This window comes from Salvelinus namaycush, chromosome 18, assembly GCF_016432855.1.
Source record: "Salvelinus namaycush isolate Seneca chromosome 18, SaNama_1.0, whole genome shotgun sequence".
Lineage (NCBI taxonomy): Eukaryota > Metazoa > Chordata > Actinopteri > Salmoniformes > Salmonidae > Salvelinus > Salvelinus namaycush.
The window spans coordinates 30,818,202-30,962,380 of NC_052324.1; the positions used below are offsets into that span (position 1 = coordinate 30,818,202).

Sequence of the window (144,179 nt, forward strand, 5' to 3'; positions counted from 1 at the left end):
GGAACTCACTGCCTGACACAGCTAATCCTCATAGTTTTTGCCTACTGGTTGCTCAAACTTCTGCAACCATAACTCACCCATCCCAACTCAGCTTGTAGATACGATAGCTTACCTTACCCATAATTTTACGTCCATTCATGGCAGACAGCGAAGCAGCAGCATGCCTGTGTTCATAGAACTCCACAAAGCAGTATGGATCATTGCCTGCAGTCTGTAAGAGAACAACAAGAGTTACAATGAGTATGTTTACATGCACACTAATAACACGATATTAAACTGATCATGGCAGTAGGCAGATTATGCAAGTCATATAAACACCTTACTCTGCTTATCTTAAATCAGCATAAGGTCAAAACCAAGTAAGCATACAGCAATTAAAACCAGTATTTTTTTTTTTTTTTAACCAATCTTTCAAATCATTAGGACATGTAAACACCTTAAATTCAGGATTCCTGCTGCGTTTGATCTGCGTATGAGCTTGCCCCAGCCGAGCAAGCCTCCCTCTTTAGAGCGAGTGTGTTCGGAACAATTGAATATAAGAGTCTTACAAGTTTTCACATACAAATATGCTTCCCAAAAAGAACATGGTGAACATAATGAACATAATCAAGCAACTAATATATTAATCCAACTATCCACAATAATTACATTGTGTGCATGTAACCGCACTCATTGAATCCAAAGCAAGGTCTGTCAACAGCATTAGTCACATGTTCTCATTAGACAGTTACCAATGACAATAAAGAACTGTCGATCAATATCAAACAAATTCTCTCTTGGGTCCAGGAATACTCACATCAAAAATCATTTTACAGCTCTTGCAGGGGCCGATCTGTGTGAAAACCTGTAGGATGAGGGGCTCAGTGACATCCCTAGACAGGTTCCCTACATACCTGGAGAGAAAAACAAGCACGTGACTAGGAGGTTCTAAGCAAGTTTAGCTACTTCTTCTAGGGAAGCTAAATGTAGGGTGCACTGCTGCACTTACAATTAGCCAGAACAGTAGACAGTTACTTCATTGAGTCAACTAACCTTATCTAACCCTTGCGTTTGACGCATATTTTGTTTAAAGCAACTTCTGTCCGTCCCCAAAAAAATCTGACTGTCGTTGACGTGGCTATCATCCCCAGCAGCCGGTAGAAAGGCATGCATTGCATGACCCTTGGAGTTGGGCCTCGCGCAGTCCCTTGCTTGTTGGAATGTGTGGATGTAAGCTAGTTAGCCAGCTAGTTATCATATTAAACTCAATAAGTCCATAACATCATTTGTTACCGAATAAATGTAATACTGGGCAAATTGGCTGACGCCAGGGCACAAATTAGTGGATGACACGCCTGTCTCTGCATATTTGCCACGAAAGTAACGTTGTTAGCTGAAAGTTAGCCAATGATTGCTGCTTTGACAAGACGGTAACGTTAAAAGTAACAGCAGTAGCTAATTTATGTTATGGACATGTGAATCAAATCAATATCAAGTAACTAGCTAGTAATTAGCTGGTTAGAACGATATATACATAGCTAGTATTTTGAGACGTAGGTAGCTAACGTTAGCTGGTTAGCTAACGTTAGCTGGTTAGCTAACTAGAACTAGTTTTCGTTTCGGCGAAAGCGAACGAGCAACTAGCGTTATGTGTTCTGACAAATCTCGAGCCATGGACTGGCCCGATTGAGTAACACCATCTACATCAATAATGGTCACACATTGATAAATAACAAGACATGAGTACATGGACGTTTTTATATGCTGGAACATACTTTATTATAGACACATGTAAAGTAGCTAGCTACTGAACTGATTTGGCTAGCCAGCCCGCGTTAATGTTAGTTACTTACAGGGTTTTGGGCTGTTCGTCGTCCATCATCATCATCATGTTTTCGTAGGTCGCGCCCTGCGAGAGTAATCAGTGTATGGTATTTTGAGGGATACACAAGCACTTTCCAAATATGTCACTTTTTGATACAGTTCATGCAGACTTACAGGAGTATTTATAAAAAAGGGCACAAATCACCTCAGTCGCTGACTGTGCAAACCAGCCGTGATCAGCTTGTATGAACAATGGGCGCACAACCGAAGTGGAAGATGGCGGAAAATAAGAGCGGATGTCCACGGTCGCATGCGCAATGAATGGACCAAATAATGTGTAACACACTTCAGCTGCAGGCGTCAGTAAAATCACTATTTCGAAACCATATCTGCTTGTAATCTTGCGTTTTATAATGACGACCTTTTAAGTGACATAACAAAGACACTGGTGATGAACAAATCCTGACATTGTCTGGGAAAAAACTTGGTTGATGCCTTACAAATATTGTGCACTTTAAAATTCCACATAAGATATAAGATATATCCATGTAATTCTATGTGACCATTGATGATATCTGCGTTTTCTGTGAAAAATGTGAAAATCTGACACACTTGTTCTATGAATGTAAATCTGTGATAGATTTTTGGGAAAACATTGCAGAATAGTTATTTACCATTTTGAACACCACCCATGTTTTTGACATGAAGGATATAATATGTTACTATTGCAATAATAACAAGACCATTGAAATGATTGTGAATTTTTTTATTCTTGTTGCCAAATACTTTATACACAAACAAAAATTCCAGAATTCTATACCAAAATTACAAATATTTTTGATTGAATTGAGACATTATCCCCAGTGAATAACAAAAAATAATAACATCTTCCTGAATCATTATAATGAAATTTTTTCAGAGTAAATACAATTGCACTAGAATAGTTTTTTATTATTATTTATATATTTTATTTTTTTTGTATGTATTTAATATTTTCTTGTTTATACCTGTGTTGTGTTTTGTTAGAGATGTTTGATATAGCGATGTAAGTTGTTTATTTTGTATTATAATTTTTATTTTATTTTAATGGTGATGAACAAAAAAATAACACACGTCTGGGAAACTCACGTGACTGATCACAACCAGCAAACTTGTAGCTAACGTTAGCGTCAGAGATAGGGGTTGCCAATGCAATAATTCTACAATAATAATTTGTGCTTATATTTGTCTTATTACACACATATATACAAGTGTGAATTGGGAATGTGTTTTTTTGCAAATCCAAACTAAACGCCCCTTGAATGGGGCCAGGGTGGGTTAAGTAGTTGGACCTTTGAAAATCTTTGGTTGGCTCTCATGTGAGATGAAAGCATCCACATACATAGGTGATGGTGGATATATTACTCAATACATATTTTAGTTTATTCACAATAATTTTTGAATTGGAATTTGGCGAGAACAAAGAAATAAAACTTGTGCGCCGCCCGGGAATCGAACCCGGGTCGAAAGAATGGGAATCTTCCATGATACCATTACACCAGCGGCGCTGATGATATACGCGATAAATACAGTGATAATACTAATGAGACAGGTAATGCGTTAGTCCATGTAGTCCATGCTCATCTCATGGACTTCTTCTAAACTCATGTAGTTGTTGGATGCAGCTTTCTCTGTATGGCATTTCATATTCTCTGTCTTCTCAGGCAAGATTAATGTATCCTTTCTGCAGATATAAAGAGCAATATATAATTAAAACGACAGTGTTATGTTGAACTACATTTATAGAGTAAGGGCGTATTACATTTTAGTAGCCGGGCTGACGAGTGACCCACGTGACTACACCGCGCGCTAAAGCTGGCGTCAACCATACTAGTATTATAGCACAACGCATGAGCGAACATGGTTAGAGATTTGTCTCACACGGAACCCAAACCCGTGCGCTATCGTGCATACATTTATTTTGTCCCCCTACACCAAACGCGATCACGACACGCAGGTTAAAATATCAAAACAAACTCTGAACCAATGACATTAATTTGGGGACAGGTCGAAAAGCATTAAACATGTATGGCAATTTAACTAGTTAGCTTGCACATAATAGCTAATTTGTCCTATTTAGCTAGCTTGCTGTTGCTAGCTAATTTGTCCTGGGATATAAACATTGACTTGTTATTTTACCTGAACTGCACAAGGTCCTCTACTCCGACAAATTAATCCACACATAAAACGGCAAACCGAATCTTTTCTAGTCATCTCTCCTCCTTCCAGGGTTTTTCATCGTTGAACTTATATGGTGATCACATCTAAACTTTCAATAGTATTAATTACCACGACTACCGGCAAAACAGTTCGTCTTTCAATCACCCACGTGGGTATAACCAATGAGGAGATGGCACATAGCTGCTTCTATAAACCAATGAGGAGATGGGAGAGGCAGGACTTTCAGCGCGATCTGCGTCAGAAATAGGAATGACTTCTATTTTAGCCCTTGGCATCGCAGACGCTAGTTGGCGGCGCAAGCAGTGTGGGTGCAATAATTGAATAACATGGATTTCTAAATTTATTTTGCGACGCTCGCGCACGCGACGTGTCGGTCAGCATGTCATGATGCAATTCAGTGGGAGCCAATAAAGACAGTAGATAATTGCTAGGCGCCCATGCCATGCAGTCAGGTTGTCAGCATGTCATGATGCAATTCAGTGGGAGCCAATAAAGACAGTAGATAATTGCTAGGCGCCCATGCAGTCAGGTTAACATGGACAGTAGTCATACATTGAGTTGAAAGGAGTACCACAAAACTAGAATAAGTTATATTCTAGTTCTATTTATTCTAGTTATATGAGGAGAATGTTGTATCAGTGTTCTGAGCAAGGTTCTCTCACCTAATCACCTGGCTGTATAGATGCTGAAGATCACTCCAGGGACCAGGAATGCACAACACCATCCCAGACACAGCCAGAATGCATTCTTCATGCAGAGAGAAACAAAACCATAGAGATGAAGAGAGACAGACAAACAGACAGAGATGAGTAACATGCTCAGATTGATTGGAAGAGAAAGACAGAAAAAGAAAGGAAGAGAGGCAGCGGGAGAGAGAGTGAGATCAGATGGCATGGTATGTTTGGGATATAGTAATAGAGAAAACGCTCACCAATGGATCAACCACATTGAGACAGACTGCTGTATACACATTGTCCATTGACACAGCAAGCCAATGGCAATCCAGGACCTTATATAAGATCTGTACATGGGAAAATACAGTATCAATTATCGAGTAGGTCTCTCTCCATAGAGACTAATGTGCATAGAAAAAGGATGTAATATATGCTGATGTTTTGAAAGGAACTATGATAACCAATCCATCAAAGCAATATGTTTCTTGTCATGTCACTTACTCAATGTACCCTCTTTAAAACCAAACACATGGGATGTCCTCACATCTATTGACACCCTACCAGCATGACATTATGAAACAATATTCCACTGTTTCAAGAATCATGGTATAGGAACAACTGTCTTTTTGACCTTACTATTGGAAACACTTTGGGGAGAGATTATTCTGTAGTGATATCCAAATGTAATGCTCAGAGGCAGCAACATGGTGCCTGCCAGTGAAATTATTTCTGTATGACATTTGTTGTGCTAGTAATAACTGCACAGTCCTGTACATCAACACCATAACAATGATGTACATTTTGAAAACATGACTATAATAAAACAGTGACATGAGAAATTACCTACCAAAAGTACCCATTCTGGTTTACACAGTGTTGCTAAGTGCTATTATTATCTCTGTGTAATTCTATGGCATATTAGTACAGTACTTACCGCATGACGGACCCAATCTAGGTACCGAAGCAGGGATTGTTCTCCTTTCTCCATGATACACTGAGACACCTGCAGAGAAAAACCTCACCTCAGTCAAGAACCATTATAACTATGACCCCTGAAAAGTTTTGGCAGTGTCATTCATCATAACTTTTAAGAGCAGCTCTACATTTAGCTCTGGTCCAGGGCGTTACGTGTGGTAACGTGCCACACATAACGTTCTGGACCAGAGCTATTCTACGTTCAACTTTCCTGTATACAATTAATTGTAATGTAGTCCTTGACCAAGTGCATAGAGAATAATGGAAAACAATTTAATGTTGGTCTTACATTTCCCACAATGTAAGGAACCTGGTTATGGAGTGCCACTTCTGTCTGGGTCAAACTTTCCAGAGTGTTGTCTACATTAGCCTAGAGTGAGATTAATTAGTTGTTAAGGTATTGATCACCACACTCAAATAATCACATTAAAACACACACAGACACACAGACACAACTCAGTGGTAATTGTATCTCAAAGGTATCATCATCAGATAGTGACAGTACTCTACCTTGTAGACTGTGCTGATAGTCTTCAAGGCACTCACAATTTGGCTCATCTTTGCCTGAGTAGTGAAAACATTCAAATTTGAGGCAATAAAATACTTTGCAATTTTAGGACTAAGCAAGTCTAAATAGTTCTAGAAAAAAATCTACTTAGAGCTACAATTTCTATGTGCTTATTTTGGGGTGGAACATTAACACTTATAAATGCTTGTGTTTGGGGTGAAAATAAATGTCAAAATAAAACTCACTGCATTTGTCTGCTGTTGCTTAACGATGGTGTTCAGATATCTGGTTGTTTCTGCCTCTTTTTTCAAATCTTCCTTAATTCCAGCATTTGCCTGATGTGAAGAAAATAATCATGCATTGCAATTTACATGGTCCATTGTGTTCTGAGGTTTATTTGTTACCTAACCCAAGACAGACTTACAGGAACTTCTGCCTTCTTATCCAGTTCATCGGCAAATACTCCAAGGTCTGTCTTCACAACTGGTGTGCTTAGCTACAGAGACAATAAATGGATAAATGGACAACATAAATATGGAGCTTTCTGACACACACACACACACACACACACACACACACACACACACACACACACACACACACACACACACACACACACACACACACACACACACACACACACACACACACACACACACACACACACACACACACACACACACACACACACACACACACACACACACACACACACACACAATTTGCTGCTCCTGTGTATACCAGCAGTAATAGCTCATGGTAGTTGATGCTGTCTATCCCACACTGTTTAAAGCTCAGCAGGCCCTGTCTGCCATTGTCAGGTAGCAGTTTCAAGCCATCCAGGTTGACTGACATATTCTGAGCAGTCTCATTGAATCCATCCAAGTACTACAACAAATGAGAGGAGAAACATCCAGGCACATATTAAATAACTGGCACAGACAGTATCATTATTATATGCCATTTGAAAATGTAAATATACTGTAATCAAAGGTGCAGTAGTAACAGTACCTCAGACACACAGGGTGATTTTTGAAAGAACAGAAAACAAATTAAATATGACATTTACATTACATTTAAGTCATTTAGCAGACGCTCTTATCCAGAGCGACTTACAAATTGGAAAGTTCATACATATTCATCCTGGTCCCCCCGTGGGAATTGAACCCTGGTCCCCCCGTGGGAATTGAACCCACAACCCTGGCGTTGCAAGCGCCATGCTCTACCAACTGAGCCACACGGGACCGACAAGATGACAAATTGAGCAACACCTTGCTGGCATTGAGGAAGTCCTCCAGATCAAAGTGCTGCTCCATGTGCATGCTGTGGAACAATGACTGTCCACTCTTACAGCCACTGAAACAAAGAGCACAGACAGAGGAATGTATGACCAAACCCAGAAACAGGGTACAAAAGCTGTTATCCACTTTAACGGTCTGAGACAATGTGATTGTGACTGAGCATCATTGTGGAATGCGAGGGGCAGTAGTACATGAAAGGACAGATGCTCATTGAGCAGCAATTGAGAGCTCACTGGTATATTGCTGAGGTGCTGGGCTGAATTTGGTGGGTCTCAGAGTTGGTCTCTTGACTGATATTGGGTCTTTGACTGGTGTTGAGGCTTTGACTGGTGTTGAAGCCTTGACTGCTGTTGTTTAGGCTGCTGAAAATATTATTCTGCTGGTCTAAGAACTGTGATAGAAATGACAACGGGGGAGAGAATCATTTTAATGAGTTGTGTATGTATTAATTTAAGTTAAATAAGTATAAGGTTTTTAAAATAGCTTTGTACACACAGATTATTCCCTATGCACATATATTTCCCATTAGCTCCATAGGGGCCCTCACTGACCCCAAAGAGCTGTCCATGGCTCCAGCTCCGGCAGCCCAGGGTGTGGGCATTCCCCCCGAAAAACAACACAATAAAGACCAAGAGGATGAAAAGCCAGGAGAACACGGAGCTCGCTACTACAGCTCTGTGGAATGATGACAGAAAACAATATAATTAAAGATAAACACAGTCAATACCGTCAGGAGAAAACAGGTCCATGTCAGAAGAGGACAGGATTGGATCTGTAACCTGTGAGAAGATACAGGTATTCTTAAAATATCTCAGATTAGGACATTTTATCTAGGATCAGTTTTTGCTTTAACACCACAATGAATATGATTACATGGACAGGGTGGGCTTCATTTGATCCTAGATCAGCACTCCTGCTCTTTGGTGTTTTATGAATACTGGCCATGATATGCTAAATCAGGTATACTTCACTTACGCTCTATACAGGCCAATTGCTTTGTGTTCCAGTCGAGCATCTTGGTATGTGGAGTAAATTGTAGGGTAGAAGAACACAGGCAGTCCCAGAGAGAGAGCAGCCACCATCAGAACCACTATGACCAGCATCACCATGCAGAGTGTCAATGACACTGCCCACCTGGAGAGCGCGCCAGAGAGCACACTGGCGTCAATCCACCTCAATGTCTTTCAGCAAAAAGTATGTCAACATGTCATTATTTTATAAATGATGGAAAAATATGTGTGACCCTATAGGGGAAGACAAGGGGGACATATGCATACAGAAGTCTGTGGGTAAACGCTATCAAATTTGTTTTTGTATGTCTTGAGATACTGTAAGTGACAGAGATAATCAAAATACCGTATCAGTCACATGGAAAAGAGTTTACAATACACTGATATGTGCCTAAGCTACTGACTGCTAAGGGAACCATGCCTGTAATGTGGTAGACAGGTTCATTAGGCTTCTGTATCTGTATGGTATGACACCTTAGTATTAAAGGTCCAATGCAGCTGTTTTTTGTTCTCAATATCAAATACTTTCTGGGTAACAATTAAGTACGATATTGTAATTGTTTTCAATTGAAATGGTCAAAAATAAACAAAAATAGCTCCTTCTTAGCAAAAAACTATATGTCTAGCAAGAATTTTGCTAGGACTGTCAGGGAGTGGTCTAAGTGAGGGCCCTAATTGGAGGAGCCGAATGGGAGGAGCCTAATAGAGATATGTAACCTGAAAACAAGCTGTTATTGGCAGAGAGGTTTGAAACTCTCTTTGTTATTTGTCTATTCACTTCCTACCGCCTGGTGATACTGACTGGTGATGTCGCCAAGCGGTCCAAATACCCACCCATGCAAAATAAGCATACATTTCAGGCGGTCTTTTCAAACAGCTCTTACACTAAAACAACATTACCATCATTTCACAATTTCAAAGTATTATTCCAACCTCATAGTGTGGAAATATATATAAAACACAGGAAAATCGTATTTGACGGCTCTGGGCCTTTAACAAGTGACTAATCTTGATTAATCCAGAACAAAAATCTCGCGTAATTGGTCAGATGCTCAATTAAATTGTGGGCCCATTCGGAGCGATAGTACGAGGTTAGGAACCGGAATGAAGAGCTCCACCCTTTCTCTTTGAATGTTACAGGCAAGTCTATGGGCCAAATGTTCCTTAACTTTCAGATATTCGAATAACCAGTGATGAAAAACCAAAGCACTGGAACTAATGCTGCTGATCTCATGCATCCCGTTGTAACAGGACAAATCTATGGCACATTTTATGTTTACGTAGTCTGTCCACGAGAGATCAACAACTGACAGCATTGATATGATTTTATGACTCTGGTGATAAATGTTCCATGATAGTCATAGGTTGTATCACAAATGGCACCCTATCCCCTACATAGTGCACAACTTGTGGGCTCTGGTCAAAAGTAGTTTACTATATAGAGAATATGGTACCATTTGGAACTCAACAAAATGTTACCTGACAAAGTCGTAGTAATCTACTGGGTCTGCAAAGCGTCTCACAGTGGTTTTACAGTCAGACACAGCCTCAATGAGAGACTCCAGCGAGGGGAACCTATGGCTGGTGTTCAGCAACTCTTCTTGGGTTTCATTCAGCACTGACATGAGAGCTACGTCAACCAGACACAGAGGGCAGGGGGTTTCATAAATAGAGTAATGACAAGGAGAGAAGGAAAGCGAGAGAGAGACAGAGAGAGACAGAGATAGAGAGAGAGAAAGAGAGACATAGAGAGAGCGAGACAGAGAGAGACACACACAGAGAGAGAGAGAGATTCTTCACATTGCTCATTCTAATATACACTACATGACCAAAAGTATGTGGACACCTCCTCGTGAACATCTCATTCCAATATCATTGGCATTAATATGGAGTTGGTCCCCCCTTTGCTGCTATAACAGCCTCTACTCTTCTGGGAAGGCTTTCCGTGAGATGTTGGACCATTGATGCAGGGACTTGCTTCCATTCAGCCACAAGAGCATTAGTGAGGTCGGGCACTGATGTTGGGCGATTAGGCCCGGCTCATAGTCAGTGTTCCAATTCATCCCAAAGGAGGTCAGGGCTCTATGCAGGCCAGTCAAGTTCTTCCACACCAATCTCGACAAACCATTTCTGTATGGACCTTGCTTTGTGCACGGGGACATGCTGAAACAGGAAAGGGTCTTCCCCAAACTGTTGCCAAGTTGGAAGCACAGAATCATCTAGAATGTCATTGTATGCTGTAACGTTCAGATTTCCCTTCACTGGAACTAAGGGGCCTAGGCCGAACCATGAAAAAAAAAAAAAGATCATTATTCCTCCTCCACCAAACTTTACTGTCGGCACTATGCATTCAGGCAGGTAGCGTTCTGCTGGCATCCGCCAAACCCTGATTCGTTCATCAGATGGTGAACCCAGATTCGTCCGTCGGACACCCAGAGGGTGAAGCATGATTGATCACTCCAGAAAACGCGTTTCCACTGCTCCAGAGTCCAGTGGCGGCAGGTTTTACACCATTCCAGCCGGCACTTGGCATTGCGCATGGTGATCTTAGGCTTGTGTGCGGCTGCTCGGCCATGGAAACCCATTTCATGAAGCTCCTGATAAACAGTTCTTGTGCTGGCGTTGCTTCCAGAGACAGTTAAGAACTCAGTAGTGAGTGTTGCAACTGACGACAGACAATTTTTATGCACTAAGCGCTTCAGCACTCGGCGATCCCATTCTGTGAGCTTGTGTGGCTTACTACTTCGCGGCTGAGCCGTTGTTGCTCCTAGACATTTTCACTTCACATACTGGGGCAGCTCTAGCAGGGCAGACATTTTACAAACTGACTTCTTGGAAAGGTGGCATCCTATCACGGTGCCACGTTGAAAGTCACTGAGCTCTTTAGTAAGGCCATTCTACTGCCAATGTTTGTCTATGGAGATTGCATGGCTGTGTGCTGACAGCCACACCTGTCAGCCACGGGTGTGGCTGAAATAGCCAAATCCACTAATTTGAAGGGATGTCCACATACTTGTGTATATATAGTATATCTACTACTGTACATTGCATTTTGTTCCACTGTTTATTTATACACCGGATTCTCAACATAGCTCACTGTAATATATCTAATGACGTGCATATCATTCTTAATATATATTTTGGTATATATACGCATAGATTGTATTAGATTACTGATACAGTGTTATTTGGGTTGTTACATGGATTCGTTCTGACATTCGTGATTTCTTGTTTCTAGTTTTCATTATTATTTGTGTATTTTTCAACATTTTTGCTGCACTGTCAGGAGCTAGTAACACAAGCATTTTACTGCACCTGCTATAACATCTGCTAAACTGTGTACGCAACCAATAAACTTTGATTTGAGAGAGAGAGAGGTTTTGATAAATTGCACATTTATGCCTTGCATCCATTTACTTGGTCATTAGACATAATTAAATATAGCGAATAATGATGAAGAACAAGAAGGCCGTCTTCAAATTCACCTGATATTGTGGGAGCCACTTGCTCTGAGCACTTTTGTGGAATGTCATGGAAGGTTAGGTTCCCCTAGAAGACAGCCGATAAAAACATTATTTCAGTTTGATTTTCTCCAGTCCAATGCAACAACATATGAAGAATAGTTTTGCAAACATTTCCATTCTGGTGTGGTTAAATTAATCCTGTTTGTATGCCCACCTGTTCAATGAGGCCTGCGAGGCTGGATGCAGGTGGCATATCATTCAGCTTGTCATCCACACTGGGGATCTACAATGACAAACACAGAATAGACACTGTAACATTATTCAGAACCAGACAACATACACTGGGAAAATTACATTTTCCATCAAATCCTTGGTTTTGACAGACAAGAAAACAACATTGGAGAAAGACACATTGGATGCCCTGTTCAAATGGGCCCTGTTCAAAAACTACTGCACTAAATATCGAAAAGGGTGCCATTTTTCATACCAGGTAGTAGTTAGCAACAGTAGTCAGGTTGCTAGGGTTGGGGACGTCACAGGTGTGGCATTTCCCCAGATTCTCCACTCGGCTCTGTAGTCCCTGGATGCCGTTCTGCAGGGTTGTGTGATTGGCCTGCAGGTCTGTCCTGGTCGTCTGATACAGCTGCAGGTTCTCAAAGGTTCCAATAGCATCTGTGTCCATACAGACAGACACACAGGCCCATGGGGAAGGAAATGAAAGTCACTGAGACTGAGTCAGATCCTGTACTTGAATAAAACATTAGAAACAATGTCTGATTAAGTACTGGGTGGCAGATACTGATTTTGACTAGTGGCCATGGCCTGTTTTTCGTAAAGTGTCTCAGAGCAGATCTAGGATCAGCTACCCCCTCTTATTCATTATGATCTAAAAAATATCCTAGATCGGCACTCTTACTCAAAGGTGCTTTATGAATACAGACCCTGGTTTTTGTGTCTGTTGAGAAGACATGACTCAGGACTTTGTTTTGTGTATGTAATCGGATATCTTCTCTGGATGAGAGACAATGAATACCTTTGTCTAACTGTGATCATGGTAGCTAAAGTATGCCAGAGTGCAAGCCAATGGCACTCCCTGGATTGTACTAACTCATCACTACAAAACATCTAACAGGTTTACATATGAACTGAATTTACCAATCATATCTGTCACAATAGTTGACTAGGTGTATTGCCTTGTCTTAAGTCAGGCGTAAGACAATGCATTTCAGCAAAATATTTAGCATTTGAATATGATATGAATGGGTGTGTGTATGTCCGTGTGCGTGTGTGTATGTCCGTGGGCATGTGTGTATACTTTCTTACAGGAATAAATGATGACAAGAACAAGACAAGCTGCCACACTGATGTCCTGATGGTAGAGTTATGATGATAATGATGACTGAGTGTTGTTTACCTCTACCTTCCTGCTATGGAAACACCTCCAAGCAAGAACTCTACCAGCAACTACCATCAGGAGCAGGAAAAGTACAGTTTACCTGCTCCCCTAGGCAGAATTTTGTCACGCTCTAGGTATATTGCCACGCTCTAGGCCCATCCAACTATCTCATCCCCATACTGTTATTTGTTTTATTTATTTTGCTCCTTTGCACCCCACTTATCTCTACTTGCACACTCATCTTCTGCACATCTATCACTCCAGTGTTTAATTGCTATATTGTAATTATTTCGCCACTATGGCCTATTTATTGCCTTACCTCCCTTATCCTACCTCATTTGCACACACTGTATATAGACTTTTTCTATTGTATTATTGACTGTACAGTATGTTTGTTTATCCCATGTGTAACTCTGTGTTGTTGTTTGTGTCTCACTGCTTTGCTTTGTCTTGGCCAGGTCGCAGTTGTAAATGAGAAATTGTTCTCAACTAGCCTACCTGGTTAAATAAAGGTGAAATAAACATTTTTTTTATTTTTTATATTGTAGCGAAACACACCTTCGATGGAGGCAGATAAGTCTGTGAGATCTTCGTCAACATCAGTGTTGAAAGAGGAGATGATTGTTGCACCAACGATGTCGTCAGCATCTGTAAAGTACAGATTGTCCACATACTTACTGTCACGCCCTGACCTTAGAGAGCCTTTTTATGTCTCTATTTGGTTTGGTCAGGGTGTGATTTGGGTGGGCATTCTATGTTCTTTATTTCTATGTTTTGTATTTCTATGTTTTGGCCGGGTATGGTTCTCAATCAGGGAGAGCTGTCATTTGTTGTCTCTGATTGGGAATCATACTTAGGCAGCCTTTTTTCCTTTGGTGTTTGTGGGTAGTTATCTTTGTTAGTGGCACTATTGCCCTGTTAAGCTTCACGGTCGTTTCTTTGTTTCTTGTTTTGTTGGCGACATTAAAATAAAAGGAAAATGTACGCTCACCACGCTGCACCTTGGTCTCCTTCTGACGACAGCAGTGACACTTACATTTTTTGAAAGATAGGCAACATTTTATTTATAAAACAGATCAAGTAAGACCCCTACATCAACTAAATACACCGTATCAACTTTATTTACCATTTATTTCCTTTGAGATTTCTGCTTTGGGAATGGAATACTGTTCCATAATGACTTTCATTTTCTGTATAGAAAAATGCAAGCAAAGAGAGTGTATTAGGGCTACAACTGTATATTTCCAAAATGCTAATTCCCAGAATAAACCAAATATCAAAAACGAATTCCAGGAAGACAGAGTGTTATGGTGTGTTATGGTGGCCGGCCAGACCTGTGTAATTGAAGTTAGAGAGTCTTCAATGATCCTGGCGCTGGTCTCTACATGATACAGGCCTGGGTGCATGTTCTCACTGACTCGACTGTTCACGGTGAAAGCCAGGATCACCCCTGTCCTAAACACACATACAAAGGAAGAAATCACACGTCACACAATATCCACCTATACACAGTCATACAGTGTAATTATATAACTTCATACGTGTGCGTGTGTGTGCCTGTGTGTGTTCATACGTGCGTGTGTATACTTTCTTACAGGAGTAAAATGTTGACAAGAACAAGACAAGCTGCCACGCCGATGTCCTGATGGTAGAGGGATGCTAATGATGATGACTGAGTGTTCTTCACCTCCACCTTCCTGCTATGGAAATGCCCCCAAGCAAGAACTCCACCGGCAACTGACATCACGAGCAGGTAAAGTACAGCCAAGAGCAAACACACTATGTATCCAGCCTCATACCGAACCAGCTGTTGAGAGGAAAGAAGGGAATTTTGCAAAACAAAACCACCAAGATTACATCATAAGCAACAACCATTTCAAATAGCAAATACTTCATAAAGTTCGGAATAGTGTTATCCATTGACGGAAATCGGATTGAGATAATAATCCCTTAGAGTAAGAGGCAGTAGGTAGCCTAGCGGTTAAGCAGTTAGGCCAGCGTTCAAATCCCTGAGCTCTGTAGCTGAACCATCTGTCAATGTGCCCTTCAACAAGGCACCTAACCATAAGTCTCTCTGGATAAGAGTGTCTGCTAAAAAAAACATGCATTAACATAATGTTACCCCCACTGTAGGAGGAGGAAATCAGTTGCACAAACCAGTAATGTTACCAGTGTGGGACAGAGGTTCTGAAATGATCTGTCGAGCTGATATGATTGTAAAGGCATAGCAGACCATCTTGTCCATGAAGGTATAATATTCAACATATAAATCAGGAATATGTCTGAAACAGGAAGACATAAGAAAGGCCAGGGAACACCATTGAGACAGACCATAGGAAGCACATACCTGTGGAATATCTAGTTGTTCAGTCTTTAAAGCTGTAGAGATGATATCTGAAAATAGAAATCATACAGGTTTTGTTTTTATACTAAGCCAAGGGAAAGTGGTAATTTTTAGGACATCTAGTCATTGTTATATTGATTCTGTGTCACAATACTTCTTTACTTCTGTCTTCTAAGTAGTATAATTTCAGGGTCAATAAAGGGAAGTAGCAGATGTTAACATCATATGGCTACTCAGTAGGTAGGACAGCTATTAGAATGCTTAAAATAAGTCACTCACAGTGCAACGAACTCACAGTGTGTTCTAAGAATTTGGTCTTTCAAAAGGTTGCCCCAATTCCCTGTGCAACAGACAGTGTAAAGTTAAGCCTCATCAATGTTGCTTGCTTACCTTCCGGGAAAGGATTTGGCTGTACTGACTCAAGGAAAAGCTTGGCAAAGTTATACAGGGGCTTCAGGCAACCACCATCGCTTTCCACCCGCCAAGTCTGAGTTTGGGTCAAGGAGAGGAAAGGTTGTGTGTCACTGCTGCTGCTGAGGCAGTGGTAAGTGCAGTCTGCAGCACCCAGTAGGGACATGAACACCCACAGCCAACCTCCATGAGAGAGCCTCGGCCCCATGGTTCATCAGGCACTTGATGTCCTGCTGAGAGTCACAGATTCACAAACATATGATGATCATAATAATGATGATGACAGTGACAATGTGTTGAATGATTATGATGATAATATTAGCAGCAGTAGTAGTAGAAGTAGTAGAAGTTGTTTTTGTTTAAATCAGGATTATGTTTTTAATCAGTTAATGTAATTATTCTAAGCTTTAGTGTTTGTATAGTGGTGCAGCAGTACACAAATCCGATGATATACCAAGACCAAAAAATTGCAATCTTAATTTAGCCTAATAGAATTACCTTACGAAAAGTCCCTTATTATCAGTCAATTGGCATAACTGAAATCTAGTATTACCTTCAATTGAATGAAGAGCGAGGTTCCTCTATAAACATGGAAACAGTGCGTCCTCTAAGTTTCTCTGATTGGGTTGTGATTGTGATTGTGTTCGATGAGCTTGACATTAAAACATCATACCTTCAGTAGGAGGGGTTTGAGAACCAGTTATACAGGGTGTTCTTTGTTTATTACATGACCATGCAACATCTGAGTTGATTCATTGGGCCAATAAATCCATAGACATTATAATTAAGTATATACAGTACACCCATAGCATGGAATACTATGTGTATTCGGAGGTGGGGAGCCCTATTTGATTGACTGATTGAATTTGTTATACTTTTATTTTTTAAATACATACATAAGGGGGGCGCTCCAGCCTTGATGCCTCCACATACAATTTAAGAGAATCATCAAGGATAACACGATAAAGCTTGAAAGCTTACTCTTCCTGGGGTCCAGCAAAATTAAGGCAGTTTATACAGTTTTAAAAACATTACAATACATTCACAGATTTCACATCACACTGTGTGCCCTCAGGCCCCTACTCCACCACTACCACACATCTACAGTACAAAATCCATGTGTATGTGTGTGTATTGTGCGTATGTTATTGTGTGTGTGTATGCATGTGTCTGTGCCTATGTTTGTGTTGCTTCACAGTCCCCGCTGTTCCATAAGGTGTATTTTTATCTGTTTTTTTAATCTAATTTTACTGCATGCATCAGTTACTTGATGTGGAATAGAGTTCCATGTAGTCATGGCTCTATGTAGTACTGTGCAGCTCACATTGTCTGTTCTGGACTTGGGGACTGTGAAGAGACCTCTTGTTGCATGTCTTGTAGGGTATGCATGGGTGTCAGAGCTGTGTGCCAGTAGTTCAAACAGACAGCTCGGTGCACTCAACATGTCAATACCTCTCATAAATACAATTAGTGATGAAGTCAATCTCTCCTCCACTTTGAGTCAGGAGAGATTGACATGCATATTAAGAATATTAGCTCTCTGTGTCCATCCAAGGGCCAGCCGTGCTGCCCTGTTCTGAGCCATTTGCAATTTTCCTAAGTCCCCTTTTGTGGCATCTGACCACACGACTGAACAGTAGTCCAGGTGCGACAAAACAAGGACCTGTAGGACCTGCCTTGTTGATAGTGCTGTCAAGAAGGTAGAGCAGTGCTTTATTAGGTACATAATTCAAATCAAATCAAAGTATATTTGTCACGTGCGTCGAATACAACAGGTGTACAGTCGTGGCCAAACGTTTTGAGAATGACACAAAAATTAATTTTCACAAAGTGTGCTGCTTCAGTGTCTTAAGATGTTTTTGTCAGATGTTACGCTGGAATACTGAAGTATAATTACAAGCTCCCTCCAGTCCGGATCTGCCAGAGTCTCCCTCCAGTCCGGATCTGCCAGAGTCTCCCTCCAGTCCGGATCTGCCAGAGTCTCCCTCCAGTCCGGATCTGCCAGAGTCTCCCTCCAGTCCGGATCTGCCAGAGTCTCACTCTAGTCCGGATCTGCCAGAGCCGCCCGTCAGTCCAGAGGCGCCACTCACTCTAGACTCAACCATCAGTCCAGTGGCGTCCTCTAGTCCGGGGTCGGTGGTGAGGGTTCCCGCTCCAGAGACATTACGTAAGTGGGCCGAGTCAGAAATGGAGCGGGGTCCAGCTTGTAATTATACTTCAGTATTCCAGCGTAACATCTGACAAAAACATCTTAAGACACTTGGGGGTAAAAACTGTTGAGAAGCCTTTTTGTCCTAGACTTGCGGTAGTAGAGATAACAGTCTATGACTGGGTTGGCTGGGGTCTTTGACAATTCTTCCCATCTTAGCTACTATTGTATCAATATGTTTTCACCATGACAGTTTACAATCCGGGGTTACTCCAAGCAGTTTAGTCACCTCAACTTGTTCAAATTCCACATGATTTATTACAAGATTCAGTTGAGGTTTAGGGTTTAGTGAATGATTTGTCCTAAATACAATGCTTTTAGTTTTAGAAATATTTAGTACTAACTTATTCCTTGCCACCCACTCTGAAACTAACTGCAGCTCTTTGTTAAGTGCTGCAGTTATTTCAGTCACTGTAGTATCTGACGTGTATAGTGTTGACTCGTCCGCATACATAGACACACTGGCTTTACTTCCTGAAGGGATTGATGCACGTCGGATGAATCGTGTGGTGAATGAAGAAAAAGTGAAGAGTCTATCTGTTCTTTTGTTTTTTGATATGGAGTCTCTCCCTATTCAAGTGCAGTTGGGTTATATTAACTACAGTCAGAGCATTTATCCCAAGATAAATGTTTAAAGTGTTTTCAGAAGGGAGAAGCCGAGATGTCCAAGTTGTGGAAAAGATCATATGTGTTATAAAAGTGATGAAAATGTGACATGTTGCAATTGTGGTGGGAACCATGAAGCCATGTCGTTCGAATGCCCCACAAGGGTGAAAGAGAATGAGGTGGCCAAAGTAAGGGCTATCCAGAGCAGCTGTTAAAAAGGTTGAGGGTTTGAATGGTGCACTTGAAGAGTCCATGGAGGTGGATTTTAAGTTTCTCTGCGTTTATATCACCGACAAACTGAAATGGTCCACGCACACAGACAGTGTGGTGAAGACGGCGCAACAGCGCCTCTTCAACCTCAGGAGGCTGAAAAAATGTGGCTTGTCACCAAACACCCTCACTAACTTTTACAGGTGCAAAATTGAGCGCATCCTTTTGGGCTGTATCACCGCCTGGTAAGGCAATTGCACCACCCACAACCGCAAGGCTCTCCAGAGGATGGTGCAATCTGCACAACGCATCCCCGGGGGCAAACTACCTGCCCTCCAGGACACCTACAACACCCGATGTCACAGGAAGGCAAAAAATATCATCAAGGACAATAACCACCTGAGCCACTGCCTGTTCACCCCGCTTCCATCCAGAAGGCGAGGTCAGTACAGGTGCATCAAAGCTGGGACAGAGAGATTGAAAAACAGCTTCTATCTCAAGGCCATCAGATTGTTAAACAGCCACCACTAGCACAGAGAGATGGCCATTGGCCACTTTAATAAATGGTACACTAGTCACTTTAATAATGCCACTTTAAGAATGTTTACATATCTTGCATTACTCATCTACTTTGTATTTAATGTATACTGCATCCTTCACAATCTATTCTTTACTATCTATTGCATCTTAGCCGCTCTGTCACTGCTCATCCATATATTTTATACTTATATATTCTTATCCCATTCCTTTACTAGATTGTGTGTATTAGGTTTTGTTGTGGAATTTGTTAGATATTAGGTTTGTTGTGGAATTGTTATATATTACCTGTTAGATACTGCTTCGCTGTCGGATCTAGAAGCGTAAGCATTTTGCTACACTCGCAATAATATCTGCTAACCATGTGTATGTGAACAATAAAAATGGATTTGAATTGATTTGATAAGCCTTAACTACAGGCTGCAGGATCCTGACATTTTAAAGGTTAGGAAGGTGGAGTTTTGACCTTTATAGCTAGAGTGATAAATGGCACTGCCAAGGTGGAGAGAAGGTCCAGGAAGATAGAAATCATTGTGGAAGTGGTGGAGTGGTTCCTGGGGCTGAAAGATTTCTCAGCAAAGGTATTACATGGAATATTGTCACAAGCTGTACCACCCTCAGGTCCTAGAGCCTGAGAATGTAGATATTGAGAATTGAAAGAAGGAAGAAGTAGGAGTTTTGTTTTGTCAATGTACTATTTTTATTTTGGTGAATTAAGTTAGTTTCACAATCACGTATGGATTTTCTTTTTACCTTGTTTTGGTTTCAACCCGTCCAGTTGGTGGCGGCAATACAACTTTTGAGGTAGTAGTCCGCCATAAAACCCACAGAGGAAGAAGAGGCAGAAGAGTGGCACGCACGATTTGAGTGGAGGGGTCCGTTTTAAAGGGAAACCAATGTTGAGGTTCGTGGTGGGAATAGCGGGATCTGGGGTATGTACATAGTGGTTTTCATTATATGTGCTACTGTTGTGGACGGTTAACTTGTATGCGGGATCAAAACTAGCCAGTCAGGCACCGCTAACCCCTCTCTTTTGTTCAGTTGTCCAGCCCACCAGCTAAGTTAGCTACTTGCTTTGGAGAAAGGGGAGAATAATTATTTAGCCAGCATAAACCAGCTGTCTGTCAGTGAACACACTTTACCCAACGTTACTGCCGCACAACCCCCGCTTTAACGTGTTAGCTAGTAGCAGTGTTGACTAGTTAGCTTACGTTCATTTGCGTATGGACTAACGTTGGTTAGCGAAAAAAGACGCTATGTCGTTAGCTAACTAGGAGGAACGATGTAACGTTAATAGGATCAAATGCATTAACTACTGTTGGTAGCTAGGTAATGCATTTGATCCTACTGTAGCTGGCTAGTTTACCTGTCACACTTGCAGGGTGTACTGCCAACCATTTGAGACTAGCTTTAATTAGCTAGTTAGCTAGCTAGCGGTTAGCTAACGTTGGCTTGATAGCTGGCTAACAGCCGGTGTTCTGACAATGATAATCTGATCATCCATGCCAGCCACAGTGCAACAATGGATCATAGCTACTCAATTTCAACACCAGTCATCTAGATAACCCAATAATTGTTGCTTGCTGCAGTTGGACCTCAAATTAATTAGCCTAGCACGATAGAGAGGGACCCCTGCCCTAGCCAAGTCCGATGCTTCAGTAACAGTGGGGGTTGATAATTGTGAGACTTGAGAAGCGATATCCAGCTAAATGGGGAAATTAATCATGCCTAGACAGTTAATATTCTGTCATGAACCTCTCCATTATCTCTTCCCTGTGTAAATGTATCAGGAAACAATGGCCTCTCATTTGTCACTGAGATGAGCGCTCAGTATCTCTACCGCCCCCACATTGTATAAAATATACTGTATTACAGTACTACTTGAAAACTAAACTACACCTTTAACCTAAGTCTTAGTCTGTTTTCTAACGTGATCATGGAAAACCAAGAGCTTGTTTTAGTTACGGTGTGATCATTCTTAGTTCATTCTAATCCCAGTGAGTCTGAGCGAAGGTTGAAACTACAGGCCTAAACTGCACACTGTGCAAAATGACACTGCTTATAATGTCAGTCAACACACTCATTTTAGTATATCAATGACCAATCAGATTTTGTTTTCTTCTGTAGGTTATACTGACAAAGGGTGATTTGACAAAGAGTGTTGGGCCAGTAATCGAAAGGTCGCTGGTTCGAATCCCTGAGCCGACTAGGTAAAAAATCTGATGTGTTCTTGAGCAAGGCACTTAACCTTAATTGCTCCTGTAAGTCGCTCTGAATAAGAGTGTCTGCTAAATTAATAAACTGTTAAATGTTATTGTGGTGTGATTTTCCTAGACCCTGGATACCTGATTTTAGAATTCCTAATGTCTGAATTTTTTTTTCAGGCAACTAAAGAAAGTGAAGTCACCCTACTGAAAAATAAACTACAAATACTATGCCTAATTGTTCTTTCTCCCCTGCCCCTCTTTTCTCCTCTGCTCACATTTGGCCTTTTGTTCAACTCTCTCACTCCCTGCTCTGTGGTAAAGACAGCTGCTGGTTGCAGGCATCGGGCGGCATAACACAAGCAGTGTGCCATCCCCCTGTCCTCCTCTCATGCCCCCCCGTGTCTGTCCTCCCTACCTGTTAGTGTCCCCACCTTGTCCCCTCATTGTCTGCCTTGTCCACCCTGAAGCCCTCCTCTCCCTCATGCTTTGAACAAAGATCGCACACTGCCAGTCCAATGACTGCCTGGATCGTCTTGCCTGTCAGCCTCTCTGCCTTCTCCATCACAGGAATATGGATAGTGTGAGTTCTCAAATACTAGGCTCCAGTTACATTTGTCTTCCTTACTAAGGGTGTACTACAAAGTGATTGACAGAGAAACATTGATAACTGGTTTCTTGGACACCGATTAAGGACACCGATTTAAGAACACAGATTAAGCCCAGTCCTGGATTTAAAAAAGCATGCTTAATGGAGAATCTACATTTTTAGTGCAGGACTAGGCTTAATATATGTCCAGGAATCCAGTCCATAATGTTGTGATTTTAAGTCATTGATCTGTTTGTTTTCCCCCACAGCTACGCCATGGCTGTGATGAATCAGCACGTTTGTCCTGTGGAGAACTGGTGAGTGACCCTTCAGTGAGTTTCATATAAAACTTTGTGGGAGTAAAGAAGACACAGTTTTGTCTTTGGATTTATAGCCTACATTGACTTGATACTACAGTATATCATCTGCTTGACAACAAAAAAGGGCTAATTCCCTCCCAAAATTGTGTCTTGTGTGCAGGTCCTACAATGTGACATGTACAGAGGAGATGGCCAGGCCAGGCTTCCCTAAGACGTGCTGCACCATACAGGACATCCCTCTCATCAGGTCTCACATTCCTTCGTTCGCTTGCGCTCTCTCACCTTTCATGCTGACCACACCTGCTGCGTTTTGTGCGTGAGCATTGCAAAATAATGTACACGTGTTCAGTCATCTCATCAAAACTGCTTGTGCGCATCAATGAGTGTTAGCGTAGCTAGGCGCTAAAATAGACATTTGACGCACTGCAAGACCTGCATCTCCCATCTCCTCATTGGTTTTTAGGAGCATATACATGTGGGTGATTGAAAGATGAACGAGGTCCACACTCCAGTCCGGTTGGTTGCAGTAGTGCATCTTAAAGGTGGTTGCCAACCTAAACTAACTAGGTTTCCCCTTTTAATCTGTGGATTAATTGTCAGAGTATAGAACACACGATGTTGTAACTCTAAATGGGCCGATATTCTACAACGATCAAGCAACAAAAAAAAAGACGGTACATTTCAGGTAAAATAACTTGCTAATATTTTTATCGCAGGACAAATTAGCTAGCAACAGCAAGCTAGCTAGCTAAATGTCCATGAATGTTTAATGTGTTTTTTGACCTGTCCCCAAATTATTATAGTTGGTTCAGAGTTAATTTTGAGATTTCAACCTGCGTGTCCTGATTGAGCCTGGTGGGGATAGACAAACTCAACAAGCACACGCACGGCGCTGGTTTGGTCATTATGTAACCGGTATGGGAGTTGATCAATGTTTTATTTGTTTTCAAATTCTTTGTGGGTCTCTGGGAAATATGTATCTCTAATGTGGTCATGCATTTGGTAGGAGGTTAGGAAGTGCAGCTCAGTGTCCACCTCGTTTTGTGGGCACAGAGGCAGACATGGCTCTGTAGAGAAGACGGGCTATGGCTCTCAATAGCAAGGCTATGCTCACTGAGTCTGTACATAGTCAATAATTTTATTTTTATTTTGTCAGTCAGTGGTCAGGTATTCTGTTTACAGCCAAATGGCATTAGTTTGCTCTTTTTTTCTTTTTTCTAGTATGTCAGTTTTCTTTTTGCGTTCTTATAATTTGGTTGGGTGTAATTGTGTTGCTGTCCTGGATCTTTGTGGGGTCTGTTTGTGTTTTTGAACAGAGCCCCAGAACCAGCTGGCTGAGGGGACACTTCTCTAGGTTCATCTCTCTGTAGGTGATGATTTTGTCATAGGATGTGTGAGCATCGCTTCCTTTTAGATGGTTGTAGAATTTAAGATATATATTTTCTGGATTTTGTTACTAGTGGGCGAAGTCCTAATTCTGCTCTGTATACATTGCTTGTGTTGTACACAAATTACATGCAGAATTCTACAAAATTATAGTCTCAATTGGGTGTTTGTGCCATTTTGTGAATTATTGGTTGGTGAGTGGACCACAGACCTCACAACCATAGAGGGCATATAGAGTGCAGTGATGTGTCCTATAAGGAGCATTGGTGGCAAATCAGATGGCCTAAAGGTAAAGAACATCTAGCCGCTCGAGAGCACCCTTACCTGCCGATCTATACATTACGTCCCAGTATTCTAGTATGGGTAGGATGGTCATCTTTATCAGGGTTAGTTTGACAGCTGGGGTGAAAAAGGAGTGGTTACGATAGTGGAAACCAAGTCTAGATTTAACTTTAGCCTGCAGCTTTAATATGTGCTGAGAGAAGGACAGTGTACCGTCTAGCCATAGTCACCTCATACAAGTACTTGGGAGTATCTCAAGTTCTAAACCCTCAGCGGTAGTAATAACACCTGTGGGAAGAGGGACTTTCTTCTTACCAAACCACATGACCTTTGTTTTGGATGTGTTAAGGGCAGAGAAAGCTTGTTGGACACTAAAAGCTTTGTCGTAGAGAATTTAACACAAAATCCGGGGAGGGGCCAGATGAGTATAAGACTGTATCATCTGCATATAAATGGATGAGAGCTTCCTACTGCCTGAGCTATGTTGTTGATGTAAATTGAGAAGAGCGTGGGGCCTAGGATTGAGCCTTGGGGTACACCCTTGGTGACAGGCAGTGGCTGAGACAGCAGATGTTCTGACTTTATGCACTGTACTTTTTGAGAGCAGTAGTTAGCAAACCAGGCCAAAGACCCCTCAGAGACATCAAAAGCTTTGGCCAAGTCAATAAAAATAGCAGCACAACATTGCTTAGAATCAAGGGCAATGGTTTCATCATTGAGGACCTTTAAGGTTGCAGTGACACATCCATAACCTGAGCGGAAACTAGATTGCATACCAGAGAGAATACTATAGACATCAAGAAAGCCAGTCAGATAAACAGGGCAAAATAGAAATAAGCCTATAACAGTTAGGATCAGCTTGATCTCCCCATTTTTAAATAAAGGATGAACCATGGCTTCCTTCCAAGCAATGGGAACCTCTCCAGAAAGGAGAGACCGGCTTAGCGATGATAGGGGCAGCAACCTTAAAGAAGGGTTTAAACCATCTGACTAAGATGTTTTTTTGGGGGGGTCAAGTTTAGCTCCTTTAGCACTTCGGACTCAGTGACCGTCTGCAGGGAGAAACTTTGTAGCGGGACAGGGGAAAAAGAGGGAGAAGCATCGGGTTGAATTAGAAGGGGTGGGAGATGAGGAAATGTTGGACGGGCAAGGAGGCATGGCTGAGTCAAATAGGAATCCTGACTTAATGACGTGGTGATTTAAAGAGTTCAGCCATGTGCTTCTTGTCAGTAACAACCACATCAACATTAAGGGACATGGGCAGCTGTGAGGAGGGCTTATTCTCCAGATCTTTAACCGTTTACCAGAACCTCTTGGGGTTAGACCCACAGAGAGGGAGAACTTCTCCTTTTAAGTCACCAACTTTGGCCTTCCGGATAGCCTGAGTGCACTTATTACTCATTTGCCTGAACGAGAGCCAGTCAGCCTGAGTATGCGTATGCCAAGCCTTTCGCCAAATGCAATTCTTGAGGTGGAGTAACTCTGCAAGATCACGGTCAAACCAGGGGCTGAACCGGTTTTCATTTTATTTATTTTTTATGTGGGTGTGCTTGTTAACAATACCACTGAAAATGGTTGTCCTGGCTACTAGACCTTTTTTGGTACATCATTATTTTTGTCTTCCCGAGATTTACTGTCAGGGCCAGAATCTGTGCAGAAGCTTAGGTGCTGCTGTAGGCCCTACTTGGTTGGGGACCGACGCACCAGATATTCTGCAAACAGACATTTGATTTCCGAGTCCAGTAGGGTAAGGCTGCAGACTGGTCTAGTGTTCTCGACAATTCATTGATATACAGTGCATTCGGAAAGTATTTAGACCCATTGGCCTTTTTCCACATTTTGTTACGTTAGTCTTATTCTAAAATTGATTAAATCATTTTCTCCTCAATCTATACACACTACCCCATAATGAGGAAGCAAAAACTGGTTCTAAGATATGTTTGCAAATGTATTAAATAAAAAATATCACAGATGTATTCAGACCCTTTACTCAGTACTTTGTTGAAGCACCTTTGGCAGCGATTACAGCCTTGAGTCTTCTTGGGTATGACACTACAAGCTTGGCACACTTGTATTTGGAGTTTCTCCCATTCTTCTCTGCAGGTCCTCTCAAGCTCTGTCAGGTTGGATGGGAGTGTTGCTGCACAGCTGTTTTCAGGTCTCTCCAGAGATGTTCTGTCTGGGCCACTCAAGGACATTCAGAGACTTGTCCTGAAGCCACTCCTGCATTGTCTTGGCTGTGTGCTTAGCGTCGTTGTCCTGTTGAAAGGTGAACCTTTGCCCCAGTGAGGTCCTGAGCACTCTGGAGCAGGTTTTCATCAAGGATCTCTCTGTACTTTGCTCCATTCAACTTTCCCTCGATCCTGACAAGTCTTCCAGTCCCTGCCGCTGAAAAACATCCCCACGGCATGATGCTGCCATCACCATGCTTCACCGTAGGGATGGTGTCAGGTTTCTTCCAGACGTGACGCTTGGCATTCAGGCCAAAGAGTTCAATCTTGGTTTCATCAGACCAGAGAATCTTGTTTCTCATGGTCTGAGAGTCTTTAGGTTCCTTTTGGCAAACTCCAAGCGGGCTGTCATATGCCTTTTACTGAGGAGTGGCTTCAGTCTGGCCGCTCTACCATAAAATCCTGATTAGTGGAGTGCTGCATAGTTGTCCTTCTGGAAGGTTCTCCCTTCTCCACAGAGGAACTCTGGAGCTCTGTCAGAGTGACCATCGGGTTCTTGGTCACCTCCCCAAGGCCTTTCTCCCCTGATTGCTCAGTTTGGCTGAGCGGCCAGCTCTAGGAAGAGTCTTGGTGGTTTCAAACTTATCCATTTAATAATGGGGGCCACTTTGTTCTTGGAACTTCAATGCTTCAAAAAAAATATGGTACCCTTCCCCAGATCTGTGCCTCACACAATCCTGTCTCTTAGCTCTATGTACAATTCCTTTGACCTCATGGCTTGGTTTTTGTTCTGACATACACTGTCAATTGTGGGACTTTTTTATAGAGACAGGTGTGTGCCTATCCAAATCATGTCCAATCAATTGAATTTAGCACAGGTGGACTCCAAGTTCTCGAAACATCTCAAAGATGATCAATGTGAACAGGATGCACCAGAGCTCAATTTCGAGTCTCCTAGCAAAGGGTCTGAATACTTATGTAAATAAGGTAATACTGTTTTATTGTAATTACATTTTCAAAAATGTATTAATGCCTAATTTCTTTAACAGCATATTGGATGACTCATTCCATTCACCGAGCTCAATATGACATTGATAGGTTTAGGCTACTACATGATACTTGAATTTTCCCTATACCCATCAAGAGGTTGCTGCAACATAGCCAATGAAAAGTTTACAACGTCTGTGCACAGGTTGAGAGAGATTTGAGTAATCAAGGTGACACAGTGAAACTTTCAATACCGTCTTGCACACTCTTGCCTGCATCTAGCTGATCTAGGGTGTAATCATTAGTCCAAAAGTTGCAAATGAGAGTTTCTATTGGACAAATTCAGATATGTTTATCCCAGTTTTGTTTCTTTGTTCAACTATTGTCTTTCTCTTTGAGTCAACATGCATTGCAGTGCTAGATGGCTTCAGCTTAGACTTTCAGTACTACATTCATTCTCTGATCTTTTGATTTGGGTGGACGTCATTTCATGCTTCAAGATCTCTGATAGGTTCAAAGACATCCTCCGGAAGTTGTCATAATTACTGTGGAAGGTAGTGAGAACCATGAGCCTCCTAGGTTTTCTATTTACAATTGAAGTCGGAAGTTTACATGCACTTAGGTTGGAGTCATTAACTCGTTTTTCAACCACTCCACAAACTTCTTGTTAACAAACTATAGTTTTGGCAAGTCGGTTAGTACATCTACTTTGCATGACAAGTCATTTTTCCAATTGTTTACAGACAGATTATTTCACTTATAATTCACAATTCCAGTGGGTCAGAAGTTTACATTCACTAAGTTGACTGTGCCTTTAAACAGCTTGGAAAATTCCAGAAAATGATGTCATGGCTTTAGAAGCTTCTGATAGGCTAATTGACATCATTTGAGTCAATTGGAGGTGTACCTGTGGATGTATTTCAAGGCCTACCTTCAAACTCAGTGCCTCTTTGCTTGACATCATGGGAAAATGAAAAGAAATCAGGCAAGACCTCAGAAAAAAATTGTAGACCTCCACAAGTCTGGTTCATCCTTGGGAGCAATTTCCAAACGCCTGAAGGTACCACGTTCATCTGTACAAACAATAGTACGCAAGTATAAACACCATAGGACCACGCAGCCGTCATACCGCTCAGGAAGGAGACGCGTTCTGTCTCCTAGAGATGAACGTACTTTGGTGCGAGAAGTGCAAATCAATCCCAGAACAACAGCAAAGAACCTTGTGAAGATGCTGGAGGAAACAGGTACAAAAATATCTATATCCACAGTAAAACGAGTCCTATATCGACATAACCTGAAATGCAGCAGAGCAAGGAAGAAGCCACTGCTCCAAAACCGCCATAAAAAGCCAGACTACGGTTTGCAACTCTACATGAGGACAAAGATTGTACTTTTTAGAGAAATGTCCTCTGGTCTGATACAAAAATAGAACTGTTTGGCCATAATGACCATTGTTATGTTTGAAAGAAAATTGTCAGGCTTGCAAGCCGAAGAACACCATCCCAACCGTGAAGCACGGGGGTGGCAGCATCATGTTGTGGGGGTGCTTCGCTGCAGGAGGGACTGGTGCACTTCACAAAATAGATGGCATCATGAGGGAGGAAAATGATATGGATATATTGAAGCAACATCTCAAGACATCAGTCAGGAAGTTAAAGCTTGGTCGCAAATGGACAATGACCCCAAGCATACTTCCAAAGTTGTGGCAAAATGGCTTAAGGACAACAAAGTCAAGGTATTGGAGTGGCCATCACAAAGCCCTGACCTCAATCCCATAAAAAATGTGTGGGCAGAACTGAAAAAGCGTGTGAGCAAGGAGGCCTACAAACCTGACTCAGTTACACCAGCTCTGTCAGGAGGAATGGGCCAAAATTCACCCAACTTATTGTGGGAAGCTTGTGGAAGGCTACCTGACACGTTTGACCCAAGTTCAACAATTTAAAGGCAATGCTATCAAATACTAATTGAGTGTATGTACATTTCTGACCCACTGGGAATGTGATGAAATAAGTACAACCTGAAATAAATAGTTCTCTCTACTATTATACTGACATTTCACATTCTTAAAATAAAGTGGTGGTCCTAACTGACCTAAAACAGGCAATTTTTACTTGGATTAAATGTCAGGAATTGTGAGAGTTTAAATGTATTTGGCTAAGGTGTATGTAAACTTCCGACTTCAACTGTAAGTCAATGTGCCCAGAGGATGGAAACTAGCTATCCTCCGGCTACGCCATGGTGCTACCCTACAGAGTGCTGTTGAGGTTATGAAGACGTACATTGCGAAACAGTGTGTTTTTAATGAATTATTTGGTGACGTGACTATATATTTAGTTAAAAATAAATCACTAAAATGTTTCTGAAATTCACTGAGGATGGTCCTCCCCTTCCTCCTGTGAGGAGCCTCCACTGGTGTAGATGAATGGGAGGAGATGGGTTAAAAAAGCTTTTTAAGCATTGAGACATGGATTGTGTATGTGCGCCATTTAGAAGGTGACTGGGCAAGACATGATTTAAGTGCCTTTTGAATGAGGTATGGTAGTAGGTGCACTGGTTTGTGTCAAGAACTGCAACGCTGCTTTTTTAAAAATCAACCAAGCATGAGAAGACTGCTTTTGTTTGTCAATAAGGGTCTCTCTCGCTCTTCCTCCCCCTCTCTCTCGCTCTCTAATAATACATTCACCTACAGTCTTGTAACCATACCAGAAGAGAAATGGTGAAATAGTAACAACCTTGTTAGGAAAAGGCATGAATGACATTTGAATCATGGTCATAATATAGGCATAGTCAACTTGTGAGTGGATTCCTTATGCGTTTTGAGTGACATGTTGTTTCCTCCCTCTGGTCTCGTACAGTAAATGTGGCTCCTTCCCCCCTGAGAGCTGTCTGTTCAGTCTGATCGGGAACGTCGGAGGCTTCATGGGTAAGAAGAGCATCTTCTCCATCCCAAATGGCCAACTATTCACAATTTAGTGTACTATTTTTGACCTGGGCCCATAGTGCACTACTTTTGAACAGAGAGCTATGTAGGGATTAATAGGGTGTCATTTGGGATGCAGCCCTCTTCTGTCATCACTCACACTGACAATAAACTGTGCCCTTTGTATCACTCATCAGTGACATATTGGAGGTCAAAGGAAAAATCCACCCCCAAACCACTCATTCCTTTAATTTACAGTGTTAAATAACAAACAAAAAATTGGCGAACAAATGTTTCATTTTGCCGTTATAATAAGGTTGGTAGTAAAATTGTTGTGAAAATCTGTAGCAGCTCAAGTCTACTACAAAATCCACAATGCAATGGTTCCTCTATGGGCTGGCTGGCTAGGTAGCTAACGTAGCTTCACGCAATAAAACCAAAGACATTATCAGCATGTAACGTAGCTAGTTAGTGCAGTTCGTGTGACTTTACCGCTATCAATTTAGGAGTCTACAATCTCACCATGTTCAACCTGCAGATTGATGTGCCTCAGAGTGGAGTCTAACATTTGGAATGGCAGATATACTTTTGAGGAGATGGGGGAAACTTTGCCCATGCTATGTCAATGGGCGCTAGCTCAAAAACCCAACATTAGCACGAATTTCAGCAACAAGAAGTACAACATTACAAATCTTTTCTCAGATGTGAGATAATTAACTTGCCATCTGGATGGTCTTCAGAGATTAGATTTGAGGGTAGTTGAAGGATGGGATTAAAAACAAAAGATGACTATTGTAAAATGCATTGTCCATAAAATGTATGTAGAAGCCTAAGTGTTGTTGTCCATTAGTTTACTCCAATTAGGGGAGGGGTGGTAGGGTTAGGAGAAAATAAAGAAATTATATAACAAAAAAAGTGTGTATATACAGTACCAGTCAAAATTTGGGACACCTACTCATTCAAGGGTTTTTCTCTTTTTACTATTTTCTGCGTTGTAGAATAATAGTGAAGACACAAACTATGAAATAACACATGGAATCAGGTAGTAACCAAAAAAGTGTTAAACAAATCAAAATATATTTGAGATTCTTCAAAATAGCCACCCTTTGCCTTGATGACAGCTTTGCACTTCGCCTTCTCTCAACCAGCTTCACCTGGAATGCTTTTCCAACTGTCTTGAAGGGTACCTACATATGCTGAGCACTTGTTGGCTGCTTTTCCTTCACTCTGCGGTCCAACTCATCCCAAAACATCTCATTTCGGTTGAGGTTGGGTGATTTTTTTTGGAGGCTAGGTTATCTGATGCAGCACTCCATCACTCTCCTTCTTGGTCAAATAGCCTTACACAACCTGGATGTGTTGGGTCATTGTCCTGTTGAAAAACAAATGATAGTCCCACTAAGTACAAATCAGATGGGATGGTGTATCGCTGCAGAATGCTGTGGTAGCCATGCTGGTTAAGTGTGCCTTGAATTCTAAATAAATCACAGATAGTGTCACTAGCAAAACATCCCCACACCATCAAACCTCCATGCTTCACGGTGGGAACCACACATGCGGAGATCATCCAGTCACCTACTCTGCGTTTCAAAGACACGGCGGTTGGAACTAAAAACCTCAAATTTGGACTCAACGGACCAAAGGACAGATTTCCACCAGTCTAATGTCCATTTCTCATGTTTCTTGGCCCAAGCAAGTTTCTTCTTATTGGTGTCCTTTAGTAGTGGTTTCTTTGCAGCAATTAAACCATGAAGGCCTGATTCACGCAGTCTCCTCTGAACAGTTGATGTTGATGTCTGTTACTTGAACTCTGACGCATTTATTTGGGCTGCAATTTCTGAGGCTGGTAACTCTAAGGAACGTATCCTCTGCAGCAGATGTAACTCTCGGTCTTCCTCTCCTGTAATGGTCCTCATGAGAGCCAGTTTCATCATAGCGCCTGAGGGTTTTTGCTACTGCACTTGAAGAAACTATCAAAGTTCTTAATTTTCCTAATTGACTGACCTTCATGCCTTTAAGTAATGGACTGTTGTTTCTTCTCTTTGCTTATTTGAGCTGTTCTTGCTATAATATGAACCTGGTCTTAGCCCTATTTGGTCAATCTTCTGTATACCACCCCTACCTTGTCACAGCACAACTGATTGGCTCAAACACATTAAGAAGTAAGCAAAAAAAAGCAATTTGTGGAATTGCTTTCCAAGGCACACCTGTTAATTGAAATGCATTCCAGGTGACTACCTCATGAAGCTGATTGAGAGAATGCCAAGAGTGTGCAAAGCTGTCATCAAGGCATAGGGGGACTACTTTGAAGAATCTCAAATATATTTTGATTTGTTTAACACTTTCAATATGTGTGTCATATCTTTGGCATCTAAACTATTATTCTACAATGTAAAAAATAAATAGAGAAACCCTTGAATGAGTGTGTCCAAACTGGTGCTGTGTATGGGGGATTTTAAATGATGCAGACAATTACATTGCAGATAGATTATAGTTTACATCAATATTAAAGTTGATCTACCCCCTAGAAAAAATGACTTGCCATCTGCAGTATCATATAGCTTTAGAATCGTGACATTACGTACTTTCAAGGAAAATAGGCAGGTTTTCGACATATACACTGACTTTGAGAAGGGATTGCATGATGATTAGCTTAGCAACCACGTGACGCAGCATGACAACAAACGCGATTGGTCGACAGTCTGCTGGGTGGGCGTAATAAAAACATTATCTCAGTAGGAATATCGCCCAAATATGATCATTGGCTCATTCGAAAGGTTGGTTGTTTGTGCAACAGTGCAGAATTGTTTTGCTGTGTCATGGTGATAATGATCTGACGGTGGTGATTAAATACCTATAAATATACATTCTATCATTTTTTTTTTTTGTCATTGGTGTTAAGAAATATATCACCTCACATAATTTCCTTTTTAGAACTGTAGTCATTATCACCATGACACAGCAAACGGGTGCTGAGTCCACAGGTATAATGTCAACTTTTATCAAAACAAATATTTAAAATAATTTCCTATATAGGCCTAACTGATCTTGTCTAGATGGATTTACATAGCAAATCGGTGTATGCCACTAGTCAGCAGTATGTGCAGAAGGGCTTGAAATGGCCTCTGGTCTTCAATCAATAATGCATGTGGCCTTTCCTCCATTATTGCCCCCCCTATTTTATCATCCATGACCCTTCTCCATTACTTCCTGTTCTGTCTTATTTATCACCACTCACTCTGCTGCCTTTGTCTGTGCTCCTCTTCATCCCATCTCTCTTGCTCTCCCCCCAGTGGTGATGGTGTGCCTTCTGCGCTATGCCCAGGTGATTGAGCACAGCCACGGTTGCTGGATTAACACCAACGCCCTGTTGTCTGGCTGCACCAACGCTGTAGGACTGGTCATGGTGGGAAACTTCCAGGTGATTCACGCCAATTCTTCTCTAGACATACAGTACATCTTGATTCCATATCTATCCCACCAGTCCCTCTCCAGTTGTGACTGTATTATCCCAATGACTTGATGTCAATTAAACCCCACCATTTTTAATTTTGGTCCTTTAGCAGACACTCTTATCCAGAACAACTTACAGTTTTGTCAATTATCAAGTGGTGGCTATATTCTCCTGCTGATTGCCTGTGTTGTCTATTGGTTAAAAACAAGGGGTGTGGGTGTTACAGGCTTTGGGTTTTTTATGTTTTGAGGTTGGACTTTAGCCCGTATAGCTCGTTAGCACATGTTGTCATCTCATCAGTCTCACAGTATGTTATACCTGTGCTGGTTGCTATCCCATTAGTGGGAAGGTGTTTCACCTGTGTTGGCCCAGGTGCTATTTAGGAGTGGCTGGCCCTGTGCTCCAGGCGAGCTTGAGATGTTGGGGAGAGCTACACTTCATGTAAACTGAGGTGTGATTTTGAAAGAAGCCTGAGTTTGGTGTTTCCATTTTTTTTTTTTTTTTTTTTTTTTTTTTTTTGGGGGGGCTCCATATTCTTTTAACTCCCTATCCTGTTTTCTTTTTGGAGGCAAACCTAGTGGGTGTCTTTTTTATAACCCCTTACTAGTGGCTTTGCCAACTTTCAGTGTGCACCCACATGGGTGCCTTTCAGAACCCATTTTGAATCCCTTTCTGTTTTAGTTGTTAAAGTGATTTTCTTTGTTAGCTCCCTTTTGTTGTGAGTGACGTTTTTGAATTTGTCTTGTGGGCGGGTTCAGGGGGACAGTCAATGGAATTTGGGTATTCGGAGCGGCTTCACTTGTGTATAAAAATGTATGTTTTCAATCTCAATTTTAAAAAAAATGGATTGACATGTTTCCCCCCCTCCCTGGGCAGGTTGACCATGCCAAGTCTCTGCACTACGTTGGCGCGGGCGTGGCATTCCCTGCGGGTCTGCTCTTCGTGTGCCTGCAGTGTGTTCTCACCTACCGGATGGCCATCACCGCCCTTGACTACTGGATGGCACATGTCCGTGTGGCGCTGGCCGCAGGAGCCCTGGTCTCACTTGTCCTTAGTATCCTTCCTGACTCGCTGGGATTGGTGGAGGGGTGGGGGTAGGTTATTAGATATTGGTCATGATGGATTACACCATTTAACCTCTAATTCCTCCCAATCCCGGATCCGGGAGCACCCCCATCAGTAAAAAAGCTGACTAGCATAGCCTAGCATAGCGTCACAAGTAAATACTAGCATCTAAATATCATTAAATCACAAGTCCAAGACACCAGATGAAAGATACACATCTTGTGAATCCAGCCATCATTTCTGATTTTTAAAATGTTTTACAGGGAAGACACTATGTAAATCTATTAGCTAACCACGTTAGCAAAAGACACCACTTTTTTCTCCACCATTTTTTTACTGCATCAGTAGCTATCACAAATTCGACCAAATAAAGATATAAATTGCCACTAACCAAGAAACAACTTCATCAGATGACAGTCTGATAACATATTTATTGTATAGCATATGTTTTGTTAGAAAAATGTGCATATTTCAGGTATAAATCATAGTTTACCATTGCAGCCACCATCACAACTCTCACCAAAGCAACTAGAATAACTACAGAGAGCAACGTGAATTACCTAAATACTCATCATAAAACATTTCTGAAAAATACACAGCGTACAGCAAATGAAAGAAACATCTTGTGAATCCAGCCAATATTTCAAGTGTTTTACAGCGAAAACACAATATAGCATTATATTAGCTTACCACAATAGCCAGAAACACAACACCATTTACCAGCAGCAAAGGTTAGCGATCGTAACAAGCAAGCAAAAGATATATAATTTTGGACTAACCTTCATAAACTTCTTCAGATGACAGTCCTGTAACATCATATTACACAATGCATATAGGGTTTGTTCGAAAATGTGCATATGTAGCGGCACAAATCGTGGTTATACAATGTGAGTAGTGGCCAAACTTCAAGCAATCTGTCCGGCGCCATCTTGGAGAGGCACCTAATCTAATCGATAACTATTCACAAACTTGACTAAAAAATACAGGTTGGACAGCAAATGAAAGATACATTAGTTCTTAATGCAACCGCTGTGTTAGATTTTTTAAATTAACGTTACTGCGCATACAGCGTGCGCTAAAGCGAGACCGCACCGAAATTCATGGCGGAATTATTGTTTAACATTTGTCAACATAAATACGAATTAACAGCATAAAGACTTCTTACTATTTGACGAGCGTCCATCAGAATCTTGGGCAAGGTGTCCTTTCTCCAGAACAATCGTCTTTTGGTTGAAAGATGTCCTCTTCTCCTGTAGAATTAGCAGCTAACGCTAGCTATGTGCCGGAGAGGTGTCCAACTCGTGATAGCGCGTGACAAAGAATATCCAGAAAATCGCAATAAACTGCTATAAGTCGGTTTAAATTAACTACCTTATGAAGTTTTTAAGACAAAAATCAAATTAAATCAGAGCCGGAGATATAGAACTGCTAAAACGAAAGCTTTTCAGGACGCCATTGTGATGTCCCTCCTGCGCCAGGCGCCCCGTTGAAAAGAACGGACCTTCCGTTCCACGGGCTTTTATAGGGCCCCAGATGGTGCAATCCACTCCATTCAAATTCTCACCGCTTACTGACATCTAGAGGAAGGCGTATGCAGTGCATGTAGCCCCATAGCTTACATGGGAATTTATAAACTGACCCTAGAACAGAGACCTCGATTTCAGAAATCTCACTCCTTGACAGGAAGTGTGCTGCAGAATGAGTTCTGTTTCACTCAGAGAAATAATTCAAACGGTTTTAGAAACTAGAGTGTTTTCTATCCAATAGTAATAATAATATGCATATTGTACGAGCAAGAATTGAGTACGAGGCAGTTTAATTTGGGAACGAATTTTTACAAAGTCGAAATGGCGCCCCCCTATTGACAAGAAGTTAATAAAAGGTGACTGATCATGTCTCCATAGCGTCATGTAATTTAAATCAAGCACAGTTAATGTGTAATTTCTCTTCTGTATTGAAACCTTGCAATGGCTAGTCTGTGAAACCACGTAAGCGGTAGTCTAGTTCCTGTCTGTGATGAATGGGGCTCTGGACAAAAGTAGTGCACTGCATAGTGTCGTGACGTGACTTTAATTAATGGGATGCCAGTTTATTTGACAAATAACTATGTTTTAATTGTTACCCAATATTAAATTGATCATGTAACTATTAACTCGTTAGGAATTTGGGGCACCACGGAAGAAGTTGTTTATAACGTTACCATCTCCCGACTGAAACTCAATTTGTGTTATATCGATAAGTTATTAATCATTACTTCGTACCACACACATTGATTTGATTATTTACTAACTAAATGATAACTAAATGATAACACAGGATATACACACACGTATAGGTTATTGATTAGAAACTTAATACGATGAAAATGGATCCCTAGCGGACTTACACAATATGACACTTGTTAAAAAAGATGGAGAGTTAAGGAGAGACTACACTTGGATTTATTTGGGAACTACACTCACAGTAATCCTAAAACCTTGCCCCGAACTGCCACCCGTTTTGGGTAAGAAGTAATGCATGTATTTACGTGTTGAAGGTCTTCCTTCGTCTTGTAATTCTGTTGGACCCAGGCCTTTGTAAAAAGGGTTCGATTGGGCCTTCTCCTTAGTTCGTAAGTCTAAGGCTCTAATTGTCCACAAGAGGTCACAATGTCCTTCTCCTTAGTTGTTTGTTTACTTTCACTCGTTCTGGAAGAGTGGTCTTCTGAGGACAGCTAATCAGCCGTGTCGATGATCCCCAGAGATGTGATGAGAGCAGTGTAGTCGACGATGATTTGAAGAGAATAACCGGATGGTCCTACTTAAATTCACTTTCTTAGATACAGTACTTAGAACAGCTACTCAACCGTAACATTGATTGTTAGAGGCTACTTCGTTGTCTTCAACTCGTGTTGATTTTCAGGGTCGTGACCCAATGGAGACCTAGCTGCAGCTTGAGTCCTAGTCTGGTATGTTAATTCTTAACTCAATCTTTTATACACTTTGGTTAAAAGGAGCATTTCCGTCATACTGACACGCTCTCTGAGCTCCCTCGGGCGTGGCTAGTTATGGGCCAAAACATCATCAAAAACTATGATCTCGTTAGAAAACTAGTCACATTCCTATCATAACAAAAATATTATTTTATTTCCTACACAATGTAAAGGATGTAAACCTGATATACACAGTGTGAAAGCTCTTCAAGTTACAATATTTTCGTTATATCACTTTTGTACCTTTCTTTTAATGATAGACATTCATTTCCCATATTCCATCTCATCATTCCCCACATTCAGATGTTGAAATGTATTGTCCCAGTGTTCACTTTTGGACGTTAGAGTTTTTGGGTGACAAAATGTCCCTGTAACAAAGAGACATTCCAATCCCCCATACTAGAGACCAAAAAGAGTCGTCTGCTGCATACAATTTACGATTTGGTGTGAGGTGTCATAAAACCCCCAAACCAATCCCTCCTCCCCTCTGCGGGTGATTCGTCCCATTTGGGACCCTCTGTGGGTGATGTGGCCTTTCTTCCTCCATCGATGGGGCTGTTGTGTCTCCTTAACTCTTTCCCCAGGTGGTATCTTCTTCATCCACGAGAGCTTTGTTCTCCAGCATGCAGCAGCCATCTGCGAGTGGGTCTTCACCGTGGACATCCTTGTCTTCTACGGCACCTTCACCTACGAGTTTGGCACGGTCACCAACGACACCATGATGGTCGGCCTGCAGCAGACCCACCACCACTCGGGGATCATGATGGGCGGCACGGCCGGGGCCATGTCGCTGGGCATGGGAGCCAAGGGCTTAAAGTCCCCTGGAGGAAGCAGCACATCCACCCATCTCAACTGCACCCCAGAGAGCATAGCCATGTTGTAGCTCTGCAGGGGTCAAGGAGATCACCACACTGCTGCAGATGGGAACCACCACACAGGCAGCAGGAGTCAATGATGGCACTGGCCAGCCAGAGGGAGGAGACAAGACATTGAAAATCACAAGGGTGACACACCGGGTCGGTATAGCTGTATTGGGTTTTTGTGTTTTAATAAGCCATCTGCTTCTCCACTACGGTTGAATTTCCTTCGCTTCATCAGCAGAAAGGAACACTTACACAAAGATTAAATATCTGGGGTGATGATGCTGTGACTGTTTCCAAGATGGCTACTGGCCTCTGCACACTGACATGATACCTTCTTTCTTAAAGATCGGTCACTGAGGCTTTTGCCAGTGTTCATCCTTGTCATGTTGGGATGACAGACACAAAATAAGGTTTATTTTATATGCCAACTTGTAGTTTTTTTTCTGCCACATTTTACAGACTTCCTCTACCTGGCCATGGCTTGTGGTGGGGCCTGGTCTCTCATGCCATTCAACTCTGCACGCTACAATTTGAATGAGAGAGTAGAGTGCGTCGTTGGATTGATCAGACTGAGTTTTTTTCTTTTGTCTGTACTCTGCCAATGTTAACGCATCGTAATAGAAAATATTGAATGTTTGAGAAGTGGAACTATAGATTGTATACCGTTATGTACATGACAGTTCAGTCTGGCCTCAGAGCAATACAAAATGTACTAAATGTATTTCTGAGCACCTCCCAGACGTATGATAGTTACTTGACACAAACTAAAGTAGGGAGGTTGGTTAATGAGGATGGTTGGGCGTAACCCGCGACAGACTAGCAAGCCAAAGGTTGCATGTTTTAGAAACGTTAGGGACAACTATAGCATTTTAGCTAACCCTGATTGTAAACGTAACCAAATCCACCTAACCTTTGTCATTCGTTCCCCTAACTGCCAATGTTAATTCTCCTTTGTTACGGTGCAACAAGCAACCTGGTCTCAAATAAAGATGTGCAATACTATACGTCCACAAAGATGTATGATAAGTTATGTCTTCCAATTCGTATGCTATTGTACGACCGGGTAACACGTATGATACTATACGTCCTCTAATTTGTATCATATTGTACGACTGCTATTCCATTCATAATGTAACTTAACATAATTGATGTCTCAGATTTACATACAGAATAATACGATTAGCCCTGAGACCAAGTTGAACAGGTTGTACGCACACCTTTTTATTGATCAATCAAGTATAAATGAACTGGAGAAGGATTTGTGAAATTAGCAATGTCATTTGACAAGAACATTTACACATTTTGTGCACAATACCTGCCTAAGACCTCTAATAGCGGCCTCAAAAGGGCAAGTGATATGACTTGATTTCTTATTGTTTAAAATTATATCTCTGTTTAGTGATTTATATTAGTTATTCCCTAGATAGCATTTTATAGCTGTATGAAATGCTATGTACATCTATCTAGCTGACAGAATGCTCACACAACCCTGCTGGTCTCTTCTGCCCCTCTTTTACTGGGGCAACCTCTGCTTCTCAATCACTTTTGCTTGATTTGTTTTATATTGCCTATTCATGTTGCCTCTGAATTTCTCACTTGTTACCTACTGGTTACATGGCTTGTGTTTTTTTTATGAGGTCACCTTACTGTTTTCAATCTTTGTTTGGTACGGTAATGGCAATTTTCATCTGCCAAAGTGAAGTATCCCAGAGTAGTGTTCTGCATTTTGTGAGGTGTTTGAGACCTTTCTATGAGTAGTTAAACACATTGCTCTTAATTTCTGATCTGCAGTTTTAGCTATAGTACAACATGTAATGTACACGATTAGAAGTAAGTCAACTGATCGGCTACAATCACAGGTTGGTGGCACCTTAATTGGGGTGGACGGGCTCGTGGTAATGGCTTGAGTGGAATGGTATCAAACATGGTTTCCAGGAGTTTGCCATTCCATTACTTCCGTTCCAGCCATAATGAGTCATCCTCCCCTCTGCAGCCTCCACTGGCTACAATCCATTTTGAAAGGTGCAAATATGACTCATTGAACTGTCTTATTTGGAGATTATTTTTTTATTTATATATATATATTATTTCAAGTCAAATTTTATGTCACATGAACAACCGGTGTAGACTAACAGTGAAATGCTTACTTACAGGCCCTTCCCAACAATGCAGGAGAAAGAGAAAGAAAATGGATGGATTCCAGGCTGGTTCCTTGGAAGCCTAATTTGGATACTGTGGGCAATACAATCTCCGTAAGAGACTTCTCAAAGCCTGTTATTAATGTGCTGAGTGAGATACTGTACATTTTGAGATCAGGGCATGTATTTATAGAGCGTCTCAGATAGAGGTCGACCGATTATGATTTTTCAACGTCGATCCCGATTTTATTGGATGTCCAAAAAAAGCCAGTACCAAGGTTTTTTTAAACTTTAAAAAATATATTTTAAATAATGACAATTACAACAATACTCAATGAACACTTCTATTTAAGTTAATATAATACATCAAATCTATTTAGTCTCAAATAAATAATGAAACATGCTCAATTTGGTTTAAATAATGCAAAAACAGTGTTTGAGAAGTAAAAGTGCAATATGTGCCATGTAAAAAAAGCTAACGTTTAAGTTCCTTGCTCAGAACATGAGAGAGCTGGTGGTTCAATATTCCCAGTTAAGAAGTTTTAGGTTGTAGTTATTATAGGAATTAAGACGCGTCGACTATTTCTCTCTATACCATTTGTATTTCATATACCTTTGACTATTGGATGTTCTAATAGACACTATTGCCAGCCTAATCTCGGGAGTTGATAGGCTTGAAGTCATAAACAGCGCTGTGAAGCAAGCATTGCTAAGAGCTGCTGGCAAACGCAGTACATTTTGACTGAATGCTTACGAGCATGCTGCCGCCTACCACCGCTCAGTCAGACTGCTCTATCAAATCATTGACTTAATTATAATATAATAAACACAGAAATATGAGCCGTTGGTCATTTTAATATGGTAAAATCCAGAAACTATCATTTCGAAAACAAAACGTTTATTCTTTCAGTGAAATACAGAACCGTTCCGTATTTTACCCAACGGGCGGCAACCCTAAGTCTAAATATTGCTGTTAAATTGCACAACCTTCAATGTTATGTCATTATGTAAAATTCTGGCTAATTAGTTCGCAATGAGCCAGGCGGCCCAAACTGTTGCATATAACCTGACCCTGTGCAATGAACAAGAGAAGTGACACAATTTCCCTAGTTAATGTTGCCTGCTAACATGAATTTCTTAACTAAATATATGCAGGTTTAAAAATGTATACTTCTGTGTATTGATTTTAAGAAAGGCATTGATGTTTATGGTTAGGTACATTTCGTGCAACGATTGTGCTTTTTCCGCGAATGCTCTTTTGTTAAATCATCCCCCGTTTGGCGAAGTAGGCTGCGATTCGATGATAAATTAACAGGCACCGCATTGATTATATGCAACGCGGGACAAGCTAGTTCACCTAGTAATATCATCAACCATGTGTAGTTAATCAATCTTCACATAATCACTAGTTGTTTTTTATAAGATAAGTTTAATGCTAGCTAGCAACTTACCTTGGCTCCTTTCTGCACTCGCGTAACAGGTGGTCAGCCTGCCACGCAGTTTCCTCGTGGAATGCAATGTAATCGGCGTCCATAAATACCGATTGATATGAAAACTTGAAATTGGCCCTATTTAATCAGTCGACCTCTAGTCTGAGTAGGAGTGCTGCTCTAGGATCAGGTTCCCCTTTCAATATAACCTTATTTATTTCTCATTGCCAAACATCTAAGTGTAATGAGTTGAAATGGTTCAGAATAAACCTCTCAACTTTGACTGACTACCAACCAAATATGCCCCAGGTGAGGGTCACCAGGAGAAAACGTATTTCTGTAGTTAACCAGCGCCACCTTGAGGCCAATGATTGTCTCCGTAGAGAGAAATCAAATGCAAGTCATTAATAGCCAAGTCCCTGGGGCCTATGTTTAAGGGGTTTCAATTGAAATGGGCCCCAACTGCCCAGGGGCTTCACTGGCAGATTTCTTTACGCAAATGTATAAAGAACTTTATATGCCTATGTATTTCCTGAAATTTAAAAAAATTGAATTTTTTAGGGGGTGGGCCCCTATAACATTAGTGATCTATGACATTATCACTAACCCAGTATTTTCTGTTGGGCCATTGTGTGTCTGGTATATTTTCAACTGTACAATACAATCACTGAATGGTGTTTCAGCCAACAAAACTATTTTAAATGTTTAGTTTTCTTCATGTCAGCTACCTCTGTGAGTGGACTTGTTGTTCCAAGGCAGATGCTGAGCAGATGCGTAGCTGGTATTTCCTATTCTTCTTTCCAAAAAAGATAGGAATCTACACTGGAATTTGGTGGGTTGGCTATGTTATAAAACAGCCAGGCCACACAGAAAATACCAAATGAAAGCATACTGGTAGTTTCTGATGTAAACATTCTATAGCTCCAGTGTAAGTTCACTCAGTTTGATTCTGTTGGCTTTTTCCCCCCTCATTCTCTACCAGCCAAAGTTTTTTTCAAATATTTGATTTCAAATAACCTTATTTTGTGATGTATTTCACCATACTGTAACTTAGTATCAAGGTTAGACTTCAACCGGCAGCTTTGACGAAAATGTACCTACACGGGATTGGAACTATTCTGTGTAAACATTTCTCTTTATAGTAGACAAGGCCAAAACATGATGAAATGGCATTTATGTACTTTTTTGTTCCAATTCCTGCACTTATTGTAACTTTTTTAGTTGTGCGTTTTGTGTGAGAGAATACCAATTCCAGTTGCAAAAGACTAACAGCAATGCAGATCAAATGTCTTGGAAAGATATAATAGTTTTCAAAGATTATAAAATGACTGTGTAAAACATGTATTTTACTAAATTCTTCTCTATAATGGGAGGAAAGATGATTACCCCCCCCCCCCCCCAAAAGCAAACAAAGCATTTTCTTTTATAAATTGTCTCTAAATGTGTATGCTTATCTATCATTTACCAATTTTATTTTGTCAGATTTATATTCAAATATGAAATAAAATTGAATTATAAGCAAATGATCTGCTCTTGTATGGTTTATTTTTGGGCAGAAGATTGGTAAATGGTTTGTTTTGACATGACTGATCTGGGATGAAACCAGACTAACTGCAATGTGTGATATTGCAAGATCACTCAGGTTTTGAGGCTACCTTTCCTCAATTATTTGACTTCTGTTCTCTACAAGACATCCCTTCATTGTAGTCAGAGAAATATGGCAGAACCAATTATCCCTGCCTTGAAATAGTTGAGTACCGTTAGCATTTCAGAGCAACTGTCTATTTTCAGGACTCAATCACAGGAGTCAGCAGTTGGAGGTTATTTTGTCATATGTTTACGAATGGACATAAAGCATAAACCAGTTTGGCCAACCAGACCAACAATGCTATACATGCTTCATAACCACCCATGGGACTTTGTGCGAAAAAAGCTGGATCATTTTCTTTGGGGTAAATATAACATGACTATATCAAACGTTTTAATATTTGAGGAAATGAGATTGAGTGGTTTACAGTTCGGCTCAAGAGGACCTGTTAAAAACCACAGCTGTGAGATTGGTCCTTAATCTATACTGAATACAAATATAAATGCAACATGTAAAGTGTTTGTCCCATGTTTCATGAGATGAAACAAAAGATAATCGAAATGTTCCATACGCACAAAAAGCTTATTTCTGTCACTGTTTGCACAAATGTATTTACAGCGCATTCGTAAAGTATACAGACCCCTTTACTTTTTCCACTTGTTACGTTACAGCCTTATTCTAAAATTGATTAAATAAAACATTTCATCAATCTGCACACAGTACCCTATAATGACAAAGCAAAAACAAGTTGAGACATTTTTGCAAATTTATGACAGATAAAAACGTATACCTTATTTACGTAAGTATTCAGACCCTTTGCTATGAGACTTCAAATTGAGCTCCGGTGCATCCTGTTTCTACAACTTGATTGGAGTCCACCTGTGGTAAATTCAATTGATTGGACATGATTTGGAAAGGCACACAAAATCAAATGAAATGTTATTAGTCACATGCGCCGAATACAATAGGTGTAGACCTTACAGTGAAATGCTTACTTACGAGCCCTTCACCAACAATGCAGTTAAAAATAAATGAATAAGAAATAAAAGCAACAAGTAATTAAAGACAGCAGTAAAATAACAATAGCGAGACTATATACAGGGGGGGTACCGGTACAGAGTCAATGTGCGGGGGCGACGGTTAGTTGAGGTAATATGTACATGTAGAGTTATTAAAGTGACTATGCATAGATGATAACAACAGAGAGTAGGTGTAAAAGGGGGGGGGGCAATGCAAATAGTCTGGGTGGCCGTTTGATTAGATGTTCAGGAGTCTTATGGCTTGTGGGTAGAAGCTGTTTTCATAGCCTCTTGGACCTAGACTTGGTGCTCCGGTACCGCTTGCCGTGCGTTAGCAGAGAGAACAGTCTACGACTAGGCTGGCTGGAGTCTTTGACAATTTTTAGGGTCTTCCTCTTACACCGCCTGGTATAGAGGTCCTGGATGGCAGGAAGCTTGGCACCAGTGATGTACTGGGCCGTACACACTGCCATCTGTAGTGCCTTGCGGTCGGAGGCCGAGCAGTTGCCATACCAGGTAGTGGTGCAACCAGTCAGGATGCTCTCGATGGTGCAGCTGTAGAACCTTTTGAGGATCTGAGGACCGATGCTACACCTGTCTATGTAAGGTCCCACAGTTGACAGTGCATGTCAGAGCAAAAACCAAGCCATGAGGTCAAAGAAATTGTAGAGCTCTGAGACAGGTTGTGTCGAGGCACAGATCTGGGGAAGTGTACCAAAACATTTCTGCAGCATTGAAGGTCCCCAAGAACACAGTGGCCTCCTCCATTCTTAAATGGAAGAAGTTTGGAACCACCAAGACTCTTCCTAGAAATGGGCGCCGGGCCGAACTGAGCATTCGGGGGAGAGAGGCCTTGGTCAGGGAGGTGACCAAGAACCCGATGGTCACTCTGACAGAGCTCCAGAGTTCCTCTGTGGAGATGGGAGAAACTTCCAGAAGCACAAGCATCTCTGCAGCACTCCACCAATCAGGCCTTTATGGTAGAGTGGCCAGACTGAAACTACTCCTCAGTAAAATGCACATGACAGCCCGCTTGGAGTTTGCCAAAAGGAACCTAAAGGTCTCTCAGACCATGAGAAACAAGATTCTCTGGTCTGATGAAACCAAGATTGAAATCTTTGGCCTGAATGCCAAGCGTCATATCTGGAGGAAACCTGGCACCATCCCTACGGTGAAGTATGGTGGTGGCATCATCATGCTGTGGCGATGTTTTTCAGCGGCAGGGACTGGGAGACTAGTCAGGATTGAGGGAAAGATGAACGGAGCAACGTACAGAGAGATCCTTGATGAAAACCTGCTCCAGAGTGCTCAGGACCTCAGACTGGTGCGAAGGTTCACCTTCCAACAGGACAACGACTCTAAGCACACAGCCAAGACAATGCAGGAGTGGCTTCGGGACAAATCTCTGAGTGGCCAGTCAGACTTGAACCTGATCGAACATCACTGGAGACCTGGAAATAGCTTTTCAGCGACGCTCCCCATCCAACCTGACAGAGCTTGAGAGGATCTGCAGAGAAGAAATGGGAGAAACTCCCCAAATACAGGTGTACCAAGCTTGTAGCGTCATACCCAAGAAAACTCGAGGCTGTAATCGCTGCCAAAGGTGCTTCAACAAAGGGTCTGAATAGTTGTGCCATTGTGATATTTCACCTTTGTATTTTTTATTAATTTGCAAACATTTCTAAAAACCTGTTTTTGCTTTGTCATTATGGGGTATTGTGTTTAAATTGATGAGTGGAAAAAAACTATTTCATCCAATTTAGAATAAGGCTGTATCAAAATGTGGAAAAAGTCTAGGGTTCTGAATACTTCCCGAATGCACTGTACATCCCTATTAGTGAGTTTCTCTTTTACCAAGATAATCCATCCACCTGACAGGTGTGGCATATCAAGAAGCTGATTAAACAGCATGATAATTACACAGGTGCACTTTAATGCTGGGGACGATAAAAGGCCACTCTAAAATGTGCAGTTCTGTCACACAATATAGTTCTACAGATGTCTCAAGTTTTGAGGGAGTGTGCAATTGGCATGCTGACTGCAGGAATGTCCACCAGAGCTGTTGCCAGAGAATGTAATGTTCATTTCTTTACCATAAGCCTGCTTCAACATTGTTTTAGAGGATTTAGCAGTACGTCCAACCGGCGTCACAACCGCAGACCACATGTAACCACGCCAGCCCAGGACCTCCACATCCGGCTTCTTCACCTGCGGGATCGCCTGAGACCAGCCACCCAGGAAAGCTGATGAAACTAGGTTTGCACAACAGAAGAACTTCTGCACAAACTGCCAGAAACAGTCTCAGGGAAGCTCATCTGTGTGCTTGTCGTCCTCACCAGTGTCTTGACCTGACTGCAGTTCGGCATTGTAACCGACTTCAGTGGGCAAATGCTCATCCTTGATGGCCACTGCCATGCTGGAGAAGTGTGTTTTAACGAATGAATCCCGGTTTCAACTGTACCGGGCAGATGGCGGACAGCATGTATTTGGGCGAGCGGCTTGCTGATGTCAACTTTGTGAACAGAGAGCCCCGTGGTGGTGGGGTTATGGTATGGACAGGCATAAGCTACGGACAATGAACACAATTGCATTTTGTTGATGGCAATTTGAATGCAGAGATACTGTGATGAAATCCTGAGGCCCATTGTCATGCCATTCATCCGCTGCCATTACCTCATATTTCAGCTGGATAATGCACGGCCCCAAGTCTCAACGATCTCTACACAGTTCCTGTAAGCTGAAAATGTCCCAGTTCTTCCATGGCCTGCATACTCACCAGACATGTCACCCATTGAGCATGTTTGGGATGCTCTGGATCGACGTGTACGCAGCGTCTTCCAGTTCCCGCCAATATCCAGCAACTTCGCACAGCCATTGAAGGAGTGGGACAACATTCCACAGGCCACAATCAACAGCCTGATCAACTCTATGCAAAGGAGACGTGTCGTGCTGCATGAGGCAAATAGTGGTTACACCAGATACTGACTGGTTTTCTGATCCACCCCACTATTTTCTTTTTAAGGGATCTGACCAACAGATGCCCGTCTGTTTTCCAATCATGTGAAATCCATAGATTAGGGCCTAATTTATTTATTTCAAATGACTGATGTCCTTATATAAACTGTAACTCAGTAAAATCTTTGAAATTGTTGCATGCTGTGTTTAAATTTTTGTTCAGTGTATTTTCACAGGTAGAGTGTGTACTGAGTGGTGTTCCTTAAGCTTTCTTCAATACCCTATACCAGGGTAGGGTGTTAAAGGCCCAATGCAGCCATTTTTATATCAATATAACAATTAAGTACCGTACTGTAATAGAGGTTACATTAAAATCAAACAAAATAGTTTTTTTTAGCAAACAACTATTTCTCAAGCAAGAAATTTGCTAGGACTGTCTGGAAGTGGAGGGGAAAACTGAAAACCAGCAGTTATTCAAACTGAGGTTTGGAACTCTTTGTTATTGGTCTATTATCCAATTTACCGCATGGTGATGTCACCATGGAAAACCAGAACTCCTGCTGGTTAAAAATACAATCTACACAGGACTTTCTAACCAGCATCTATAACCAGCATCTATAACCAATAACACTGATTAAAAAAAAATATATACAAATATTTTGTGTTTCATCAGCTGTTGTACAAAATTATACAAAACATAGGTAAACAGAATTTTGACTGCACTGGGCCTTTAATGACGATGCCAAAGCAATCAACACTATAAACAGATTGAATTTAAAGTCTGATAAATATGGTGAGGCCAGCAAAACATATGCCATGAAAAGCCATTTAATCATCTGTTTTGGTAAATGTATTGCATCTTGGCGAAAAGGAAGAAATGCTATGATGTGTTAAGGCAGTGAATGTAGAGTTCAAACAGACTCAACTGTCTCAATATTCCTTTCATTGTATAATGATCATCCATAATTTCAATCTGTATCACAAAATGGGTCTTTGTACAATTGACTGTATTTAAAACTGACATATTTACAGTACATACGATAAAACATAATAGCTACATAATATTTGCAGCTTTTGTCAATTCTTAATTCTATTGCGACCCAACGCAAGAAAGGTGAAATCAGCAATAAGCAGTGTGCTCTGAGCCGTTATGTGTACATGGCTCCATGCAGATCTTCCAGTCTGTGTTCCCTCTGTTTTCTCCTGTCCTGTAACAGACAGAAATGCTCCATTTAGTAACGGGTTGATGCTGACCATTGCTGTGTCCCAAATGGCACCCTATTCCCTATCCAGTTCACTACTTATTTTGACCACGGCCCATAGACCACTACAGTTAATAGGGTGCCATTTGGGACGCATACCAAGTTTCAACTCTAAAAGGGAAAAGCACTTTGAATTCGATTTCCCAGGATAATGACTGATACCCTAGTTCCACACCCACCTTGTCCTTCTTGAACTCTTCATACTCTGGATTGTCGGTTGGTAGCTCGAGACGGCATAGCGGGCAAGAATTTGTCTGTGATGATAGACAGCAAGAGTTAGAGGGATTCTTCAAGGGTTATAGCCTAGTGGTTAAGAGCGTTGGGCCAGTAATCGAAAGGTAACTGGTTTGAATCCCCAAGCTGACTAGGTGAAAAATCTGTTGCTGTGCCCTTGAGCAAGGCACTTAACCCCAATTGCTCCTGTAAGTCGCTCTGGATAAGAGCGTCTGCTAAATGACAAAAATGTAAATGTTATACATTGAGTGTAGAAAACATTATGAACTCTTTCCATGACAGATTATCCAGGTGAAAGCTATGATCCCTTATTGATGTCACTTGTTAACCCCATAAGACCCGCGCCCTCCGGAAATCTAAATAAGCATAATGAAACAATCCCCATAAAAATCCGCCAGTTTAAGCTAGAGATATGTTTTTTTGCATTGGATGCATCTCAGTCCACCACATCCGCCAGAGTCGCACTTCCACATCTGCAGTGAAAGTTGACAGAGATAGAGCGGTGTTTGTCAGACCATGAGACTTCCCGAAAATCGGTCTTCTCACAAAATTGTCTGTAGCATCCGAATGGTAAATCGGTCTCACAAAATCGTGTGTAGCGTCGGAACGGTTAGGCAAACTATTATGACCCATCTATGGAAAGATGAGACTCTCACAAAGACAGGGTGTTCTCCGTTTTGATCTATGATCCCCATAAGCGTCTTGGGACTCGTCTGAAGTTGGTACAGCCGATCTGCCAACTTCTGCCTGTAGCGTCCTAACAGTTTACACACTAATATGACCCCTCTGTGGAAAGGTGAGACTCGCACGAACATGTCGGTTGTTTTGCGCTAGGATGACCTCACAAGACTTGTCTGACGGTCCCCCGGTACCAGTTGAAAAAATTTATGGAAGTACACTATACGATGCAATCGGAATGTATTCAGACCCTTTCCCCTTTTCCACATTTTGTTACGTTACAGCCTTAATCTAAAACGAAATTTTTGCAAATTCATTTAAAAAATAACACTGATATGACATACATAAGTATTCAGACCCTTCGTTACGAGACTCAAAATTGAGCTCAGGTGCATCCTGTTTCCTATAATTTGATTGGAGTACAACTGTGGTAAATTCAATTGATTGGATATGATTTGGAAAGGCACACCTGTCTATATAAGGTCCCACAGTTGACAGTGCATGTCAGAGCAAAAGCCAAGCCATGAGGTCGAAGAAATTGTCTGTAGAGCTCTGAGACAGGATTGTGTCACGGCACAGATCTGGGGAAGGGTACCAAAACATTTCTGCAGAATTGAAGGTCCCCAAGAACACAGTGGCCTCCATCATTCTTAAATGGAAGAAAATTGGAACCACCAAGACTCTTCCTAAAGCTGTCCATCTGGCCAAACTGAGCAATCGGGGGAGAAGGGTCTTGGTCAGGGAGGTGACCAAGAAACCGATGGTCACTCTGACAGAGCTCCAGAGTTCCTCTGTGGAGAAGGGAGAACCTTCCAGAAGGACAACTATGCAGCACTCCACTAATCAGGATTTTATGGTAGAGCGGCCAGACTGAAGCCACTCCTCAGTAAAAGGCATATGACAGCCCGCTTGGAGTTTGCCAAAAGGAACCTAAAGACTCTCAGACCATGAGAAACAAGATTCTTTGGTCTGATGAAACCAAGATTGAACTCTTTGGCCTGAATTCCAAGCACCACATCTGGAAGAAACTTGGCACCATCCCTGCGGTGAAGCATGGTGGTGGCAGCATCATGCTGTGGGGACGTTTTTCAGCGGCAGGGACTGGGACTCAAATGGATCGAGGGAAAGATGAACGGAGCAAAGTACAGAGAGATTATTGATTAAAACCTGCTCCAGAGTACTCAGGACCTCAGACTGGGGCAAAGGTTCACCTTCCAATAGGACAATGACCCTAAGCACACAGCCAAGACAACACAGGATTGGCTTCGGGACAAGTCTCAAAGTACTTGAGTGGCCCAGCGAGAGCCCGGACTTGAACCAGATCAAACATCCCTAGAGAGACCTGAAAATAGCTGTGCAGCAACGCTCCCCATCCAACCTGACAGAGCTTGAGAGGATCTGCAGAGAAGAATGGAAGAAACTCCCCAAACACAGGTGTGCCAAGCTTGTAGCGTCATACCCAAGAAGATTCAAGGCTGTAGTCACTGCCAAATGTGCTCAACTAAGTACTGATTAAAGGGTCTGAATACTTATGTAAATGAGATATCTATAAAAAACAAATTATATATATATATAAATGTCATTATGGGGTATTGTGTGTAGATTGATGAGGGGAAAAAAGGATTTCATACATTTTAGATTAAGGCTGTAACGTAACAAAATGTGGAAAAAGTCAAGGGGTCTGAATACTTTCCGAATGCACTATATATGTAGACTGTTTTAGTGACAAAAATAAGGGGTTAAATACATATAAGAAAGATCAGGAAACATGATTATTTCTATCTTTCAGATATAGGACAGACACTTCAGAAAGTAATTACACTTCAGGTAATTAGTACATTCATTTGTACATACCATCAAACCTATATGTGAAAAATTTATCCGTGTGTGTGTGTGTGTGACGATTCAGTGGACAGGCCCTCACCTTCCCTAACCAGGGCAGGATACAACCAGAGTGAAAGAGGTGTTTGCAGGGCATCTCCCTCACCGCCTCCTGCTCCTCAAACTCCAGCAGACACACAGGACACTTCAGCCCTTTGTCTAGATGAGGGGGGAGAGAGCAAGTTCCATCACACAGTCTGAAACATCCACAGACAATTGACTACACTTGCAGACTACACAGGTAGTCGTGCATGCAATTATAATGAATTAAAATTGGGTACCACGTGAGACAGCATAGTATTTTGATAGTAGCCTATAATTCCCAAATGTTTTTCACAGGTAATTAGCTAGAGGGTAGCTTATTCGTGCAGCAGGACTCACCTGCTTGCTCTGGGGATATGACAACCACAGGTAAGGTTTGGACAGCTGTTTTAGCAGCTGGGGGAGGAAGACGCTGGTCCCAGTCCGATAGGTCAAACGCTCCCGAGTCAATGTCGAGGCCCTGCATCAAAGACCTACACAGAGGTCAACAGGCAATGTAACAGTAGGTGGTGGTAAGGCACCATAACGTTGGATGCCAACTGCCGATAAACCCCACCGAAGAAAAAGAACAGGCAATGTCAGCACAGACAGATCAATGAGATAGATATTTCACCGGATGTATAAATGTGAAGCATCCGCTTGGCGTTTCCACTCATTACCAAATATTGTAGTGAGAAGAAGCCCAATGCCCGGCAGAATATGGAAAAAGATAGATTTTAGCCGACATTCTGCAAATTTTCTCATCGATGAAAAAATGTATCTCAATAAAGTTCTGTTCCCTAAACTAAAATCTGTTATGAACAGAGTGGATTATGTTTTGTAGACTTTACCCTTTGCAAAAGTTGTAAAAAACTGCGTTGTTTAGAAGGAGTGCAAAGGCGAATTGAGTTACATCACACGAAAACTTCACAGAAGAGGTGTTCCCTAACGGAACTAAAACGCGCCAATAGGATCTCGCTAGCTCGTGCTTGGCTTTGCCCATATTGCTTGTTCTGTACACTATGACTAATTTGTTCCCATTGGAAACGACAGGCTGTGGTCTATCTTGATTTAGTTATAAAACATCTTCGATGTCAGTCTCTCAGTGGCAGACAGTTAATGTAGGATATTGGATACAAAATACAGAATGGATTGTGTTGCATCACTTGGGTTGCTAGCTAGTTAGTTTGGTAGCTCTTTGAACCTCACCTGGCCAGTTCTAGTAGTGCATTCTGACGGTACTGTTCTTCGGGATTCGTTGGTTCACAGTCATGCTCATCAAAATAAGAAGCCATCTTCAGATTACCAATCTGTGGAACGTCAAACTGTTTTCCTTAGCCACATTAGCTAACCATGAAGCTGATTTAATTTGACTCTTTTTGAATTTACTAAAAATAGATTGAGCAAAATGACACTCAAAGCCCAAGCTACCTTCCGATCTCGAGTTGATTCAATAACATTAGCAAGCTAGCTAGCTACACAGTTAGCTAATCCATTTAGCTAACCCCTATACTGCTCAACCACTCTCATTGAGCTGTTTTAGCCAAATTGTCGAATACACAGAAATGTCCGTGAATACACTGTGCTATACTGCGACATCAAATTAAAGTCACACAAAAGTTGACTTACATTACCTGTGTGTTTTGTCATAACCTGAAATGTGCAGCAACTAGCCAGCTAGCTACACCACACTGTCTACCGGGTATGACAATGCACCATCACGTGACTTTTTCCGTCCTATCACACATTATGTGTGGGTGGGGTTCAGGATCTCTCTTTCTTTCGATTCAATTCAAAGGACTTTATTGGCATGGGAGACATATGTTTACATTGTCAAAGCAAGTCAAATATATAATAAATAAAAGTAAAATAAAACAATACAAAATGAACAGTAAACATTACATACACAAAAGTTCCAAAGGAATAGAGACATATCTAATATCATATTATGGCTATGTACATTTTAACGACGTGCAAATAGTTACAGTACAAAAGGGAAAATACATGAACATAAATATGGGTTGTGTTTACAATGGTGTTTGTGCTTCACCGGTTGCCTTTTTCTTGTGGAAACAGGTCACAAATCGTGCTGCTGTGATGGCATACTGTAGTATTTCACACAGTAGATATGGTAGTTTATCAAAATTTGATTGTTTTCCAAATCTTTGTGGGTCTGTGTAATCTGAGGGAAATATGTGTCTCTAAAATGGTAATATATTTGGCACGAGGTTATGAAGTGCCGCTCAGTTTCCACCTAATTTTGTTGCACACAGCTTGTCTTCTCTTGAGAGCCAGGTCTTCCTACGGCGGCCTCGCTCAATAGCAAGGCCATGCTCACTGAGTCTGTACATAGTCAAAGCTTTTCTTAATTTTGGGTCAGTCACAGTGGACAGGTATTCTGCCACTGTGTACTTTCTGTTTAGGGCCAAATAGCATTCTGGTTTGATCTAAAGTTAAAACTAAAGTTAAAACACATTGATGCTGTTGACCCGGATCACTGGTTGCTGCGGAAAAGGAGGAGGTCAAAAGGGGAGTGAGTGTGGCCGATGTGAAATGGCTAGCTAGTTAGCGGTGGTGAGCGCTAATAGTGTTTCAATCGGTGATGTCACTCGCTCTGAGACCTAGAAGTAGGCTTTTGTGGCGCGATGGGTAACGATGCTTCATGAGTGACGGTGGTTGATGTGTGCAGAGGGTCCCTGCTTCGAGCCCAGGTTGGGGCGAGGAGAGGGACGGAAGCTATACTGTTACATTTAGACTGAGGTATGAATAGTTTTTGTGTGTCTAGTTGGAATTTGTAGTCCTGGTAACTGGACCTTTTTCGGAATCTCTCTCTCTCTCTCAAATAAAAAGTAACTTTATGGTGTACAAATGTAAATTGTACACACAACAACTGTCAGTTGTACACACAATTCAAAATAAAGATTCTCTGCAGATATATCTGGTCAATTCCTTTTATTTTACAATGCACTACAGTTTTACATATATATTTCAAATACCAGTAAGTCAAGAGTAAACAACAAAGGGGCAAGGGAAGTCTGTAACAAATATAAAATACAAAAAACAGATATTGGACAACTGAAGATATGTGATTTCTCAGCACTGTTTTTTTTATACTGTACACATTGATTACCTGTAAGACAATGAATGAAAAATTAAATATAAATATTCACACTGCATTGCCCAAATTGGCCTCAAACATAACCGCGTTTTATGTACATATCAAAATTAAGTTCATTTTCATATATTTCTTTTGACCGTAAAAACGAATAATGAAATTATGAGAAGAAATTATGACAAGAAATTACTCATAACATTTCATGAGAAATATAATTATGTGATGTCTGTCCCCTTACAGCTTAAATTGAATACTTTGAAACGGTCACACAATTCATCCAATGGGGATTTTTTACACTCCAAAGGCACAATATGATTAATTTGAATTGACAAAACATTCACCTATACCAAATCTCATGGTGAGGCTGAAGCATTTCTGAGTATGAATGTGAAACCAGTGAGCCTGACCAACTAGGGCCAGTTGAAGATGATACCGAATGGGGAAGCAGCTGAGCTGGTGATGGTACCATTTCATTCAACGATCTACACACAGATCACAGAGCCTGAAATGCCTCTAAAAACAAACAATATCACAGATTGCATAGTTCAGAAAAGTCAACCCACAAAACCTAGTTTGAGCTCAGGTGGAAAACCTACAGCTTGAGTGCCAGTCTGTTTGTGCCATCATCATGCCAACTTCTTGTCACTCATTATCATGCCAAATGTTTGGCTTGACAATGACAGCAATGTATTTGACAAAAGCACAAACAGATCTGGGACCAGGCTAGAAAACCTCACTCTTTATCTACCTCCACTATTTCTGTCTTGACTGACTCCTTATTTCCTCTGAGGTCTCACCTGCCCCTGTGTCCATCTCCATCCTCCATCTTCATTTCTTCCATGTCCTTTGCTCTGACAGACAGTCTTGGATCCTAAGGTCCTGAGGTGGGTTGCCCTGCAGCAGGTTGCTCTCCGTCGTCAGGTCCAGATGCTGACCATACAATAATCCCAATGATGATGGCTGCCATGACCACCCCTACGCCAGTCAGCAACACTTTCATCTTCATGTGTTTCCACCACTTCTGCTGTTTCACTTTCCGAGCAGACTTTGAGAAAGCTTTACTCTGAAAACACATCATCATAAGATGTTAAAAGTTAGTCCGATGTTCATGCCAAGACCCTATGATTCTATATCTGTCTGAATATGGAGGGGGGGGGGGGGGGGGGGGTATTCTATATATCTGCAATTGAGGCTGCACTGCATTGTATATATTTTAAACTCCAAAAAGAAACCATTATGTCATGAAACCCACCATTTCCTGACAATTCGGTAGACAGAAGTCTTTAGTTACAGTGCACACTACTTTCTCAATGTTTTTTCCAAAGAATATAGACTGGTGTTTGTTTTCTTGGCACTGCTGTTTTGTTTATCCCAGTGACCCAGTCAGCCGACCAGCAAGTCCTCAAAGAACTATACTGCGTCCCACATGGCACCCTATTCCCTATATAGTGCACTACTTTTGACCAGAGCCTCGTCAAAAGTAGTACACTATATAGGGAATATGGTGTAATTTGGGGCACAGCCACAGTCAGCCGCTCAGTGCGTTCTCAGAGAACTACAGCGCATTCGGGAAGGATTCAGACTCCTTGACTTTTCCACATTTTGTTACGTTACAGCCTTATTCTAAAATGTATTAAATTGTTTTTTCCCTCATCAATCTACACACAACACCTCATAATGACAAAGCAAAAACACATTTTTTGATTTTTTTTTACAAATGTATAAAATAAAACAAACTGAAATAGACATTTGCATAAGTAATCAGACCCTTTACTCAGTACTTTGTTGAAGCACCTTTGGCAGCGATTAAAGCTTTGAGTCTTCTTGGGTATTACACTACAAGCTGTGCACACCTGCAGATTCTCTCAAGCTCTGTCAGGTTGAATGGGGAGTGTCGCTGCATAGCTATCTACAGGTCTCTCCAGAGATGTTCGATCGAGTTCAAGGTCGGGCTCTGTCTGGGCCACTCAAGGACATTCAGAGACTTGTCCCGAAGCCACTCCTGCGTTGTCTTGGCTGTGTGCTTAGGGTTATTGTCCTGTTGGAAGGCGAACCTTCGCCCTAGTCTGAGGTCTTGAGTGGTCTGGAGCAGGTTTTCATCAAGGATCTCTCTGTACGTTGCTCCGTTCATCATTCCCTTGATCCTGACTAGTCTCCTAGTCCCTGCTGCTGAAAAACGTCCCCACAGCATGATGCTGCTATCACCATGCTTCACCGTAGGGATGGTGCCAGGTTTCCTCCAGACGTGACGCTTGGCATTCAGGCCAAAGAGTTCAAACTTGGTTCGTCAGACCAGAGAATCTTGTTTTCATGGTCTGAGAGTCCTTTATGTTCCTTTTTGCAAACTGCAAGCGGGCTGTCATGTGCATTTTACTGAGGTGTGGCTTCTGTCTGGCCACTCTACCATAAAGGCCTGACTGGTAAAGTGCTGCAGAGATGGTTTTCCTTCTGGAAGGTTCTCCCATCACCACAGAGAAACTCTGGAGCTCTGTCAGAGTGACCATCGGGTTCTTGGTCATCTCCCTGAACAAGGCCCTTCTTGCCCAATTGAGTTTGACCGGGCGGTCAGCTCTAGAAAGAGTCTTGATGGTTCCAAACTTCTTCCATTGAAAAATGGAGGGCACTGTGTTCTTGGGGACCTTCAATGTTGAAGACATTTTTTGATACCCTTCCCCAGATCTGTGCCTCGACACAAACCTGTCTCGGAGCTCTACGGACAATTGCTTCGACGTCATGGCTTGGTTTTTGCTCTGAGATGCACTGTCAACTGTGGGACATAATATAGACATGTGTGTGCCTTTCCAAATAATGTCCAATTAATTGAATTTACCACAGGTGGACTCCAATCAAGTTGTAGAAACATCTCAAGGATGATCAATGGAAACAGGATGCACCTGAGCTCAATTTCAAATCCCATAGCAAAGGGTACTTATGAATACTTACGTAAATAAGGTATTTCTAAAAGCCTGTTTTTGCTTTGTCATTATGAGGTATTGTGCGTAGATTGATGAGATAAAAAAAAAATATATATTTTAGAATAAGGCTGTAACATAACATATGGGAACGCTGCGACCTGGTTGGTTGACCCCAGGGTTGACCAGGACGGACATGCGCCCTGTGGCACGTCCTGGACACCCCTCTCTTAATACAGAGGGAGACCAGTGGGTTTCATTAATATTACAACAATAGGAAATACCTTTCTAAAAATATCACTGCAAACCACAATCAGGATGTAAATTGTCCATTATTTTTCGCCTCCAACTCCACCTAACGTGTATTTATAGACAGCAATATGATATTTCCTGGCTATTCCCTGGACTCGTATGGAACCATGGAACATTGGAAAACTACCATGAGACACACCAAAGGAGAATTCCAAAGGAGAAACTTTTTGTGCTATTGTGTCTCTCTGAAACGCACCTAAAGTTTAATCAGTATTATAGCATTGCAATCATCAAAGTACGGCCTTCAAAGTCAGTATCTTCAAATTATGTTTGTGTTTTGTATTAAGTCATGATTTGGTTCCATGAAGACGTCTCTTATTACGCCTCTTAATTTAGGGTACGTCCCAAATGGCACCTTATTCCCGATATAGTGCACTTCTTTTGACCAGATCCCTATAGGCCCTGTTCAAAGGTAGTAGACTATCGAGGAATACGGTGCCATTTGGGGAGCACCCATAAAGTACAACAATCACCTTCTCCAGAAGTTCGTCTGCCCTGTTATCAAGATCTCCCAGCTTGCCTGACCTCTCGGCAGCCTTGTTGAGGTTATCTAGCATGATCACCTTCACCTCCTCCACCTCATCCTGGGCCTGCTGCAGGCGGTTCTTCCCATTCTCCTGAACACACAACAAACAAGTTGATGTTAATGGAAGATACATCCTGGTAAGGCCACAGGACTTAGTTGGAACCACTTCTGATTTTGTGCATATTTGATGTATGGTTTATTTGAATAGGGGCAGGTATGGACACATTAATTGACACAATGAATAGCTCACATACATTTTTTCAACATCTGTCCCCGTCTTTGTGTTACCATGTTAAAGGTGATATTTTATATATTTTATGTTGTGTAACCTATGCAGTGGTTAACAACAGTGCATTGTTCACATTAACATTAATTATTAGTCATAATGGCTGAGAGATTAAGCTTCCATAGGGGGAAAACAGGACAGAACAGGAAGATGACGGCCAACAACTGAACTGGGGCAGGTGAGCCTGGACATCTGGATGACTTGGAGGGTTCTGTTTACTGTAAGCTCTGACTATCTGGAGGAACATGGCAATTTATATGTTTAAATTAATGATTAGAATATTCCACCCTGAAACCATATAATTGTATGAAATTGATTAGAATCATAAAATGATATTCTGATGATGTGTGTATGTGCGTATAATATCTACTGTTTGTGTGGAAGTATGTGCGTATAATATCTACTGTTTGTGTGGAAGTATGTGCGTATAATATCTACTGTTTGTGTGGAAGTATGTGCGTATGATATCTACTGTTTGTGTGTATGTATGTGCGCCGCTATAAAATGGATGTCTTTGTATTGTGGACTTCAGAACGTTCTCTGAATAAACTGTACTATCTTTTTTCATAAGCTGAGTCTTTGACTAATTATTATTAAACCCGTGGTCTTACAGATCTAGGGGATTGGTCAGAGTTATTGATTGATTGTTATTATCATTGGAATTGAAAATTCTTGTGACAGTTTACTGTAAGCTCTGACTATCTGGAGGAACATGGCGGCACGCTACAGCTTTACAAACAAATAACCACTTTAGCCTGGGGCAACAAATGTTGGGCAACCCACTGTGACAATGACACTCTTGCATTCCACCAAAATCTACTATAGCAGCCACATCCTAACTGTGAGATATGCATGCTTCACTTAACTTTCAGGTAAATACATTGATTGATATCAATGGAAGGCTTGAACGGAAACTCACAAATCTCAAGATAGGATTCAGGCCTACATGTACTGTAGGTGAATAAGAAGGCCTACTTAAAACATGATATTTAGGCAGTATAATAATAGACTGAACATAACATAATTTATATCCTGACGGGACTATCCCTGACCTTTTACCCTCTGTGCCGGACAGGGAAGTGAGTGTTTCAGGAGTCAAGGATGCTGACTGCGCTGACACTTACAGGAAACCAAGAGAGCAAACAAAACAAGTACAATCTCAGTAACTCTGGTGATTCCATATCTCACCGTCAATAACACCCTTTTAGACTCACAGAACCGGAATGAGATATGGACAGGTTAGAACACTAGTTCAGTGCCCTCGTAGTGACAAGTTAGGACTAGCTGTTATACATTACCGGTCAATACATCATGAGTTATACAAGCTTTAATGAAAGGTGGATTTCTTTCCCATTTCTATTTACTATTACAGCTGTCATATGGTGAATAGGCTACTGGATTGCTTAAGTTAAATTGGATTGACACATACATTTTGAGGAAATGCGTTTCACTGTTTAAGTTCGGCCCCCACCAATGAAGTTTTCATAGCTGAGGAATAGTCTGTGTTTAAAATCAACCGGCGACAGAATCTTAACACAGGAACTGCTGCCTTTTCCAGTTCTCCTCCTTGCTTCCTTCCTCCCTTCACTCCCTTCCTCACTCACTCCAGCCTCAACAGAGTACCTGGCATTTAGCTAGGAAACCCCCTCTCACAAATCGACAATATGTATTTTTACATGTCTAGTTCAATCAAGCGGACAGGGATAGTCTGCTCATGGACTTTACAGATATTTATAGGATAGACTAACAGACCTGGGTCTATAACTGTTGTCCACAGAATACACATAGCAATTTCATCAACTAGCATAATAAAACATATCTAATCATTTAAGTTTGGTTGATTGAGTGCTACTCTAACTTATTAACCTGACCCTCTAATGACACTCACAAACCATTTTCATAAAAACTCACATGGGTCTGTATAAAATAATCTATTTGCATGAATTTGTTTGAATTGTGTATGATCTCTCATAAATGAAAACCAAAACTAAAATAAAATAAAAAAGGCAATATTATGACTGTAGCACACGGCCTTTAAATAAGGTGTATTTTACATAAAATCAGTCAAGTTCAATGTGGGAAAACGGTCTAATGTAATTCAACGCAAGGCTGTAGCTTAATGTAGTGACAGTGACAACAACAAAAAACGCTTCTGAGCCTACAGGTACCGTGTGTACAATAGAGGTGCAGAAACTAATTTATGAAAACATAAACATATTAATACACTAATTTTTATTCTTTAATTTGCTGAAAATAAAAAAATATATATATAAACTTACCATTGTTCTCCCGTCACTATCTCTATTCCTGTCCAAAGCTGTCACCGAACCCAATGCATTGAGAGGAGCGTCTTGGCATAAACCTTTGTGTCAGAACAAACGTTGCGTTTATCCAAGGTGGCTTTCAGATATCGCAAAGTTGATTTTCACCGTATCTCATTTGTAATTGATTACAGTTAGTTTCTATCTTTCTTTTAGTCAATATTCTTTCTTTTTCCTGGTCTGGTCTACAGTCTGCTGGTCGGGTCGGGTGACACTTTCCCACACTACCCCTATCTGGAAGTCAACAGAACAGACCCTTTGACGTCATGGCCTTACGTCACTGTATTGGAGTGATGGTTGTTTGATGATGGATCAGACTTCCTAGGTGAAAGGGAAAAACGTACACCTCGCCTATACCATTTAAACTTCTACTACTCTATTGTAGAGTCTTGTAAATTATATATTCATATTCAGCCATTTACTTTTACTTTTCTTTTCACCCATGCCTACTATGACAGTAGCTAGTCTAATGAGTATATGACCATAGTCAACCTTTTGATTAAGCATCAAACACATAGAAGGGATTGAAAACAAAAAAACACACAATATGAAATTGAACATTTTAGGACAATTTGGCAGCCATTCAACAGGCTGCAAAATTCAAACAATGGGGTCCCAGTCTGTGTTCACTGTCACCAATGGTCATTATATGGCGGCTCTCAGTGGTAGAAAAAGTACTCAATTATCATACTTGTGTAAAAGTAAAGATACCTTAATAGAAAATGACTCAAGTAAAAGTGGAAGTCACCCAGTAAAATACTACTTGAGTAAAAGTCTAAAAGTATTTGGTTTTTAAATATACTTAAGTATTAAAAGTAAATGGAATTGCTCAAATGTACTAAAGTATCAAAAGTAAAAGTATGAACCATTTCAAAATTCATAATATTAAGCAAACCCGATGACACAATTTTCTTATGTTTTTAATGATGGATATCCAGGGGCACACTCCAACACTCAGACATCATTTACAAACAAAGCATTTGTGTTTAGTGAGCACCAGATTAGAGGCAGTAGGGATGACCATGTATGTTCTCTTGATAAGTGTGTGAATTCAACCATTTTCCTGTCAAAATATAACAAGTACTTTTAGGTGTCAGGAAAAATGTAAGGAGTAAAAAGTACATTATTTTCTTTTGGAATGTAGTGAAGTAAAAGTAAAAGTTGGTAAAAATATAAATAGTAAAGTAAAGTACAGATAGCCAAAAAAAAACTACTTAAGTAGTACTTTTAAGTATTTTTACTTAAGTACTTTACACCACTGGTGGATCTGAAAACATGGTGTTATAGGCGACCAACTTCCATCCAAAATTCCTTGTTCTTCTAGTGTCCACCCTGTTCTGTTAATACTATTTTATCATTCTAGCTGAACCCCAAAAGGTCCATGTGTGATTTCCTTACTCTGTTATACTTCAGTTATAATACATAACAAATAACGCTAGCCATAAAAGTTATAGTTGATGAAAACCTACATTCCACTTATGACAACTGACATACAGTGACAGAGTCATAATATTAAACTTTCAAACAGGACATATAAGAGAGGAAGGGAGGAGTGGAGTTAGAGATCACTAACCACACTTAAAAAAATAAACATGAAATTGAAAGTGAAGTAATAACAGTGAGAGGAAGTAGAGCTTTTCTCACAGTTAAACAAACAAAAAAATGTATATTCCATTTGCTAGCGACTGCCCAACATTGCAGTAGGGACTTGCAGTCAGAGTAATATGATCACTGAGTTGAATGCATATTATTTCATGACTTCAGCATAACAACTATTCCCTTGTCAGGATTGTGAGACATAAAACCAAAACAGGAACACGAATGTGAACGGAAACCACACTTTTTGTCAGCGTGCACTGTACATGAATATGCTTGGTATGTTTGTAATCAAGGTCATGCAAGATGTCTGTTGTCCTCCAATATGACATTAAAGCAACACTAACATTAGGTTTTCATATATTTTGATTAACTGTCCTTTAACTGAAATTAGAATAAAGAAAAAAGAAATAGGTTACATGGGGAGGCAGGATTTTCTCTTGATCGCCGCCATCTGTCAACATTGACTTAATGGTAAACATGAAAAAGAGCTATAACCCTGGTTGCCTGCCTTGGCTTTATCAGAGCACACAAGAACTGTGCCCAGGGTTGGGCCCCTGATTGTGTAGGGGGCATGGACGGACTGGGACCTCAAAGTAACACACTGCTAATTTTTTTCCCCTTGAGGCCACCATTATTAGGCCATTAATGATAATTCTATGCAAAACACCCAATTTAGACTGATCCACTGGGTTAAAGATGGACCGGCCCATCATGGCATTTACCTAAACTGGCCTATGGCCAGTATGTTTCTGTATGAGGGTAGATGACAGCCACCACGTGAGGCTGTGCCATGTCATGTGGTACTAACCAGACTCTCTCAGGCCCGGTTTACAATGGGTCAATTCTGGGTCTGCTCCACACCAACACAAAGAACATATTTAGCCCAGTCTGGTCTCCCTTTCCATCATTGTGTAATATGGAGAATTTAGGATGATGTTATGCTGTGTTCAAAACAACTGGGAACTCAGAAATGTCATACTTACTACTTCAGTGCATTCAAAACAACTGGGAACTCTGGGAAAAAAAACAAGCTCTGACTGGGAAAAATCTATTTGAACTGTCATCCAACTCGGAATTCCAACTCAGGAACTCGGGCCTCTTTTTACAGCTCCGACGTTCCTACCTGAAGATCACGGGTGTCATGACTTGAGTTCAAAGTTGTTTTAAATGCGGCATTAGTCACAGCCACATAACTTCCAAACAGAATCCGGACAGAATGCCTACTTACCATTCCCTATATAGTATAAATGGGCTCTCACTTTCTAACATCAGAATCTGTTGTTTCAGGATCTCATGAGGATTGGTCATGTGTGTAAAATGTCATGTGAGAAGCTCCATGATAATATAATATTTGCACTTTATCAAATCAAATGTCGGAGTGACATAGCCTAAATACAGTAGAATAGAATAAAGTATATACAGTTGAAGTCGGAAGTTTACATACACTTAGGTTGGAGTCATTAAAATTTGTTTTTCAACCACTCCCACGAATTTCTTGTTAACAAACTATAGTTTTGGCAAGTCGATTAGGACATCTACTTTGTGCATGACACAAGTCATTTTTCAGACAATTGTTTGCAGATTATTTCACTTATAATTCACTGTATCACAATTCCAGTGGGTCAGCAGTTTAAATACACGAAGTTGACTGTGCCTTTAAACAGCATAGAAAGTTATGTCATGGCTATAGAAGCTTCTGTTAGGCTAATTGGCATAATTTGAGTCAATTGGAGGTGTACCTGTGGATGTATTTTAAGGCCAAACTCATTGCCTCTTCGCTTGACATCATGGGAAAATCAAAAGAAATCAGCCAAGACCTCCAGAAGTCTGGTTCATCCTTGGGAGCAATTTCCAAACGCATGAAGGTACCACGTTCATCTGTACAAACATTAGTACGCAAGTATAAACACCATGGGACCACGCAGCCGTCATACCGCTCAGGAAGGAGACGCGTTCTGTTTCCTAGAGATTAACATACTTTGGTGCGAGAAGTGCAAATCAATCCCAGAACAACAGCAAAGGACCTTGTGAAGATGCTGAAGGAAACAGGTACAAAAGTATCTATGTCCACAGTAAAACGAGGCCTATATCGACATAACCTGAAATGCCGCTCAGCAAGGAAGAAGCCACTGCTCCAAAACCGCAATAAAAAGCCAGACTACGGTTTGCAACTGCACATGCGGACAAAGGTCGTACTTTTTGGAGAAATGTCCTCTAGTCTGATGAAACAAAAATAGAACTGTTTGGCCATAATGACCATTGTTATGTTTGGAGGAAAATGGGCATGCTTGCAAGTCGAAGAACACCATCCCAACCGTGAAGCACGGGGGTGGCAGCATCATGTTGTGGGGGTGCTTCGCTGCAGGAGGGACTGGTTCACTTCACAAAATAGATGGCATCATGAGGCAGGAAAATTATGTTGATATATTGAAGCAACATCCCAAGACATCAGTCAGGAAGTTAAAACTTGGTCGCAAATGGGTCTTCCAAATGGACAATGACCCCAAGCATACTTCCAAAGTTGTGGCGAAATGGCTTAAGGACAACAAAGTCAAGGTATTGGAGTGGCCATCACAAAGCCCTGATCTCAATCCTATAGAAAATTTGTGGGCAGAACTGAAAAAGCGTGTGCGAGCAAGGAGGCCTACAAACCTGACTCAGTTACACCAACTCTGTCAGGAGGAATGGGCCAAAATCCACCCAACTTATTGTGGGAAGCTTGTGGAAGGCTACCCGAAACGTTTGACCCAAGTTCAACAATTTAAAGGCAATGCTACCAAATACTAATTGAGTATATATAAACTTCTGACCCACTGGGAATGTGATGAAAGAAATAAAAGCTGAAAGAAATCATTCTCTCTACTATTATTCTGACATTTCACATTCTTAAAATAAAGTAGTGATCTTAACTGACCTAAGACAGGGAATTTTTACTATGATTAAATGTCAGGAATTGTGAAAAACTGAGTTTAAATGTATTTGGCTAAGGTGTATGTAAACTTCCGACTTCAACTGTACATATGAGATGAGTAAAGCTAAAATATGTAAACATAATTAAAGTGACTAGTGTTCCATTATGAAAGTGGCCAGTGGGCAGCAGCCTCTAAGGTGCAGGGTGATGTAACCGGGTGGAAGCCGCCTAATGATGGATATTTAACAGTCGGATAGCCTTGAGATAGAAGCTGTTTTTCAGTCTCTCGGTCCCAGCTTTGATGCACCTGTAAGGACCTCGCCTTCTGGTTGATAGCGGGGTGAACAGGCAGTGGCTCGGGTGGTTGTTGCCCTTGATGATCTTTTTGGCCTTCCTGTAACATCGGGTGCTGTGGGTGTCCTGGAGGGCAGGTAGTTTGCCCCCGGTGATGTGTTGGGCAGACCTCACCACCCTCTAGAGAGCCCTGTGGTTACGGGTGGTGCAGTTGCTGTACCAGGCGGTGATACAGCCCGACAGGATGCTCTTAATTGCGCATCTGTAAAAATGTTTGTGGGGGGTTTCTTCAGGCTCCTTAGGTTGAAGAGGCGCTGATGCGTCTTCTTTACCACACTGTCAGTGTGGGTGTACCATTTCAGATCGTCAGTGATGTGTATGCCGAGGAACTTGAAAATGTCCACATACTCCACCGCGGTCCCATCGATGTGGATAGAGGCGTGCTCCCTCTGCTGTTTCCTGAAGTCCACGATCCATTCCTTTGTTTTGTCGACCTTGAGTGAGTTATTTTCGTGGCACCACACTCCCAGGGCCTTCACCTCCTCTCTGTAGGCTGTCTTGTCATTGTTGGTAATCAGGCCTACTACTGTTGTGTTGTAGACTTGATGATTGAGTTGGAGGTGTGCGTGGCCACGCAGTCATGGGTAAACAGGGAGTACAGGAGGGGGCTGAGCATGCACACTTGTGGGGCCCCTGTGTTGATGATCAGCGAAGTGCCGGTGTTGTTTCCTACCTTCATCACCTGGGGGCGGCCCGTCAGGAAATCCAGGACCCAGCTGCACAGGGCGGGGTTCAGACCCAGGGCCCCGAGCTTAATAATGAGCTTGGAGGGTACTAAACTCAGCAAAAAAATAAATGTCCCTTTTTCAGGACCCTGTCTTTCAAAGATAATTTGTAAAAATCCAATTAACTTCACTGTTTAAACACTGTTTCCCATGCTTGTTCAATGAACCATAAACAATTAATGAACATGCACCTGTGGAACGGTCATTAAGACACTAACAGCTTGCAGACGGCAGGCAATTAAGGTCACAGTTATGAAAACTTAGGACACTAAAGAGGCCTTTCTACTGACTCTGAAAAACACCAAAAGAAAGAGGCCCAGGGTCCCTGCTCATCTGTGTGAACGTGCCTTAGGCATGCTGCAAGGAGGCATGAGGACTGCAGATGTGGCCAGGGCAATAAATTGCAATGTCCGTACTGTGAGATGCCTAAGACAGCGTTACAGGGAGACAGGACAGACAGCTGATCATCCTCACAGTGGCAGACCACGTGTAACAACACCTGCACAGGATCGGTACATCCGAACATCACACTGGGACAGGTACAGGATGGCAACAGCAACTGCCCAAGTTACACCAGGAACGCACAATCCCTCCATCAGTGTTCAGACTGTCCGCAATAGGCTGAGAGAGGCTGGACTGAGGCTTGTAGGCCTGTTGAAAGGCAGGTCCTCACCAGATAACACCGGCAACAACGTCGCCTATGGGCACAAACCAACCGTCGCTGGACCAGACAGGACTGGCAAAAAGTGCTCTTCACTGACGAGTTGCGGTTTTGTCTCACCAGGGGTGATGGTTGGATTCACGTTTATCTTCGAAGGAATGAGCGTTACACCGAAGCCTGTACTCTGGAATGGGATCGATTGGAGGTGGAGGGTCTGTCATGGTCTGGGGCGGTGTGTCACAGCATCATCGGACTGAGCTTGTTTTCATTGCAGGCAATCTCAACACTTTGTGTTACAGGAAAGACATCCTCCTCCCTCATGTGGTACCCTTCCTGCAGGCTCATCCTGACATGACCCTCCAGCATGACAATGCCACCAGCCATACTGCTCGTTCTGTGCGTCACATCCTGCAAGACAGGAATATCAGTGTTCTACCATGGCCAGCGAAGAGCCCGTCTCTCAATCCCATTGAGCACTTCTGGGACCTGTTGGATCGGCGGGTGAGGGCTAGGGCCATTCCCCCCAGAAATATCTGGGAACTTGCAGGTGCCTTGGTGGAAGAGTGGGGTAACATCTCACAGCAAGAACTGGCAAATCTGGTGCAGTCCATGAGGAGGAGATGCACTGCAGTACTTAATGCTGCTGGTGGCCACACCAGATACTGACTGTTACTTTTGATTTTGACCCCCCCCCCTTTGTTCAGGGACACATTATTCCATTTCTGTTAGTCACATGTCTGTGGAACTTGTTCAGTTTATGTCTCAGTTGTTGAATCTTGTTATGTTCATACAAATATTTACACAAGTTTGACGAATATAAACGCGAGAGGACGTTTATGATGTTGAATTCTGAGCTATAATCAATTAACAGCATTCTTACATAGGTATTCCTCTTGTCCAGATGGGAGAGGGCAATGGGCAGTGCAATGGCGATTGCATAGTCTGTGGATCTATTGGGGCAGTAAGCAATTTGAAGTGGATCTAGGGTGTAAGGTAGAGGTGATATGATCCTTAACTAGCCTCTCAAAGCACTTCATGATGATAGAAGTGAGTGCTACGGGGCGAGTTATTTAGTTCCGTTACCTTTGCTTTCTTGGGTACAAGAACAATGGTGGACATCTTGAAGCCAATGAGGATAGCAGACTGGGATAGAGAGAGATTGAATATGTCCATAAACACTCCAGCCAGCTGGTCTGCGCACGATCTGAGGACGTGGCTAGGGATGCCGCCTGGGCTGGCAGCCTGCGAGGGTTAACATGCTTAAATGTCTTACTCATGTCGGCCACGGAGAAGGAGAGCCCACAGTCCTTGGTAGTGGGCCGCATCGGCGGCACTGTGTTATTCTCAAAGCAGGCGAAGGTGTTTAGCTTTTCTGGGAGCAAGACGTCGGTGTCTGCGACGTGGCTGGTTTTCACTCTGTAGTCCGTAATTGTCTGTAGACCCTGCCACATGCATCTCATGTCTGAGCCGTTGAATTGCGACTCTACTTTGTCTCTATACTGACGTGCCTGTTTAATTGCCTTACTTAGGGAATAACTACACTGTTTGTGTTCTGCCATATTCCCAGTCACCTTGCCATGGTTAAATGCATTGGTTCATGCTTTCAGTTTTGCGCAAATGCTGCCATCTATCCATGGTTTCTGGTTAGGGTAGGTTTTAATGGTCACAGTGGGTACAACATATCCTATACACTTCCTGAAAAACTCAGTCACCGTATCCGTCAATGTTATTCTTAGAGGCTACCCGGAACATATCTGTGCTTTGTTAAAAACCCTCAAATTCATTGTTGGAGAGAAACAAGAGTAGAGAGGATGTCAAATTTGAGTCAGTGCTATTGTGAAAAATAATGTGTCATCAGATTTCCAACTGCTGTGATCCATCATACAGTACAACACTTGAGACATTGTGATTAAAGATGACATTGTAGATCACATCCAAGCAACCTCATCCCTCTTCCTGTCTGAGATCTGTGCTGTGAGATATCACACATTGATGGAGATTTGGAGAGGTCTATGCATGGTGAGTAAAAATCCTAAAAGTAAGGACCCACTGGAAAATCAAATTTACAGTCCAAGAAAATACTGTTAATGATTCCACCAAAGATATTAAATATTAGTTTAAAAACTCTTGTAACACTGACTGTTGTGGTAATGGCTCAACTATTATGTTCTGTCAATTCACAAAGAAAGCACTTCTTCAAGACTTTCTTGTTTCCGCTTAGCTTAGAGTGATCCTAGTAGTAAGAACACAGTAAAAACAATTAAGGAATTTCCCATGGTGCATTCAACAACTCTACCAACCTCTTTGTGTTAGTGTACTGGGTCTTCCTCTTGTGACCCTATGATCAGGCAGAAACCATCCTTAGATAACAGAATAATTAACAAAATCACTGCAGAAGTAAATGCTATTTATTCTATAATTAACCAGATATAACATGATTGAACTCCATCAATGAATGAAAAACAAAATAATAGAATTCTATATTAATTGAAACGGGCCCAAATTCCCAATACATCCTACTTGTCTAAAATACAATTATATCTCTAAACCACATATATACTGATATGACTCTGGAGGGGGTCCATATCATTCTCTTTCATTGGTTTTGATTAAAAACAACATTAATACAGTCATGAAAAACAAAAAAGAAAAGACGTTCAGTAGGGATGAGAAAAATAAAACATTAATAAATAGCCTCAAATTAACCTCATTGTTACACTACTGGGATGGTTTAGGGCCCCATGTGGGTGCTTTACAAATGTATATACAGGTAAGATAACTATATACAAGCATGGGAGTAAACTCCTTGACCTCCCCAAAGCTTGGCTGGTATTGTAACATTGGAGTGGGCAGTGAGATGAGTTAAAACCCACAAGTAGTTAAAGAATACAGGTAGGCCTACCAAAAGCTACTATGCAATTAACCGTTTCAATTTAGTCAAGATTACATTATCTGGATGAATACATTTTTTATGAATGAAGCCTTAAGTGGGAAGAAATAGTTGAGCAATTGCTGAATTACAATTGTTCTGAAAGCCATTGGCCTATTCTATGAGAGGAAGACATTAACAAAGCTATGAGATGGCTGACAGTAGTCCTAGGAGCTTGAGACACTCGTTTGGACCAGCAAGGGGAGTTGTTAGCTGTTCAATTCCACCTCTCTCACAACAGGTTGTCTGGAGTTAGCCAGAGTTTCCAAGGCCTGAGTACAGGGACAATGAGAACCCACATAGGTCATGACATGAGTTCCCGCAGTTTGTGTATGATGGAGTATCAGGTCATGGATAGAGGTCAAAAGGCTCTCATGCTTCTTCAGACTCTCTCTCCATTCCCTCTTTCCCTCTCTCAATTCCCCTTTCTTTCACTATACCATTGCAGCTAAGTTTTCCCCATCTTTCAAAACAAAAAACCCCACTGACATCCTCTCTAGCAACCAGCTCAGCTAAAACACATTGAAACACAGTGGGGAAAAACATTACTAGTTTGGTCTTTTAGTAGGTTTGGGAAGTGGGGGAACAGGGGTGCTGGTTGGGATGACGCCAGTGCTGAGCAGTACGATGATGAGGATTATGACGAGGACAATGACCACGATCACCACCCACAGCTTCATGTTCTTCCACCAGTAGGAGCGAGCCACCTTCTGGGACGTGTGCTTGAAGTCCTCAGCCTGAGGAAGAGATGGGACGCTACTAGGAACACGCTCACAGAAGTTCTATCATTTGCAGCATTTTGCAGTAATCAATGCTTTGTAAACTGCAGATATGTAGTCTACACATTTCAGAGAGTTTGTAGCCTGCAATTAGATTTTTTTTTTTTTTTAAATGTACACCTTGAACAAACCCACACCATGGTTCACTCTTTAGGTCCATTGAATACTTTAGGTATCAATAATTGGATGTAATATGACGTTACAATAGATGTTAAATGAGGACAAATTAATGCAGTGAGGAGCACATGATGAGGAGAGAGACAATGTCGAACAGAGATGTATAGAGATGTGGAGCAGTGTTGCAGGACTGACTAACCCCAGCCTGCAGGTCCTCTGACTTGCCCATCAAGTCGTCCAGCCTCTCTCCCCCGGGCCAGGATCCGGTCCACGTTCTGGGTCATGATGTCCTTCACTCCCTCCACCTGAGACTGCAGGGTTCTCACCTTGTCCTGCTCCACCACCTCTCCCTGCTCCTGAAGACAGACAGAGACAGACAGAGGCGAAAGAGGTCAATGACGAAAATACACTTCAGCAGTCATCCAGCACGTGTTTTCATAAACTGAGGATATCTGTGTGAAATATAGACCATCAAGCCAATGATAAAGGACTCAAGTACTCAAATGCTGCTAATGGGCTGACTGGGGTTATGGTGTAGATTATTCCTACAAAGCTTTATCAACAATCCATTAACAGTATTAAGAAGAGAACCCTGTGGGGAAGTTTTACACCTGTATCACTTCTCAAATAACCTTTTACGGTCTAGTCAGAAGAATGTCCATATCTTTATGTCATAGCTGCCTTTGAATGATCACGTAAGACCTGCACAAAAATAACAGACGCACGCACACAAGATCCAATGAAAATCCATGTCAGGAATATATATTTTAAATAGGCACATTTAATTGACAGTACATGTCTGAAGGTCCCCGTAAGCCAGGAAATGCTAGTTTTGACATCCAGAGCCAGTTAGTTTGCTGAGGAACTTCACTACACTTAAAAGTGCAAAAGACTGGATTAGACGTTGCTGACGTGTTAGGCTTTGTATGTGAGACAAAGAGAAAGGAGTGAGTGTGCATGTTGCAATCAGTTTTTTCTTTCTTCTCCAAACCCCATGAGCAGGCTCACTGGCTCAGAAAACACAGGCGTCTCCAGGAAACGGTAAGCTTTGCTGCGTCACAACCCGTCTCCCTCCCTCCCCCTCTGTTCTCAGTCTCCTCCCTTCACAACCTGCTTTCTCCTGGCCTGTATGAGGCCCACTGAATGGTCGACTGCTATCAAATGACAAGTCCCACCAAGAGAGAAACATTACATACTGACAAAGGAAGTTCACTGACGTTAGAGAGATTAGTAGGCTACATACAGTATTACACAGTATCTTATTCAAATACTTGAGAAGCAAGCCTTTTTTAAGATTTGAAAGTCCTTCAACTGGTTAGAGATCCAAACTCACAACACACTGCACTACCTCGGCATGACGGCTGTATTCTGTCCTTGACAGAGATACATCAAACAGATAACCACTTCGCTGACATAAATGAGGAAATCATTTAGATGAATTATAGATCTTAGGTCAGTAAATAACTGCCAGTCTGTTTGTGATATGACAACTCCTTGGCATGCCAAACATGTTGAACAGGGGTTAAGCACTTGATTTGTGTTCCACGTTGCTCTAAAATGTACTTGTAAATACCAAGTAATTTCCCTCACATTTTGGTCAGTTACAATGTGCAAATGACAATGTATCAGGTTTTAATTTTAATTTTGTTCTAAAGTGCATCTCATGGATATTGTGGACTGACTCATGAATCAGACATTTATGTTTAAGTAATCTCTGAACCTCAACCCAGAACCAAACTCTTGGGTACACGCTGGACTGTGTCTAGCTAATGGATTTGGGAGAAACTAATGCTGAAGAGCCTGTCAAGTGGTCTGTCTACAATCTACCCTCCAAGACCATACAACCCAGGCAACTGACACCAGGCAAGCAATATTAGGCCTACCAAACTGCCCACTTCCTTGTGAATGGTCTAAACTCAGCTCAGAAGTAGAAAATAGCCTAGGTTCCATCCTGTGCATATATGTTTCTTCATTTGGAGAATATGATGAGTCAACAGGCTGATGAATTACCAGACAAACCATTTACTGTATTAACTGTTTCATGTTAACAGAGATGACGGGAACGAACAATCCAGCTACAGGCAAGAAAGGCCAAATGTATGTTTGTGTTAGTTTAGCTGAAGTCCCCCTTGTAGTGGCAATTCAAAACTTGACATCCACTCCTGAGGAGAAAGTACAGTAATCCACACTACATTCATACGGGTTTCTCCAAGTATTCTCCCATAGAGCCCATAAAAAGTAAGGTGTAGTATTTGAGTTTGGTATATCTGACTATCCTCCTATATTTTCCAGCTGACGATTCAAGCGAAAGTCGTTGAAGTGTTACATAATGACTCTTTATATGCTCTGACAGGGGTATACTTTCATGGATTGTTGTTGTCGTTATGGAATAGATAGGCTACAATTAGTGGTGATTATCAAAACAAATACCAAAAGTAACAATTGGTGCACAGGCGCCATGTCAAATACACAAACGTTACAATTTAAACAATTCAAACGCAATCTTCCGCAAAAGCGATACTGCCAGCGACCTCTTGGTCAGATAGAATGTGCGCAATGAATGAAGGCAAAACAGAACATTTTCACAACTTTACACACTGTAAGTAAGCAAAACAGGCGACTGTTGACTCACAATCAACCTGTTACATTTATTCTCAAGTGAGAAAGTTACGCTATTAATGTGTGGATTCGATTGAGACTGGTTCAACACATCAGAAAAGAACCGACCGTTCCATGATCAGCACCTACCAAATCATTATCCATTTGTCTTCAGTCTTCGTTTATCGCCACCGGAGTTTATTTTATTAATCCCGATACATCCAATTTGTATAACTTTTTTTTAAAAATGGATTATGCGAGTTTGATGTTCCTGCTGAACAGCTTACGTTGCCTCCTGTTGCTCATGAACTTTTTGTTCTCCCTTAAAGTGCAGTCCTTCGCCTTGACCCACCTCTTCTGTCTTCTGCTTCCACTTTGCATCCTCACGAGGGCGTTAGAGCACCTGCAGCAGGTAAGAAAATGGACCCAACTCAGAATGTCGTTGTGCTGGTTAGCCCACAACCTTTCACATCAGGATTCTTGATCATCGTTGGTATGTGCTGGGTGCTACAGTAAGGAACGGTTTCCTTTTTACCTGTAACTTCTGTGTGCAAGAACTGTATAAAATACAGCAGGTCGATTGACGTCAGCCCCCTATCTGCTGTCTGGCCCGATGCCGCGTTCATAACTGGGAACTCGGACATCCCCGAATTCAGTACGTTGAAAACAACTGGGAACTCAGGGGAAAAAACGAGGTCAAATCATGACGTCGGCGATCTTTAGGTCAGAGCTCTAAAATGATGCCCTACATTTTCCGACTTGGAATTCCGAGTTAGATGACCATTAAACTACTTTTCCCAGTTGGAACTCGTTTTCCCCCCCGAGTTCACTATTGTCTTGAATGCCCTGAGTCAGGGATTTCGTAGTTGTTTTGAACACAGAATAATGTCCCAGTGATAAAGATAGATCTTGTCTAAAAGGATTGATATCACATGCTGACAGATACTACATATCTGATGCAGGTTCAGTCTCAGACATGCTTTTAGGTCGACAGTTTTGTGTGGTTGCTTGTAGGTAGTTTGCTGTAAGCTTTTGATTTCAAAATCTCATACAGTAGGCCTACATTATATGTAATACAGTGTTAATGCTGGGAATGGACCTATGGAAAACAATTATCTGCTTTACATTCCAAATGTAGTGTGTCATTCAAGATAGGGAAGGGGGGGTGAGAGATTATTGAGGCAGTGTAACAACATACAATACATGCTCAGACAAGTCAGGCTGTATCAACATGCAAACCTCCCTCTACAGCCACCAGATCAATAAGTGAGTGACTCCACCCATCCCAGCAGCTCCTGTTCTACCAGTCATGCTGACGCGGTATCACCCAGCCCGCACACACTGTTAACCCTGACCAACTGGTTTTAAGCCTGTGTCTGCATCCCAAATGGCACCCATTCCATTAGAGCTCTAGTAAAAAGGAGTGCAGTTTGGGACATTCATGACAAGGCTGCAGGGAGTACACTACAATCCAATGGCGCCAGCTGAATGTATAACAAGGTAGAGCATAAATAACCATTACGGTACCTAAAAATAGCTACCTTGCAGTTTGCTTGTACCTGATTCCTGTGTAATGTAGAAAAACAAACTTTTATTTTTGGTATGTACACATTACACAGTCTTGAGGAAGGCAGGAGTGAAGCATTTATATTATTTACAAGTGGAGGCTCATGAGGGGAGGACGACTCATAAAAAATGGCCGGAATGGAATGGTATCAAACACATGGTTTTCATGTGTTTGAAACCATTCCAGACATTATTATGAGCCACTCTCCCCTCAGCAGCCTCCACTGTTATTTACACACAATAGATGTAAAACAAAAAAAGGACAGGTTCAACTGAATGTACAGGTAAATGTGTTTAAAACACTATTCAGGTAATAAACAGATGATTCATTTTTTTAAAGGGACACTGACTATACATTTCCTAGAAATAACATATTTCACCTAAATATGGCGGGAATGGCCAGGAATTCTTCATATACATAGAAAAGGTGAGAATAAGCAGATTGAGGAGAAAAAGGAAACAAGTCTCTGTTGAAGTCCCATTGTTTAGCCCTTTTCATTGACCTTGCTTGATGACGATATCTGACATGTCGTCCACCTTCACAAGCTCCAAATTCTTTTTAAAGAAAACAGACAATGAATGACAAAAAAAAATTGAGTGGCGTGGTTAACTCTTCATTCACGCTCAACTACCAAGTGGAAACAGTCTTGATGCTGACGACTATCTGAAAGATTCATATCAAGTTTATATTTAACACAGACAAAATAAATTGTGCAGATTAAAGGGTTTGTGAATGCTTCCACACACCCGCTCAATTAATAAAAGCTCTAAAAGTTAATAATGTAGATATGTACTACCACTGCATGCCAACATAATAGCCATATCTAGAACCAACTTATTTAAGTAATGACATGGTGCAATAGGTCAGAGAAGTAGCTACTCACCTTCTCATTGGCCAAGTGCAGCAGGGCGACGAACGCCAGGGGCACAGACAGGTTCTGAGCCATGGTGGGGGGCAGGCTGAAGTGACAGCAGAAGGAGAACAATGCATGGCTTTTATTACATTATTTATCAGCACATATGTCCCATCCACATCCCTTTTAGCAAATTAATGTTTGGACCATCACCATCCAAAGTCCCTCAGTTGGCAGTAATGTCTAAATAAATGACATCTCTATCTCACTACTAGTTTAATGAAAAGAAGAAGCAAAACAACTACAATTCTCTTCAATGGCAGCTGAGAAAACACTATAGCCATTTAGTATGGGCCCAGTGGTGATACTAAGGCTTGGTACCTTTGAAGCAGGGTCTTTGTGGTCTGACTGAAGACTTTCTCCCCAGACACCTCTGAAGTCTCAGCATTCTCCATCTCCTGCTGAGAACAAAACATAACACTGTCAACCACAAGGAAGCAGTCCTGGGTTCAAATACTATTTGAAATCATTTCAAATGTAATTTGTGGTAAATTCAGCTTGGCTGTTGGAATGGAACCAATCGAAAAGTGCAGACCTGGGACTCCTGGCAGACTTAAGCAAACGCTCAAAGTATTTGAAAGCTTTTGAATAGTATTTGAACCCAGGGAAGATTCTCAATGGCGAAAGGTGCATAAAGATGGAGGAATTCAGATTAAGTTATTGTTTTAGCAATACCCACAGTTTTTAAACTACGGCACGGGACATGGTTCAACTTGCCAATAAATCTGCACAATCTACTTTCTCGCTTTTAAAATGGTCTTGGATCTAGAATCGGAATCAAGTTTACTGTGCTAATGCAGATACAATACAATAGTAAATGGGGAGCACTGTATAACACAGTGAACTTTGCAAATTAGGCATTTGTAGTAAGTATCTTAAGTATCGCCATCTTTATGCAAGTCTGTCCACTCCTCCATGACCCGGAAACTCCATGGTCAAGGAGTGTCAAATTGTTAGTAGGCGAACAGAGGAGTGCTCACCTCCTTGATTACCTACTTCAGCAGAGGATGCACAAGAGTATCCTTTCAGCTTCTAGCACAGAAGTGTTTTAAAATCTGCCACACCCCCATTGAATCAGCTGTTTTCTCATAGGAGAAAAGCACGCACACATTTAAAAACTATATGCTACTTATCCTTTTATCTATAAAATGTCTTTCACATCTAGCCACATTTATTTTGGCATTCCAAAATAAATGTTTGCCCGATTTTCCCGATGAAGCGCGATTGGAGCAGGAGAGTCTCACTTCATACAAGCACATTTGTTTCCTCTCCTTGACTACCTTTTACCTTTTTCAAAAGCAGGTGAGGAGAGGACAGAGGAGAGAAGCGATAGGAGTCGAGCAAAAGCTATTGATATTCTACCTAGGTCTGCAAGGAAGAGGCATGAAGGAAAAAACAACAACATATTAGCCAACCATAGAGGCCAGTCAAAGAGAGGCATGGAGGAAAAAACAACAACATATTAGCCAACCATAGAGGCCAGTCAAAGAGAGGCATGGAGGAAAAAACAACATATTAGCCAACCATAGAGGCCAGTCAAAGAGAGGCATGAAAACACTTTAAAATTGACCTTGGCTGTTTTTTCCAGACTGTCAGTCAGAAGATTCCACATGATGTTCTTAAGCCTCTTCATGTCCATCTTCTTGGCTGTTTTGGCGTAGTTTATCTCAATCTTGTTCACCTGAAATGAAAGGCAAAGCCGGGCTTTAACAACATTTCAAACATGATGCTGCCATTTCAGAGCATTTATACCCTGAAGGCGGCACTGGGTCCCAAAACATTGGTGTTTACCCATTCAATTATTTGGAGAATATTTAGTCTTTATTCATTTCTACACAAATTTCAGAGCATGACACTTGCTGAACACTGGCTCCCCATAACCATTCCCCTTCCCACCAGTCTTACCCGGTGTGGTTCTGGCACCAGGTCGTCCTCCCCATAGGTGGACACGTCGTCATGGTCTTGTGAGGAGGCGAGGTTACTGTCTGCGGAAGGCTGGGTGTCATCTGCACCTCCACTGAAACCTTCACCATCATCACTGTCCCCACCCTATAGAGAGAGTCAAATAGATATGTAGAGAGAGGACGAGAAAGAGATTAGCCAAATAATTACAAAACCAGCTACTAACAAAATAGGGCTGAAGCTATAGAATTAGTGGGGGTAATGATACAGTGGCAAGTTCGATATCTCTGTAGTGGTCTTGACACATAATGGAAACTGTATAAGACTGACACGGGAGTTACAATACAGACCTGCAGGCCAGGGCAGAAGTTGGCTGTGTCGTTGGTGTTGTTGTAGTCGTAGTCTCCGATGCCTTCCAGCTCTCCAGACAACTTCTTCTGGCCCTCTTTACACAACTGACATGGAGCACACACGTTTACTGACATGGAGCACACACGTTTACTGACATGGAGCACACACGTTTACTGACATGGAGCACACACGTTTACTGACATGGAGCACACACGTTTACTGACATAGAACACATGTCAGTGGCATCACAATCTTCACTTTATCAGTTGCACCAGCATATCAGTTCCAATCAGCTACGGTGATGAAGGCCTGACTGTATCTGGTAGCGGCTGAACATTGTTTTAGCACATCACCATGGAGACACAGGACAGGGTCAACTAGTGTGTGTTACATTCATTTCACCCAAAATGTGTTTATTTGATGCTGGTTGTTGTGTACAGGAGGTCTTACTGTGCTGGCAGGTTTGAGGCTGAGTTGGGACAGGGTCTCAGGGGGGAACTGGAAGTCTGCAGCTAGAGTGGTTTTCTTGTTGCTGGTACTGAGGGCTGACTTGATGTTAGTGGTAGCAGCCTGGGAGAACACATTAGGCAGAGGTGAGCGAAAGGTTTGAATCAATGTGTGAGTGGTGAGGAAACTCCTATAGCCACTAAAACCACATTTCCTCAGCTGCAGTGACTAACATTTGAAATTGCATAACTGCCTTATACATAGGCAGGTATTGTCAAGACACTTGACCCCTGTATTAGCATCAAAAGTGATTTACAGAAGTGACTAATACAGTAATTGACAACGGCTCAGAAAACAGGCACTTTAACTTCAGAATGTGACTGCCTACTAGTGATTATAAAATCACATTTAGTCACATGCGCCAAATACAACAGGTGTAGACCTTACAGTGAAATGCTTAAGAGCCCCTAACCAACAATGCAGGAAAAAATAATAATTGAGTAAGAATAAGAAATAAAAGTAACAAGTAATTAAAGAGCAGCAGTAAAATAACAATAGCGAGACTATACATGGGGGTACCGGTACGGTCTCAATGTGCGGGGGCACCGATTAGTTGAGGTAATATGTACATGTAGGTAGAGTTATTAAAGTAACTATGCATAGATGATAACAGAGAGTAGCAGCTGTGTGGGGGGGGGGGGGGGGGGGGGGGGGGGGGGGGGGGGGGGGGGGGGGGGGGGGGGGGGGGGGGGGGGGGGGGGGGGGGGGGCACAATGCAAATAGTCTGGGAAGTCCATTTGATTAGATGTTCGGGAGTCTTATGGCTTGGTTTTTTTTTATTTAACCAGTAGAATAGTTTGAGAACAAGTTCTCATTTACAACTGCGACCTGGCCAAGATAAAGCAAAGCAGTGTGACACAAACAACAGAGTTACACATGGAATAAACAACATACAATCAATACACAATGAGAAAAAGTCTATATACAGTGTGTGCAAATGAGGTAAGATAAGGGCAATAAATAGGCCATAGTGGCAAATAATTACAATTTAGCAATTAACACTGGAGTGATAGATGTGCAAAAGATGAATGTGCAAGTAGAGATACTGGGTGCAAAGGAGTAAAAAATAATAACAGTATGGGGATGAGGTAGTTGGATGGCCTATTTACAGATGGGCTATGTACAGGTGCAGTGATCTGTGAGCTGCTCTGACATGGTGCTTAAAGTTAGTGAGAAAGATATGGGTCTCCAGCTTCAGTGATTTTTGCAATTCGTTCCAGTCATTGGCAGCAGAGAACTGGAAGGAAAGGCGGCCAAGGAAGAATTGGCTTTGGGGAACCACTGTTCTCCCGTCACATCTCTATTCCAGCTGCCAAAGCTGTCACCAGAACCCAATGCATTGAGAGGAGCGTCTTGGCAAAACCTTTTTGTCAGAACAAACGTTGGTTTATCCAAGGTGGCTTTCAGATATCGCAAAGTTTGATTTTCACCGTATCTCATTTGTAAATTGATTACAGTTAGTTTCTATCTTTCTTGTTAGTCAATATTCTTTCTTTTCTGGTCTGGTCTACAGTCCTGGTGGTCGGTCGGGTGACACTTTCCCACACTACCCTCTATCTGGAAGTCAACAGACAGACCCTTGCCGTCATGGCCTTACCGTCACTGTATTGGTGCAGTGATGGTTGTTTGATGATGATCAGACCTTCTAGGTGAAAGGGAAAAAAAGTACACCTCGCTATACCATTTAAACTTCTACTACTCTATTGTAGAGGTCTTGTAAATTATCTATTCATATCAGCCATTTACTTTTACTTTTCTTTTTCACCCATGCCTACTATGACAGTAGCTAGTCATATGAGTATATGACCATAGTCAACTTTTGATTAAGCATCAACACATAAAAGGGATGAAAACAAAAAAAACACACAATATGAAATTGAACATTTTAGGAACATTTGGCAGCCATCAACAGGCTGCAAAATTCAAAATGGGGTCCCACGTCTGTGTTCACTGTCACCAATGGTCATTATATGGGCCTCTCATGGGTAGAAAAGTACCAATTGTCATATTGATAAAAGTCAAGATACCTTAATAGAAAGATGCCAAGTAAAAAGTGAAAGTCACCCAGTAAAATACTACTGAGTAAAAGTCTAAAGTATATTGGTTTTTAAATATACTTAAAGTATTAAAAGTAAATGGAATTGCTCACATGTACTAAAGTATTCAAAAGTAAAAGTATGAACCATTTCAAATCATAATATTAAGCAAACCATGACACAACTTTTCTTATGTTTTTAATGATGGATATCCAGGGAACACTCCAAACACTTCAGACATCATTTACACACCAACATTTGTGTCTTAGTGAGTCTACCAGATTAGAGGCAGTAGGGATGACCATGTATGTTCTCATTGATAAGTGTGTGAAATTCAAAAAAAAAACCATTTTCCTGTCAAAAATAACAAGTACATTTAGGTGTCAGGAAAATGTAAGGGAGTAAAAAGTACATTATTTCTTTTGAATGTAGTGAAACGTAAGAAGTAAGTTGGTAAAAATATAAATAGTAAGTAAAGTACAATACAAAAAAAAAACTACTTAAGTAGTATTTTAAGTAATTTTTTACTTACGGAGTACTTACACACTGGTGGATATGAAAAACATGTGTTATAGGTCGGACCATCCATCCAAAATCCTTGTCTTCTAGGTCCCACCTGTTCTGTTAACTATTGTATCATTCTTAGCTGAACCCAAAAGCGTCCTCTTGTGATTTCCTTCTCTCTGTTAATACTTCAGTTATAATACATTAAAAATAACGCTAGCCATAAAAGGTATAGTTGATGAAAACCACATTCACTTATGACACTGACTACAGTTGACAGATCAATATTAAACTTTCAAACAGGACTAATATACGAAGGAGGGAGGAGTGGGTTATAGACACTACCCACTTAAAAAAAAATAAACATGAATTGAAAGTGAAGTAATAACGTGAGAGGAAAGTAAGCTTTTCTCCACGTAAACACCAACAAAAAGATTATATTCCATTGCTAGCGACTGCCAACATTCGCAGTAGGGCCTTGCAGTCAGAGTAACTTGATTCACATGAGTTGAATGCATATTATTCATGACTTCACATAACAACTACTTCCCTTGTCAGGATTGTGAGACATAAACAAACACGGAACACGAATGTGAACGGAACACCACTTTTTAGTCACGTCCTGTACATGAAAGCTTTGCGTATGTTTGTAATCAAAGGTCATGCAAGATTCTGTTGTCCTCTCCATATGACGATAAAGCAACATAACATTAGTGTTTTCATATATTTTTGATTAACTGTCACTTTAACTGAAATTAGAACAAAGAAAAAGACATAGGTTACATGGGAGGGCAAGGATTTTCTCGTTGGATCGCCGCCATCTTGCCAACATTGACTAATGGGGTAAACATTGAAAAAGAGCTATAACCCTGGTTGCTGCCTTGGCTTATCAGAGCACACAAGACTGTAGCCCAGGGTTGGGCCCTGATTGGTAGGGGCATGGACGGACTGGGACCTCAAAGTAAACACTGGCCAATTTTTTTTCCCTTGAGGGCCACCATTATAGGCACTTAATGATATTCTATGTCAAACACCCAATTTAGACTGATCACTGGTTAAGATGGACCGGACCCATCATGGCATTTACCTAACTGGCCTATGGCCAGTATTGTTTTCTGTATGAGGGTAATGACAGCCACCACGTGAGGCTGTGCCATGTCATAGGGTACTAAACCAGACTCTCTCGGCCCGAGTTTACAAATAGGTTCAATTCTGGGTTCTGCTCCACACCAACAAAGAACTATCTAGGCCAGTATGGTCTCCCTTTCCATCATGTGTTATATGGAGAATTTAGGATGATGTTATGTGTGTTCAAAACAACTGCCAGGGAACTCAGAAATGTCATACTACTACTTCAGTGCATCAAAACAACTGGGGAACTCTGGGAAAAAAAACAAGCTCTGACTGGTGAAAAATCTATTGAACTGTCATCCAACTCGAGATTCCACTCAGGAATCCGGGCCTCTTTTTACAGCTCCGACGTTTCTACTGAAGATCACGGTGTCATGACTTGAGTTTCAAAGTTGTTTTATATGCGGCATTAGTCACTAGCCACATAATTCCAAACAGAAAATCGGACAGAATGCCTACTTAACCATTCCCTATCATATATAAATGGGCTCTCACTTTCTAACATCAGGAATCTGTTGTTTCAGGATCTCATGAGGATTGGTCATGTGGTAAAATGTCATTGTGAGAAGCTCCATGATAATATAATATTTGCACTTTATCAAATCTAAATGTCGGAGGACAAGTGACATAGCCTAAATACGTAGAATAGAATAAAGTTAATACAGTTGAAGTCGGAAGTTACATACACTTAGGTTGGAGTCATTAAATTGTTTTTCAACGCACTCCCACAGATTCTCTGTTAACAAACTATGTTTTGGAAGTCGAGTTAGGACATCTACTTTGTGCATGACAAGTCATTTTTTCAGACATTGTTGTGCAGATTATTTCACTTATAATTCACTGTATATCACAATTCCAGTGGGTCAGCAATTTAAATACACGAATGTTACTGTGGCCTTTAAAACAGCATAGAAGTTATGTCAGGCTAAGAAGCTTCTGTTAGGTAAATTGGCTAAATTTGAGTCAATTGGATTGTACCTGTTGGATGTATTTTAAGGCCAAACTCTGCTCTCTCTTCGCTGACTCATGGAAAATCAAAAGAAATCAGCAAGACCTCCAGTAAGTCGGTTCATCTTGGGAGCAATTTTCCAAACGCATGAAGCTGTACCACGTCATCTGTAAAAAAAGAACAAACATTAGTACGCAAGTCATAACACTCATGGGAACCACGCAGGCCGTCTAACCGCTCAGGAAGGAGACGCGTCTGTGTCCTAGAGATTAACATACTTTGTGGCGAGAAGTGCAAATCATTCCCAGTAACAACAGCAAGAGACCTTGTGAAGAGCTGAAGGAAACAGTACAAAAAGTATCTATGTCCACAGTAAAACGAGGCCTATACGACATAACCTGAATGACGCTCAGCAAGGAAGACACTGCTCCAAAACCGCAATAAAAAGCCAAACTACGGTTTGCAGCTGCACATGCGGACCAAAGGTCGTACGTTTTTGGAGAAATGTCCTCTAGTCTGATTGAAACAAAAATTAACTGTTGGGCCAAATAAGACCATTGTTTATGTTGGAGGAAAAGGGTCATGATTGCAGTTTCGCAGAACACCAATCCCAACCGTTGAAGCACGGGAGGTGGCAGCATCAGTTGTGGGTGTGCTTCGCTGCAGGAGGGACTGGTTCACTTCACAAAATAGAGGCATCATTGAGGCAGAAAATTATGTGAGTATATTGAAGCAACATCCAAGGACATCATCAGGAAGTTAAAACTGTGTCGCAAATGGGTCTTCCAAATGACAATGACCCCAAGCATACTTCCAAAGTTGTGGCGAAAATGTGCTTAGGAAACAAAGTCAAGGTATTGGACGTGGCCATCACAAAGCCCTGATCTCAATCGTATAGAAAAGTCTTGTGGACAGAACTGAAAAAGCGTGTGCGAGCAAGGAGGCCTACAACGACTCAGTTACACCCACTCTTTCAGGAGGAGATGGGCCAAATCCACAACTTATGTGGGAAGCTTGTGGAAGGCTACCGAAACGTTTGACCCCAAGTTCAACAATTTAAGGCAATGACTACAAATACTAATTGAGTATATATAAATTCTGACCCACTGGGAATGTGATGAAGAAATAAAAGCTGAAAGAAAATCATTCTCTCTACTATTATTCGACATTTCACAGTCTTAACTAAAGTAGTGATCTTAACTGACTAAGACGGGAAATTTTTTTTACTATGATTAAAGGTCAGGAATTGTGAAAACTGAGTTTTAAATGGTATTTGGCTAAGCTGTATGTAAACTTCCGACTTCAAACTGTACAATAGAGATGAGTTAAGACGATAAAATATGTAACATAATTAAAGTGACTAGTGTTCCATTATGGAAAGGGCCAGTGGGCAGCAGCCTGCTAAGGGTGCAGGTGAGTAGACCGGGTGTAGCCGCCTAATGATGGATATTTAACAGGGCGATACCTTGAGATAGAAGATCTGTTTTTCAGTCTCTCGGTCCAGATTTGATGCACCTTAAGGAACCATTCGCTTTTGTTGATAGCGGGGGTGAACAGGCAGTGGTCGGGTGGTTGTTGCCTTGATGATCTTTTTGCACTTCTGTACATGGTGCTGTGGGTGTCCTGAGAGGGGCATGTAGTTTTGCCCCGGACGGTGATGGTTGGGAGACCTCACCACCCTCTAGAGAGCCCTGTGGTTACGGGTGGTGAGTGCTGTACACAGGCGGGGTGATACGCCCGACAGGATGCTCTTATTGCGATCTGTAAAAATGTTTGTGGGGGTTTCTCAGGCGTCTTAGGTTGAGAGGCGCTGATGCGTCTCTTTACCACACTGTCAGTGTGGGTGTACCATTTCAGATCGTCAGTGATGTGTATTGCCGAGGAACTTGAAAATGTCCGACATACTCCACCGCGGGTCCCATCGATGGGAGATAGAGGCGGCTCCCTCTGCTGTTTTCATGAAGTCCACGGATCATTCCTTGTTTTTTCGACCTGAGTTGATTATTGTCGTGGCACCACAACCCCAGGGCCTTCACCTCCTCTCGTAGGCTGTCTTGTCATGTGTGAATCAGGCCTACTACTGTTGTGTTGTAGACTGATGATTGAGTTGGAGGGTGTGTGCGTGCCACGCAGTCATGGGGTAAAACAGGGGAGTAAAGGAGGGGGCTGAGCATGACACTTGTGGGCCGCTGTGTTGATGATTCAGTCGAATAGGCCGGTGTGTTTTCTCCCTACCTCATCTCACCGGGGCGGCCCGTCAGGAAATCCAGGACCCAGCTCACAGGGCGTGGTTCAGACCCAGGGCCTTTCTTCGAGATTAATAATGAGGCGGAGGGTTACTAAAACTCAGCAAAAAAATAAAATGTCCCTTTTCAGGACCTGTATTTCAGATAATTTGTAAAAATCCGAATTAACTTCAATGTTTTAAACACTGTTTCCCATGCTTGTCATGAACCATAAACAAGTAATGAACATGCACCTGGGAAACGGTCCATTAAGACACTAACAGCTTGCATGACGGCAGGCAATTAAGGTCACAGTTATGAAAACTATGGACACTAAAGAGGCCTTTCTACTGACTCTGAAAAACACCAAAAGACAGAGTGCCCAGGTCCTGCTCATCTGTGTGAAAAGTGGCTTTTTTTCTTCCTTAGGGCATGACTTGCAAGGAGGCATGAGACTGCCCGATGTGGCCAGGGCATAAATTGCAATGTCAGTACTGTGAGATGCCTAAGACAGCGTTACAGGGGAAGACAGGACAGACAGCTGATCATCCTCACAGATGGCAGACCACGTGTAACAACACCTAGCACAGATCGGTACATCCGAACATCACACGCCGTACAGGTACAGGATGCAACAGCAACTGCCCAGTTACACCAGGATACGCACAATCCCTCCATCAGTGTTTCAGACTGTCCGCAATGCTGAGACGGGCTGGACTGAGGCTGTAGGCCTTTGAAAGCATGTCCTCACCAGATAACACCTGCAACTAACGTCGCCTAGGGCTACAAACCAACGTACGCTGACCAGACAGGACTGGCGAAAAAGGGCTCTTCACTGGCAAGAGTTGCGGTTTTGTCTCACAGGGGTGATGGTTGGATCACGTTTAATCTTCGAAGGAATGAGCGTTCCCCGAAGCCTGTACTCTGGAATGGGATCGATTGGAGGTGGAGGGTCTGTCATGGTCTGGGGCGTGTGTCACAGCATCATCGACTGAGCTTGTTGTCATTGCAGGCAATCTCAACACTTTGCTGTTACAGGAAAGACATCCTCCTCCCTCATTGTGGACCCTTCCTGGCGCTCATCTGACATGACCTCCAGCATGACAAGTGCCACCGAGCCATACTGCTCGTTTCTGTGCTTCACATCCTGCAAGACAGGAAATCAGTTGTTCTACCATGGCCAGCGAAGAGCCGTCTCTCAATCCCCATTGAGACATTCTGGACCTGTTTTGGATGCGGCGGTGAGGGCTAAGCCATCCCCCAGAAAGTATCTGGGAACTTTCGTGCCTTGGTGGAAGAGTGGGGTACATCTCAACAGCAACGAACTGGCAAATCTGGTGCAGTCCAATGAGGAGGAGGATGACGCAGTACTTAATGATGCTGGTGGCCACCAGATCTGACTGTACTTTTGATTTTTGACCCGCCCCCCTTTGTTCAGGGACACATTATTCATTTCTGTTTTAGTCACATAGTCTGTGGAACTTGTTCAGTTTAGTTCTCAGTTGTTTGAATCTGTTATGTTCATACAATCTTTACACAAGTTTGACGAATATAAACGGAGAGGACGTTTATGATGTTGAATCTGAGCTATACAATTACCGCATCTTACATAGAGTATTCTCTCTGTCCAGATGGAGAGAGTGCACTGGGCAGTGCAATGGCGATGCATATCTGTGGATCTATTGGGCAGTAAAGCAATTTGAGTGGATCTAGGGTGTAAGGTAGTTAGGTGATATGATCCTTAAACTAGCCTCTCAAGCACTTCATGATGATAGAAGGAGTGCACAGGGGCGAGTTATTTAGTTCCGTACCTTTGCTTTCTGGGTACAAGAACAATGGGATCATCTTGAAGCCAATGAGGATAGCAGACTAGATATGAGAGAGATGAATATGTCCAATAACACTCCAGCCAGCTGGTCTAGCGCACGATCTGAGTTACGTGGCTAGGGATGGCGCACTGGCTGGCAGCCTGCGAGGGTTAAACATGCTTAAATGTCTACTCATGTCGGCACGGAGGAAGGAGAGCCACAGTCCATTGTAAGTGGGCCGCTCGGCGGTCAACTGTGGTTATTGACTCAAAGCAGGAAGTGCGAAGGTGTTTAGCTTTTTGGGAGCAAGACGTCGGTGTCTGCGACGTGCTGGTTTTTCACTCTGTAGTCCGTAATTGTCTGTAGAACCCTGCCACATGTCATCTAGGTACTGAGCCGTTTGAATTGATGCGACTCTACTTTGTCTCTATACGACGTGCCTGTTTATTGGCCTACTTAGGGAATAACTACACTGTTTGTGTTCTGACATATTCCCAGTCATCCTTGCCATGGTATTAAATGCAATTGGTTCATGCTTTCAGTTTTGCGCAAATGCTCCATCTATCCAGAGTTTCTGGTTAGGATAGGTTTTAATGGTCACGTGGGTACACATATCCTATACACTTCCTTGCAAAAACTCAGTCACCGCTCCGTCATTGTTATTCATTAGAGGCTACCCGGAACATATCTGTGCTTGTTCTAACAACCTCAATTACATTGTTGGAGAGAAACCAAGAGTAAGAGGATGTCTCAAATTTGAGTCATTCTATTGTGAAAAAATAATGTGTCATCAGATTTCAACTGCTTGTGCTCCATCATACAGTACAAACACTTAGACATTGTGATAAAGATGGACATTGTAGATCACATCCAAGCAACCTCATCCCTCTTCCTGTCTGAGATCTGTGCTGTGAGATATCCACACATGATGGGATTGGAGAGGTCTATGCATGGTGAGTAAAAATCTCAAAAGTAGCGGACCCACTGGAAAACAAATTTACAAGTCCCAGAAAATACTGTTAATGATTGCCACCAAGAGTATTAAATATTAGTTTAAAAACTCTTTCAACACTGACTGTTGTGGTATGGCTCAACTATTATGTTCTGTCAATTCACAAGAAAAGCACTTCTGTCAAGACTGCTGTTCCGCCTTAGTTCTTAGAGTGATCCTAGATAGTAGAACACAGTAAAAACACTTAAAGGATATTTCCCATGGTGCATTCAACACTCACCAACCTCTTTGTGTTAGTTGACTGGGTCTTCCTCTTGTGAGCCTATGATCAGGCAAAACCATCCTTAGATAACAGATAATTACAAAAAATCGCTGCAGAAGAAATGCTATTAGTTCATAATGTAACCAGAATAACATGATTTGAAACTCCATCAATGAATGAAAAAAACAAAATAATAGAATTCTATATTATTGTAAACGGGCCCGAAATTCCAATACATCTCTACTTGTCTAAAATCCAATTATATCTCTAAACCACATATATACTGATATATTGGGGACTCTGGAGGGGGCTCATATCATTCTCTTTCATTGGTTTTGATTGATTAAAAAACAACATTAATAGCAGTCAGAAAAACAAAAATAAAGAACGTTCAGTAGGGATGAGAAAATAAAAACATTAATAAATAGCCTCAAATTAACCTCATTGTACACTACTGGGATGGTTTAGGCCCCATGTTGGTTGCTTTACAAATTGTATTACAGGTAAGATAACTAGTATACAAGCATGGGAGTAAACTCCTTGACCCTCCCCAAGGCTTGGCTGTATTTGAACATTGAGTGGGCGTGAGATGAGTTAAACCCACAAGTATTAAAGTAATATCAGTAGGCCTACCAAAGCTACTATGCATTAACCGTTTCAATTAGTCAAGAGTTACATTTATCTGGATGAAATACATGTTGTTATGATGAAGCCTTAAGTGGGAAAGAAATAGTTGAGCAATTGCTGAAATTACAATTGTTCTGAAAGCATTGGACACCTAGTCTATGGAGGAAGACTTACACAAGCTATGAGATGGCTGAAGTAGGTCCTAGGAGCTTGAGACCACTCGTTTGGGACCAGCGGCGGAGTGTGTTACTGTTCAATTCCACCTACTCTCACAACAGGTTGTTCTGGAGTTAGCAGGTTTCCAAGGCTGAGTACAGGGACAATGATGAACCACCATAGGTCATGACATGAGTTTCCCGCACATGTTTGTGTATGATGGAGTATCAGGTGTCATGGGTAGAGGTCAAAAGCCTCATGCTTCTCAGGCTCTCTCTCCATTGCCCTCTTTCCCTCTCTCAATTCCCCTTGTCTTTCACTTACATTGCAGCTAGTGTTTCCCCATACTTTCAAAACAAAAACCCCCACTGACATTCCTTCTAGCAACCAGCCTCAGCTAAAAACACATGAAACACAGTGGGGAAAAAATTATATTTGGTCTTTTAAGTAGGTGGGATGGGGGAACAGGGTGCTGGTTGGGATGACGCCAGTGGCTGAGCGAGTACGAGTATGAGGATTATGACTGATGGACAATGACCAGATCACCACCCAGCTTCATGTTCTTCACCATAGGAGCGAGTCACACCTTCTGGGACGTGAGCTTGAAGTCCTCGCCTGAGGAAGAGAGGGACGCTACTAGGAAACACGAGCACAGAATTTCTATCATTTGACGAGCATTTTGCAGTAATCAATGCTTGTAAACTGCAGATATGTAGTTACACATTCAGAGAGTTTGTAGCCTGCCAATTAGATTTTTTTTTTTTTTTTTAATGATCACCTTTGAACAAACCCCACATGGTTCACTCTTTAGGTCCTTGAATACTTATGTATCAATAATTGATTAATATGACGTTACAATAGAGTTAAATGAGGAACAAATTAATGCAGTGAAGGGCACATGATGAGGAGAGAGACAATGTGAATCAGAGTGTATGAGATGTGGAGCAGTGTTGCAGGATGGACTAACCCCAGCTGTCAGGTCCTCTGACTAGCCATATCAAGTCGTTCCGGCCTCTCTCGCCGGCCGGATCCGTCCACATTTTCTGGGTCATGATCCTTCACCCCCTCACCTGAGACTGCAAGGTTCTCACCTGTACTGCGTCCCACCACCTCTCCCTGCTCCTGAAGACAGACAGAGACAGACAGAGGCAAAAGAGGTCAATGACGAAAATACACTTCAGCAGTCATACAGCACGTGTTTTCATAAACTGGGATATCTGTCGTGAAATATAGACAATAAGCCAAGATAAAGACTCAAGTACTCAAATGCTGTAATGGGTGCTGACTGGGGTTATGGTGTTAGATTATTCCTACAAGCTTTATCAAAATCCACTTAACAGTATTAAGAGAGAACCTCTGTGGGAAGTTTTACACCGTATCCTTCTCAAATAACCTTTACGTCTAGTCCAGAAGAATGTCCATATCTTTATTCATAGCTGCCTTTAATGATCACGTAGACGCTGCACAAAAAAACACAGACGCACGACACACACATCCTAATGAAATCCATGTCAGGAATATATGAATTTACAATAGCACATTTAATTGACAGTACATGTCTGAAGTCCCCGTAAGCCAAGATGCTCTAGTTTGACTCAGACGCCAGTTAGTTTGCAGGAAACTTCACTACACTTAAAAGTGCAAAAGACTGGATTAGACGTGCGACAGTGTTAGGCTTTGTAGTGGACAAAAGAGAAAGAGTGAGATTGTGCATGTGCCAATACAGTTTTTTCTTTCTTCTCCAAACCCATGAAGCATGGCTCACTGGCTCAGAAAAACACAGGCGTCTCCAGGAAAACGGTAAGAGCTTTGCTGCGTCACAACGGTCTCCCTCCTCCCCTCTGTTTCAGGTCTCCTCCCTCACACCTGCTTTCTCCTAGCGCTGTATGAGGGCCCACTCGAAGCTTCGACTGCATCAAATGCAAGTCACACCAGAGAGAAACAGTAATACTGACCTTGGAAAAGGAAGTTCACTGACGTTAGAGAGATTAGTAGGCTACTACAGTATTACCAGTATCTATTCAAATACTTGAGAACAAGCCTTTTTTAAGATTTGAAAGTCCTCAACTGGTGTAGAGATCCAAAACTTCACAACACACTGACATACCTCGCAGGACGGCTGTCTTCTGTCCTTGACAGAGATACATCAAACAGATAACACTTTCGCTGACATAAATGAGGAAATCATTTAGATGAATATAGATCTTAGGTCCAGTAAATAACTGCCAGTCTGTTTGGATGAATATGACAACTCCTTTGGCATGCCCCAAACATTTGTTAACAGGGGTTAAGCACTTGATTTGTGTTCCACGTTTCTCTAAAATGTACTTGTAAATACAAGTACTTTCCCTCACATTTTGGTCAGTTAGCAATGTGCAAATGACACATGTATCGGTTTTTAATTTTAATTGTTGTTCTAAAGTGATTCATCTCAGGATATTGTGGACTGACTCTAATGAATCAGACATTTTTAGTTTAAGTAATCTCTGAACTCAACCAGAAACAACTCTTGGTACACGAGCGCGGTGGTCTAGCTATGGATTTGGGAGAAAAAATCTGAAGAGCCTGTCAAGTGGTCTGTCTACAACTTACCCCCAAGACCATACAACCCAGGCAACTGACACCAGCGAAGCAATATTAGGACTACCAAGCGGCCACTTCCTTGTTGAATAGTCTAAAACTCAGCTCAGAAGTAGAAAATAGCTAGGTATCCATCGCTGTGCATATCGATTTTCTTCATTGGAGAATATGGATGAGTCAACATGCTGATGAATTACCAGAAAACCATTTATGTATTAACTGTTTCATGTTTAACAGATGAGACGTGAGGAACGAACAATCGCAGTCTACAAGGCAAGAAAGACCAATGTATGTTTGTGTTAGGTTAGCTGAAGTCCCCCTTGAGTGGCAATTCAAAACTTACATCATCCTGAGGAGAAAGTACAGTAATCCACACTACATTCATACGGGTTTCTCCAAGTATTCTCCCATAGAGCCCATAAAAAGTAGGGTAGTATTTGGTTTGGTATATTGACTATCCTCCTATATTTTCCAGGCTGACGATTCAAGCGAAAGTCGTTGAAGTGTTACATAAGACTCTTTATATTTCTCTGACAGGGATACTTATGGATGTGTTGTCGTTATGGAATTAGATAGGCTACATTAGTGGTGATTATCAAACCAAATACCCAAAGTCAAATTGTGCACGGCCCAGTGTCAATACACAAACGTTAAATTTAAACAATTCAAACGTCAATCTCCCGCAAAAGCGATACTGCAGCGACCTTTGCGCAGATAGAATGCTGCGCAATGAAATGAAGGAAAACAGAACATTTCTTCACAACTTTACCACTGTCGTAAGAGCAAAACAGTCGACTGTTGACTCACAATCAACTGTTACTTTATTCTCAAGTGAAAGTGTACGCTATTAATGTGTGGATTCGATGAGTACTGTTCAACACATCGAAAGAACCGACCGTGTCCATGATCAGCACCTACCATCATTATCCATTGGTCTTCATCTTCGTTTATCGCCACCGAGGTTTATTTTATTATCCTATGACATCCAATTTGGTATAACTTTTTTTTTAAAATGGATTAGCGTTAGTTTGATGTTCCTGCTGACAGCTTACGTTTGCCCACTGTGCTCTATGAACTTTTTGTTCTCCTTTCAAAAGTGCAGCCTCGCCTTGACACCACCTCTTCTGTCTTCTGCTCCAATTTGCATCCTCCGAGGGCGTTAGAGCACCTGCGCAGGTAAAAATGGACCCAACTTCAAATGTCCGTTGTGCTGGTTAGCCACACCTTTCACATCAGGATTCTGATCAGTGTTTGGTATGGCTGGGTGCTACAGTAACGAACGGTTTTCCTTTTTACCTGAACTTCTGTGTGCAAGAACGGTATAAAATACAGCAGGTCGATTTGATCGTCAGCCCCTATCTGCTGTCTGGTACCGATGTCCGCGTTCATATACTGGAACTCGGGACATCCCCGCAATTCAGTTACGTTGAAAACAACCTGTGGAACTCATGGGGAAAAAACGAGGTCACATCCTGGACGTCGACGATCTTTTAGGTTCAGAGCTCTAAAATGATGCCCTACATTTTCAGACTTGGAATTCCGGTTAGATGACCATTTAAACTACTTTCCCAGTTGGAACCTCGTTTTCCTCCCGGAGTTCACTATGTGTCTTGAATGCCGAGTCAGGGATTTCGTATTGTTTTGAACACAGAATAATTCCCGAGTGAATAAGATCGATCTTGTCTAAAAGGCTTGATATCCATGCTGACAGATACTACATATCTGATGCAGGTTCAGTCTCAGACATGCTTTAGTCGACGCAGTTTTGTGTGGTTGCTTGTAGGCTAGTTTGCACTGTAGCTTTTGATTTCACAAAATCTCATACAGTAGGCCTACATTATATGTAATTGCAGTGTTATGCTGGGGAATGGACCTATGGAAAAAACAATTATATGCTTTACATTCCAAATGTAGTGTGTCATTCAAGATAGGGAAGGGGGTGAGAGTATTCTTGAGGCATAGTTGTAAAACATCATAACATGCTCAGACAGTCAGGCTGTATAACATGCAAAACCCTCTCTACAGTCCACCAGATCAATAAGTGAGTGGCTCCACCATCCCAGCAGCTCCTGTTCTACCATCATGCTGACGCGCGTCATCACCCAGCCCGCACACACTGTTAACCTGACCAACTGGTTTTAAGCCGTGCTGCATCCCCAATGGCACCCATTCCATTTAGCAGCTCTAGTAAAAAGGAGTGCCAGTTTTGGGAGCATCATTGACAAGGCGCTGCAGGGAGTACACTACAATCCAATGGCGCCAGCTGAATGTATCTAACAAGGTAGCGCATAAATAACCATTACGGCTACCTAAAAAAGTACCTTGCGTTTGCTTGTACCTGATTCCTGTGTAATGTAGAAAAACAAACTTTATTTGTTGTATGTACACATACTTTACACAGTCTTGAGGAAGGCAGAGTGGGAGCATTATATTATTTACAAGTGGAGGCTCATGAGGGCAGGACGACTTCATAAAAAATGGCCGAATGGATTGTATCAAACCCTGGTTTTCATGTTTTTGAACACATCCAGAAATTATATGAGCCACTCTCCCCTCACAGCCTCCACTGTTATTTACACACAAAGATCTAAAACAAAAAAAAGGGACGGTTTCAACTGAATTGTCAAGGTAAATGTGTTTAAACAACTATTCAGGTAATACGATGTTCTTTTTTTTAAGGGACACTGACTATACATTTCCTAGAAATAACATATTTCACCTAAATATGGCGGGAATGGCCAGGAATTTTCATATACATAGAAAAGGTTGGAAATAAGACAGATTGAGGAGAAAAAGGAAACAAGTCTCTGTGAAGTCCCATTTGTTTTAATAGCGCTTTTCATGACCTTGCTTGATGACGTATCTCAGACATGTCGTCACCTTCACAGCTCCAAATTCTTTTTCCCAAAGAAACAGACATGATGACAAAAAAATTGCAGTGGCTGGTTAACTCTTCATTACGACTCAACTACACAGTGGAAACATGTCTTGATGGACGACCTATCTGAAGAGATTCATTATCAAGTTTTATATTTAACACAGACAAACATTAAATTGTGCAGATAAAGGGTTTGTGAATGCTCCAGCACACACCCCAATAATAAAAGCTCTAAAAGTTAATAATGTAGATATGTACTACACTGCATGCCACATAATGACCATATTAGAAACCAAATTATTTAAGTAATGACATGGTGCAATAAGGTCAGAAGAAGTAGGCTTACTCCACTTTCTCATTGGCCAAGTGCAGCAGGGGCGACGAACGCCAGGGGCACAGAACAGGTTCTGAGCCATGTGGGGGCAGGCTGGAGAGTGACAGCAGAAGAGAACAATGCATGCTTTTATTACATTTTTTACTCAGCACATATGTCCCATACCACATCCCTTTAGCATAATGTATTTGGACCATCACCATCCAAAGCTCCCTCAGTTGCAGGTAATGCTAAATAAATGACATCCTATCTCCTACTTAGTTTTTAATAGAAAAAGAAGAAGCAAAACAACTACAATTCTCTTCAATGGCAGCCTGAGAAAACACTATAGCCATTTAAGTATGGGCCAGTGGTCGATACTACGGGCTTGGTACCTCTATTGAAAGCAGGGTCTTTGTGGTCTGACGAAGACTTTCTCCCCAGCACCTCTGAAAGTCTCAGCATTCTCCTCTCCTGCTGAGAACAAAACATAACATGTCAACCACAAGGAAGCAAGTCACTGGGTTCAAATACTATTTGAAATCATTCAAAGGTAATTTTGTGGTAAAAATTTCAGCTTGGCTGTTGGAATGGAACCAATCGAAAAGTGGACCTAGGGACTCTGGCAGACTTAAGCAAACGCTCAAAGTATTTTGAAAAGCTTTTGAATAGTATTTGAACACCAGGGAAGATTCTCAATGGCGAAAAGGTGCTAAAATGGAGAATTCAGATTAATTATTGTTTTAGCATACCACTAAGTTTTAAACTACGGCACAGGGACATGTTCAACTGCCCATAAATCTTGCACAATTAACTTCTCACTTTCTCGCTTTTAAAATGTCTTGGATATAAAATCGACTCAGTTTACTGTTGCTAATGCAGATACAATACATAGATAACTGGGGAGCACTGTATATAACACAGTGAACTTTGCAAATTAGGCATTTGTAGTAAGTATTTAAGTATTCGCCATGCTTTATGCAAGTTCGCCGACTCCTCCATGACCCGGAAACTCCATGGTCAAGGAGTGTCAAATTGTTAGTAGCGACAGATGAGAGTGCTCACCATCCTTGATTACCTACTTGCAGCGAGGATGACAAGAAGAGTATCCTTTCAGTTCTAGCACAGAAGTGTGTTTAAAATCTGCCACACCCCCATTGAATCAGCTGTTTTTCAAGGAGAAAAGCACGCTACACATTAAAAAGCTATCAGCTACTTACCTTTATCTATAAAATGTCTTTTCACATTAGCCACATTTATTTGCATTCCAAAATAAATGTTTGTCCCGATTTTCCCGATGAAGCGCGATTGGAGAGGAGAGTCTCCTTCATACAAGCACATTTGTTCCTCTCCTTGACTACCTTTACCTTTTGTACCAAGAAAGCAAAGCGGTGCGGAGAGGACAGAGGAGAGAGAAAGCGATAGAGAGTCGAGCAAAAGCTATTGATATTCTACCTAGGGTCTGCAAAGGAAGAGGCATGAAGGAAAAAAACAAACATTACATATTAACCAACCATAGAGGCCCAGTCAAAGAGAGGCATGAGAGAAAAAACAACAACCTAGTTGAGCCAACCATAGAGAGGCCAGTCAACGAGAGGCATGGAGGAAAAAACAACAATATTAGCCAACCTAGAGGCCCGTTCAAGAGAGGCATGGTAACGGGCCTGCTGCAGGCGGTTCTTCCCATTCTCCTGAACACACAACAAACAAGTTGATGTTAATGGAAGATACATCCTGGTAAGGCCACAGGACTTAGTTGGAACCACTTCTGATTTTGTGCATATTGATGTATGGTTTATTTGAATAGGGGCAGGTATGGACACATTAATTGACACAATGAATAGCTCACATACATTTTTTCAACATCTGTCCCCGTCTTTGTGTTACCATGTTAAAGGTGATATTTTATATATTTTATGTTGTGTAACCTATGCAGTGGTTAACAACAGTGCATTGTTCACATTAACATTAATTATTAGTCATAATGGCTGAGAGATTAAGCTTCCATAGGGGGAAAACAGGACAGAACAGGAAGATGACGGCCAACAACTGAACTGGGGCAGGTGAGCCTGGACATCTGGATGACTTGGAGGGTTCTGTTTACTGTAAGCTCTGACTATCTGGAGGAACATGGCAATTTATATGTTTAAATTAATGATTAGAATATTCCACCCTGAAACCATATAATTGTATGAAATTGATTAGAATCATAAAATGATATTCTGATGATGTGTGTATGTGCGTATGATATCTACTGTTTGTGTGGAAGTATGTGCGTATAATATCTACTGTTTGTGTGGAAGTATGTGCGTATAATATCTACTGTTTGTGTGGAAGTATGTGCGTATAATATCTACTGTTTGTGTGGAAGTATGTGCGCAGCTATAAAATGGATGTCTTTGTATTGTGGACTTTAGAACGTTCTCTGAATAAACTGTAAACCTTTTGCATAAGTTGAGTCTTTGACTAATTATTATTAAACCGTGGTCTTACAGATCTAGGGGATTGGTCAGAGTTATTGATTGATTGTTATTATCATTGGAATTGAAAATTCTTGTGACAGTTTACTGTAAGCTCTGACTATCTGGAGGAACATGGCGGCACGCTACAGCTTTACAAACAATAACCACTTTAGCCTGGGGCAACAAATGTTGGGCAACCCACTGTGACAATGACACTCTTGCATTCCACCAAAATCTACTATAGCAGCCACATCCTAACTGTGAGATATGCATGCTTCACTTAACTTTCAGGTAAATACATTGATTGATATCAATGGAAGGCTTGAACGGAAACTCACAAATCTCAAGATAGGATTCAGGCCTACATGTACTGTAGGTGAATAAGAAGGCCTACTTAAAACATGATATTTAGGCAGTATAATAATAGACTGAACATAACATAATTTATATCCTGACGGGACTATCCCTGACCTTTACCCTCTGTGCCGGACAGGGAAGTGAGTGTTTCAGGAGTCAAGGATGCTGACTGCGCTGACACTTACAGGAAACCAAGAGAGCAAACAAAACAAGTACAATCTCAGTAACTCTGGTGATTCCATATCTCACCGTCAATAACACCCTTTTAGACTCACAGAACCGGAATGAGATATGGACAGGTTAGAACACTAGTTCAGTGCCCTCGTAGTGACAAGTTAGGACTAGCTGTTATACATTACCGGTCAATACATCATGAGTTATACAAGCTTTAATGAAAGGTGGATTTCTTTCCCATTTCTATTTACTATTACAGCTGTCATATGGTGAATAGGCTACTGGATTGCTTAAGTTAAATTGGATTGACACATACATTTTGAGGAAATGCGTTTCACTGTTTAAGTTCGGCCCCCACCAATGAAGTTTTCATAGCTGAGGAATAGTCTGTGTTTAAAATCAACCGGCGACAGAATCTTAACACAGGAACTGCTGCCTTTTCCAGTTCTCCTCCTTGCTTCCTTCCTCCCTTCACTCCCTTCCTCACTCACTCCAGCCTCAACAGAGTACCTGGCATTTAGCTAGGAAACCCCCTCTCACAAATCGACAATATGTATTTTTACATGTCTAGTTCAATCAAGCGGACAGGGATAGTCTGCTCATGGACTTTACAGATATTTATAGGATAGACTAACAGACCTGGGTCTATAACTGTTGTCCACAGAATACACATAGCAATTTCATCAACTAGCATAATAAAACATATCTAATCATTTAAGTTTGGTTGATTGAGTGCTACTCTAACTTATTAACCTGACCCTCTAATGACACTCACAAACCATTTTCATAAAAACTCACATGGGTCTGTATAAAATAATCTATTTGCATGAATTTTGTTTGAATTGTGTATGATCTCTCATAAATGAAAACCAAAACTAAAATAAATAAAAAAGGCAATATTATGACTGTAGCACACGGCCTTTAAATAAGGTGTATTTTACATAAAATCAGTCAAGTTCAATGTGGGAAAACGGTCTAATGTAATTCAACGCAAGGCTGTAGCTTAATGTAGTGACAGTGACAACAACAAAAAACGCTTCTGAGCCTACAGGTACCGTGTGTACAATAGAGGTGCAGAAACTAATTTATGAAAACATAAACATATTAATACACTAATTTTTATTCTTTAATTTGCTGAAAATAAAAAAATATATATATAAACTTACCATTGTTCTCCCGTCACTATCTCTATTCCTGTCCAAAGCTGTCACCGAACCCAATGCATTGAGAGGAGCGTCTTGGCATAAACCTTTGTGTCAGAACAAACGTTGCGTTTATCCAAGGTGGCTTTCAGATATCGCAAAGTTGATTTTCACCGTATCTCATTTGTAATTGATTACAGTTAGTTTCTATCTTTCTTTTAGTCAATATTCTTTCTTTTTCCTGGTCTGGTCTACAGTCTGCTGGTCGGGTCGGGTGACACTTTCCCACACTACCCCTATCTGGAAGTCAACAGAACAGACCCTTTGACGTCATGGCCTTACGTCACTGTATTGGAGTGATGGTTGTTTGATGATGGATCAGACTTCCTAGGTGAAAGGGAAAAACGTACACCTCGCCTATACCATTTAAACTTCTACTACTCTATTGTAGAGTCTTGTAAATTATATATTCATATTCAGCCATTTACTTTTACTTTTCTTTTCACCCATGCCTACTATGACAGTAGCTAGTCTAATGAGTATATGACCATAGTCAACCTTTTGATTAAGCATCAAACACATAGAAGGGATTGAAAACAAAAAAACACACAATATGAAATTGAACATTTTAGGACAATTTGGCAGCCATTCAACAGGCTGCAAAATTCAAACAATGGGGTCCCAGTCTGTGTTCACTGTCACCAATGGTCATTATATGGCGGCTCTCAGTGGTAGAAAAAGTACTCAATTGTCATACTTGAGTAAAAGTCAAGATACCTTAATAGAAAATGACTCAAGTAAAAGTGAAAGTCACCCAGTAAAATACTACTTGAGTAAAAGTCTAAAAGTATTTGGTTTTTAAATATACTTAAGTATTAAAAGTAAATGGAATTGCTCAAATGTACTAAAGTATCAAAAGTAAAAGTATGAACCATTTCAAAATTCATAATATTAAGCAAACCCGATGACACAATTTTCTTATGTTTTTAATGATGGATATCCAGGGGCACACTCCAACACTCAGACATCATTTACAAACAAAGCATTTGTGTTTAGTGAGCACCAGATTAGAGGCAGTAGGGATGACCATGTATGTTCTCTTGATAAGTGTGTGAATTCAACCATTTTCCTGTCAAAATATAACAAGTACTTTTAGGTGTCAGGAAAAATGTAAGGAGTAAAAAGTACATTATTTTCTTTTGGAATGTAGTGAAGTAAAAGTAAAAGTTGGTAAAAATATAAATAGTAAAGTAAAGTACAGATAGCCAAAAAAAAACTACTTAAGTAGTACTTTTAAGTATTTTTACTTAAGTACTTTACACCACTGGTGGATCTGAAAACATGGTGTTATAGGCGACCAACTTCCATCCAAAATTCCTTGTTCTTCTAGTGTCCACCCTGTTCTGTTAATACTATTTTATCATTCTAGCTGAACCCCAAAAGGTCCATGTGTGATTTCCTTACTCTGTTATACTTCAGTTATAATACATAACAAATAACGCTAGCCATAAAAGTTATAGTTGATGAAAACCTACATTCCACTTATGACAACTGACATACAGTGACAGAGTCATAATATTAAACTTTCAAACAGGACATATAAGAGAGGAAGGGAGGAGTGGAGTTAGAGATCACTAACCACACTTAAAAAAATAAACATGAAATTGAAAGTGAAGTAATAACAGTGAGAGGAAGTAGAGCTTTTCTCACAGTTAAACAAACAAAAAAATGTATATTCCATTTGCTAGCGACTGCCCAACATTGCAGTAGGGACTTGCAGTCAGAGTAATATGATCACTGAGTTGAATGCATATTATTTCATGACTTCAGCATAACAACTATTCCCTTGTCAGGATTGTGAGACATAAAACCAAAACAGGAACACGAATGTGAACGGAAACCACACTTTTTGTCAGCGTGCACTGTACATGAATATGCTTGGTATGTTTGTAATCAAGGTCATGCAAGATGTCTGTTGTCCTCCAATATGACATTAAAGCAACACTAACATTAGGTTTTCATATATTTTGATTAACTGTCCTTTAACTGAAATTAGAATAAAGAAAAAAGAAATAGGTTACATGGGGAGGCAGGATTTTCTCTTGATCGCCGCCATCTGTCAACATTGACTTAATGGTAAACATGAAAAAGAGCTATAACCCTGGTTGCCTGCCTTGGCTTTATCAGAGCACACAAGAACTGTGCCCAGGGTTGGGCCCCTGATTGTGTAGGGGGCATGGACGGACTGGGACCTCAAAGTAACACACTGCTAATTTTTTTCCCCTTGAGGCCACCATTATTAGGCCATTAATGATAATTCTATGCAAAACACCCAATTTAGACTGATCCACTGGGTTAAAGATGGACCGGCCCATCATGGCATTTACCTAAACTGGCCTATGGCCAGTATGTTTCTGTATGAGGGTAGATGACAGCCACCACGTGAGGCTGTGCCATGTCATGTGGTACTAACCAGACTCTCTCAGGCCCGGTTTACAATGGGTCAATTCTGGGTCTGCTCCACACCAACACAAAGAACATATTTAGCCCAGTCTGGTCTCCCTTTCCATCATTGTGTAATATGGAGAATTTAGGATGATGTTATGCTGTGTTCAAAACAACTGGGAACTCAGAAATGTCATACTTACTACTTCAGTGCATTCAAAACAACTGGGAACTCTGGGAAAAAAAACAAGCTCTGACTGGGAAAAATCTATTTGAACTGTCATCCAACTCGGAATTCCAACTCAGGAACTCGGGCCTCTTTTTACAGCTCCGACGTTCCTACCTGAAGATCACGGGTGTCATGACTTGAGTTCAAAGTTGTTTTAAATGCGGCATTAGTCACAGCCACATAACTTCCAAACAGAATCCGGACAGAATGCCTACTTACCATTCCCTATATAGTATAAATGGGCTCTCACTTTCTAACATCAGAATCTGTTGTTTCAGGATCTCATGAGGATTGGTCATGTGTGTAAAATGTCATGTGAGAAGCTCCATGATAATATAATATTTGCACTTTATCAAATCAAATGTCGGAGTGACATAGCCTAAATACAGTAGAATAGAATAAAGTATATACAGTTGAAGTCGGAAGTTTACATACACTTAGGTTGGAGTCATTAAAATTTGTTTTTCAACCACTCCCACGAATTTCTTGTTAACAAACTATAGTTTTGGCAAGTCGATTAGGACATCTACTTTGTGCATGACACAAGTCATTTTTCAGACAATTGTTTGCAGATTATTTCACTTATAATTCACTGTATCACAATTCCAGTGGGTCAGCAGTTTAAATACACGAAGTTGACTGTGCCTTTAAACAGCATAGAAAGTTATGTCATGGCTATAGAAGCTTCTGTTAGGCTAATTGGCATAATTTGAGTCAATTGGAGGTGTACCTGTGGATGTATTTTAAGGCCAAACTCATTGCCTCTTCGCTTGACATCATGGGAAAATCAAAAGAAATCAGCCAAGACCTCCAGAAGTCTGGTTCATCCTTGGGAGCAATTTCCAAACGCATGAAGGTACCACGTTCATCTGTACAAACATTAGTACGCAAGTATAAACACCATGGGACCACGCAGCCGTCATACCGCTCAGGAAGGAGACGCGTTCTGTTTCCTAGAGATTAACATACTTTGGTGCGAGAAGTGCAAATCAATCCCAGAACAACAGCAAAGGACCTTGTGAAGATGCTGAAGGAAACAGGTACAAAAGTATCTATGTCCACAGTAAAACGAGGCCTATATCGACATAACCTGAAATGCCGCTCAGCAAGGAAGAAGCCACTGCTCCAAAACCGCAATAAAAAGCCAGACTACGGTTTGCAACTGCACATGCGGACAAAGGTCGTACTTTTTGGAGAAATGTCCTCTAGTCTGATGAAACAAAAATAGAACTGTTTGGCCATAATGACCATTGTTATGTTTGGAGGAAAATGGGCATGCTTGCAAGTCGAAGAACACCATCCCAACCGTGAAGCACGGGGGTGGCAGCATCATGTTGTGGGGGTGCTTCGCTGCAGGAGGGACTGGTTCACTTCACAAAATAGATGGCATCATGAGGCAGGAAAATTATGTTGATATATTGAAGCAACATCCCAAGACATCAGTCAGGAAGTTAAAACTTGGTCGCAAATGGGTCTTCCAAATGGACAATGACCCCAAGCATACTTCCAAAGTTGTGGCGAAATGGCTTAAGGACAACAAAGTCAAGGTATTGGAGTGGCCATCACAAAGCCCTGATCTCAATCCTATAGAAAATTTGTGGGCAGAACTGAAAAAGCGTGTGCGAGCAAGGAGGCCTACAAACCTGACTCAGTTACACCAACTCTGTCAGGAGGAATGGGCCAAAATCCACCCAACTTATTGTGGGAAGCTTGTGGAAGGCTACCCGAAACGTTTGACCCAAGTTCAACAATTTAAAGGCAATGCTACCAAATACTAATTGAGTATATATAAACTTCTGACCCACTGGGAATGTGATGAAAGAAATAAAAGCTGAAAGAAATCATTCTCTCTACTATTATTCTGACATTTCACATTCTTAAAATAAAGTAGTGATCTTAACTGACCTAAGACAGGGAATTTTTACTATGATTAAATGTCAGGAATTGTGAAAAACTGAGTTTAAATGTATTTGGCTAAGGTGTATGTAAACTTCCGACTTCAACTGTACATATGAGATGAGTAAAGCTAAAATATGTAAACATAATTAAAGTGACTAGTGTTCCATTATGAAAGTGGCCAGTGGGCAGCAGCCTCTAAGGTGCAGGGTGATGTAACCGGGTGGAAGCCGCCTAATGATGGATATTTAACAGTCGGATAGCCTTGAGATAGAAGCTGTTTTTCAGTCTCTCGGTCCCAGCTTTGATGCACCTGTAAGGACCTCGCCTTCTGGTTGATAGCGGGGTGAACAGGCAGTGGCTCGGGTGGTTGTTGCCCTTGATGATCTTTTTGGCCTTCCTGTAACATCGGGTGCTGTGGGTGTCCTGGAGGGCAGGTAGTTTGCCCCCGGTGATGTGTTGGGCAGACCTCACCACCCTCTAGAGAGCCCTGTGGTTACGGGTGGTGCAGTTGCTGTACCAGGCGGTGATACAGCCCGACAGGATGCTCTTAATTGCGCATCTGTAAAAATGTTTGTGGGGGGTTTCTTCAGGCTCCTTAGGTTGAAGAGGCGCTGATGCGTCTTCTTTACCACACTGTCAGTGTGGGTGTACCATTTCAGATCGTCAGTGATGTGTATGCCGAGGAACTTGAAAATGTCCACATACTCCACCGCGGTCCCATCGATGTGGATAGAGGCGTGCTCCCTCTGCTGTTTCCTGAAGTCCACGATCCATTCCTTTGTTTTGTCGACCTTGAGTGAGTTATTTTCGTGGCACCACACTCCCAGGGCCTTCACCTCCTCTCTGTAGGCTGTCTTGTCATTGTTGGTAATCAGGCCTACTACTGTTGTGTTGTAGACTTGATGATTGAGTTGGAGGTGTGCGTGGCCACGCAGTCATGGGTAAACAGGGAGTACAGGAGGGGGCTGAGCATGCACACTTGTGGGGCCCCTGTGTTGATGATCAGCGAAGTGCCGGTGTTGTTTCCTACCTTCATCACCTGGGGGCGGCCCGTCAGGAAATCCAGGACCCAGCTGCACAGGGCGGGGTTCAGACCCAGGGCCCCGAGCTTAATAATGAGCTTGGAGGGTACTAAACTCAGCAAAAAAATAAATGTCCCTTTTTCAGGACCCTGTCTTTCAAAGATAATTTGTAAAAATCCAATTAACTTCACTGTTTAAACACTGTTTCCCATGCTTGTTCAATGAACCATAAACAATTAATGAACATGCACCTGTGGAACGGTCATTAAGACACTAACAGCTTGCAGACGGCAGGCAATTAAGGTCACAGTTATGAAAACTTAGGACACTAAAGAGGCCTTTCTACTGACTCTGAAAAACACCAAAAGAAAGAGGCCCAGGGTCCCTGCTCATCTGTGTGAACGTGCCTTAGGCATGCTGCAAGGAGGCATGAGGACTGCAGATGTGGCCAGGGCAATAAATTGCAATGTCCGTACTGTGAGATGCCTAAGACAGCGTTACAGGGAGACAGGACAGACAGCTGATCATCCTCACAGTGGCAGACCACGTGTAACAACACCTGCACAGGATCGGTACATCCGAACATCACACTGGGACAGGTACAGGATGGCAACAGCAACTGCCCAAGTTACACCAGGAACGCACAATCCCTCCATCAGTGTTCAGACTGTCCGCAATAGGCTGAGAGAGGCTGGACTGAGGCTTGTAGGCCTGTTGAAAGGCAGGTCCTCACCAGATAACACCGGCAACAACGTCGCCTATGGGCACAAACCAACCGTCGCTGGACCAGACAGGACTGGCAAAAAGTGCTCTTCACTGACGAGTTGCGGTTTTGTCTCACCAGGGGTGATGGTTGGATTCACGTTTATCTTCGAAGGAATGAGCGTTACACCGAAGCCTGTACTCTGGAATGGGATCGATTGGAGGTGGAGGGTCTGTCATGGTCTGGGGCGGTGTGTCACAGCATCATCGGACTGAGCTTGTTTTCATTGCAGGCAATCTCAACACTTTGTGTTACAGGAAAGACATCCTCCTCCCTCATGTGGTACCCTTCCTGCAGGCTCATCCTGACATGACCCTCCAGCATGACAATGCCACCAGCCATACTGCTCGTTCTGTGCGTCACATCCTGCAAGACAGGAATATCAGTGTTCTACCATGGCCAGCGAAGAGCCCGTCTCTCAATCCCATTGAGCACTTCTGGGACCTGTTGGATCGGCGGGTGAGGGCTAGGGCCATTCCCCCCAGAAATATCTGGGAACTTGCAGGTGCCTTGGTGGAAGAGTGGGGTAACATCTCACAGCAAGAACTGGCAAATCTGGTGCAGTCCATGAGGAGGAGATGCACTGCAGTACTTAATGCTGCTGGTGGCCACACCAGATACTGACTGTTACTTTTGATTTTGACCCCCCCCCCTTTGTTCAGGGACACATTATTCCATTTCTGTTAGTCACATGTCTGTGGAACTTGTTCAGTTTATGTCTCAGTTGTTGAATCTTGTTATGTTCATACAAATATTTACACAAGTTTGACGAATATAAACGCGAGAGGACGTTTATGATGTTGAATTCTGAGCTATAATCAATTAACAGCATTCTTACATAGGTATTCCTCTTGTCCAGATGGGAGAGGGCAATGGGCAGTGCAATGGCGATTGCATAGTCTGTGGATCTATTGGGGCAGTAAGCAATTTGAAGTGGATCTAGGGTGTAAGGTAGAGGTGATATGATCCTTAACTAGCCTCTCAAAGCACTTCATGATGATAGAAGTGAGTGCTACGGGGCGAGTTATTTAGTTCCGTTACCTTTGCTTTCTTGGGTACAAGAACAATGGTGGACATCTTGAAGCCAATGAGGATAGCAGACTGGGATAGAGAGAGATTGAATATGTCCATAAACACTCCAGCCAGCTGGTCTGCGCACGATCTGAGGACGTGGCTAGGGATGCCGCCTGGGCTGGCAGCCTGCGAGGGTTAACATGCTTAAATGTCTTACTCATGTCGGCCACGGAGAAGGAGAGCCCACAGTCCTTGGTAGTGGGCCGCATCGGCGGCACTGTGTTATTCTCAAAGCAGGCGAAGGTGTTTAGCTTTTCTGGGAGCAAGACGTCGGTGTCTGCGACGTGGCTGGTTTTCACTCTGTAGTCCGTAATTGTCTGTAGACCCTGCCACATGCATCTCATGTCTGAGCCGTTGAATTGCGACTCTACTTTGTCTCTATACTGACGTGCCTGTTTAATTGCCTTACTTAGGGAATAACTACACTGTTTGTGTTCTGCCATATTCCCAGTCACCTTGCCATGGTTAAATGCATTGGTTCATGCTTTCAGTTTTGCGCAAATGCTGCCATCTATCCATGGTTTCTGGTTAGGGTAGGTTTTAATGGTCACAGTGGGTACAACATATCCTATACACTTCCTGAAAAACTCAGTCACCGTATCCGTCAATGTTATTCTTAGAGGCTACCCGGAACATATCTGTGCTTTGTTAAAAACCCTCAAATTCATTGTTGGAGAGAAACAAGAGTAGAGAGGATGTCAAATTTGAGTCAGTGCTATTGTGAAAAATAATGTGTCATCAGATTTCCAACTGCTGTGATCCATCATACAGTACAACACTTGAGACATTGTGATTAAAGATGACATTGTAGATCACATCCAAGCAACCTCATCCCTCTTCCTGTCTGAGATCTGTGCTGTGAGATATCACACATTGATGGAGATTTGGAGAGGTCTATGCATGGTGAGTAAAAATCCTAAAAGTAAGGACCCACTGGAAAATCAAATTTACAGTCCAAGAAAATACTGTTAATGATTCCACCAAAGATATTAAATATTAGTTTAAAAACTCTTGTAACACTGACTGTTGTGGTAATGGCTCAACTATTATGTTCTGTCAATTCACAAAGAAAGCACTTCTTCAAGACTTGCTTGTTTCCGCTTAGCTTAGAGTGATCCTAGTAGTAAGAACACAGTAAAAACAATTAAGGAATTTCCCATGGTGCATTCAACAACTCTACCAACCTCTTTGTGTTAGTGTACTGGGTCTTCCTCTTGTGACCCTATGATCAGGCAGAAACCATCCTTAGATAACAGAATAATTAACAAAATCACTGCAGAAGTAAATGCTATTTATTCTATAATTAACCAGATATAACATGATTGAACTCCATCAATGAATGAAAAACAAAATAATAGAATTCTATATTAATTGAAACGGGCCCAAATTCCCAATACATCCTACTTGTCTAAAATACAATTATATCTCTAAACCACATATATACTGATATGACTCTGGAGGGGGTCCATATCATTCTCTTTCATTGGTTTTGATTAAAAACAACATTAATACAGTCATGAAAAACAAAAAAGAAAAGACGTTCAGTAGGGATGAGAAAAATAAAACATTAATAAATAGCCTCAAATTAACCTCATTGTTACACTACTGGGATGGTTTAGGGCCCCATGTGGGTGCTTTACAAATGTATATACAGGTAAGATAACTATATACAAGCATGGGAGTAAACTCCTTGACCTCCCCAAAGCTTGGCTGGTATTGTAACATTGGAGTGGGCAGTGAGATGAGTTAAAACCCACAAGTAGTTAAAGAATACAGGTAGGCCTACCAAAAGCTACTATGCAATTAACCGTTTCAATTTAGTCAAGATTACATTATCTGGATGAATACATTTTTTATGAATGAAGCCTTAAGTGGGAAGAAATAGTTGAGCAATTGCTGAATTACAATTGTTCTGAAAGCCATTGGCCTATTCTATGAGAGGAAGACATTAACAAAGCTATGAGATGGCTGACAGTAGTCCTAGGAGCTTGAGACACTCGTTTGGACCAGCAAGGGGAGTTGTTAGCTGTTCAATTCCACCTCTCTCACAACAGGTTGTCTGGAGTTAGCCAGAGTTTCCAAGGCCTGAGTACAGGGACAATGAGAACCCACATAGGTCATGACATGAGTTCCCGCAGTTTGTGTATGATGGAGTATCAGGTCATGGATAGAGGTCAAAAGGCTCTCATGCTTCTTCAGACTCTCTCTCCATTCCCTCTTTCCCTCTCTCAATTCCCCTTTCTTTCACTATACCATTGCAGCTAAGTTTTCCCCATCTTTCAAAACAAAAAACCCCACTGACATCCTCTCTAGCAACCAGCTCAGCTAAAACACATTGAAACACAGTGGGGAAAAACATTACTAGTTTGGTCTTTTAGTAGGTTTGGGAAGTGGGGGAACAGGGGTGCTGGTTGGGATGACGCCAGTGCTGAGCAGTACGATGATGAGGATTATGACGAGGACAATGACCACGATCACCACCCACAGCTTCATGTTCTTCCACCAGTAGGAGCGAGCCACCTTCTGGGACGTGTGCTTGAAGTCCTCAGCCTGAGGAAGAGATGGGACGCTACTAGGAACACGCTCACAGAAGTTCTATCATTTGCAGCATTTTGCAGTAATCAATGCTTTGTAAACTGCAGATATGTAGTCTACACATTTCAGAGAGTTTGTAGCCTGCAATTAGATTTTTTTTTTTTTTTTAAATGTACACCTTGAACAAACCCACACCATGGTTCACTCTTTAGGTCCATTGAATACTTTAGGTATCAATAATTGGATGTAATATGACGTTACAATAGATGTTAAATGAGGACAAATTAATGCAGTGAGGAGCACATGATGAGGAGAGAGACAATGTCGAACAGAGATGTATAGAGATGTGGAGCAGTGTTGCAGGACTGACTAACCCCAGCCTGCAGGTCCTCTGACTTGCCCATCAAGTCGTCCAGCCTCTCTCCCCGGGCCAGGATCCGGTCCACGTTCTGGGTCATGATGTCCTTCACTCCCTCCACCTGAGACTGCAGGGTTCTCACCTTGTCCTGCTCCACCACCTCTCCCTGCTCCTGAAGACAGACAGAGACAGACAGAGGCGAAAGAGGTCAATGACGAAAATACACTTCAGCAGTCATCCAGCACGTGTTTTCATAAACTGAGGATATCTGTGTGAAATATAGACCATCAAGCCAATGATAAAGGACTCAAGTACTCAAATGCTGCTAATGGGCTGACTGGGGTTATGGTGTAGATTATTCCTACAAAGCTTTATCAACAATCCATTAACAGTATTAAGAAGAGAACCCTGTGGGGAAGTTTTACACCTGTATCACTTCTCAAATAACCTTTTACGGTCTAGTCAGAAGAATGTCCATATCTTTATGTCATAGCTGCCTTTGAATGATCACGTAAGACCTGCACAAAAATAACAGACGCACGCACACCAGATCCAATGAAAATCCATGTCAGGAATATATATTTTAAATAGGCACATTTAATTGACAGTACATGTCTGAAGGTCCCCGTAAGCCAGGAAATGCTAGTTTTGACATCCAGAGCCAGTTAGTTTGCTGAGGAACTTCACTACACTTAAAAGTGCAAAAGACTGGATTAGACGTTGCTGACGTGTTAGGCTTTGTATGTGAGACAAAGAGAAAGGAGTGAGTGTGCATGTTGCAATCAGTTTTTTCTTTCTTCTCCAAACCCCATGAGCAGGCTCACTGGCTCAGAAAACACAGGCGTCTCCAGGAAACGGTAAGCTTTGCTGCGTCACAACCCGTCTCCCTCCCTCCCCCTCTGTTCTCAGTCTCCTCCCTTCACAACCTGCTTTCTCCTGGCCTGTATGAGGCCCACTGAATGGTCGACTGCTATCAAATGACAAGTCCCACCAAGAGAGAAACATTACATACTGACAAAGGAAGTTCACTGACGTTAGAGAGATTAGTAGGCTACATACAGTATTACACAGTATCTTATTCAAATACTTGAGAAGCAAGCCTTTTTTAAGATTTGAAAGTCCTTCAACTGGTTAGAGATCCAAACTCACAACACACTGCACTACCTCGGCATGACGGCTGTATTCTGTCCTTGACAGAGATACATCAAACAGATAACCACTTCGCTGACATAAATGAGGAAATCATTTAGATGAATTATAGATCTTAGGTCAGTAAATAACTGCCAGTCTGTTTGTGATATGACAACTCCTTGGCATGCCAAACATGTTGAACAGGGGTTAAGCACTTGATTTGTGTTCCACGTTGCTCTAAAATGTACTTGTAAATACCAAGTAATTTCCCTCACATTTTGGTCAGTTACAATGTGCAAATGACAATGTATCAGGTTTTAATTTTAATTTTGTTCTAAAGTGCATCTCATGGATATTGTGGACTGACTCATGAATCAGACATTTATGTTTAAGTAATCTCTGAACCTCAACCCAGAACCAAACTCTTGGGTACACGCTGGACTGTGTCTAGCTAATGGATTTGGGAGAAACTAATGCTGAAGAGCCTGTCAAGTGGTCTGTCTACAATCTACCCTCCAAGACCATACAACCCAGGCAACTGACACCAGGCAAGCAATATTAGGCCTACCAAACTGCCCACTTCCTTGTGAATGGTCTAAACTCAGCTCAGAAGTAGAAAATAGCCTAGGTTCCATCCTGTGCATATATGTTTCTTCATTTGGAGAATATGATGAGTCAACAGGCTGATGAATTACCAGACAAACCATTTACTGTATTAACTGTTTCATGTTAACAGAGATGACGGGAACGAACAATCCAGCTACAGGCAAGAAAGGCCAAATGTATGTTTGTGTTAGTTTAGCTGAAGTCCCCCTTGTAGTGGCAATTCAAAACTTGACATCCACTCCTGAGGAGAAAGTACAGTAATCCACACTACATTCATACGGGTTTCTCCAAGTATTCTCCCATAGAGCCCATAAAAAGTAAGGTGTAGTATTTGAGTTTGGTATATCTGACTATCCTCCTATATTTTCCAGCTGACGATTCAAGCGAAAGTCGTTGAAGTGTTACATAATGACTCTTTATATGCTCTGACAGGGGTATACTTTCATGGATTGTTGTTGTCGTTATGGAATAGATAGGCTACAATTAGTGGTGATTATCAAAACAAATACCAAAAGTAACAATTGGTGCACAGGCGCCATGTCAAATACACAAACGTTACAATTTAAACAATTCAAACGCAATCTTCCGCAAAAGCGATACTGCCAGCGACCTCTTGGTCAGATAGAATGTGCGCAATGAATGAAGGCAAAACAGAACATTTTCACAACTTTACACACTGTAAGTAAGCAAAACAGGCGACTGTTGACTCACAATCAACCTGTTACATTTATTCTCAAGTGAGAAAGTTACGCTATTAATGTGTGGATTCGATTGAGACTGGTTCAACACATCAGAAAAGAACCGACCGTTCCATGATCAGCACCTACCAAATCATTATCCATTTGTCTTCAGTCTTCGTTTATCGCCACCGGAGTTTATTTTATTAATCCCGATACATCCAATTTGTATAACTTTTTTTTTAAAAAATGGATTATGCGAGTTTGATGTTCCTGCTGAACAGCTTACGTTGCCTCCTGTTGCTCATGAACTTTTTGTTCTCCCTTAAAGTGCAGTCCTTCGCCTTGACCCACCTCTTCTGTCTTCTGCTTCCACTTTGCATCCTCACGAGGGCGTTAGAGCACCTGCAGCAGGTAAGAAAATGGACCCAACTCAGAATGTCGTTGTGCTGGTTAGCCCACAACCTTTCACATCAGGATTCTTGATCATCGTTGGTATGTGCTGGGTGCTACAGTAAGGAACGGTTTCCTTTTTACCTGTAACTTCTGTGTGCAAGAACTGTATAAAATACAGCAGGTCGATTGACGTCAGCCCCCTATCTGCTGTCTGGCCCGATGCCGCGTTCATAACTGGGAACTCGGACATCCCCGAATTCAGTACGTTGAAAACAACTGGGAACTCAGGGGAAAAAACGAGGTCAAATCATGACGTCGGCGATCTTTAGGTCAGAGCTCTAAAATGATGCCCTACATTTTCCGACTTGGAATTCCGAGTTAGATGACCATTAAACTACTTTTCCCAGTTGGAACTCGTTTTCCCCCCGAGTTCACTATTGTCTTGAATGCCCTGAGTCAGGGATTTCGTAGTTGTTTTGAACACAGAATAATGTCCCAGTGATAAAGATAGATCTTGTCTAAAAGGATTGATATCACATGCTGACAGATACTACATATCTGATGCAGGTTCAGTCTCAGACATGCTTTTAGGTCGACAGTTTTGTGTGGTTGCTTGTAGGTAGTTTGCTGTAAGCTTTTGATTTCAAAATCTCATACAGTAGGCCTACATTATATGTAATACAGTGTTAATGCTGGGAATGGACCTATGGAAAACAATTATCTGCTTTACATTCCAAATGTAGTGTGTCATTCAAGATAGGGAAGGGGGGGTGAGAGATTATTGAGGCAGTGTAACAACATACAATACATGCTCAGACAAGTCAGGCTGTATCAACATGCAAACCTCCCTCTACAGCCACCAGATCAATAAGTGAGTGACTCCACCCATCCCAGCAGCTCCTGTTCTACCAGTCATGCTGACGCGGTATCACCCAGCCCGCACACACTGTTAACCCTGACCAACTGGTTTTAAGCCTGTGTCTGCATCCCAAATGGCACCCATTCCATTAGAGCTCTAGTAAAAAGGAGTGCAGTTTGGGACATTCATGACAAGGCTGCAGGGAGTACACTACAATCCAATGGCGCCAGCTGAATGTATAACAAGGTAGAGCATAAATAACCATTACGGTACCTAAAAATAGCTACCTTGCAGTTTGCTTGTACCTGATTCCTGTGTAATGTAGAAAAACAAACTTTTATTTTTGGTATGTACACATTACACAGTCTTGAGGAAGGCAGGAGTGAAGCATTTATATTATTTACAAGTGGAGGCTCATGAGGGGAGGACGACTCATAAAAAATGGCCGGAATGGAATGGTATCAAACACATGGTTTTCATGTGTTTGAAACCATTCCAGACATTATTATGAGCCACTCTCCCCTCAGCAGCCTCCACTGTTATTTACACACAATAGATGTAAAACAAAAAAAGGACAGGTTCAACTGAATGTACAGGTAAATGTGTTTAAAACACTATTCAGGTAATAAACAGATGATTCATTTTTTTTAAAGGGACACTGACTATACATTTCCTAGAAATAACATATTTCACCTAAATATGGCGGGAATGGCCAGGAATTCTTCATATACATAGAAAAGGTGAGAATAAGCAGATTGAGGAGAAAAAGGAAACAAGTCTCTGTTGAAGTCCCATTGTTTAGCCCTTTTCATTGACCTTGCTTGATGACGATATCTGACATGTCGTCCACCTTCACAAGCTCCAAATTCTTTTTAAAGAAAACAGACAATGAATGACAAAAAAAATTGAGTGGCGTGGTTAACTCTTCATTCACGCTCAACTACCAAGTGGAAACAGTCTTGATGCTGACGACTATCTGAAAGATTCATATCAAGTTTATATTTAACACAGACAAAATAAATTGTGCAGATTAAAGGGTTTGTGAATGCTTCCACACACCCGCTCAATTAATAAAAGCTCTAAAAGTTAATAATGTAGATATGTACTACCACTGCATGCCAACATAATAGCCATATCTAGAACCAACTTATTTAAGTAATGACATGGTGCAATAGGTCAGAGAAGTAGCTACTCACCTTCTCATTGGCCAAGTGCAGCAGGGCGACGAACGCCAGGGGCACAGACAGGTTCTGAGCCATGGTGGGGGGCAGGCTGAAGTGACAGCAGAAGGAGAACAATGCATGGCTTTTATTACATTATTTATCAGCACATATGTCCCATCCACATCCCTTTTAGCAAATTAATGTTTGGACCATCACCATCCAAAGTCCCTCAGTTGGCAGTAATGTCTAAATAAATGACATCTCTATCTCACTACTAGTTTAATGAAAAGAAGAAGCAAAACAACTACAATTCTCTTCAATGGCAGCTGAGAAAACACTATAGCCATTTAAGTATGGGCCCAGTGGTGATACTAAGGCTTGGTACCTTTGAAGCAGGGTCTTTGTGGTCTGACTGAAGACTTTCTCCCCAGACACCTCTGAAGTCTCAGCATTCTCCATCTCCTGCTGAGAACAAAACATAACACTGTCAACCACAAGGAAGCAGTCCTGGGTTCAAATACTATTTGAAATCATTTCAAATGTAATTTGTGGTAAATTCAGCTTGGCTGTTGGAATGGAACCAATCGAAAAGTGCAGACCTGGGACTCCTGGCAGACTTAAGCAAACGCTCAAAGTATTTGAAAGCTTTTGAATAGTATTTGAACCCAGGGAAGATTCTCAATGGCGAAAGGTGCATAAAGATGGAGGAATTCAGATTAAGTTATTGTTTTAGCAATACCCACAGTTTTTAAACTACGGCACGGGACATGGTTCAACTTGCCAATAAATCTGCACAATCTACTTTCTCGCTTTTTAAAATGGTCTTGGATCTAGAATCGGAATCAAGTTTACTGTGCTAATGCAGATACAATACAATAGTAAATGGGGAGCACTGTATAACACAGTGAACTTTGCAAATTAGGCATTTGTAGTAAGTATCTTAAGTATCGCCATCTTTATGCAAGTCTGTCCACTCCTCCATGACCCGGAAACTCCATGGTCAAGGAGTGTCAAATTGTTAGTAGGCGAACAGAGGAGTGCTCACCTCCTTGATTACCTACTTCAGCAGAGGATGCACAAGAGTATCCTTTCAGCTTCTAGCACAGAAGTGTTTTAAAATCTGCCACACCCCCATTGAATCAGCTGTTTTCTCATAGGAGAAAAGCACGCACACATTTAAAAACTATATGCTACTTATCCTTTTATCTATAAAATGTCTTTCACATCTAGCCACATTTATTTTGGCATTCCAAAATAAATGTTTGCCCGATTTTCCCGATGAAGCGCGATTGGAGCAGGAGAGTCTCACTTCATACAAGCACATTTGTTTCCTCTCCTTGACTACCTTTTACCTTTTTCAAAAGCAGGTGAGGAGAGGACAGAGGAGAGAAGCGATAGGAGTCGAGCAAAAGCTATTGATATTCTACCTAGGTCTGCAAGGAAGAGGCATGAAGGAAAAAACAACAACATATTAGCCAACCATAGAGGCCAGTCAAAGAGAGGCATGGAGGAAAAAACAACAACATATTAGCCAACCATAGAGGCCAGTCAAAGAGAGGCATGGAGGAAAAAACAACATATTAGCCAACCATAGAGGCCAGTCAAAGAGAGGCATGAAAACACTTTAAAATTGACCTTGGCTGTTTTTTCCAGACTGTCAGTCAGAAGATTCCACATGATGTTCTTAAGCCTCTTCATGTCCATCTTCTTGGCTGTTTTGGCGTAGTTTATCTCAATCTTGTTCACCTGAAATGAAAGGCAAAGCCGGGCTTTAACAACATTTCAAACATGATGCTGCCATTTCAGAGCATTTATACCCTGAAGGCGGCACTGGGTCCCAAAACATTGGTGTTTACCCATTCAATTATTTGGAGAATATTTAGTCTTTATTCATTTCTACACAAATTTCAGAGCATGACACTTGCTGAACACTGGCTCCCCATAACCATTCCCCTTCCCACCAGTCTTACCCGGTGTGGTTCTGGCACCAGGTCGTCCTCCCCATAGGTGGACACGTCGTCATGGTCTTGTGAGGAGGCGAGGTTACTGTCTGCGGAAGGCTGGGTGTCATCTGCACCTCCACTGAAACCTTCACCATCATCACTGTCCCCACCCTATAGAGAGAGTCAAATAGATATGTAGAGAGAGGACGAGAAAGAGATTAGCCAAATAATTACAAAACCAGCTACTAACAAAATAGGGCTGAAGCTATAGAATTAGTGGGGGTAATGATACAGTGGCAAGTTCGATATCTCTGTAGTGGTCTTGACACATAATGGAAACTGTATAAGACTGACACGGGAGTTACAATACAGACCTGCAGGCCAGGGCAGAAGTTGGCTGTGTCGTTGGTGTTGTTGTAGTCGTAGTCTCCGATGCCTTCCAGCTCTCCAGACAACTTCTTCTGGCCCTCTTTACACAACTGACATGGAGCACACACGTTTACTGACATGGAGCACACACGTTTACTGACATGGAGCACACACGTTTACTGACATGGAGCACACACGTTTACTGACATGGAGCACACACGTTTACTGACATAGAACACATGTCAGTGGCATCACAATCTTCACTTTATCAGTTGCACCAGCATATCAGTTCCAATCAGCTACGGTGATGAAGGCCTGACTGTATCTGGTAGCGGCTGAACATTGTTTTAGCACATCACCATGGAGACACAGGACAGGGTCAACTAGTGTGTGTTACATTCATTTCACCCAAAATGTGTTTATTTGATGCTGGTTGTTGTGTACAGGAGGTCTTACTGTGCTGGCAGGTTTGAGGCTGAGTTGGGACAGGGTCTCAGGGGGGAACTGGAAGTCTGCAGCTAGAGTGGTTTTCTTGTTGCTGGTACTGAGGGCTGACTTGATGTTAGTGGTAGCAGCCTGGGAGAACACATTAGGCAGAGGTGAGCGAAAGGTTTGAATCAATGTGTGAGTGGTGAGGAAACTCCTATAGCCACTAAAACCACATTTCCTCAGCTGCAGTGACTAACATTTGAAATTGCATAACTGCCTTATACATAGGCAGGTATTGTCAAGACACTTGACCCCTGTATTAGCATCAAAAGTGATTTACAGAAGTGACTAATACAGTAATTGACAACGGCTCAGAAAACAGGCACTTTAACTTCAGAATGTGACTGCCTACTAGTGATTATAAAATCACATTTAGTCACATGCGCCAAATACAACAGGTGTAGACCTTACAGTGAAATGCTTAAGAGCCCCTAACCAACAATGCAGGAAAAAATAATAATTGAGTAAGAATAAGAAATAAAAGTAACAAGTAATTAAAGAGCAGCAGTAAAATAACAATAGCGAGACTATACATGGGGGTACCGGTACGGTCTCAATGTGCGGGGGCACCGATTAGTTGAGGTAATATGTACATGTAGGTAGAGTTATTAAAGTGACTATGCATAGATGATAACAGAGAGTAGCAGCGGTGTAGGGGGGGGGGGGGGGGGGGGGGGGGGGGCAATGCAAATAGTCTGGGAAGCCATTTGATTAGATGTTCGGGAGTCTTATGGCTTGGTTTTTTTTATTTAACCAGGTAGAATAGTTGAGAACAAGTTCTCATTTACAACTGCGACCTGGCCAAGATAAAGCAAAGCAGTGTGACACAAACAACAGAGTTACACATGGAATAAACAAACATACAATCAATAACACAATAGAGAAAAAGTCTATATACAGTGTGTGCAAATGAGGTAAGATAAGGGCAATAAATAGGCCATAGTGGCAAAATAATTACAATTTAGCAATTAAACACTGGAGTGATAGATGTGCAAAAGATGAATGTGCAAGTAGAGATACTGGGGTGCAAAGGAGTAAAAAATAAATAACAGTATGGGGATGAGGTAGTTGGATGGCCTATTTACAGATGGGCTATGTACAGGTGCAGTGATCTGTGAGCTGCTCTGACAGCTGGTGCTTAAAGTTAGTGAGAAAGATATGGGTCTCCAGCTTCAGTGATTTTTGCAATTCGTTCCAGTCATTGGCAGCAGAGAACTGGAAGGAAAGGCGGCCAAAGGAAGAATTGGCTTTGGGGGTGACCAGTGAGATATACCTGCTGGAGCGAGTGCTACGGGTGGGTGCTGCTATGGTGACCAGTGAGCTGAGATAAGGCGGGGCTTTACCTAGCAAAGACTTATAGATGACCTGGAGCCAGTGGGTTTGGCGACGAATGTGAAGCGAGGGCCAGCCAACGAGAACATACAGGTCGCAGTGGTGGGTAGTATATGGGGCTTTGGTGACAAAACGGATGGCACTGTGATAGCAAATTGGATGCAGTCTGAGTAGAGTGTTGGAGGCTATTTTGTAAATGATGTCGGCGAAGTCAAGGATCATCAAGATAGTCAGTTTTACAAGGGTATGTTTGGCAGCATGAGTGAATGATGCTTTGTTGCGAAATAGGAAGCCGATTCTAGATTTAATTTTGGATTGGAGATGGTTAATGTGAGTCTGGAAGGAGAGTTTACAGTCTAACCAGACACCTAGGTATTTGTAGTTGTCCACATATTCTAAGTCAGAACCGTCCAGGGTAGTGATGCTGGACGGGCGGGCAGCGATCGGTTGAAGAGCATGCATTTAGTTTTACTTGCATTTAAGAGCAGTTGTAGGCCACGGAAGGAGAGTTGTATGGCATTGAAGCTCGTCTGGAGGTTAGTTAACAGTGTCCAAAGAGGGGCCAGATGTATACAGAATGGTGTCGTCTGCGTAGAGGTGGACCAGAGAATCACCAGCAGCAAGAGCGACATCATTGATGTATACAGAGAAAAGAGTTGGCCCGGGCAAAAGCTGTTTAGAAGCCTCTTGGACCTAGACTTGGCGCTCCTGTACCGCTTGCTGTGTGGTAGCAGAGAGAACAGTCTATGACTAGGGTGGCTGGACCCTGACAATTTTTAGGGCCTTCCTCTGATACTGCCTGGTGTAGAGATCCTGGATGGCAGGAAGCTTGGCACCAGTGATGTACTGGGCCGTACGCACTAAACTCTGTAGTGCCTTACGGTCAGAGGCCGAGCAGTTGCCATACCAGGTAGTGATGCAACCAGTCAGGATGCTCTCGGTGGTGCAGCTGTAGAACCTTTTGAGGATCTGAGGACCCATTCCAAATCTTTTCAGTCTCCTGAGGGGGAACAGGTTTTGTTGTGCCCTCTTCACGACTGTCGTGGTGTGCTTGAACTAGGGCTAGGTGATATATATCGTGTGACGATAGAAAATTGTCTATCGTTTCATATTATGCTCTCGTTTATTTCGTTGTGTCGCAAATCACACTCTTTATGGCAATATTTGGACATTTGCAACACAAACAAACATGAAGGGGAGTGAACGTGACACTGAGCACGGAGACCGTACCTAAAAGAGGGGCTACTTCGGTCGCAAGGGCATGGTTTGGGTATGTAAAGTCTGACACGCACCAGAAAACCATCCTCTGCTAAATATGCCGCAGGCCGGTCCCGACAACACGCTCAAACACCACTAACCTCTTACCACCTACGCAAGAATCATGTGAAACAGTATGGAGAGTTTACGGATGAGACCCAAAAAAGTACAGTTGAGTGCTCAAAACAAACTCGACTGACGTTGCAAGAGGCTTTTGCCCGCGGCACACCATATGGCAAAGAATCATGAAGATGAAAGGAGGTAACAGCCGCCGTCACAACTTACATTTGCAAAGACATGGCCCTAATTTACACTGTCGAGAAACGGGGGTTTTGTGAGTTGGTGCTAACACTTGACTCAAGGTACCAAATGCAAATACCTTTTATTTGTTGAGTATAATTCAAAATGTAATAAGAAATAGGCCTTTACATGTGGTCACTTTATATAAACTATTTATTAATTGAATTTACAGAATGTGTCTAACGTGATATGTATCGATTTCTGGATATGAGATTTTGGCCATATCGCCCATCCCTAACTTGGACCATGTAAGTTTGTTGGTGATGTGGACACCAAGGAACTTGAAGCTCTCAACCTGCTCCACTACAGCCCCGTCGATGAGAATGGGGGCGTGCTCGGTCCTCTTTTTCCTGTAGTCCACAAATCATCTCCTTTGTCTTGATCAGGTCGAGGGAGAGGTTTTTGTCCTGGCACCACCCGGCCAGGTCTCTGACCTCCTCCCTATAAGCTGTCTCATCGTTGTCGGTGATCAGGCCTACCACTGTTTTGTCATCGGCAAACTTAATGATGGTATTGGGGTCATGCCTGGCAGTGCAGTCATGAGTGAACAGGCAGTACAGTAGGGGACTGAGCACACACTCCTGAGGGCCCCGTGTTGAGGATCAGCGTGTTGGATGTGTTGTTGCCTACCCATGGTCAGTTGCTCGCAGTACACGTCCAGGTAATCCGTCTGTGAATGTTGATCTTAAGGATCCGCCCCCTTTTTTAAATTTTCGCCTAAAAAGACATACCCAAATCTAACTGCCTGTAGCTCAGGCCCTTAAGCAAGGATATGTATATTCTTGGTACCATTTGAAAGGAAACACTTTGAAGTTTGTGGAAATGTGAAAGGAATGTAGGAGAATAACACAATAGATTTGGTAAAAGATAATACAAAAAAAAAAACAAGTGTTCTTTTGTACCATCATCTTTGAAATCCATAATGTATTATTCCAGCCTAGGTGCAATTTAGATTTTGGCCACTAGATGGCAGCAATGTTTCTGCAACATTTGACTGATCCAATGAACCATTGCATTTCTGTTCAAAATGTTGTATCAAGACAGCCCAAATGTGCCTAATTTGTTTATTAATAACTTTTCATGTTCAAAATTGTGCACTCTCCTCACTCTTTCACTGTAATAGCTACTGTAAATTGGACAGTGCAATTAGCTTAAATTCTTGTTAATCTTCCTGACAATATCAGATATCTAAATTATGTTCTGGGAAATTTTCTTGTACTTACAACCTCATGCTAATCGAATTAGCCTGTGTTCGCTCAACCATCCCGTGGAAGGGACACTGATCCCGAAGAAGTTTTAAAGGTCTTACATCGGCTGCGGAGAGCGTGATCACAGTCTTCCGGAACAGCTGGTGCTCTCATGCATGTTTCAGTGTTATTTGCCTCGAAGCGAGCATAGAAGTAGTTTAGCTCATCTGGTAGGCTCGTGTCACTGGGCAGCTCTCGGCTGTGCTTCCCTTTGTAGTCTAATGGTTTGCAAGCCCTGCCACATCCGACGAACATCAGAGCCTATGTAGTACAATTCGATCTTAGTCCTCTATTGACGCTTTGATGGTTCGTCGGAGGGCATAGCAGGATTTCTTATAAGCTTCCGGGTTAGAGTCACGCTCCTTGAAAGTGGCAGCTTTAGCCTTTAGCTCAGTGCGGATGTTGCCTGTAATCCATGGCTTCTGGTTGGGGTATGTACGTATGTACGTCACTGTGGGGACGACGTCGTCGATGCACTTATTGATGAAGCCAATGACTGATGTGGTGTACTACCCAATGCCATCAGAGGAATCCCAGAACATATTCCAGTCTGCGCTAGCAAAACAGTCCTGTAGCTTAGCATCTGCTTCATCTGACCACTTTTCTTATTGATCTAGGCACTGGTGCTTCCTGCTTTAATTTTTGCTTGTAAGCAGGAATCAGGAGGATAGAATTATGGTCAGATTTGCCAAATGGAGGGCAAGCTTTGTATGCGTCTCTGTGTGTGGAGTAAAAGGTGGTCCAAAGTTTTTTCCCTCTGGTTGCACATTTAACATGCGGATAGAAATTTGGTAAAACTGATTTAAGTTTCCCTGCATTAAAGTCCCCGGCTACTAAGAGCGCCGCCTCTGGGTGAGTGTTTTCCTGTTTGCTTATGGCGGAATACAGCACATTCAGTGCGGTCTTAGTGCCAGCATCGGTCTGCGGTGGTATGTAGACAGCTACGAAAAATACAGCTGAAAAGTCTCTAGGTAGATAGTGTGTTCTACAGCTCATCATGAGATACTCTACCTCAGGCGAGCAAAACCTTGAGACTTCCTTAGATATCGTGCACCAGCTGTTATTTACAAAAATACACTCCACCGCCCCTTGTCTTACCAGATGCCCCTGTTCTGTCCTGCCGATACAGAGTATAACCAGCCAGCTGCATGTTGATGTCGTCGTTCAGTTTTGAATGACCCGTTGGGAGTTTAATCTTCCGCGTAGGTCATCGATTTTATTTTCCAAAGATTGCACGTTTGCTAGCAGAATGGAAGGAAGTTGGGGTTTAGTTGATCGCCTACAAATTCTCAGAAGGCAGGCCGCCCTCTGGCCCCTTTTTCTTCACCTTCTCTTCACGCAAATGACAGGGATCTGGGCCTGTTCCCGGGGAAACAGTATATCATTCAATTCGGGCTTGTCGGGACTAGTTAAAAAGAAAAAAAAGGATTCTGCCAGTTCGTGTTGAGTAATCGCAGTTCTGATGCCAAGAAGTTATTTTCGGACATAAGAGACAGTAGCAGCAACATTATGTACAAAATAAGTTACAAAATAAGTTACAAACAACACAAAGAAACAAACAAAAAACACAATTGGTTTGGAATACGTAAAACGTCATCCTTGTTCTCCGGCGCCATCTTATTTCCGGTTAATGCTCATGGGTGCAGCTCAAACAATAATCAGAGAACTGGAGGGGTTACCAAGGGCTTACTCTAGTGGTGCGGAAGTAGGTTTCAAAGTTGACATGGTCGTTAAAGTCGATTTCAAAGGCCTTCTTAGGCTTCCTCTTGCGACCCTCCTTCTCAGGCATGTTGTCCTCTACACACACACACACAAGCGAGACAGAGGAATGAACAGGTGATATTTAGTGGCCAATGCTGTTAAGGAATTCTCCCAAACACAGATAAAATACATATAAAACATGGCTTTGTGCATACAACCACCACTCACTCTTGTGCAGAGGTTTGAAGCGCCAGTAGCCAGGACCTGCCCAGGTAGCCATGGTCCTAGGGCTGAAGTATGAGTACTCTCTGGGCTGGTTGGACAGCTGCAGACACATGGTGGCTATGTCCCCCTCTCCAATGGGAATCACATCCCTGTGGACAGTCAGCCACACCACAGAATGACATTAAAATACATGGCCAGCAGCATACCACCCTACATCCCACTGCTGGCTTGCCTCTGAAGCTAAGCAGGGTTGGTTCTGGTCGGTCCCTGGATGTGAGACCAGATGCTGCTGGAAGTGGTGTTGGAGGGCCAGTAGGAGGCACTCTTTCCTCTGATAAAAATAAATAAAAGCCAATCCCCCTGTGCAGTGATTGGGGACATTGCCCTGTGTATGGTACCGTCTTTCAGATGGGACGTTAAATGAGTGTCCTGACTGTGGTCACCAAAGATCCCACGGCATTTATTGTACGAGTAGGGGTGTTAACCCCGGTGTCCTTGCTAAATCCCCAATCTGGCCTGCATACTCTCATGGCCACCTAATCGTCTAATTGGCTCATCCATCTCCCCTGTAACTATTGCCCAAGATGGAAAAGAAACATCAGTTTCATATTTAAACCTAGACTGAGAAAAATATGGATTTAATAAACACATCTTCAGTTAATCCAATTACTTTTGCTCGGATAAGTAACTCCAATTCTAAAGCCTGCCTGGACCTAAGTCAAGGAGTAGAGTAGAGCTTTTTCTGTCGAGTCAAATTGTTTCCCTTCATTCATCCAGACATCTAAACAGGATATTTAATGGGTTTGGGTGTGTTACCGTCATAACAGTTTTGAAACACTCAGGACATCATGGTACACACAACAACAACACACACCACAACAACAACAAAACTAGAGACAGAACAAGGTCAATTCAAGCTACCGGACCGGTTTCCTTGTGGGATACCGTTCCTCATGAAACATCCCTGGGATCCTCTATGGCAGGTATTCCCAAACTGGGGTACGCATAATGCTGTCTGGGATACGCCAAATAAAAATGTGATTCACACGTGTGTGTGTGTATATATATATACACAAAATATAAATTGGCTGTTTGAAAATGTGAAGATTTTTATATACACACACACACACACACACACACACACACACACACACACACACACACACACACACACACACACACACACACACATATAAAATCTTCACATTTTCAAACAGCCAATTTATATTTCCGAAAGGAGCTATACATTTGGGTGAGGTTTTTTCCCCCTCTTTCGAGTAGCCTCATTTCACTGCCCAAAATAAAATTAAACCATCTAGGGTTCAGCGAAATAACATCAAATACAGGTAGCCTAGTCAGAAAATGTACATACAATCACATTAACCGTTACTCTCCCGTGGGTGAAACCTTCACTCTTGCGCAGATATTTAGAAACAAAACATGCCAATTTGAAAAAAACAACACAGGAGTTTGAGCGAGAATTAAGATGACTTTCGAGTAGTAAGACATGTATAAAAGCAACAGATACCATTAATAAGACGGGGCTAGAAGTGTCTTATATGGTGAGCTACCGAGTGGCAAGGACAGGCAAGCCCCATACTATTGTGGAGGACTTCATTCTTCCTGCTGCAGTGGATATGGCTGGGACAATGCTGGGAGAAAAGGCCAATAAAACTATACAGACAATGCCTTCATCAAACAACACTGTTTCAAAACATCTCCATCCATGTTACTGATGTGTCGTGAAACAATTACTGCTTCGCATACAAGCCAGTGAATTCTATGCGTTACAGCTGGATGAGTCAACAGACGTGGCGGGCCTGGCACAGCTCCTGGTATATGTCCGTTACGTTTATGGGGGGTCAATTAAGGAAGACATCCTCTTCTGCAAACCAGGACAACAGGAGAGGTTATTTTTTAAATTACTGGACAGCTTTGTGACATCAAATGGACTTGTGATCAAGATGTGTTGGCATCTGTACTGATGGCGCAAAAGCCATGACAGGGGGACATAGTGGAGTGGTAACACGCGTGCAAGCATTTGCTCCTGATGTCACTTGGGTACACTGCAGTATCCACCGAGAGGCTCTTGCTGCCAAGGGAATGCCTGACAGCTTGAAAGACCTTTCGGACACTACAGTGAAAATGACTAACTTTGTTAAAGCAAGGCCCCTGAACTTGTGTATTTTCTGCATTATGCAATGATATGGGCAGCGACCATGTAATGTTTTTACAACATACAGAAGTGCGCTGGTTATCAAGGGGCAAATTATTGACCCGTTTTTTAAAATTGAGAGACGAGCTTAAAGTTCTCTTTACTGACCATAATTTTCACTTGTCTGACTGCTTGCATGATGACGAGTTAATCACATGACTGGCCTATCTGGGTGATGTTTTTTCTCACCTGAATGATCTGAATCTAGGATTACAGGGACTCTCCGCAACTATATTCAATGTGCAGGACAAAATTGAGGCTATGATTAAGAAGTTGGAGCTCTTCTCTGTCTGCATTAACAAGGACAACACACAGGTCTTTCCGTCATTGTATGATTTTTTTTGTGTGCAAATGAACTCAAGCTTACGGACAATGTCAAATGTGACATAGCGAAGCACCTGAGTGAGTTGGGTGCGCAATTACGCAGGTACTTTCCCGGAATGGACGACACAAACAACTGGATTCGTTATCCCTTTCATGCCCTGCCTCCAGTCCACTTACAAATATCTGAACAAGAGCCTCATTGAAATTGCAGCAAGCTGTTCTGTGAAAATTGAATTTAAATCAGAAGCCACTGCAGATTTCTGGATAGGGCTGCGCTCAGAGTATCCTGCCTTAGCAAATCGCGCGGTTAAGACACCGATGCCCTTTGCAACCACGCACCTATGTGAGAGTGGATGCTCGGCCCTCAAAAGCATGAAAACTAAATACAGGCAGACTGCGTGTGGAAAATTATTTAAGAGTGAGACTCTCTCCAATTCAACATTGCAGAGTTATGTGCTTCCTTTCAAGCACACCCTTCACTAACCTGTGGTGAGTTATTCACCAATTTTGATGAACAAATGTTTTTATATGCAAGATGGCTAAATATAGAGCAAAATTATTGATTATTATTATTATATAATTATTTGTGCCCTGGTTCTATAAGAGCTCTTTGTCACTTCCCACGAGCCAGGTTGTGACCAAAACTCACACTCATTCTTATGTTTAATAAATGTATCGTATAGTATAGTGTGTGTATGGTAGGCTTACAATGATGGCAAAAAACAACATTTGAGAATGCGCTGACCCTGGTGCTAGAGGGGGTACACAGCTGGAGGTTGAATGTTTGAAGGGGTACGGGACTATAAAGTGTTTGGGAACCACTGCTCAACGGGTATAAACAAGCAGAGTACCAACAAACGCCCCCAGGTTGTTACCACCCTGTAACAAACACCCTCAGTACACTCACCTTCCTCTCCCCGGCCCTCCAGCCTTACATCCATCCTTGTGTTCCTTGGAGCCCTCTCCACCATAGTCCCCCTGACCCTCCTCATAGTCTCCATCAAAATCATCCCCAAAATCCTGACACTCCTCCTCATCCGGCTCCGGTTCTGCGTTCCGGTCAAACATGTGATCCCCCTGCTTCATCTTCTCCAGCATCTGGTTCATGGTCTGTAATAGAAGAACGATTTATATAGAGACTGTAGGGCTATATGACTACTGTATCAACGCAATACCTCCAATCTGTATCATTTCCAAACTAAAATAAAGACGTGTGCTTCCCAAATGGCACCCTATTCCCTATATCATGCACTATATTTGACCAGGGCCCATAGATTCCTGGTCAGTAGTGTGCACTATATAGGAAATAGGGTGCCATTTGGGATGCAGACTGTGTATATTGCCAGTGTATGTTGCTCTCACCTGGTCAGGGTTCCAGCTGGTGAAAGAGAAGTCTGCCAGGGAGGGGCAGATGGAGCTCTTCTCCTGGGTCTGCTGGAGACCACCTGTCCAGTCACACAATCATTTCATGAATGATACCATTAAATCGGAATATGTAGGCCAACTGCCAATCATTTACAGCAGTGTTTCTTAATCCTGGTTCTGGGGGGGTGCACATTTTTGTTTTGTCCTCGCACTACATACCCGATTCCACTAACAGACTCATCATCATACCTTAGATTAGTGGAATCAGGAGTGTAGTGCAAAACAAAAATGTGAACCATTTTGGGTCCCCAGGACCAGGATTGAGAAACACTGCCTTACAGCATCACTCAACAATCAACACAACCATCTATAGGCTCTGTGAAAATCTAGAGATACTATGCCAGACTACAGCAAAAACAGCCCAGGGGTCATATGTATTCATGTGTCTCAGAGTAGGAGCAGTGCTTAATTTAATCTGGATTCTGCTGCAACAGGATCCGGCACTTCACCGTTTCGTTTCGGAACCTATTTGCCAGGATTCAGTACCTGTCATGGTAAGAAAAATTATTTTCACTGTTTTCAATGTAAAAATGAAAGTTTACTCCACTAGATTTCTTCTGCCCCCTAACATATGTGATGTGAAAACATGCCTGATATTCAAAGAATTGATTTGTGTGGGCCGGCCCGGGTTTTTGCGCAACATTGTAGCCTATATAGACCAACGCACGTGGCCATTGCTGTGGTGAGAGAAAGAAACACGCCTGTATCTTACACTACATTATTTATTTCCGTATAGAACCATAGCCGCAAGAATTGTGCTGGAGGTGCCGCAGCACCCCTGATAAATGTTCATGTATTTACCAAAGTTAAAGAATTATTGCCGTCCGTTCAGAAATAAAGAGTAGGCCTATAATTTAGCCATAGAGGATCAATAACTTATTTCTTTTTTAATTAATAGCATAGCTGTGGATTGTGTGTAGCCCAATCACAACACAAGCCAAAAGACTGCTGAACAGTTCATCAAATGGCTATCCGGACAATTTACATTGACCCCCTTTTATTTATTAATCTTAATTGTTTTGCACCGCCTCTATGCACACTCACTAGACTCTACCCACACACGCTCACATGCATACTGATGCCACACACACACACTTTCACATACGCTGCTGCTACTCTGTTGATTATATATCCTGATTGCCTAGTCACTTTTACCTCTACCCACATGTACATACTGTATTACCTCAACTACCTCGTACCCCTGCACATTGACTCGGTACTGGTACTCCTTGTACATAGTCTTTTTGTTGTTACTATTTCCTTTTTATTTAGAAAATATATTTGTCTTACTTTTTAACTTTTGCATTGTTGGTTAGGGGCTTGTAAGTAAGCATTTCACTGTAAAGTCTACACCTGTTGTTTTCGGCGCATGTGACAAATAAAATGTGATTTGATGCCTACAGTCTGGAACGAGCAGTAAATCTGTAAGTGAACAGCATGCAGCCAAAACAGGCCTTTAGCAATAATTTCAAATACAATCTCAGGAAAACACAGGTTGTAAAGCAAATGGATCCTGCTGAAAAGACTAATATATGTCTACCAAGTCAACTATCAACTTCCAAATAGACCTATTGAGTGAACTTCATTGTTTTACAAAGTAAAACGAGAGAGAAAAGCTTTGGCACGAGCACATCAACCATCACCGGTGAGTGAGCTGCACATCATTGGGTGAGTCAGTGAAACTGGAAAGCTTTTTAAGACTAATTTCCTTTTCATATTGTACAATATGTGTGTCTCCACACACCTAAGCCTAGGCTATTGATGGATTCAAGACAAGGTCATTTTTATTGATGTCAGATTCTTAGTTTGTATCTAGAAATTCCAATAACTTGTTGGGTATTAAATATTCTGCTAAAGTCGCGAGTCATCTAAAATGATATAGAATTGCATGAACCGAGTTTATGAAAGACCAAATTTTTCTCGGATCCCAGGCTACAAAATGGTCCCCCATGTGTGCAACTTCTGCAAATCACCTCTACTGCGCTATGCCAGTATGCAAAAGCGATAATGCATCCGATGCTTTATTATGAAGGTGAAAGCATTTTTTTATGCGTTCCGGTACCTCAGAGCCCCCCAGGTCACCCCTCTCTCAGGCTCACTTTGATCAGGCACCTCCCAATTGACAAATTAAGCACTGAGTAGGAATGCTGTTCTAGGATCAGGCTCCCATTGTACACATAATCGTATACATTGTGATCTAAAAGGCAAAACTGCTAAATCAAACTTTTACTCTGAGGTACTTGCTACATATGTCCCCGGATCAAAGTGTGATGCTGACGTGACCCAGTCAATGTTACCTGTGAAGGGCTGCGCAGGGACGTGCTGCGGAGGAGACTGGGAGCAGGAGTGAGTGGAGTGCAGCAGGGTCATGTGGGAGGGGAAGAGCAGCTCACAGCGACTGTCTTCACTGAACAGCACTGACAGGAAGACACCTGCTGTGCTGCTCTCATCGAAGGACGACGCCATGCGCTGGAACATGGGGTCCACCTGGAGTTGGAGGGGTGGGATGATAATGAGGAGAATATTGGTGAGCTTACCATGTGTGAGTTTTGTAGGAACTTTCACAATCCTGTCTGGATCCAAACTCTCAGTAAATATCATAAGTCCTCTGGCTTTGTATTTATTATAGATCCCCATAAGCTGCTACCAATGCAGCAGCTACTCTTCCTGGGGTCCGGCAAAAGGCAGTTATACAATTTTAATAACATTACAATACATTCATAACAGATTACACAAATCAAATTTCATTGGTCACATACACATGGTTATCAGATGTTAATGCGAGTGTAGCGAAATGCTTGTGCTTCTAGTTCCGACAGTGCAGTAATATCTAACAATTAAACAACAACTACCTAATACACATACATCTAAAGGGATGGAATAAGAATATGTACATATAAATACAGTGGGGAGAAGAAGTATTTGATACACTGCCGATTTTGCAGGTTTTCCTACTTACAAAGCATGTAGAGGTCTGTAATTTTTATCATAGGTACACGTCAACTGTGAGAGACAGAATCTAAAACAAAAATCCAGAAAATCACATTGTATGATTTTTAAGTAATTAATTTGCATTTTATTGCATGACATAAGTATTTGATCACCTACCAACCAGTAAGAATTCCAGCTCTCACAGACCTGTTAGTTTTTCTTTAAGAAGCCCCCCTGTTCTCCACTCATTACCTGTGCACCTGTTTGAACTCGTTACCTGTATAAAAGACACCTGTCCACACACTCAATCAAACAGACTCCAACCTCTCCACAATGGCCAAGACCAGAGAGCTGTGTAAGGACATCAGGGGTAAAATTGTAGACCTGCACAAGGCTGGGATGGGCTACAGGAAAATAGGCAAGCAGCTTGGTGAGAAGGCAACAACTGTTGGCGCAATTATTAGAAAATGGAAGAAGTTCAAGATGACGGTCAATCACCCTCGGTCTGGGGCTCCATGCAAGATCTCACCTCGTGGGGCATCAATGATCATGAGGAAGGTGAGGGATCAGCCCAGAACTACACGGCAGGACCTGGTCAATGACCTGAAGAGAGCTGGGACCACAGTCTCAAAGAAAACCATCAGTAACACACTACGCCGTCATGGATTAAAATCCTGCAGCGCACGCAAGGTCCCCCTGCTCAAGCCAGCACATGTCCAGGCCCGTCTGAAGTTTGCCAATGACCATCTGGATGATCCAGAGGAGGAATGGGAGAAGGTAATGTGGTCTGATGAGACAAAAATAGAGCTTTTGTCTAAACTCCACTCGCCGTGTTTGGAGGGAGAAGAAGGATGAGTACAACCCCAAGAACACCATCCCAACTGTGAAGCATGGAGGTGGAAACATCATTCTTTGGGATGCTTTTCTGTAAAGGGAACAGGACGACTGCACCGTATTGAGGGGAGGATGGATGGGGCCATGTATCGCGAAATCTTGGCCAACAACCTCCTTCCCTCAGTAAGAGCATTGAAGATGGGTCGTGGCTGGGACTTCCAGCATGACAACGACCCGAAACACACAGCCAGGGCAACTAAGGAGTGGCTCCGTAAGAAGCATCTCAAGGTCCTGGAGTGGCCTAGCCAGTCTCCAGACCTGAACCCAATAGAAAATCTTTGGAGGGAGCTGAAAGTCAGTATTGCCCAGCGACAGCCCCGAAACCTGAAGGATCTGGAGAAGGTCTGTATGGAGGAGTGGTCCAAAATCCCTGCTGCAGTGTGTGCAAACCTGGTCAAGAACTACAGGAAACATATGATCTCTGTAATTGCAAACAAAGGTTTCTGTACCAAATATTAAGTTCTGCTTTTCTGATGTATCAAATACTTATGTCACGCAATAAAATGCAAATGAATTACTTAAAAATCATACAATATGATTTTCTGGATTTTTGTTTTAGATTCCGTCTCTCACAGTTGAAGTGTACCTATGATAAAAATTACAGACTTCTACATGCTTTGTAAGTAGGAAAACCCGCAAAATCGGCAGTGTATCAAATACTTATTCTCCCCACTGTATACGGATGAGCGATGACCGAGCGGCATAGGCAAGATGCAATAGATTGTATAAGATGCAGTATATACACATGAGTTGACTTATGTAAGATAATGTTAACATTATTAAAGTGGCATTATTTAAAGTGACTAGTGATTTGAGTCTCTATGTAGGCAGCAGCCGCTCTGTGTTAGTGATGGCTGTTTAGCAGTCTGATGGCCTTGAGATAACCGTTTTTCACCTGTACTGACATCGCCTTCTGGATGGTAGCGTGGTAAACAGGCAGTGGTTCGGGTTGTTGTTGTCCTTGATGATCTTTTTGGCCTTCCTGTGACATCGGTGCTTTAGGTGTCCTGGTGGGAATGTAGTTTGCCCCCGGTGATGCGTTGTGCAGACCGCACCACCCTCTGGAGAGCCTTGCGGTTGAGGGCGGTGCAGTTGCCGTACCAGGCGGGGATACAGCCTGACAGGATGCTCTCAATTGCCCATCATTAAAAGTTTGCCAGGGTTTTAGGTGACAAGCAAAATGTATTCAGCCTCCGGAGGCTGAAGAGGCACTGTTGCGCCTTCACCACACAGTCTGTGTGGGTGGACCATTTCAGTTAGTCTGTGATGTGCACGCCGAGGAGCTTAAAACTTTCCACCTTCTCCACTGCTGTCACGCCGATGTGGATAGAGGGGTGCTCCCTCTGCTGTTTCCTGAAGTCCACGATCATCTCCTTTGTTTTGTTGACGTTGAGTGAGGTTGTTTTCCTGACACCACACTCCGAGTGCCCTCACCTCCTCCCTGTTGGCTGTCTCGTCGTTGTTGGTAATCAAGCCCACTACTGTTGTGTCGTCTGCAAACTTGATGATTGAGTTGGAGGCGTGCATGGCCACACATGTAAGGTGGAGGTGATCCTTGACTAGTCTCTCAAAGCACTTCATGATGACAGAAGTGAGTGCTACGATAGTCATTTAGTTCAAATATCTTTGCTTTCCTGGGTACAGGAACAACGGTGGCCATCTTGAAGCATGTGGGGACAGCAGACTGGGATAGGGAGCGATTGAATATGTCCGTAAGAACACTAGCCAGCTGGTCTGCGCATGCTCTGAGGACGCAGCTAGGGATGCTGTCTGGGCCAGCAGCCTTGCGAGGGTTAACATGTTAAAATGTCTATTGTCAGCCACGGAGAAGGAGAGGCCCGCAGTCCTTGGTAGCGGGCCGCGTCGGTGGCACTGTATTATCCTCAACGCGGCCAAAGAAGGTGTTTCGTTTGTCTGGAAGCAAGACGTTGTCCGTGACGTAGCTGGTTTTCTTTTTGTAGTCCGTAACTGCCTGTAGACCCTGCCACATATGTCTCGTGTCTGAGCCGTTGAATTGCGACTCCACTTTTTCCCTATACCAACATGTCGGTTGTTTGATTGCCTTGCGGAGGGAATAAATACACTGTTTATATTCAGCCATGTTCCCAGTCATCTTTCAGACAGCAGCTCACAACACCTGGTGTGTGCCCTCAGGCCCCCACTCCACTACCAAATATCTACAACACAAAATCCATGTGTACTTGTGTGTATAGTGAGTATGTTATTGTGTGTGTATGCATGTGTCTGTGCCTATGTTTGTGTTGCTTCACAGTCCCCGCTGTTCCATAAGGTGTATTTTTATCTGTTTTTTATTTTATTTTTTAAAATCTGATTCTACTGCTTGCATCAGTTACCTGATGTGGAATAGAATTCCATGTAGCCATGGCTCTATGTAGTACTGTGCGCCTCCCATAGTCTGTTCTGGACTTGGACAGTGAAGAGACCTCTGGTGGCACGTCTTGTGGGGTATGCATGGGTGTCTGAGCTGTGTGCTAGTCGTTTAGACAGAGAGCTCTGTGCTTTCAACATGCCAATACCTCCCATAAATACAATTAGTGATTAAGTTAATCTCTCCTCCACTTTGAGCCAGGAGAGATTCATGTTTGCTCTCTGTGTACATCCAAGGGCCAGCCATGCTGCCCTGTTCTGAGCCAATTGCAATTTTTCTAACTCCCTCTTTGTGGCACCTGACCACACGACTGAACAGTAGTCCAGGTGCGACAAAACTAGGGCCTGTAGGACCTGCCTTGTTTATAGTGCTGTTAAGGTAGAGCAGTGCTTTATTATGGACAGACTTCTCCCCATATTAGCTACTGTTGTATCAATATGTTTTAACCATGACAGTTTACAATCCAGGGTTACTCCAAGCAGTTTAGTCACTTCAACGTGCTCAATTTCCAGTGGCATGTCATTAGTAAAGATTGAAAAAAGTAAGGGGCCTAGACAGCTGCCCTGGGGAATTCCTGATGCTACCTGGATTATGTTGGTGAGGCTTCCGTTAAAGAACACTCTCTATGTTCTGTTAGCCGGATAACTGTTTATCCACAATATCGCAGGGGGTGCAAAGCTATAACGCATACGTTTTTCCAGTAGCAGACTATGATCAATAATGTCAAAAGCCCACTGAAGTCTAACAAAGCAGCCCCCACAATATTTATCATTAATTTCTCTCAGCCAATCATCAATCATTTGTGTAAGTGCTGTGCTTGTTGAATGTCCTTCCCTATAAGCATGCTGAAAGTCTGTTGTCAATTTGTTTACTGTAAAATAGCATTGTATCCGGTCCAAAAAAAAAATCAAAACTTTACTAAGGCTTGGTAAGAGGCTGATTGGGTGGCTATTTGAGCCAGTCATTCCGCTATTCTTAGGTGGCAGAATTACTTTTGCTTCCCTCCAGGCCTGATGGCATACACTTTATAGTAATACAATAATAACAATTATTTCACCTCTTCCACACTCACTTTACAAAATTCAAAAGGCTTTCCGCACCAATTCCATTTATATTCCGAGTTTGGCTATGTGTCTCAAAATTGTCCAGGTAACGCCACATCAAACCTCACAGGCATTGCCTGGTCCTTTACCGCAGGCTATTCCTGGAGCAGGAAAACCATCACTTACCTCAAACTTCCTCTCTGACTCAGAGCTGTTGATGTTGCTCAGGTTCTGCTCCACAGTCTTTTTGGGAGGCCTCTTCTTCTTCACCACCTGCTTGGCAGCCAGCTCTCTTGCAGCACCCTCCTCCATCTCTCCCCCATCTCCTGCTCCATGCTCTATACGCATAGGAAAAGGTCAGAGCCTGATCTTTTATTGACAACAATTATTATTATTTTTACGACAGAGCAAGTCACAGTATGGCACCATATTCCCTATATAGTGCACTACGCTGTGGACCATGGTCAAACGTAGTGCACTATAAAGGGAATAGTTTGCCATTTGGGACACACAGACAGTGTATGGATGTTATAGTTAAGAGGCTCTCACCTTCCCCAGGCTTGGTCTCAGCACCCAGTCCTCCCAGTACTCTGTATGCATCAGCATGGACAGCATCCACTCGGACTGCGTAAATCTTGGTGCTTGCGTCCAAGGTACCCGCTGCCACCTTGGCAAGGACAGAGAAAAACACATTATTTCATACAGCCAACAGACGCTAGGCCCATAAAGTGAAATGACCAGTCTGTCATCAATATACTCCATTAGTTTGGAATAAGCCTATAAAAACAAACAATGTATATCTTAAGTGGTTGCGCTACAATCTTATTTCTTCATTAGTAGATTATACTTTAATCTCCTCAATAGTAGCACAAATCTGAAGTTTTGTGATGAGTAAATTTAAAGAGACATAAGAAACAGAAACTACAATAAAGGAATAATTAATGTATCAAGCCATACCTTGAAATTTGTGAGCTCAGAATCCTTCTGTTTGAGGATGTCAGCCATGTAGTCAATCAGGTGGAGACCAAAGGCATTTTTGGTGGTAATTTTCTACAAAAATAGGACAAAGTTTTGTGAATCTGAGACGCCAGTTTCCAATAACCTGCATGGTTGGAGATACAGTGCCTTCAGAAAGTATTCACACCCCTCGACTTTTCCCACATTTTGTTCTGTTATAGCCTGAATTTAAAATGGATTAAATTGAGATTGTGTGTCACTAGCCTGCCTACAGACAATACCACATAATGTCAAGGTGGAATTATGTTTTTATTTTTGCAAATTAATAACAAAAATTACATCGGAAATGTCTTGAGTCAATAAGCATTCAACCGCTTTGTTATGGCAAGCCCAAAGAAGTTCAGGAGTAATAATTTGCTTAACCAGTCACATAATAAGTTGCATGGACTCACTGTGTGCAATAGTGTTTAACATGATTTTTGAATGACTACCTCAATCTCTGTACCCCACACATACAGATAACTGTAAGGTCCTTCAACCAAGCAGTGAATTTCAAACACAGATTCAACCACAAAACCAGGGAGTTTTTCCAATGCCTTGCAAAGAAGGGCATCTATTGGTAGATGGGTAAAAATAAAAAAAGCAGACATTGAATATCCCTTCGAGCATGGTGAAGTTATTCATTATTAATTACACTTTATATCAATACACCCAATCACTACAAAGATACAGAAGTCCTTCCTAACTCAGTTCCCGAAGAGGAAGGAAACCGCTCAGGGATTTCACCATGAGCCCAAATGTGAGTTTAAAACAGTTACAGTTTAATGGCTGTGATAGGACAAAACTGAGGATAGATCAACAACATTGTAGTTACTCCACAAACACTAACCTAATTGACAAAGTGAAAAGAAGGATGCCTGCACAGAATAATATTCCAAAACATGCATCCTGTTTGCAATAAGGTAACAAAGTACAACTGCAAAATATTTGGCAAAGAAATTACCTTTATGTCCTGAATATAAAGCGTTATGTTTGGGGCACATTGAACACAACATATCACTGAGTAGCACTCTTCATTTTTCCCAAGGCTGTATCATGTTATGGGTATGCTTGTCATTGGCAAGGACTAGGGAGCTTTTTAGGATACAAATAAACAGAAGCACTAAGCACAACCATAAAGGAACAGAGCTGAAAAATAATAAGGTGCAAATGTTGTACAATCCAGGTTTGCTAAGTTCTTATAGACTCTTCCAGAAAGACACACAGCTAAAATTGCTGCCAAATGTGATTGTAACTTGTACTGAGTTAGGGCTGTCATGAAAAAAACACATTTCCACTTTGTCATTATGAGTGTGTAAATAGGTGAGAATTTATTTTATTTTATTTATTTTGAATTCAGGCTGTAACAAAATGTGGAATAAGTCAAGGGGTATGAATACTTTCTGAAGGAAACATATGACGCCATAAGAAATGACTAGGAGCGAGAACATCACATCAACATTTCCTTGGGATGTATTCTGCCCCTCTTAGAAAAGTGTCTGTTAACGGCAGTATATGCATGCACGTGCTGCTTACATTTTCAGTGGAGAGCTTGATGCAGGTGGAGTAATGCTCTGAGATCTGTGCATTTGACAGTATGGGCACAGCAGCAGGGGTCCCCGTGGTGCTGAACACAAACACAAGGATTGTCTCTTACAAAGGTCTAAATCAATAGAACACCTGTCAAGATGTAGTACTAAAGGAGATTACTGGCAGAGAGAGGGCTTGTCCTACCTATGAGAGGTAGATTCATTAAATGAGGAGTCAGCGGCAGCTTGCAAGTCAATGACCCGGGATCTGCGCCTCTGACGCCGCTCTAGCTCATCATCGTTTCCCTCGAAAGATGCGAAGAGCGGGGTGCTGCTCGCGGCAGGAGAGGCGCCCCTGTGCTTCAGGGACGGTGAGGCCCACTGACGCACCCGGGAAAGGGGTGAGGACGATGAGCTCATCGTGACTGCCTGGGGGGAGAGGGACACAGAGATGTACATTAAGTTCTTTATTCCTCTCTGCTCCCTGAAGTTGCATTTATTAAAATGAGTTATACTGTCGGTACAGTAACGTTAGCTGTTGGATATTTGATCATAGGAGCCTAGCTATCTAACGTTACGAAAGCAAAGGCAGCTTGATTTTTTTTTTTAAAGCAATCCTAAATTAACAACGTTTTTGTTGTTGGCCACCTGTAAACAAAGTAATTTTAGTTAGCACTTGGGCTGGCAAAGCTAAACCTAGTCAGCCTAAATACAGGAAGGTATCGTTTGTGATTGTTGGTAGCTTTGATACTATCGTTAACGTTACCTAGTTAGCCAACTTTTTAGTTAGCTAAAAACATAACTGGATTAGATAGATAACTTGCTATATCTGATATCAATAAACTAGTTAAGTTAGCTAAAGTTAGTTAAGGTTGGTGTGGGTATAATTTGTGTAACGTTCCAACAGGAATCTGTTCCAAAAACTTCGTAAATAACAAGGATGCTAACTAAAATTAGCTAATTTGCAATACCCAACAAGGATGTTAACTAAAATTTGTTTATTTGCCATACCCAGATTTTGTTTATGCTAGCTAACGTTGCTGTATGAAAACAAAAGCTGTAACTAGATTGAATTCGTACATTACCTCGATTATTTCCAAAGCTTCTGGAACAGTGAACTGTTTCTTTATAGATAGCTACATTAAAATGAAAACAAAGCGTGTTTTGCTTTGTAGGAATGCACTTTTGTTCCTGATCAGATTTTAAAATGTGCGCCGAAGGGTTTACGTAACGACAGTGTGCATTACCATGTTGAATCGACACTCGACTCCGCCCCATTGAGGTAGCTCCGCCAATACCACATTTTGTGTTTAGACACCCGATTAGCCACCAATCACCCCATTAAAAGGTGGAAACATTTTACCAATCACACCATTGTTTCCACCTTTTAATGGGGTGATTGGTGACTAATCGGGTGGTTTAGAAGATGACAAACTGGGGGAGTGTTACCGAGGTGCCGAAAAACTTTTTGAGGGGACATTTCTACCATTAAATATTTTCTCTGGTGTTTTATCTCCAGAGTGGGTGACCCACCTGCGGTGCAGAGTCCTCTCTCTAATTAAAAATATTTGACCAAGTTGTGTCCCCAAATGGCACCATATTCCAGAGCAAATCAAAATGTATTTGTCACATACATTAGCAGATGTTAATGCGAGTGTAGCGAAATGCTTGTGCTTCTAGTTCCGACAATGCAGTAATAACCAACGAGTAATCTAACCTAACAATTTCACAACAACTACCTTATACACACAAGTGTAAAGGAATGAAGAATATGTACATAAAAATATATGAATGAGTGATGGTACAGAACAGCATAGGCAAGATGCAGTAGATGGTATCGAGTACAGTATATACATATGAGATGAGTAATGTAGGGTATGTAAACATATAAAAGTGGCATTGTTTAAAGTGTCTAGTGATACATGTAACGGATGTGAAATGGCTAGCTAGTTAGCGGGTACGCGCTAATAGCGTTTCAATCAGTTACGTCACTTGCTCTGAAACCTAGAAGTAGTGTTGCACCTTGCTCTGCAAGGGCCGTGGCCTTTGTGGAGCGATGGGTAACGATGCTTCGTGGGCGACCGTTGTTGATGTGTGCAGAGGGTCCCTGGTTCGCGCCCGTGTCGGGGCGAGGGGACGGTTTAAAGTTATACTGTTACATTGATGCTGTTGACCCGGATCACTGGTTGCTGCGGAAAAGGAGGAGGTTGAAAGGGGGGTGAGTGTAACGGATGTGAAATGGCTAGCTAGTTAGCGGGTACGCGCTAATAGCGTTTCAATCAGTTACGTCACTTGCTCTGAAACCTAGAAGTAGTGTTGCACCTTGCTCTGCAAGGGCCGTGGCCTTTGTGGAGCGATGGGTAACGATGCTTCGTGGGCGACCGTTGTTGATGTGTGCAGAGGGTCCCTGGTTCGCGCCCGTATCGGGGCGAGGGGACGGTTTAAAGTTATACTGTTACATACATGCATTACATCAAGATGGCAAGATGCAGTATATGGTATAGAGTACAGTATATACAGTGGGGAGAACAAGTATTTGATACACTGCCGATTTTGCAGGTTTTCCTACTTACAAAGCATGTAGAGGTCTGTAATTTTTATCATAGGTACACTTCAACTGTGAGAGACGGAATCTAAAACAAAAATCCAGAAAATCACATTGTATGATTTTTAAGTAATTAATTTGCATTTTACACCGCAGATGTTATTGCGGTGTAGCGAAATGCTTGTGTGATTGTGACAAGTCTGTTTATATTTGGCTTGGCTAGCTAGCTATCTTGCTAATTGTGATTTGAATGATGCAGCAATACCAGATAAAGAGCATCTGCTTTTTGGCACCCTGCCCCAGTTTCTAGAGGGAAGTGGACTGCGGTGAGGAGATGCAGAGGCTTGCATCGGCTTTTCTGGACCGCTGCTGATGTGTACTGCCGCTTTCTCTCTCAAGATAGTACCTTTCTCAACTGCTTATCATCTAAAGCTGTGCAAGACCATCACCCAAGAACTGCCATATTCCTACATTTGTTTTGTTAAATTGTTTTTTGTTTATTTTGTTTTTGAAGCAACTTTGAGATTCTACTTGTAATGAAAGCACTACATTAAAGAAATCGATTATTATTTATTTTTAAAGTCTATTTAGAAAAGATAAAGGTCCCTGGTTTAGGCCAAAACCTTATCATTGTAATTGAGTTTAGGTTTGGATATTGAAATATTTTCCCTATTTCCGTCATAAAAAACACGTTGGTAACCTATGAAAGAATTGCTAGACTAATTCAAACCATAAATGACACTAGACGGCGGTAAGTAGGTCTAGAAGAGAACAGAATCATTGCATTGAGTAGGTTTGTCGCCTTTCCAATATAAGTATTTTATAGTTCTGTATCAAATGGTGATCAGGACTGTGTATTATGATGTAGTAATAGTTAGTGAAATTGTGTGCACAGATATTTGGTTTTAACATTTCACCCCTTATGAATAAACATACAACCATTGCACATGTGTACTCTTTCAACAAACGCTATTGCCTATCAATGGGTCTCACCATATGTAGTCTATTTGTCTATTCCATTTGATCTATGCTACTCTAGTGCCAATGATCTCTCCGTCAGCTTATAAAAGGTCGACACACAGATATTATTGATATTTTTGGTTCCATTGGCCATCAGAGAAAGGCCTTTGGAAAAGGACAATGTTGGTGAGTGTGGGCTATACAAAATCTTATAGCCTATGAAAACATTTGTTTCAAACATACTGTATTTACAGTAGACTATCTTAAGATATATGTTCTTCCATATTTTAAGAGGGATACTATTCATTACACATCGATTTTTTGACAGATGTATGATAGAAATCAATACTCTATTTTGGATATTAAGCCTGTCTGTGTAAGGGTAAATACTCTTGTAGACAGAATGTTACCAACGTTGATTGATTTCATTCAGTAGGCTGCTGCATTCACACTGACGTGTTTAGGTTCTCATTCGATGTTGTCATGTGAACAGTCACGTAGTATCAAAGATAAACTGCTGTTCTACTTAATACCAATATAGCCTTGCTAGCCTTCTACTGTATGTCGCTTTGCTAAGACCAAAATTGCACACTTGGAATCTGACTCCCCTGCCAGTTGGTTTTGGAATTTAACAGTGACGGAATATATTTCACAGCTGAAGAGGTGAATGAAGAGAGGGATGCCCCCCGGGACTATGTAAAGGGTTTGTCAAAAACTAAAGGTGGGAGTGATAAGGTTGAGAGAGAAACAGAGAGCGAGAGAAAAAGGAAAAGAGAGGAATGGAATGGAACAGGAGCCACAACCACAGACATAAACAATGCCTTTGTTACGCTCGTTGATAGATGAAGACCAAGGTGCAGCGTGGTAGGCGTACATTTTTCTTTATTTTCAAATGACACCAAAAAACAACAAAACGAACGTAAAGCTCTGTAGCGCCAAACAGCAACTATACAAAGACAAGATCCCACAAACTAGGGTGGAAAACAGGCTGCCTAAGTATGATTCCCAATCAGAGACAACGATAGACAACTGCCTCCGATTGGGAACCATACCCGGCCAACAAAGAAATAGAAAACTAGAATGCCCACCCAAATCACACCCTGACCTAACCAAATAGAGAAATAAAAAGGCTCTCTAAGGTCAGGGCGTGACAGCCTTTGTCTCGTTCACCAGAGAGAAGTTTTAATTCACCACAGGTCTTGCATGCATTGTTGTGTTGCTGCCATTACATATTTTCTCTGGTGATTTATATCCCCAGAGCGGGGTGACCCACCTGCGGTGCAGTCTTCTCTCTAAATTAAAAGATTTGACTAAGTTTGTGTCCCAAATGGCACCGTATTCCCTACAGGACCCATAAGATAGTAGTACACTATATAGGGAATAGGGTGCCATTTGGGACGCTGAATAAGTTAATAGACTGCTGCTGCACTGGTGGTCTGTGTGTTGATTGGTATGGTAGGATGCCTGCCTCCTTCGTGTGTGTGCCTCCCTCCCTCCCTCCCTCCGTGGCGATTTTAGCATGTAAATATTGGTGGGGCAACATTTTGTTTAGATGCATGCAGTGATGGAAAAAGTACGCAATTGTCATACTTGAGTAAAAGTAAAAGATACCTTAATAGAAAATGACTCAAGTAAAAGTGAAAGTTACCCAGAAAAATACTACTTGAGTAATTCCATACAGTATTCTATACTATTCTACGGTATCTTAGTCACTTAATGTTTACATATCTGGCATTACTCATCTCATATGTATATACTGTTTTCTATACTATTCTACGGTATTTAAATCACTTAATGATGTTTACATATCTTGCATTACTCCTCTCATATGTATATACTGTATTCTATACTATTCTACTATATCTTAGTCCGTTCCGCTCTGACATCGATCATCCATATGTATATAGTCTTAATTCATTTCTACTTAGATTTGTGTGTATATGTTGTGTAATTTGTTAGATATTACTTGTTAGATACTACCGCACTGTCGGAGCTAGAAGCACAAGCATTTTGCTACACCCACAATAACATCTGCTAATCACGAGTATGTGACCAATAAAATATGATTTGATTTGAAGAGTTACAGGGTGTGTTAAGTTGTGGTGACCCATCCTTTCCGGTTGTTGGTCTGAAGTAGGACTAAATATATTTTAATAGTGGAGTATGGTGGTGTTTTTTGTTGTTGTTGTGAGTGTAGTGTTAGATTTTAGGGTATTTGTTTATTTTTCAAGCAAAGTATAAAGAGTTATACTGCAGTCTAGTATGTGGCGGTAATGCAACATTTATTGGATGCCAACCGCCGTTAAACCTCATTGAAGAAGAAGCTTTCTTTCAGCAATGCTACACTTGGCTATCAGCGGAGCTTTGTCTGGCAGTGAAACAGTTCATTCAGCCTCATTTACTGCCTTTAAAAAAAGCATAGCTGATATGGCTGACTTGCTTAAACAAATGTGGTTTCTACTGACAATTGAGATGTACAAACTATGGCATATTTCATTTTTACATTTTTAAATTGAACCTTTATTTAACTAGGCATTTAATGGGATGATGAGCAGATAAGAGGCAATCCTTAATCAATTAAGACATTAATGAGCGAGCTAGGACGGACATAGTCAATATAACTGTTTGTTCAGCACTTTGGAAATGTACAGCAACAGAATTCAGAACATGGGCCATTCTTACAGTGTTCTCTCTGTACACCAAGTCAGAACCGTAGAATAAATAAAGGTGGCATATAAGCAGACAATGAAAGCTCTTGCAATATTCTATGATTACATTTCTCTAAAACAGGCTATAGGCTACATGTGCACCACCAAGTCAGAATAGTAGGCTAAGTTATGAGGGGGAAAGGCACCAAATTATTAGGGTGAGGCACATCGGC

General features: G+C 41.9%; 7 protein-coding genes, 1 non-coding gene and 1 pseudogene across 14 annotated transcripts in view; 1 reads left to right on the forward strand and 8 right to left on the reverse strand.

The window, feature by feature from the left end:
- Nucleotides 1-2,094, reverse strand: part of LOC120063349 (nucleolysin TIA-1-like) — a 10,231-nt gene extending 8,137 nt beyond the window's left edge. For 2 of the 4 annotated variants that reach the window (XM_039013686.1, XM_039013683.1), the window contains exons 1-4: nt 2,009-2,094; nt 1,833-1,888; nt 797-893; nt 113-211 (exon numbers count right to left, since the gene is read on the reverse strand). In XM_039013686.1, the coding sequence (XP_038869614.1) occupies nt 113-211; nt 797-893; nt 1,833-1,870 (234 nt within the window). In that variant the 5' untranslated portion in view covers nt 1,871-1,888; nt 2,009-2,094. Of the gene's footprint in view, nt 1-112; nt 212-796; nt 894-1,832 lie in introns of all 4 variants that reach the window. The other 2 variants (XM_039013685.1, XM_039013684.1) reach the window with 2 other exon arrangements.
- A 1,185-nt stretch (nt 2,095-3,279) lies between these two features.
- trnag-ccc lies at nt 3,280-3,350 on the reverse strand. The gene has a single exon. It is a non-coding gene; the product is annotated as a tRNA-Gly (tRNA).
- A 17,137-nt stretch (nt 3,351-20,487) lies between these two features.
- Nucleotides 20,488-39,880, forward strand: LOC120063351 (transmembrane protein 150A-like). Of its 2 annotated transcripts, none has more exons than XM_039013689.1 (9): nt 20,488-20,572; nt 21,796-21,878; nt 22,197-22,455; nt 22,731-22,778; nt 22,942-23,028; nt 30,463-30,530; nt 33,821-33,948; nt 34,858-35,035; nt 38,602-39,880. In XM_039013689.1, exons 3-9 carry the CDS (start codon nt 22,391-22,393, stop codon nt 38,898-38,900), a joined length of 873 nt encoding a protein of 290 aa, XP_038869617.1. In that variant the 5' UTR covers nt 20,488-20,572; nt 21,796-21,878; nt 22,197-22,390; the 3' UTR covers nt 38,901-39,880. The 2 variants fall into 2 exon arrangements, with proteins under 2 accessions (XP_038869617.1, XP_038869616.1); XM_039013688.1 differs by having other exon boundaries at nt 20,521-20,600.
- An 8,838-nt stretch (nt 39,881-48,718) lies between these two features.
- Nucleotides 48,719-53,817, reverse strand: rnf181 (ring finger protein 181). 3 transcript variants are annotated; one of them, XM_039012849.1, is made up of 6 exons: nt 53,721-53,817; nt 53,296-53,396; nt 52,447-52,580; nt 52,109-52,224; nt 49,452-49,526; nt 48,719-49,218 (listed from the first exon to the last, which is right to left on the reverse strand). In XM_039012849.1, the coding sequence occupies exons 2-6, from the start codon at nt 53,379-53,381 to the stop codon at nt 49,159-49,161; spliced, it is 471 nt and encodes a 156-aa protein (XP_038868777.1). In that variant the 5' UTR covers nt 53,382-53,396; nt 53,721-53,817; the 3' UTR covers nt 48,719-49,158. The 3 variants fall into 3 exon arrangements, with proteins under 3 accessions (XP_038868777.1, XP_038868776.1, XP_038868778.1); XM_039012848.1 differs by having other exon boundaries at nt 53,716-53,812; XM_039012850.1 differs by having other exon boundaries at nt 52,447-52,646; nt 53,716-53,812.
- A 1,206-nt stretch (nt 53,818-55,023) lies between these two features.
- On the reverse strand, nt 55,024-61,799 carry LOC120063352 (vesicle-associated membrane protein 5-like). The gene is made up of 3 exons (XM_039013690.1): nt 61,517-61,799; nt 58,899-59,042; nt 55,024-56,264 (listed from the first exon to the last, which is right to left on the reverse strand). Exons 1-3 carry the CDS (start codon nt 61,517-61,519, stop codon nt 56,073-56,075), a joined length of 339 nt encoding a protein of 112 aa, XP_038869618.1. The 5' UTR covers nt 61,520-61,799; the 3' UTR covers nt 55,024-56,072.
- Nucleotides 61,800-70,198: 8,399 nt separating this feature from the next.
- On the reverse strand, nt 70,199-74,751 carry LOC120063354 (annotated as a pseudogene).
- A 1,391-nt stretch (nt 74,752-76,142) lies between these two features.
- Nucleotides 76,143-79,861, reverse strand: LOC120063353 (condensin complex subunit 2-like). The gene is made up of 6 exons (XM_039013692.1): nt 78,964-79,861; nt 78,617-78,760; nt 78,282-78,392; nt 77,033-77,112; nt 76,682-76,757; nt 76,143-76,352 (listed from the first exon to the last, which is right to left on the reverse strand). The coding sequence occupies exons 1-6, from the start codon at nt 79,096-79,098 to the stop codon at nt 76,293-76,295; spliced, it is 606 nt and encodes a 201-aa protein (XP_038869620.1). The 5' UTR covers nt 79,099-79,861; the 3' UTR covers nt 76,143-76,292.
- Nucleotides 79,862-108,733: 28,872 nt separating this feature from the next.
- LOC120063356 (vesicle-associated membrane protein 8-like) lies at nt 108,734-113,269 on the reverse strand. The gene is made up of 3 exons (XM_039013694.1): nt 112,917-113,269; nt 110,369-110,524; nt 108,734-110,009 (listed from the first exon to the last, which is right to left on the reverse strand). The coding sequence occupies exons 1-3, from the start codon at nt 112,929-112,931 to the stop codon at nt 109,821-109,823; spliced, it is 360 nt and encodes a 119-aa protein (XP_038869622.1). The 5' UTR covers nt 112,932-113,269; the 3' UTR covers nt 108,734-109,820.
- Nucleotides 113,270-114,338: 1,069 nt separating this feature from the next.
- On the reverse strand, nt 114,339-138,961 carry LOC120063355 (condensin complex subunit 2-like). The gene is made up of 18 exons (XM_039013693.1): nt 138,879-138,961; nt 137,999-138,222; nt 137,801-137,891; nt 136,226-136,318; nt 135,818-135,935; nt 135,455-135,606; nt 130,309-130,498; nt 127,949-128,031; nt 127,494-127,696; nt 124,051-124,196; nt 123,812-123,918; nt 117,953-118,072; nt 117,502-117,606; nt 117,155-117,298; nt 116,820-116,930; nt 115,570-115,646; nt 115,218-115,293; nt 114,339-114,889 (listed from the first exon to the last, which is right to left on the reverse strand). Exons 2-18 carry the CDS (start codon nt 138,211-138,213, stop codon nt 114,830-114,832), a joined length of 2,091 nt encoding a protein of 696 aa, XP_038869621.1. The 5' UTR covers nt 138,214-138,222; nt 138,879-138,961; the 3' UTR covers nt 114,339-114,829.
- Nucleotides 138,962-144,179: the final 5,218 nt, after the last annotated feature.

What these genes read in the sequence shown, in the direction of transcription:
- LOC120063351 (XM_039013689.1), top strand. Translation starts at nt 22,391, where the DNA reads ATGACTGCCTGGATCGTCTTGCCTGTCAGCCTCTCTGCCTTCTCCATC. An exon ending in ATCACAGGAATATGGATAGT is followed by an intron (nt 22,456 to 22,730) that starts GTGAGTTCTCAA and finishes TTTCCCCCACAG; the next exon opens with CTACGCCATGGCTGTGATGA. An exon ending in CCTGGTCTCACTTGTCCTTA is followed by an intron (nt 35,036 to 38,601) that starts GTATCCTTCCTG and finishes CTCTTTCCCCAG; the next exon opens with GTGGTATCTTCTTCATCCAC.
- LOC120063355 (XM_039013693.1), bottom strand. Translation starts at nt 138,213, where the DNA reads ATGAGCTCATCGTCCTCACCCCTTTCCCGGGTGCGTCAGTGGGCCTCA. An exon ending in CCTACTTCCGCACCACTAGA is followed by an intron (nt 118,073 to 123,811) that starts GTAAGCCCTTGG and finishes GTGTTCTCCCAG; the next exon opens with GCTGCTACCACTAACATCAA. An exon ending in TGGTGCCAGAACCACACCGG is followed by an intron (nt 116,931 to 117,154) that starts GTAAGACTGGTG and finishes CTTTCATTTCAG; the next exon opens with GTGAACAAGATTGAGATAAA.
- rnf181 (XM_039012848.1), bottom strand. Translation starts at nt 53,736, where the DNA reads ATGACAAAACACACAGGTAAT. An exon ending in GCACTACTAGAACTGGCCAG is followed by an intron (nt 52,581 to 53,295) that starts GTGAGGTTCAAA and finishes ACCTCTGTGTAG; the next exon opens with GTCTTTGATGCAGGGCCTCG. An exon ending in CATATCCCCAGAGCAAGCAG is followed by an intron (nt 52,225 to 52,446) that starts GTGAGTCCTGCT and finishes CCCCTCATCTAG; the next exon opens with ACAAAGGGCTGAAGTGTCCT.
- LOC120063352 (XM_039013690.1), bottom strand. An exon ending in CAGACGAACTTCTGGAGAAG is followed by an intron (nt 56,265 to 58,898) that starts GTGATTGTTGTA and finishes ATGTGTTTTCAG; the next exon opens with AGTAAAGCTTTCTCAAAGTC.
- LOC120063353 (XM_039013692.1), bottom strand. Translation starts at nt 79,098, where the DNA reads ATGTCAGTAAACGTGTGTGCTCCATGTCAGTTGTGTAAAGAGGGCCAG. An exon ending in ACAAAGACCCTGCTTCAAAG is followed by an intron (nt 76,758 to 77,032) that starts GTACCAAGCCTT and finishes CTGTCACTTCAG; the next exon opens with CCTGCCCCCCACCATGGCTC. An exon ending in TGCACTTGGCCAATGAGAAG is followed by an intron (nt 76,353 to 76,681) that starts GTGAGTAGCTAC and finishes TTCTTTAAAAAG; the next exon opens with AATTTGGAGCTTGTGAAGGT.
- LOC120063356 (XM_039013694.1), bottom strand. An exon ending in CAGAGGACCTGCAGGCTGGG is followed by an intron (nt 110,010 to 110,368) that starts GTTAGTCAGTCC and finishes TCTCTTCCTCAG; the next exon opens with GCTGAGGACTTCAAGCACAC.